The 144,179-nt window shown below is 31.1% G+C and overlaps 6 protein-coding genes across 7 annotated transcripts; 2 read left to right on the forward strand and 4 right to left on the reverse strand.

Annotated features, from left to right (window-relative positions):
- Positions 1 to 13,858: 13,858 nt before the first annotated feature.
- On the reverse strand, positions 13,859 to 20,209 carry LOC122503124 (proton channel OtopLc-like). Of its 2 annotated transcripts, none has more exons than XM_043613561.1 (3): positions 19,833 to 20,209; positions 14,569 to 14,813; positions 13,859 to 14,458 (listed from the first exon to the last, which is right to left on the reverse strand). In XM_043613561.1, the coding sequence occupies exons 1-3, from the start codon at positions 19,912 to 19,914 to the stop codon at positions 14,144 to 14,146; spliced, it is 642 nt and encodes a 213-aa protein (XP_043469496.1). In that variant the 5' UTR covers positions 19,915 to 20,209; the 3' UTR covers positions 13,859 to 14,143. The 2 variants fall into 2 exon arrangements, with proteins under 2 accessions (XP_043469496.1, XP_043469497.1); XM_043613562.1 differs by having other exon boundaries at positions 14,569 to 14,801; positions 19,833 to 20,200.
- Positions 20,210 to 23,958: 3,749 nt separating this feature from the next.
- LOC122503130 lies at positions 23,959 to 25,492 on the reverse strand. The gene is made up of 2 exons (XM_043613567.1): positions 24,098 to 25,492; positions 23,959 to 24,065 (listed from the first exon to the last, which is right to left on the reverse strand). The coding sequence occupies exons 1-2, from the start codon at positions 25,490 to 25,492 to the stop codon at positions 24,039 to 24,041; spliced, it is 1,422 nt and encodes a 473-aa protein (XP_043469502.1). The 3' UTR covers positions 23,959 to 24,038.
- Positions 25,493 to 25,717: 225 nt separating this feature from the next.
- LOC122503136 lies at positions 25,718 to 64,875 on the reverse strand. Its single transcript, XM_043613573.1, has 9 exons — positions 64,757 to 64,875; positions 27,967 to 28,025; positions 27,689 to 27,853; positions 27,389 to 27,602; positions 27,092 to 27,300; positions 26,830 to 27,011; positions 26,588 to 26,750; positions 26,146 to 26,285; positions 25,718 to 26,075 (listed from the first exon to the last, which is right to left on the reverse strand). The coding sequence occupies exons 1-9, from the start codon at positions 64,873 to 64,875 to the stop codon at positions 25,731 to 25,733; spliced, it is 1,596 nt and encodes a 531-aa protein (XP_043469508.1). The 3' UTR covers positions 25,718 to 25,730.
- A 744-nt stretch (positions 64,876 to 65,619) lies between these two features.
- LOC122503138 lies at positions 65,620 to 67,243 on the forward strand. Its single transcript, XM_043613574.1, has 3 exons — positions 65,620 to 65,868; positions 65,940 to 66,797; positions 66,911 to 67,243. The coding sequence occupies exons 1-3, from the start codon at positions 65,620 to 65,622 to the stop codon at positions 67,241 to 67,243; spliced, it is 1,440 nt and encodes a 479-aa protein (XP_043469509.1).
- An 852-nt stretch (positions 67,244 to 68,095) lies between these two features.
- Positions 68,096 to 92,532, reverse strand: LOC122503128. Its single transcript, XM_043613565.1, has 2 exons — positions 92,463 to 92,532; positions 68,096 to 68,942 (listed from the first exon to the last, which is right to left on the reverse strand). The coding sequence occupies exon 2, from the start codon at positions 68,787 to 68,789 to the stop codon at positions 68,109 to 68,111; it is 681 nt and encodes a 226-aa protein (XP_043469500.1). The 5' UTR covers positions 68,790 to 68,942; positions 92,463 to 92,532; the 3' UTR covers positions 68,096 to 68,108.
- LOC122503127 lies at positions 81,721 to 91,953 on the forward strand. The gene is made up of 2 exons (XM_043613564.1): positions 81,721 to 82,030; positions 89,688 to 91,953. The coding sequence occupies exon 2, from the start codon at positions 89,704 to 89,706 to the stop codon at positions 90,442 to 90,444; it is 741 nt and encodes a 246-aa protein (XP_043469499.1). The 5' UTR covers positions 81,721 to 82,030; positions 89,688 to 89,703; the 3' UTR covers positions 90,445 to 91,953.
- Positions 92,533 to 144,179: the final 51,647 nt, after the last annotated feature.

The raw sequence follows: 144,179 nt of genomic DNA on the forward strand, positions 1-144,179 counted from the left end.
TTATCTTTAATGAATACAAATGGAGGAAAAGTAAAAGCCATTGATATAGTTTCTGGATCTCCAAATGCTCAAGCAAAAAAAACAGCGTTGAAATCAGTCAAAGATTTACCCAGAATGCAAACATACGGCCTGCCAAAATCACTTTTAATTAAAATTGGAGCAAAATATATGATAACTGTAAATGTTGACACTTCAGATGGTATTGTCAACGGTACCACTGGTATTTTAAAAGCCATAGATTTTGGTACACATAAAATCACACAAGAAAAACGTCCATTAAGACTGTGGATGGATTTTAATAATGAAAGTATAGGAAAATCTAATAGAATTAAGTTCGCATCATCAAATAAATGTCATTCTGATTATATTAATAATCAATGGACACCAGTTGAATCAGTAACCTACACTATTAAAAAATGGAAATCATCTAATTTAATTATACAACGAACACAATTTCCTATGGTTGCTGCAGAAGGCATAACTATTCATAAAAGCCAAGGCGCGACCTTGGAAAAAGTAGTTGTGCATGTTAATCATAGCGTCCGTAGATCCATGTTATATGTTGCATGCTCAAGAGCAACAAAAGCATCGGGTTTATTTATTGTAACTCATAATGGTGAATTTAAAGCACCGTCTCCACCTAATAATGACAATCCTGTTATTATAGAAATGAGTAGACTTGAATCTTGTAGTCCTCTTATACCATGTTATAAATTTTTGCGAAATATTCCTAAGGGTATAATACAACTTATATTTCATAACGTACAATCTCTACCCAAACATATAGAAGATATCGATGCAGATCCAATTATAAAAGTTTCTCATTTGCTATTTTTTGTAGAAACTTGGAGCTGTAAATTTAGTAATTTTTATTTAAATGGTTTCTCAGAAATAGTTCGAATTGACGGTCCATCTGAAAAAACTGCAAATCCTGGTTGGGGATCGATTGTGTTTTGTAATGAAATTTTAAAAAACAAAATTAACGTTGAGGGTTTGCATCGATACTGCAAAGTTGAAAGTAATTTTGGACATTGTGAATGTACAGAAATACTATTAAGCGGAATCAGATTGCTCTCAATATATAAATCACCAAAGTGCTCCCTAAATACAGCAATTAAATGCATTGATACCGCAATTTTCAGAAATATTAAAAAAAATGATTCTCTACCTCCAACTGTGGTGATGGGTGATTTTAATGTAGATTTTGTTAAAAATTCTAAAAATACAATATTAAAATATTTTGCAAATAATGGCTTAAAAAGTAAACTTGGTGTTTCTCCAACGACAAAGGACTTTACTGCGATTGATAATGTATTTTCTAATATAGAATCAATCGATGTAGGGACAATAGATACATTTTTTAGTCACCATAAACAATTATACGTACGAATAATACTAAAAACATTAGATCAAAATTAAATTTATATATAACTTTCTTAATGTTAAATATTTATATTAATTAAACATCGGTAGAGCCGACGGTCGGTTCAACCTTGACTCTTAAGGTGCTCGCACACCTCTACTGCCTACCTGAGAAAAGAGAGAAAAAATATTTAATTTGAATTTACTAACTTATTTACTCTCATGTGTTACCATGATAACTATGCATGCATGCATAGCTGTGAGAGTGTCTTTACATTTAAGGATATTTTATAACAGATATTTATATAAAGAAATCCGCGGTAGAGCCGACGGTCGGTTCAACCATGGTATTTAGATTTTCAGAAATTTTTATTGTTATTTAAAAATTTTTGATCAACAAAATGGGTGTGGTTTTTAGTGAGTCGACATGAAATGTCATCCTCACATAACCAAGCAGTACGGGCTGCTTGGCATCTGATTGCAGATTTTCCACATCCAACGTTAAAAAAAAAAAAAAAAAAATATTTAAAAAAAAAATTTTTTTTTCAATTTTTTGTAATTAGACAGTGAAAATATACTAATAAACCAATTTTTAGTTAATTAGATCAAATAATTTGGAAAAAAATTTTTACAAAAAAATTTTTAAAAAAATTTTTTTTTTAAATTAAAAAAAAAAAAATTTAAAAAAAAAATTTTTTTTTTAAAATGTGAGTCGTAATGAAATGTCATCCTCACATAACCAAGCAGTACGGGCTGCTTGGTATCTGATTGCAGATTTTCCACATCCAACGTTAAAAAAAAAAAAAAAAAAAAATATTTAAAAAAAAATTTTTTTTTTTAATTTACAAAAAATTTAAAAAAAAAAATTTTTTTTTAAATTTTTTGTAATTAGACAGTGAAAATATACTAATAAACCAATTTTTAATTAATTAGATCAAATAATTTGGAAAAAAAATTTTACAAAAAAATTTTAAAAAAAAAATTTTTTTTTTAAAAATTTAAAAAAAAAAAAATTTTTTTTTAAAAAATTTAATAAAAAAAATTTTTTTTAAAAAAAATTTTTAAAAAAAAAATTTTTTTTAAATCTTTGTAAAGACTTTTTTAAAATTTTTTTTAAAAATTAAAAAAAAAATTTTTTTTTAAATCTTTGTGTAAAGACTTTTTTAAAAATTTTTTAAAAAATTAAAAAAAAAATTTTTTTAAAAAAATTTTTTTTTTTTAATTTTTTGTAATTAGACAGTGAAAATATAGTAATAAACCAATTTTTAGTTAATTAGATCAAATAATATGGAAATTAAAAGTTTTTCATAGAAATTATCTAATTATCTATCTAATTATCTAATTATCTAATGAAAAAAAGCGTTTTTCCTTGACAACGCTATGGCTATTATTACATAGAAAGTTCTCTATATTTTTCCTGTAATATTCGCGTTAAAATACACCAGTATGCCAAATTTCAGCCCTCCAGGTTGAATAGTTTCGAAGTTAAGGGGGGGGGAATGGTCACTTTTTATGCATTTTTGGACAAAAATCTTGTTATTTCCTTGACAACGCTATGCCCATCACGTCCAATCACATTCGCTATATTTTTCCTGTAATCTACGAGTGAAAATACATATCTGGACCAAATTTGAGCTCTTTAGGTCAAATAGTTTAGCCGCTAGGGGGGGGACACGATTTGTCTACGGACGCAAGAGTCTCACCAATAGGGTTCCGCCGTTACACTGTAGGTGTACGGAACCCTAAAAAATGACAAACCAGACAACAATACCGAAGAGAGTGCTGTTATTTGTAGTACTCGTCCTACTACAGGTTCAAAACGACAGTTTAATGGAAACGAAACTTCACATTCAAGACATTTAGATTTGGAAAAGTGCGAGGATCGAATAAATTCCAAAATGGTTCAATTGGAACACATAATGAGCTCAACCTTGTCAATGCATTCCAAAATGCAAGAGAGTATGCAATTATGGCTTGATCGGTGTAATCACGAAAATAAGGTAAAAAGACCCAAAATTGTTAACGAAACAATAATTCCAAAAAATTTTAAATTAATGACAGTCCAACCAAAAGAAACGAATTCCCTCATTTTTAATGAACAATCTGTTCAAAATCATAATCTGACATTTAATAATGCAAATATTTCAAATTCGGTAGCAAATCAAGTTAAAGAAGCAATTAAAATTGAACTGATCGGTAAAGAAATCGGAATTAAACATGATTATAAATTGAATTCTCAAATCAAATTTGAACATTTTTACGAGTTTTTAACATCCGAGTTACGTACAACAGATTTGCTTTATGTCACTGACACGACAGTTGCTCCTCCGGAAGGACTAAATGAGAAGATAAAATAAAAACATAAATTTATAGTTCGGAATATTCTCATAAATAGAATTTATAAAGCTTATCTCACGCGAGTTTTACATATTGAAAATCCAATTGAAATTGTTAACAAATTGCGAGAGTTCAAACGATGTGAAGGAAATTTAACGAGTGTTACTGTACGAAAGCAACTGTATTCAATTCAGTACGACGCGAAACGAGAATCGGCAGCTAAATTTTTAGACTGTTTTGAAGAAATTGTTTTAAATTATGAAAATATTCCCGGCTCAAATTTATTATCTGACGATGAGAAACGCGATGCTCTTTTTAATGACGTTTTAACTCAGTTACCCGAAATTCAATCGGTTGAATTTATGACTAAAAATCAAACAGGTAAGGGACTAACTTATGAAGCTCTGAAATTGTTCATCGTCACATGAAGAACGAATGTCCTTTAAAGGGTCAAGGATTGAGAAAATGCTACGAATGCCAACAATTCACGACCCACAAAGCATACGAATGTGAAAAACGACTGTCTAAGACCCGAGGCCGAGGCATGACAAGTAAGTATCAAAATATTTCAAACGAAAAGTCAAATTTCCCTTCCAAAAATAACTTAAAACGACAATTCAAACCAAACCGAAACAGAAAATATTTTAAATCGAATAACGACAAAAGTAAATATCCTTTCAAAAAGAACAACAATAATAAATATCAAAAACGATCTGACGATAGTAAAAATCATTTACAATTCAAACAGAGACAGTCACAAACAGGCACGAGTGAAAGACCAAAAATTAATTTCATAGAACTACAAAACTACAAGACAGGTAAGTCAAACAAAATTGTAAATTGTTTACCTCAAATTACCCCCATGTTAATGTCTGATACTGTTTCCACCTCAAATATAAAAACGATTTCGCCAGTTTACCTCTATAGTCTCTCCATATCGAACAACTTTAAAAATAAACATAACTATGTCTCTTTTATCGTAGATACAGGTGCGACAGAACATATTGCAAACTCAAAAAAATCGGACAAGTGCGAGTTTCACTCGCATTAAGGGCATCCGGGAAAAATCGAGCCCAAAAAGTGTTTTCCCGCGTGTCGTCTCACTCCTAAATAATTAGAGATATTTAGTTCGGATTTATCATGATAATTAGGGGAATTCATGATGATAAAGAATATTCTCGAATATTGCAAGTAATTTTTGAAATAAATATTGAAAAACGAAATTACAAAAGTTGGATTTTTGGCGAAAGTGAGAGACAATATGGCGGCGAGCACACAGACAAGTGGATCTATGTGTCAGTGGTCAAGGAGGTGGCGCCAATTCTCGGAAGTGGTCGCGACTTGAACTAAGGAAATGTATTAATCTCAAATTACTCCACTTTCAATCGTTAATAAAATAATTTCCTCGCAAAATTATTGCAAAAACGGAGAGGGCCGCTCCTCTCAGAGTCTTCCTCTATCACCCCTCCAAATATGAACCCGAAATATTTTATCCTCTCAAAATGAGACGTCTATACTGAACCGTGAAAAACCCCTTTTTTCCGTATATTTAAACAATTTTTTTCAATAATTATTTATCAAAATTTCTCTAAATTTCGAGAGGACCGCTGGTACTAGAGCATTTCTCTATATTTACCAAAAAATCCCGACTCAAAATATTCTTTTCTTTTTAAATGAGACGTCTATCACGAAACCAGTATTATTTCCCGGATGCCCTTAAGATCGAGGGTTCCGTACACCAAAATAAAACTCATTGTTTATAAAAAAATTATTTCAAAAATTCTTACAAAATTTGAAAAAAATAATTTAAAAAATAGTAATATATTTTTTTAAATTTCGAATAAATATTTTTATTATTTTATTTTATTAATAAATCTTTATATTTTTTCTTTTATAGTACTTATCTTCGCCAATCACATTCTCTTTATTTTTTCTATAATTTGCACTTGAAAAAGAATATACAAGCTGAATCTTAACTCACCAGGTTTAAATTTATAAAAGTTAAAGTAGGGACAGTGTAATATTTTCGAAAAATTCAAATTCTTGCCCTTCAATTTCGCAAATAACTCCACCAATCAGGTTCGCTATATTTTTCCTGTAATCTTTACTTAAAACTGAAGATCCATACCGAATTTCAGCTCAACAGGATAAGATTTGTAAAAGTTAAGGGGGGGACAGGGTCATTTTTAGCATTTTTTTCGAAAAAATTGAATTTCTTTCCTTCCTCGCTCGCAAATATGTCAGTCAATCGGGTTCGCTATATTTTTCCTGTAATCTTTACTTAAAACTGAAGATCCCTGTCGAATTTCAACTCACCAGATTGAGATTTGCAAAAGTTAAGGGGGGGGACAGGGTCATTTTTAGCATTTTTTTCGAAAAAATTGAATTTCTTTCCCTCCTAGTTCGCAAATATGTCCGTCAATAGGGTTCGCTATATTTTTCCTGTAATCTGCACTTAAAACTGAAGATCCCTGCCGAATTTCAACTCACCAGGTTGAGATTTGTAGAAGTTAGGGGGGGGGACAGCCCATTTTGCGTGGCTGGTACGGTCACACGAGTGATTTCATAAGGGTTCCGTCAGTACACCTATGGTGTACGGAACCCTAAAAACATTTTTAATCGATTAAATAAAGTTGAATTCAATGTTATTAAATGCGCAAATAAAGACAGTAAAGCCGATCTAATTGCCCAAAGTAAAGGAAACATTAATTTAATTTCAAACAACAACAAATCTTTTAGATTAACGAATGTACTTTATATTGATTTAGTTGCGGAAAATCTCCTTTCAATTCGACGACTGACCGAAGCGGGATATTCAGCTCATTTAGAAGACAAGTGTATTAATATCTTTAATTATGAATTAAGAAATCTACTTGCAACCGGTGTTTATGAGAAACCATATTGGTTTCTTGAATTTAAAATTGATAGAAAGAGTTTAAACGAAAATTTAGAAGTTTCCGAAGCAACCATTTTTGATACGACTGTAGTTCATGAAATATCCAAAGAAAATAACAAATTGATTGATAAAAACTTTCTTAAAAATAGCAATAGTACGATTAAGTCCATTAATACAACTGTAAATGATGTAAGTAATGAAAACGAATCACTTAATAAAAATTCTGTAAACGATCTTGACAGTATAAATAATAAAAATCCCGTAATAATAAATAACAAAGTAATTTCTGATTTTGACATGTCAATAATTAAACGAAAAATAACTAATATTGACGAAATTCCCGAATTAGATACTCTAGATGAATTTACTCCATTTAACGACAATAGCTATAACAAATTTGAAAGTAACAACAAAGCTATGATCTGGCACTTGCAAATGGAACATGCATCGGTTAGCTATTTAAAAAAATTACTAACCTTGTATAAAGATAATAAAGACCTCCAGTCTGTAGTTTTTGATGACAGTATTCTCGATTGCGAAATATGCGCACTTACGAAACTTAATAAATTACCCTTTCATAATCAAAGAAATCGAGCCATACGACCGTTACAAATTATTCATTCCGATGTAATGGGTAAAATCTCTCCACCCACTCATCCTCACGGTTATCAATATATTGTTGTTTTTATCGATGACTATTCACGACTGGCGTTAGCTTATTGTATTAAATCGAAAGACGAGACGGGTTTATGTTTAGAAAAATTTATTAAAAGTGCTCGAAATTTGCTTGGTTCTAACGAGAAAATTTGTTATTTGCGTTCAGATCAGGGAACTGAATTTATAAGAGGTTATACAAATGAAGTATTATTACGTGAAGGTATAGAACGACAGTGTGCAAATCCTAAAACTCCCCAACACAACGGAGTCTGTGAGCGTTTTAATCAAACGATTCAAAAGAAAATTCGTTCGATTATGTTTGATTCAATGATTCCACCAAACATGTGGGATTTAGCATTAGGAACGGCGGTTTATGTTTACAATAGAACTCCACATAAGTCGATTGATTTTGAAACTCCTCTGAGGAAATTCGCCCCTAATTTTCATTTTGACTTGAATCAAATAAAACGATTTGGTTGTTTGGCCTATTGGTCAATAACGAGAAAACCTGATTCCAAGTTTTCGGCAAGAGCAGTACGAGGTGTCATTGTAGGTTACACAACATCCGGTTATTTTTTTCTGAATCCCGAATCAGGAAAATTCTTTGAATCACGAAATGTTCGCTTTAACGAGAAACTTGTTTTCGGTGACAAATACAAAAAAGACTCAATACAGAATTGGCCTCTTTCAGAAACGACTTTGTCCTTAAACGACTGGTTCATTAAATTCGAAGACAATGACAAAGATGATGTCAAAAATCAAAATACGTTGTCAGAAACGGAGGGAGCTCAAGTTAAGAAACGAGGTAGACCACCAAAAAGACTATTAGAAACGGAGGGAGAGAATTCCAATGAAATTTCAGTAAAGGCTAAAAAGTGTAAACTTACTCATGAACCTTACGAGACGCGCAGTCGGAAAGTAGCTGATGTTAGTTTTGCCAAAATTTCTAAAATTACGAATGTTTCAAATAGTTACACGTTTCCGAATGTAGAAGACGAGTTCACAACAACAGAAAATAAAACAGACGATGAAATTCTATTTTGCTTTCATGCTGAAATCAATAACGATCCATTAAATTTCAAACAAGCTACAGAATCCAAAGATAAAGACGAGTGTTTAAAAGCGATTGATGATGAACTAGACTCATTAAATAAAAACAAAGTTTGGTCAATAATAGATCGACCAACAATTGGTAAAAATGGTAAAAAGCCTAACATTATCGATTCGAGATGGGTTTTTAAACGGAAATACGGGAGTCCAGATAAAATCAAGTTTAAAGCTAGATTAGTAATTCGAGGTTTTAAAGACACAAATTCTTATGATTTAAAAGAAACTTATGCGCCAGTTTCAACACTAGCCTTAGTACGAACAGTCCTCGCAATAATTAATAATTATGATTTGGAAGCGTGCGAATTAGATGTTAAATCTGCCTTCTTGAACGGTATTCTAGAAGACGAGATTTACATGGAAATCCCAAACAGTTTAAAAATTCCTTATCAATCACGACAGGTTAAAGTTTGTAAACTTCACAAAGCGATCTACGGTTTACGAGTTAGTCCGAAACAATGGAACAAAAAATTCTCTAAAGTTGATCACTCTTTAAGACTGACCAATGACGATTATGAACTTTACTCAAGAAAAATACATTGAGAAAATTTTAACGAAATTTGGGTTTGAGAATGAATTTCCGAAAAACACACTAATGATAACACGACAAGTAGCTAATTGTAAACGCAGGGAACGAGAACAAGACGACAGTTACGGAACCTGCGAAAAAGTTCTTGACATTCCATACAGAGAAATGATTGAGTCTTTTATATCTATCTGGAGCAACTCGACCTGATATAGCTTACGCGGTAAATGTCTTGAGTAGACATCAAATTAATCCGACAGAAAACGAGTGGAACATGGTCAAAAGAGTTTTTCAGTACTTAAATGCGACAAAAGATTTAGGACTTAAATTTATTGGTAGACGAAACGATTTATTAGCCTATTCAGACGCGAGTTTTGCTGATTGCAAATCCTCAATCTCGACGTGTGGTTTCCTAATACGACTGTTTGGTGACACGATTGCTTGGCGAGCAAATAAACAGACCTATGTTGCTCTTTCGACTTGTGAAGCCGAATATGTAGCTATGAGTCAAGCTTGTCAAGAATTCATCGCGATTAATAAATCACTTATGAGAATTTCCGATAAAAGTTTTCTCCCTGCGACTTTAAAATGCGAAAACAAAGCTGCGACGATTTGGGCTAAAACTAACGGTGGAAACAAGTTAAGACATATGACAGATGTTCATCAAGACAATGTAAAAGAATGTGTTAAATACGATCGTGTGATTATCGAATGGGTTTCGACTAAGAAACAATTAGCCGATATAATGACGAAACCTCTTAGCTTCAAAGTACATTCCCAATTACGAGACAAAATTCTTAACTACGACAGTTTCTGAATTAACGAATTGTTTTATCATGTGACAGTTTTTTAATTAATTTTTAATATTTTATGTCTGTTTACAATAATTTATGTTATTTTGGATTATAGGTGAAGGTGTTGACGACTAATTATGACTCCCCTTCTCCGACTGAAGGATGACTCGAATATCCTGCTGAATTAAAAGATGGTGCCATGCATCTATTCCGAAGAATGATCTCATTATAAAATTAAATAGTTATTTTATATTTTTGTACCGTTTGAATTAGTTTCTTATATACTTATATTTAGGTTCTTAGTTTTTAAGCATTTTTCTATACTGGGTAACAAAAAAATGATCATGTCGTGTTTATTTCAAAATTTTTGTGTTTATTGAAAGTTTGGGTGTCAATGAACAAGAAAATACAAAAAAAAATTTAATTTATTCAGACCCCTAAAAAGGGGGGATGAATTATTAAAAACAGTGTTTTTTGCATTTTTTGAAGTCCTGTAAAAAATAAATGGGAAGACATAAAAAGCTCTAATATGGCTTAAAAGAAAGCTCAAACCTTTATTTTTAAGAAGCAAAACTGAAAAGTAATGTAAAAAATGCAGGGGACCTGTATTTACCGAGTACCCCCTTAATGTATCATACATTCTGGTAAACATGACTGGGAATCTAAGCATATCAATTTTTCATAATCGGATTGGCTTCAAAATTGTTACTCAGGGGTTTTTGGGGTCGCTGATTACAAATCCGAAGTCAGACTTCAAAATTTCAAAATAGAGGCTTTAACATGGTGGATTCAACCAAGCCTCGAGCGAATCCGAACGATTTTTAACATTTTATCCGCTATGTTGAACCCGCCATTTTGAATTTTTGAAATCTGACTTCGGATTCGTAATCAGCGACCCCAAAAACCCCCGAGTAACAAATTTGAAGCCAATCCGATTATGAAAAATTGATATGCTTAGATTCCCAATCATTTTTACCAGAATGTATGATACATTAGGGGGGGTAGTCGGTAAATACAGGTTCCCTGCAATTTTTACATCACTTTTCAGTTTTGGTTCTTAAAGATAAAGGTTTGAGCTTTCTCTTAAGCCATATTAGAGCTTTTTATGTCTTCCCATTTTCTTTTTACAAGACTTCAAAAAATGCAAAAATCACTGTTTTTTAATAATTCATCCCCCTCTTTTTAGGGGGATAAATAAATTAAAAATTTTTTTTTGTATTTTCTTGTTCATTGACACCCAAACTTTCAATAAACACAACAATTTTGAAATAAACACGACATGATCATTTTTTTGTTACCCAGTGTTATGATACGACAAGTCAATCTCGGGAGGGAGTGTTGAATTTGTAATTTCGCGGTAAGTGCTTGATTGACTCTGGCGGTTACGAGTCTGTGTCACTTCCGTGTGCGTGCGCATTCCCTCACTCTCTTTGTTCGCGTCTCTTTGATCGTGAATTTTATCTATTAATATCGTCTGTAATAAACGACAGTATTTCTCATAAATAAAGTGTTTTACTTGATCACATCCAGTCCCAAATTAATCAAATGACAACAGAAAATTTTCAAATATTATTTGTCTCAACTCATTCAAATTGCATATACAAATAAACACTAAAAATAAATAAAATTTAGAGATATTTCTACACTGAGAAAACAATATATCTGAAACAAACATAATTATCTTAGCTTTACGTCAACCAAAAATTATTTTTGAATTGAACATAATAATTTTGATTCAATAAAAATATATTCTGAATATAATTACAAAAATAATTTTTTAAATAAAAATATATATCTACTTTTGTTTTACAAAAATAATAATAAAACAATAATATTAATAATAATAGATTCCTGTTTAAAATGAAGAAATTGTCAAAACTAAGGTTAATGGATTAAAAAAAGGACTGTACCAGCCACGTCAGTTCCATCCGAAAGATTGTTCTCCAGAAGTTTCTTGATGATTCGCAAGCACAGGAACAGATTGAGTAATATATCAATTACCCAATTAATGTGTTTGAATTCTTGGGTGCAGTGTTCTTTGACACCGAAAATAAATCTAATTTTAAGTAATTAAATCAAAATTGTTAAACGATAACAATTTTATATAAGAAGTTAAATAATATATATTGCGTTGATATTTGTTGTTTAGAGTTTAATTTACAGTAATATTTTTGTAAATTAAAAAAAATTTGAATTTATAAATTATATAAAATAAACGTTTTTAATAACCGACAAATTATTATCCAAATCTTACTTATTCTTTTACAGTTTTGGAAGAAGACGGCTATGGCGTTGATACGTAAATAGTTTTTCTTTTTATTAATTATTTACTTATTAAATTGACTCCGATTGATCGAAGAAATCATCAACATTATTAAATATCCATTTGTAAGATAATGAAAAGGCCTATTTTACGGTTTGTTTAGATGATATTTATTATTTTGAAATCCCAACTAGTTTCGAACCATATATGGTTCCTCATCAGGGGATGAATAATTTTCACAAATACATTATCCAAAATCAAGGCAAAGCACAAAAGATTTCAAAAAGGATTAAATTATAAAATGATCTAAAATAGAAAATTAAAAATTGTTTCAAATCTAATTGTAATGTGTAGGTATTTTAAGGTTATATTTTAATTTGTGAAAAAGAGAAAGTAAAAAAGTTTCTTACCCTTTAGAAAAAAATATAAGCATGCAACAAAAAATTTTTTGCTATTATTTTCCATATTGATTTTTTAAAAAATTAATTAATTTTAAAGATTTTGTAGAAGCACATTTTTTTATAGAAATGTGCCTCTATGATAGAGAGTTTTGGTTATGTAGTTGGGTCCAGGTATAACTGGTAACCCAACCTCTCTGTCAAAACTCTCTAATCATAGAGGCACATTTATATAAAAAAATGTGCTTCTACAACATCTTTAAAATTAATTAATTTTAAAAAAAATCAATATAGAAAATAATAGCAAAAAATTTTTTGAAAATTTTTTTGTTGCATGCTTATATTTTTTTCTGAAAGGTAAGAAACTTTTTCACTTTCTCTTTTTCACAAATTAAAATATAACATTAAAATACACATTACAATTAGATTTGAAACAATTTTTAGTTTTCTATTTCAGATCATTTTATAATTTAATCCTTTTTAAAATCTTTTGTGCTTTGTCTTGATTTTGGATAATGTATTTGTGAAAATTATTCATCCTCTAATGAGGAACCATATATGGTTCAAAACTAGTTGGGATTTCAAAATAATAAATATCATCTAAACAAACCGTAAAATAGGCCTTTTCATTATCTTACAAATGAATATTTAATACGGTCAAACAAACAAAAATCACTATTATTAAATATCGCCGAGTGATGAATTTAAATTAATATTATTACTAGAGATGTTGTAATATTATTTTTTGAAAAACCTTTCTTTTATTTTATTAAATTAATGAAAAATATTATGGTTTTTAACGGTTATTTGGATGAAAATTTTCATTGAAGTACATATTTTTAATACTATATTATTTTTAATTAATACAGAAATCCAAAAAAATTTTATAATAAAATCTTAATTTTTACATAAAAATAATAAAAAAAACTACCTAAAGAATATTACTAGTCCCAATTAATTAAAACCCTCTGTTACTGTTATTTGCTTAATATAATAAATTAAATATTCTTGGTATCGATCGCATAAAAGTGAATCTGTTAAAACGATACGAGATTTAACGATATTTTTTGACAATTGAACCATTTTGAATTTTGAAAAACTAAGGTGCAATACGTATTCAGTGACCGCAAAAATCCTCGAGTAACAAATTTCAAGTAAATATGACAAATTTTTAAAAAATTCGACAGCCATATTAGATACGCCAATTTGAAGAAACTTGACGTGGTGGCAAAAAACTGAGTTCGGATTCGAATTCAGCGACCCAAAAAATATAAAAAAACCATGGTCCGGTCAATACTTCCTTTAAAAAAATGTTGTGGTCATGTGTTATTTATACCACATGCTAGGATCCCATTTGTTACTTTCTTTTATATCTGCGTTCCTGTGCCCATGGGCATTAATAGGTTAAGCAACATCAAAATAAATAAAGGTGAAATAAATAATCCAGTAATATCAAAATTTCGAGTTGAAAATTTGCTGATTGTATTTTAGGAGATAATTGTTATTTTCGAATAGTGATCCAGATTTTCGAATTTCTTTTATTTTTAAAATCCAAACTACAAAGTAATGAACGCTAAATTATGCGTTTACGATAAGTTTGTTGTAAGTAAAATAACTAATAATCCTTTGTATAATTTTTAATTAATATGGGAACTAATGGAAGATTTGAACTTTAAACTAGTTTTTTTCTAAATATTGACAAAATGGTCCCTTTTCATGCGGATGTACAAATATAATAAAAAAATGTGGAGCTATTTAAAAATAATATCGTATTATTTGACTTATTATTAGTTTTACTTATTATTACTGATCAATACAATTTCGATGAGAAAAGCTTCTGCAATGATCACCAAGAGGTCGATATTTGTAGCAACTTTTCCAAACTTCAAAGAGACAAATAGCAGAATGAAATCGATAAAATATAGCTAGAGGCATTGAGACATGAATGATTATTGTCCAGGCCCAAACTCCAAAAAATCTTAAATGATCCGGTCGAACACCGGCTCTGGATTTTTCGAATGTGTTGACCGTCCACAGTGCCACGTTAACGACAATCAAGAACGTTATGAGCTCCTTACCGGGTTTCTCTTTTGTCATAGACCTTCGCCTCCAAGCGATCTGCAAGTTATGGATAAAGTGTGAGAATTCTTTTTCCTTTATCTATCAAATGATAAGAAGTTTTTTTAACAATTTTTTATCTATATCTTGACCCGTCAAGCAAGTTTTACCTTAATGAGTAAAGTTTGCATGGTACTTTGTAATAGAGCTAGAAAGTCCAAGCCTAGCAGAAGTCCCCAAATAGGTCCTCGTGTTAAGATCCCACCAACAGCACCAAAGAAGCTGTGAAGATATACTCCCGCTTGGGCTGCTGCTAATAAAGTAGCGTCGAGTCTCGGGGGCTTCGTGTTCTTGTGCTCGAGATTTTGTAACTTGAGCGCTGCGCCAATAGCAGCTAGAGCACCTGTTATATTAACTGGTTTATTATACATATTAGGTTTTTTTTATACATATTGTACTTTTTTTAAATTATTAAATTTATTATCCTTATAGAGAGTTAGGCTGTATATTTTTTTAATAGACTTTGCATAAATTAAATTTCTTACAATTAATTGGTATGGAGAATGAAAAGGAACTCATCTTAAATTTTTGTGATCAAACTTTATTAAAACTAACAAACTTTATTTTTATCCCACATGCACAAGAATGGCGCTTTGTGAAAGCAGACGACAGGGAGGAAAGTCATTCATTTCTTCGACCGTATGAAAACGGCCGCCATTTTCATACAAATCGAATAAGTGAATGACTTTTACTCCCTGTCGTCTGCTATCTGAAATCGCCATTTTTGTGCATTAGGAATAAAAAATATCGTAACGAACACGAGAATCAGCTAATTTCTTTACGGTGATTTTTGTAACACGAGTGGAGGTCTCGGGGCGCCCTCGACCCCCACTCGTGTCACAAAAATCACCGTAAAGAAATGGCTGCCTTTATCTTCTTGTTGCTTAATATACTATTAAATGTGTTTTGAATTGGCCTGTATATACGAAGCCACAAATTAGTTAACTACAGCTTCTCTGTAGTAAAGAAGAAGAAAAAGAATATACTATTAATTGAAGGAAGTGAATTTATCATTCGGTGATTAAATATTAAATTTGAAAGAAGTTAACAATTTCCCCGAATCAATCTACACAAATAAATTAAATATCTTAAATAAATCTCGATAAGCTCATGGGCTTCAATGTATCGACAGCACAGCTGCCCTAATACAGAAACCTGCTTAATTTGAAAAATATTTTCGAAATTAATTAATAATTTCAAAATTATCAAAGAACTTAGAAAAAACGGTAGCATGGTGGGATACGAGCCCACGACCTTTCTATTGACGGTAGACTGCTCTGACCACTGAGCTACATGCACCCCGAGACTCTCCGAGTTCCTTGAAATATACTATCCCTTCCTACATTATTTAATGATAACGTAGGAAGGTTCTTAAAGATGGTAAGCCTAATTTTACAATTCATAGGCAATTATAATTGAAGGAAGTGAATTTATCATTCGGTGATTAAATATTAAATTTGAAAGAAGTTAACAATTTTCCCGAATCAATCTACACAAATAAATTAAATATCTTAAATAAATCTCGATAAGCTCATGGGCTTCAATGTATCGACAGCACAGCTGCCCTAATACAGAAACCTGTTTAATTTGAAAAATATTTTCGAAATTAATTAATAATTTCAAAATTATCAAAGAACTCAGAAAAAAACGGTAGCATGGTGGGATACGAGCCCACGACATATACTATTAAATTAAGGAACGTGTTTATTCTAACCCATTAAATGCACCCTGGGTGTTTGACACTTATACTCTACTTAAGATAATTTTTCTGAACGATGATTTCAAATTCCAGCTTGCAGAACTCACTTACTCAGTTCGTGAATATCAGACACGCATGTGCGTGGTTTAAGGATGGTTTAAAGAGTGTGCACTTAAGGGTTAAATGTTTCTCAAAAAATTGATGTGGTTCAACACACTGACAAGTAAACCTACCCAAGTGCGACACGCCGATCTTAATGAAACCTGTCACTATTTCTAAAGCATAGAAAAACATAAGATTTGCAATTTGTTAAAGGTTCCCATAAAGGTTTTGAAGGTCAGAAACCACCCCTCGAATATAAAAATTCACCCTTTTTGAGATTTGTGTCAAAATGCAAAATTAAGTTGATTAAAATGTTCAAAAACCACTACTTGGGAGTTTTTGGAATAACTAATTACAAAAATGATGTCAGTTATTTAAAATCCAAGATGGCGGATAGAACAGTAGCGTAACTAGGGAGCTTTGGGCTCCGATGAAAAGTAGATTTTGGGGGCTCTTCGGCACCTAACACGACTTTTGTTACTGAAAAAGAAAAAAAAAGAATTCATCTGTCCCACTTTTGAGGTCCTTTAAACCCCTGGTGGTCCCAACGAATCATATCCAATATGGTGGATCAAAATTCGAAAATGTTTAGCTACATTCTCGAAAATAACTACTCGGGGGTTTTGAGGTCGTTGATTTCGAATTAGATGTTAATATTTTAAAATTAAAAATGGCGGACTGAATATGGTAGACGGATGTTCAGAAAGTTGAGCTGCAATCTAAAAAATTGCTACTCGGGTCATTTTGGGGCGCCGTTTACGAATCTATTGTGCTTTTTGAAAAATAAATAATGAATTAAAGCTGACTGTTGTATCATACAATTTTTTTTGTCAGTAATTAGCCTAAATATTTTTAGTTACCAGGATCAACCACGAGAAGGTTGCAGAACAATTTTGACCCCATTTTTTTAAAAATAGTTTTTAAAATTTTTTTTGTATTTTTATATTTTTTTTATTTTTAAATATATTTTTTGTAGCATTGAAAACGAACGAAGGTTATAAACCTGTTAAATCAAACGCTAAACCAATAAAGATAATAAAAAAAGATAATAAAGCAGGACCTTTAATTCTATTTCAAAAAGCAGGGAAGTTTGATTTATTATCAAAGCATGTAGATATTATATAACTCTTCAAGAATCATTACTGTAGTTGTAGCAAACGTTAGGTTTACTCTGAAATTCGATATAAAAAAAGTGATCCATACACATGGATGTTGTGCACTATGCAGATGCACATTTAATAATAGCAGCAACATTTCAAAACTGGCATAAAACTTTATGAATTTGAAAGCATTATGACACTGGCGTGTCGCAGCGTGGTGGTTTTTCTGATGTATAACCGATTTTATACCCTGCATATTTACATAGGTTTACAAACCTAGGTGAGGAAAATTGGTTATGAGTGAAAGATTGCAACTTTAAGATATTGTTTCTCAAATGTAAGTTAATCTTAAAATCATGAAGCATGAATATATCAAAGAATTGTTTCAGAAAGAATTGCCATTGTCTGAACGCGTAAACATCCAGAGGTTAAATCATTCCAGTGGTACCAGCAGGAATGTTCTTAACTGTAATAATCTTGCCATGCTGTTCAATTGAGTTAAAGTTATTTTCTGTTTGTCCTGTCCACGAATCAAGGCATAGGAGATAACGTTCGACAGGACATGTATTCGGTAGAAAAATGTCTTCAAACCATTGGGCTGCAAGGTTAGAACTTAATTTTCCGGACTGCGATGCAAATGTTACAATATTATCAGCTTTGTAAATGGCTTTTTCAACAATACGTCCAAAGCATCCGCCTTTTTCTTCCATTACAATAAGTAAAGGAGATGTTAATAGCCCACTTGCAGTTATAATCGGCTGTATAGTATAACTGTCGGTTAATGAATTAATACTTTGTGCTAGCGATTCAACTTTCAAAGTTCCTATAAATGCAAGTGTGCGTCCTGTATGCATTTCAAGATTAAATCCCGATTGATCAGTGTTAAAAACATTATCTGGTCCAATCTCTGAAATTGTTTTTTTACACTTTCTACGAATTCATCTGCTTGCTTTTTTAAAATATCTTTATTTTTAATTTGAGTTTGAGTAACAAACTTATTTATTTTCCTGGAAACAATGCCATGCTTTATTTTGAAGTTATGGATTCATTTGTCTGAAGCTGTAAATAAATTTTGAGACTTGCAGCCCAATGGTTTCAAGACATTTTTCTACCGAATACATGTCCTGGCGAACGTTATCTCCTATGCCTTGATTCGTGGACAGGACAAACAGAAAAAAACTTTAACTCTATTGGAAAGCATGGCAAGATTATTGCAGTTAAGACCATTCCTGCTGGTACCACTAAAATGATTCAACCTCTGGATGTTTACGCATTCAGACCATGGAAAAACTTTCTGAAACAATTCTCCAATATAGTCATGCTTCATGATTTTTAGATTAACTTACATTTGAGAAACAATATCTTAAAGTTGCAATCTTTGATTCATAACCAATTTTTCACACCTAGGTTTTTAAAACTATTTAAATATGGATGGTAAAAAAGCGGTTGCTGCTATTATTAAATGTGCATGGTGCATCGAATTTTGATCCACCATATTGAAGCCCAGTGGCGTAACAATAGGGGATGTGGCCGATATGATTCGTTGGGGCCACCGGGGGTTTAAGGGACCTCAAAAGTGAGACAAATGAATTCTTTTTTTTTTCTTTTTCAGTAACAAAAGTCGTGTTAGGTGCCGAAGGGCCTTTAAAATCTACTTTTCATCGGGGCCCCAAGCTCTTTAATTACGCTACTGTTTTATCCGCCATCTTGGATTTTGAATAACTGACATCATTTTTGTAATTAGTTATTCCAAAAACTCCCAAGTAGTGGTTTTTGAACAATTTAATCAACTTAATTTTGCATTTTGACAAAAATCTGAAAAAGGGTGAATTTTTATATTCGAAGGGTGGTTTCTGACCTTCAAAACCTTTATTGGAACCTTTAATAAATTGCAAATCTCATGTTTTTCTATGCTTTAAAAATAGTGACAGGTTTCATTAAGATCGGCGTGTGGCACTTGGGTAGGTTTACTTGTGAGAGGAGAGTTGTGTATCATACTCATTACAGAATTATAGATTAAAAATATAGTGAATTTTTCAACTAACAAAACACAAAAAGGTAAGATTTACTATCCGACCGTTTCCTATATAACAACACTACTGTAATGTTACATCTAGTGTTAGTAACATTATAATGTAACATTACAATGACATTACTACAATGTTAAACTACTACATACAATATTAAACTACATACTACAATATTACATGGTAATATTACAGTGATGTTGCTGTAGTATCAAAAAGATTTTTGAAAAATATTTTAGGAGGTAAAAGTTAATTTCGTTCGTTAATTAAATGATTTAATATTCATTTGCACATAAGTTTTTAGTCAAAAATTACTAATTATTGGTAATAAAAAACTACTAGTTGATTACTAATTAAATTAAATTACTAATTGCTACACTGCAATTTAACATTTATTATGGATCATTGATGTTCATTCTTCTGTAATTGATTTGTCAATATCTCACCTGAAATTTGAATTGCAATCTCTAAGGCAGTGACTTGCTGAATTGCAATTTTTGGTTGAGAATCTTTCAATACAAAGAACATTATCAGGCTTAGTACTGTTGCTGCTATTATTAAAATGCCTCCGAATAAACCTCTGCAACCGAAAAAAGTATTTTTTTAAATAACATCTTATTTAGTTATAAATAAAATTAAACACCCAAATAGCATAACATTTGAGCTCAATATTGTGTAAGTATTGCATGGAAATATTGCTAATATTGTTGGGCAATGTTAAGCCTTAGGATCGAAAAAATCAATTTTCACTTTTTCTTATAGAAGACTAGCTATCATACCCGTCTTCGACGGGTTTTAGTTTCTAATAATGCATTTAACAGTGTGTCAACCAACCTAGAAAACCGGGAAATAGCCGGGAATTTAATCTGACCGGAAAAAATAATAATTAGTTACCATTAACTATTTCATTAGGAAAATATTACTATTTGAATCAGTAGCCGACTTTTTATTATCAAATTATTTATTTTTAACTAATTCAAATGCAGAAAACAATATTTCTTAATTTGTATTACTTTAATTAATATAATGTCCAAAATTTCCAAAATTTCCTCCAGTTTTTTGAGTTATAGTAGAGTCTAATTTTAACTAATTGTATAGCGAGTAGATCCAGTTTTTCCCGGTTACATAAAATTCCCTGTTATTTTCCGTCTTTCCTGGTTGGTAGACACTTTGTTAAATGTATTAGTGAAAACAAAAACCCGTCGAATAAACCAGGAATAATTTCGAAAAAGCCGGAAATTGTTTTAAACCAAAATAGACACCGTGTTTAACTTTTGTATTCACAATGCTCAAAATACCTCTATAAAAGTTAAATCAGAGAGCCCACAAATACTACTGAATTAAGCTTCATAACAATTGGTATCAATTGTAATTTTTTCGATTTTTTGATATTCAAAACATTTTTATATTTACATCTTCGTTATAAGATAGCATTTTTGAAAAATTATGCTAAAATGTGACTAAATAACATGTAATATTCAACTATAGAAAGTTTAAAAACAATCCATAAAAAATGTAAAATATAGAAATTTTCAATTTTTTTAATTTTTCGAAAAAATGGAATATCTCCCGTTCTAATTAATATTTTTTAAATCTGTAAATTTATAAAAATTCCTTGGATGAATACTTTAGGTTCGGCAAAAACTTCATTCTCATCGGTCCAGGCAGTTTTGTGTGATTGGTGCACAAAGCTTTTGTGACATATACACGGAAAAAAAAAGTGTGCTAATATCACACAAGCATATGTCGTCCGAAAATTGCATCATGTGATACGTGCTTTTAAAGGACAAATTCATGCGCTTCTAGTATCACTTACTTTAATGTGAAAAAAGGTTAGAACATATACCACGATTTCCTTAAAACTATGCTATAAATGCTCCCCACCACTCAATATGAAATTTGCTCGAAATCCATGCGCTTTTCGGATGGACCTCTTGCAAATGAGATACTAATAAAGTGCGCATGCGCGAAAGTTGTACCCAGTTATACATATATATATATATAAATCATATTAAGAAACATAAAAATTATATTATTATTAGTATTATTTATTTCAAAATTATAAACCTCTAAGTGAATATCTATTTATTAATTTTCAAGTCATTAAATTTTTTTATTACCGTCATTGTATTAAATTTGATAAGATATTTTATATTTAAATAGTTTTAATTTGAACATTGCGTTTTTTAAAAATTTGTTATAATGTTTTCAATTATAATTATTAATTCATCACATATATTTTCTACATAAATAACAAAACCAATGATTTATTAAATTTAAATTAAGGAAACGTTATATATTTAATCAATTTTTTTATTTTTCAAATATAATTAAAAATATTTTTTCTTTTATAGATAGTTATTTTTTATTGATCTGTTGAATGTATAAATAATATTTGTTTTTTAGCCAGTTCAATGAAATTATAGGAAGAATTATAGGAATTAAAAGAAGGTTAACTTTATAAAAATTCAAAAACCACTTCCAAAAAGAGAGGACGAAACAATATTCATAAAAAAAGTAATAATAGTATTAAAAGAGGGTCTAAATTTAGACTTGTCAGGGTGGTCACAAGTTTCAGTTTATCAATTTCCCTAAACAAATTCTTTTTATAGGAAAAATATGAATGTTTACGGAAAATAAGTAAAATTCATAAAAATCACAATTATAGCCCTACTTACATTCAATTATTTTCTACAATTTTTAACTAAACTTTATCTTTATTTTAAATAATTTTCTTCATGTAAGTTTCTTTTAAAATTCAATTATTTAAGTACAAAAACTCAATATCTTTTAATAATTGTAAATGTCAATATTGTAAAATAATTTTTGAAAGATAATAACTTTTTAATTATATTACAATTGAAAAATTTCCAAACAATTGAAATTTGATTAATCTTTTAAAAATAATTGAATTTTTGAAAAATGTAAATAAAAATAATTTAATTTTTGAAGAATTTTAATTATCAATACGAACATGATTTCACCGAAATTATAATAAATCTAAAAAAGTAAATTTCCATAAATTTTTATTTACTTTGTTCAAAGATAATTGAATCTTAAAAAATTCTGATTAAAGATTAAACAATTCTAAAAATTTGGTTTTGAAAATATTTTAATGTAATTTTTCGAAAATAATTGAATTTCATAAAAAAAATTTGAATAATTTAAAATAACTAATTAATTTTTAATAAATTATAATTAAAAATTTTGAAAATAATTTTTTTCTTCAAAATGTTAAAAATAATTCTAAAATGTTATTCTTTTTGTATGTATTTGAATTTTTGAAAATAAGTAATTAAAAACACTGAAAATATTATATTTAAACAAATTTTTAAAAATTAAAAGCAAATTTTCGTTTTTAAATGTATACGTTTTTCATTAACTTTTTTGATAATTCAATTATTTGCAAAATTTTCAATGAAAATTCTTTAAAAGTTGATTCTCAAAAATTTTGACAAAATAGTTGAAAAAAATTTATTATTTTCAATTGAATTGTATAAAATTTCAATTATTTAAAAAGATTTTTATTATATATATTTTAAAAATTTAATTATCTTAAAAAATGATTCAAAAACAATTTTTGAAAGATTTGTTTATGGTAATTTTTCGCATTATAAAAGTTAAAATAAATTGCATTTTTTTACTAAAAATTATTGTATTTCGTTGCAATATTTGGAAGAAAAGTCGAAAAGTAGCAATTTTGGACATTTCCCTGACTTTACTGACATGTGGCTACCCTCGTTGTGCAATCTTTTTAATTTTGAGATTTTATATGTTGATAAAAAATAGAAAATTAGAGACGAAATTTATTTCACAGAAATATAAATTTATATTACAAAACTTACATTATGAATTTTTAAAGATACAAATAGATTAATAATACACTATAAAATGCAAAAATATGCAAACACTTTGTGTTTCGTATTTACAAATCAAATCTTGTTGCGATTAACTCATCGCTTTTTTTTTTAATATATAAACACGGCGGTAATTTAGGGAGCAGATTTATATTAACAATAGTATCACAATTACTCTGATTTGATTTTACTTGATAAGAATGGTAATAGTGATTGAAATAGAGGGTTTCAAATTCATTGATTTGAAAGTAAGTATTATTATTCCAAATAAAAATCTTCTTAATCACGCCAAACTTGGGGTTTTCCTCCGTGATTTTGGTTACTAGGAACGTCCCATCAGAAAAACTTTTTCCCAAAATATCTACAGATTTTAATGTTGTTACAATTGAGTTTTCTGGTATGTTTGTAATTAGATCTCTTGTTTCAAGCAATTCATTTCGATTTTTTATCGGTCCAAGCGAAAGGTCACTTTTAACATTTTGACAACACTCCAAGTTGTAACACTGTTGCAGTTGATGCCTAATGGCAATTGTTAGTGGCAGGTTTACATTGCTCGCGGTACTACGTGTCGCTTCTTTTAAAGATTTATTTTTCCTTTCGAATTTTAAGGTGGAATAATGGATCACTGGACCATTTAACAACATGACTGTTACATAGTGAATCAGAAAATGCATTTTTGGCTTCAGTGCTCCAAAAAGACTAATATAAAGTGCATTATGCTTTTGAATAATTTCCCTGACGTTTTCGATTTCACCCCTAGTCAGCCTTGGAGACGTTAGAACACTAACTAACTTTCTAAGTATGATATACAATTTCCAGTGTCTATTATTTGCTGAAATCAAATCCCCGATCATCAAACCTAAATACCTGACAAGACAGAGCATCTCTGAAGCTGATTGCTTAATTTTTAATTTAAATCGGCCGTTCTTGTCAGGAGAAAAAAACAACGGTCTAGGCTTATTCGGTTTTTCTGCATCTGAATAAGGAAACGTTTCGATTCGGTTGTTAATTTGATCAAGTGTTATTTCCTTATCCTTAATTAATTGTTCCAGAACTCCACTAAGAGAATAAACAGCGACCCCTTCCTCCAGATCATGAGCAAAATCAACAGATACATTTTCCGTGATGTTGAATTTGTTTACCATGTGAAAAACACACTCTTCAACGATACCAGTTGATTTTGAATCGTCTGTTGACAAATCTTTTTCGTATGATTCGATTGTTCTAATCAATTTTTTATTTTCGACAAGCATCTCTTGGCATTGCTTGGAAGAAGCTTTGCAAATTCTGCAATAATGTAATGCTATGAAACTTTTCTGGAAACCACATATATAATTTAATCCTAAATTATCTCCAAATATTTGGGCACATTCAAAATAAACTTGTAAATGCTTTCCATTTACATTGATTTTAATACCTTCATCAGATACTAGATTTAAATCTTGAATAATTCTTGAGAATATATTTTTATTTCCAAATTCTTGCAAATGCTTTGAGTAAAAAATGGTTAAAACAAAGATGTTTTCCAATTTCGCAATTAAATGAGGTGGTAAGCACAAGATTGATATGTAAACTCCTCCAAATTTTTGTTCAAGGGCGTGGCTCCCCAACACATTTCCAGTCTGAAATTCATCAAAGTAAAGTCCAATAGGGAATACAATTTTTTCTTCATTTTGCAAGCAATATTTTTTGCGCCAGAGATCTCCTTGCACAAAGTTAGATATAACATCCTTTTCTGCCATCAGTTTTTTATAATGTTCATTCGTTTCTTCAAACATTCCTGGTATTTTAAAAAAATTTTCCAACGTTTTCTTTAAGGGAACATGAGCTGCGTAGACTTTCTTCATTTTAACCTCAATGTTTTCTGGATCCTTAATGACATGAATAGCTTCTTCCCCAATTTCAATCTCTTCTGGTTCAATATAGAAACTCTGATCTTTATAAAGTTTGAATCTCCGGTGTTCAGTAGAAAATTCATTAAAAGTATGCTTATTGTTTTCCAAAATAAATTGTACTTGCTTGAAAGATTGTTCATGCTGTAAATGTGCTAAGTTGCTCTTTATTTCACTTTGAAGAAATGGAATAAATAGTTCTGATATGAAATCGTCAAATGTTTCAATTATCTCCCCGACTGCTTTTCTGGAAAGTAATGGATTATTGTACAATTTAAGCGTAAATTTTAACATTTCTCTGTCTAATATTTCTTTTTTTGAACCAATGTTTTCTCTCAATTGATTTTGAAAATCCATTTTGAATAAAAACACAATGTTTCAGTTAATCAATGGATATAATTATTACAGTTTTTGCACGCTTTTAATTGCAGTTGTTACTGCCACATAGAAACAATTTACTTCAAATTCACAGTTGTAACTCTAACAATTGCTGACAAATGTAATTTCTAAGAAACAAATTATTACAATCTTGGATATTTCCAATATCAATTGTAAGTACCGCACAACAGTCAAAACGTAATTGTTAACAAGCGAATTAATGAACTTTTCTCATATTTTCAATCACAGATGCTACTGCCGTATACAAATCTTTGACCTCAAACTTATATACTTCTCTTTCTATAAATTGCCACACGTGATTGCAAACTGACGAATATTTTTCTCCAAACACTTTCATACACTGAAAACAAATATCAACTGCTACGACAGGAGAAGATACTTGGTATTTATAATTATCAAGTACCACAAACGCTGATTTTACGTCATTCAGTGATGGACCATTGATAATTACATACGGTTGCAACTTTATTTTGTGATCGTTGTGCATTTCGAGCAGATTATTTTCCACAGCTTGTAGTTCATCTTTGAAATTTACGGTTTCCTGAAATTTAAGATTATTTATCAGAATTTTATTATTAAAATATATTGATATAAAGCAGTAAAGTACATACCTTAATGTGAACAATAAAAGATTTTAATATTTCTTCTTTGTGTGGGTTCCAGTGAGTTTTAGTTTTAGACTTTGTAGTCTGCTTAGCTATTCTTTTGAAGATTAATGGTAATAAAATCAACGCTAGAGTGTTTTTATGATCTGAAAAGTAGAAAATAGAAAATGTAAACTTAATTATTGAGAACTAAAGTCAGAAGAGAACATAAAAAAGTGATTAGAGAAGTCATAAAAGGACCAAAGACAGAAAGTGGATGAGTATAGTTAAGACAAAAAAAATCGGAGGAAAGAAGAGATCGTCAAGGAGGAGAGCACAAAGTAAATAAGAGTACCCAAAACAAAAGAGGTTAGAAAAAAGTGACATAAACGAAAGACAGAAGAAAACTTGTGAAAAAAGAGGACAGAACAGAAAGGTGCGATGCGGCTTTTATTTTTAAAACATTTACCATCATCTTTAATTAATGCATTTTCCCGAAATATTTGTTTGATCAGTTCGTCTGTAGATTTTTTCTTCTTTGCTATTTTAATAACTTTATCCCCAATTGAAGGCCAATTTTCTGCAAAAATGTTGCTCTGTATATTGAAGTTCTTTTCAAAATCGACCTGAACCTACAAGTTAATATGTGTGATATTAAGTAGTTCTCAATAACTATTAAAATTAAAAATCCATATAAATGCATATGCTTACCAGATAATATCCTACAGAATGTTTAAGATTACAAAATGTTTCGAAAATCGTTCGAACATCCGTCTTCTCGTAGAAAGATATTCTTTCTTTCAAAGCAGAATTGCACCATAATTGTTTGTAGTCTTCATCGATAATGTGAACTGGCTGTTTTAATTTTACGAAATCATCAGATTCTTGATTTTCTAAAATTAAAATTTTAAGCATATTTATAAATTAAACCATGATTTTATAAAAATTAAAAAAATTTTTTATAAATATTTACCTTGATAAGTTCTTTTTCTTCTCTCCAAAAAGTTTATTTTTAGTCTTCCTATAGCAATCTCCTTTTCCCGTTGCTTCGAATAATAGGTTTGGAAGGCACCTCCAGCAGCTTTTGTATTTGACGGTCTGGTATAAAAACTTTCCTTTAAAAAATCCGGAAATAATTCACATGTAGCTTCGGCTAGCGCTTCTAAACGATCACTTGATATACTGTAAACAAAAATAGAAAATTTATTTTATATTCATCGCATTAAAATATTTTTGTGCATATATATGTCCAATAAGAAAAAATAATTACTTATAAGAATTTGTTCGCCAAAACTCATTATTTATGATTAATTTTGCCACTTTATTCTTCGAAAAATATGTTGATTTTTTTGTTTCAAGTAATTTAGCTACCTTCTCCTCATCTTGTTCAAAATCATAAGCTGCAAGCAAAAAACTTCCTTCGTAGGTTGAGTTTAAAATCTGATAAATGTAGTTTTCCTTTCTTAAATTTTGATTAGCTGATTCTAAAAAAATTTAAAGCTGAATTTTTCTCAACCGTAAAATAATAATTATGTCTTTGAAACATTTTAATAAACAAAATTTAATTCACCTTCAGCATTATTGTCCTGTGGTGTACTTAGTGAATTTTCTTGGGAAAGTACAGATAGTGCACCATCAAATAAGATGCATCCACCAGAAACTTGTTCTTCCGAAATATTTAGATTGACAACTGACGAATTAGATTTATTTAAGCTAAAATCTGCTTGTTGAGGCTCTGCAATAATTTAAATAAGATATAGAATTAGCATTATTTTCTAATATTTTTACAACCATTATTTGATGACATGAAACTAATAATTAATGATATGAAGTAATGGTAATCTTGACCTTCAACTTGAAGTGAATTATTATGATTAGTGAAACTACTTTTCTCCATATTCATAAAGCTGTGAAGTTTGAAAACTAAATCTTTTGAATTGAAAAATAGACCCGCCACTAAAATCTCGCCATCTGCCTGTCACATACGTTAATAAACATAAATTAATAGATAAACATTCACAAATAGGTAGACATTTAACCAGAAACTTAATGAAAATGTGAATAAATTTTTACAATTTAACCAGAAACTTAATGAAAATGTGAATAAATTTTTACATTTTTACAAAAAAAACAGTCTCTTTGAATCAATGAAATGTTACTGAACATTTTATATTTGCAGTAAATTTAATAACTATACTTCAATCTGGTTTTCAAATAAAGAGTTTGTTAGTTGTTCCGAAAGAATTTTAACGTACCAAGAGAAAAGAATTAATTTTTTTCTATTTTTAAATTTCTTTACCACAGATTATATTTTAGAGAAAAAACTACATACAGAGGGTTAAAAGTTTTAATAACTTGTACTTTTAACTTAAATCATTCATTTATTAATAAAACAATAGTATTTCTATATTTCGTTATTATTTATACTTGAACATAGCTTATATATAAAGATTACATTAAAAACATGTGTTTGAAATTATTTTGTGAATTATTTATGCTACAGTCACAAGAGAACGTTATTTTACGATTAATGTTTTGAAAAGCAAGTTATTTTATAATATTTTAACAAACATTTCATGCAATTGATACAATCTTTCAGTTATTATTTAACAAAAGTCAAAAATATAGACATGAGTATATATAGACGAAAATAAAAAGCCCACAAATTAAATTTCACACATTCTTTCTTTTAATTTATAATTTTTAAAAACTTTCTACGTTTATTTAGCAATTTATCTTATCTCTAATCATTCAACATTACTGATAGTAAACTTTTATAGGTGTATTTGAAAGACATTGAATTATAGGTAAAAGAACATAAATATTGAAACATAACCTTAAACTTCAAACCATGCTTGTTTTTTGAGAAAGCAAAATAAGAGCACAGCTAAACACACAAAATAAAATATTTTACTTACAGAATTAGCAAAAGTAGAATATATTTCGCACACTGGAAAAAAATTCTAAAAGAAATTCTAATTCACTTTAGAACTGGAAATTATCACACGACACGAGCTGCGATTTATAGCGGTATATATATATATATATACACTATGGCGATAATATAGCTGCATCTAGATGCGCATGCGTCTCGGGTCCCAGTCCCATTTACAAGAAATCCATCCGAAAAGCGCATAGATTTCGAGCAAATTTTACATCTGAATGTAAGGAGCATTTCTTTCATGTCTTTTGAACGTTTTTGGTATAATGATCGAACAAAATTAGTATATATCTTTTTCTATTCTTGCAACAAGTAAATTCATGTAATGAATACATGTTTTCATGAAAGAATCTCTTGCTATAAGAACGATTTTTACATCAAATAGTGTTTAGCGAAAAGTACATCAACGCTTCATGTAAATTTAGCACACTTTTTTTTTCCGTGTACATGGGCATATTTCTAGAACTTTAAAACTTTTAGGTATTGGAAAACTTAATTTTTCTTTTTAAGGCACATTCTTGCAATTAATTTTATTGTTTTGTGCATTGATCAAATAGTAGAAAAAACCTTGCGATACTCATTTCTACATATTGTTAACCCCTGTGTATGAGTTTAACCCCAAGAAAATGTTTCTAAATGCATAGATTTTTCATAAAGTTGGATTTTCACATCAACCGGTATCTTGGGGTTTCTAGGGTAGCTGATTACGAATATGATGTTAATTTTTCAAAATTCAAAATGGCGGATCCAATATGGCGGACAAAATTTTTAAAAAATGAATGGATTTCCACAGCATTAAATATTTATAGGTTTTTGAGGTCGCTGATTATGATTCTGTAGTCGGATTTCGAAAACTCCAAATGGCGGATGAAAATTAAGAAAATAATTCAATTTACACAGAAGTGGGTATGATGGGGTTTTTGGGGTCACTAATTATTATGTATCTGAATTTAGTTTTTTAAAAATTTTAAAAGTGGTTTCAAAATGTCATAAAAATTATTGATATTTTAAATATTGTTGGGTCAGAATTTTTTAAACAGATCACCTAAAACTAAAAAATTTTCTTTTTGAACCAAAATAGTTTTTTTTTACTCTTAATACAGTTAAAAAGAATCCCTTAAAATATTAAGCCAAAAAAAAATGTTTGTAAAAGTTATTAACAATTAAATTTTTTAGTACTGCTAAATTAACAAATTTTTTTCTCGAGTTCTAGTTAACGGATTTTAAAATTAAAATATGGATTTTTTTCGTCTTGAATTTCACTATTTGAATATATTTTTTGTTTTAAAATTGTTTTATTTTTTATAATTTTTTATATATTTTGTTTATAAAATGTTAATAAACAAATATGTTCTTCACGTCCTAACAAAAAAATTAAAATTGTATTATATTCCTTATGTCTCCGAGTGTAAAACTGTTTCAAAAAAAAATTAGCCTCAATTAGAAAAAAATTTATTAATTAAAAACTCCATCCATGTAGGGCTTTATATGACGTTAAACTCGCCCCGCGCGCATTGGCATTTTTTTCAAAATTGTCTGTAACCTACAAATTTTGTCGGATTTTCATGGGCTTGGTCTTAAATTAAAGGGAATAAAATTTCTAAGAGATCCCACTAAACCAGTTTTTGAATTTTAAATTGTTTATATTTTTTTGTTACTCAAAGTTAACAATTTACAATATTTTTAGAAAAAATCAAGTTTACTTTTTTATTTTTTCATTGCAGATGATTGGAATCAGTTTTAATTAGTCCAGCATGACCACCAGAGAAATAATAATGTATAATACAATTTATTTAAATTGTTGCAAACAATGTTAATTAACAAATAGATAACTTTGGTTCTTTTTTATAAACAAAATTTTTTTTTAGATATATTTATATTTATTTAAGTAATCTATGTCGATTTTGATAAAAAATTATTTTAAATTTAATAATTACTATTGTTATTAACAATCATAAGGACAATAATCTAGTTATCAATAATCAAGTAGAGCTTTACATGATTTTAAACTCGTTAAAATATATTTTTTTCAGATATACTTATATTTATTTAAGTAATCTGTGTCGATTTTGGTAAAAATTTATTTTGAATTTAATTATTACTGTTGTTATTAACAATCATATGAACAATAATCTAGTTTCTTTGAAATTTGTAAACATTTAGGCATTTTTTAAACATAAAATGTCTATATAATATATATATATATATTCTTTCAAAAACTTTAAAAATTTCTTAGCATAAACAATTACATTTGCTGTAAACAAATTATTTACTTTTTAAACAAATAAATGTCTTTTTTTGCAAAAAGAAAAATTATTTTTCGTATTTTAACGAGTTTAAAATCATGTAAAGCTCTACTTGATTATTGATATCTAGATTATTGTCCTTATGATTGTTAATAACAATAGTAATTATTAAATTTAAAATAATTTTTTATCAAAATCGACATAGATTACTTAAATAAATATAAATATATCTAAAAAAAAATTTTGTTTATAAAAAAGAACCAAAGTTATCTATTTGTTAATTAACATTGTTTGCAACAATTTAAATAAATTGTATTATACATTATTATTTCTCTGGTGGTCATGCTGGACTAATTAAAACTGATTCCAATTATCTGCAATGAAAAAATAAAAAAGTAAACATGATTTTTTCTAAAAATATTGTAAATTGTTAACTTTGAGTAACAAAAAAAATATAAACAATTTAAAATTCAAAAATTGGTTTAGTGGGATCTCTTAGAAATTTTATCCCCTTTAATTTAAGACCAACCCTATGAAAATCCGACAAAATTTGTAGGTTACAGACAATTTTGAAAAAAATGCCAATGCGCGCGGGGCGAGTTTAACGTCATATAAAGCCCTACATAGCTGCAGTTTTTAATCAATAACTTTTTTTCTAATTGAGGCTCATTTTTTTCGAAACGGTTTTATACTCGGAGACATTTAAGGAATAGAATACAATTTTAATTTTTTTGTTAGGACGTGAAGAATATATTTCTTTATTAACATTTTATAAACAAATTAAATAAAAAATTATAAAAAATAAAAAAATTTAAAAACAAAAAATATATTTAAATAGTGCAATTTAAGACGAATAAAACCCATATTTGAATTTTAAAATCCGTTAACTACAACTCGAGAAAAAAATTTGTTAATTTAGCAGTACTAAAAAATTCAATTGTTAATAACTTTTACAAAATTTTTTTTTTGGCTTAATATTTTTAGGGATTTTTCTTAACCATATTAAGAGTCAAAAAAAACTATTTTGGTTTAAAAAGAAAATTTTTTAGTTTTAGGTGATCCGTTTGAGAAATTCTGACCCTGTTTCAAAAATATTTTGGGATTAATTATAATTAAAAAGCAGTAGAAGTAAATAAATAAATAATAACGAGATATAATTATTTTAATATTCTACAAATTTTCTAGTTTTATTTTATATTAAAAGTACAAAAAGTATGAAGAAAAAATGAACAACGTTTAATTGAAAGTTTTACTTCCCTTTCTTTATCCATAATTAATATTATTTAAATATAATACATAATATCTACATTCGGCAATCAAAACATTTTTACACATTAAAAATAATATTACCATGGAAACTTAGAAAAAAAGAAGTTTACAATTATAAAAACAGAATAAAATTTAAATAATAAATTAAATGAATAATTTAAAATTAAATTAAGCTTATGAAAATAAAATAAAATTTAAAATTGATTATTTCTTGTTATCTTTAAAATTCTTTAATGCTAATTCTTTAATTTCCAAAATTTTAAGTTCTATTATCTATAAAAGTCTAGTAAAATTTTTTTTAACAATTCTTGAATTACATTCAAATCGTTATATAACAACAAGAAGTTAAAAAAAATCATGCAAAAAAATTTGATTTTTCAGAAATGTATCCACCATATTAGATTTTCTATTTAAAATTTTTTAAAAATTATTTCAAATTCGTAATCAGAAAAACAGGAAACTCTTAAATGTCAAACGATATTAAAATCTGATAATTTTTCTAAAATTTCGTCCGCCATTTTGGATTCGCCATTTACAATTTTTTTTAACTACATAACTTCAGATTTGTAATCAGAGGACCCCAGAAACCTATTAATAATAAATTTTAGGCAAACTTGCGAGTTTAATGCTTTCTTTTTCCATGAAGCAAAGATTATGACAGTAGAAGCTCATATTCGTTCTTAGATAAATTCTTTTTAGGAATAGTGTACACGGAGAGAAAAAAAAGTAAACGGCTCTACTTGTCGGTAAAGCGGTTGCGTTAAATGCGAAACAGCCGTTCAACTTGAGGTTAAGCACGCTGCTTACTCTCGAGGTGAGAACGGTTCTCCTTTTTGGGGAAAGCGGGTACACTTTTTGGAAAGTAACCGGCTCTATTTGTGTGGAGAAGAGAACCGATACTCCTCAAAAAGTATAACCGTTCGACGTTTGGGGCGCTACTGCTGTGCTTTATAAAGGGAAAACAGCGCTCTTTTGCCAAATAAAACGGCTCTATTTTTTTTCTCTCCGTGTAGAGGTTAACGATTTTTCTGTATACTTTTATGACGTACGAGAAGAGATTACAATGAGTTAAAAGTGATTAGAAGTCAAATTCAACATGTGCCCTTCAAAAATGTTGGTTTTTATTATGAGTTTCGTTTTTAAATTTAACTTTTGAAGTCACTGCATTCTTAATGTATAAGTGGCACATATTCCTGTAAGGGTTCAAATTACTTCTTATTATGTAGACAATGTAACCCCGTTTTATAGTTACTTAAAAATCTTCGTTAAAAAAGTTATATCAAGTTAATTGCTAAATTGTCAAAATTTAAGAAAAGTTGTCTCGTAAGTTTGAAGGTACACCATTTTTATCTTACACGGAAAAAAAAATTTCGAAGATTATTCGGGAACTTCGTTCTTAACTCTTGGATACGGCGGGTAGTTCACAGAGAACTAAAGGTTGCCTCGTTTAAATATGTCATTTACTATTTCTCTACAAATTATAACTATTTCACCACTTCTCGGCAAACTGTTCTTGAAAAAGTCGGGAACTGTTCAAGAAAATCGAAAAGTTAGGCGAATGCAAGAAAAAATGGATTCTGCTTCCCCCCTCCCACTTCCCCTCCTTGACACGTCCGCACACACACACACACACATTTATCCTTGAAGTTCACATAACAATTTTTATTTTTTATTAAGTTTCTGAAATAGAAAAAACCATATGAGAGAAAAATCGACGGCGGCTGAAACAGAACTCGCGTACCCGAGGAATAGAAGTCCGGCGTCTTATCCACGTGAGCTAAACAGGAGCGTTAAATACCTCAGCATAAAATAAATATATATATTATAATTATTATATTATTATATTATTATTATTATATTATTATATTTATTATATTATAAATATATATATTATATATAAGGCACGCAAGTCTTACTGACGTTGAGACTGGTGCGCACAGTTTCTGCGCACCAAGATTCCTTGACGAGTTCCCGAAAATTTCAGAAACAGTTGCGGCCAGTGCCATGGACTTTACATGAGAAAGAAATGAAAAAAAGACTATTGGACTATTTACAGCGTTTTCTAATACAGTTCCCGAATTTCTTTCAAACATTCATTGATTACCATTGAATGTTCGACGCTAGTTCAGAGCTGTTACCACGTATCCAAGAGTTAGGAAATAATTCCTGAAATATCTGGGAACTTTTTTTTTCCGTGTAATTGAGGCACATCATTGTCTCAATGATTTTTTGGTTCCTTATACTCCCCACTACATCTACTATAAGTCACAAAATATATAATGACTCGTTAAAAAAGTTATACCATATAAACTGAAAAAAACAGTCAATGTCACACACGAGAAACTGGCGATTTCGTCACTTTTACTTACTTTTGTCGTTCCCTACCTAATTAAAATGATTAATATACACAAGGTATATTTAAAGAGCACAATAATTTATCAGATTATGGTACTTCAAAATTATTTTTATAATTTTTAAAATATAATAATAAACGGAAACATAAAGTTTAAAAGTTCTAGAAATATGCCCACGTATATATATACATACATACTTCTTTACATTTTTTGATGTTCAAAACATCTGTTTTTATTAAAATTTTCAAGTTTTAAGCAATGTACATGAAGAAGTGCAATTTTATTTATAAGGATTAGTTATTTATACCAAATACAAACTACTAAAGTCAAATAAATGAAATAATTCGATCTAATAAATATTGCTTTAAATTAATTATAAAAATTGCTTGATTCAATAATTTCCGTTCTATTAATTTAAATAAGCGAATTTATTTGCAACAATGAAATAATTTTTTTGAAATAACTACATGTATATTTGTATCAAATTTTCAATTATTCATTATAAATAATTATTTTAATTAATACTAATATCTCTTTGTTTGCAATAAATAATAAATTATTGGAATAATTCAGGTACTTCTGGATAGTTTATTACTATTGAGACATTTATTAATTTTTCACAACGTTTTAACACCAACGTTGGTATTTAAAATTATTTATTTCACTAATATAAATCTTTTTACTTTGGAGTAACTGGACTAATTATAGGGAAATTTAATAAAATAATTAATTATTTAGCCTAAATACTTAAGAACTCATATGTGACTGTCCACGCGAAAACACGGCTTAGCTCCCAAACGTGAATTTCACAGGGCGAGCGATTGAAGTACTACGATTGAAGTTAACTACGCTTGACATATCCATCTTTAAAACAATATATTGTCGAAAGTAATTGATATTTTTAACTTTTGACTTTTGCATTTGAAAAAGCAACATAAAACCTGTCGATTACCATAAAAAACTCAAATTGATTTTTTGGACCTAAGCCGTGTTTTGTCGTGGACAGTCACATATGCTTGGAAATATTAACGTTTAATTCTTACAATTGAATTAAAATTTGAAACCTACGGGGATCGGAACCCAGTCACACTTACCTACACCCAGAGGAAAATATTATTTAAACCAAATATATTTTATTTGAGTTAAATAAACTTATATTTGTCTCAGAACCAAGTAGACTTTTTATTTCTTTTAAATACAAATTTTATTCGACATAAATAAAACATATATTTGAGCCAAATAAAATTTTATTTAAACCAAATAAAATTTATTTGAAACAAATAAAAAGTCTAGTTGGTTCTGAGACAAATATGTATACCATTTCTCTGGGTGTAGCCTAAGACTTATAACCAAAGATCCATAACTCTGCCGTACTAAGGAAATAGGAAAAACAAACTACATCGTCAAATACAATACCAAATATTCAATTAATTGGTTGAAATAAGTAAATTCCTCTTTTTAAATAACTTATTTATTTGATTGAAATAATTTTTATTTATTGATTAATTATTTATTAATTCTGGCAAATAATTTTTATTTATGTCAAATATCCAATTAAATGAGGGAAATAAATAATTTGTTTTAAAATAACTGATTATTTGTGTTAAATAAATTCATTTATTACAAGTGATTATTTAATTAATCCAATTGAGATTTATTTGATTCAACTAATTAAAATTATTTAAAGGAAATAAATTCTTATTAGATCGAAATAGAAACTTTTTAAATAAGATATTATTTTTCAAATAATTATAATTACTTGAATCATATAACTTTTTTTCAGTGTAGCTATAGTAAAGTGAAAGTTATCAATGTGAACGAACATTATGCTATTTTTCAAAATTTTTAAAATTCAAAATTAATATTTTCAAATAATTATTGTCATCAATTTTACTAAAACTTGATACAGGGTTAATTTTAATGTTTTTTATTAGAATTTAGTCATCAGAATAAAATTTGAGTTTTTCATTTTTTGATCATTAATTAATATAATATAATAGCAATTTAAAATTCTGTGCAATATGCTGACAAAAGTCTCATATCCTTATTAATAAAATCATACTTTTCTGTACAATGCATAGATTTCAAAGTTCTATTATTTTCCTTCTTTTTACACTCTTAGAAATGCGAAAACACTATTAAGAAAATTATGTGTGTATGTGTGTATGTATATCCGCAAATTTTCGACCGCGCATCACGGAAAAACGGTTCGATCGTTTGAAGTAAAACTTGTCAGTCTTTTAGGCATTAGCCTAACTTAAAATCCTAGCGTTAGTAGATTAAAAAATATTAATATGGACGAAAGTTATGCCATTTTTTTAAAAATTTGAAACTTTTATTTTTTTTTATATACTTTAGTGAGTTGTACTCAAACTTGGTACAGGGTTAATTTTAGTGTTTCTTATTAAGATTTAGTGTTCAGAATAATAAAATTTTTAATAACAAATAAAAAACGTTAGATTTAAATATTAAAAGATTAAAAAATGAAAAGTATAAAAATTGAAATTTTTTTGTAATTAATTTTTATACGGTTGTATTTCTTAGGTCAACAATAAAAATTTGTTGTTAAAATCATAAGTTTACTTTTTTAAAAGAATTTTATTATGTCATAATATTAACAATATCCATATTAATAATGAGACTTTTGTCAGCATATTGCACAGAATTCAAAATTGCTATTATATTATATTAATTAATGATCAAAAATGAAAAACTCAAATTTCATTCTGATGACTAAATTTTAATAAAAAATTAAGCCTGTAACAAGTTTGAGTAAAATTGATGACAATAATTATTTCAAAACATTAATTTTGAATTTTTTAAATTTTGAAAATATAGCCTAATATTCGTTCACTTTAATAACTTTTACTTTACTATAGCTACACTGAAAAAAAGTTATATGATTCAAGTAATTATAATTATTTAAAAAATAATATCTTATTTAAAAAGTTTTTATTTCGATATAATAAAAATTTATTTCGTTTAAATAATTTTAATTACTTGAATTAAATAAATCTTAATTGGATTAATTAAATAATTACTTGACTCTAATAAATAAATTTTTTTAACACAAATAATGAGTTCCAAGTGAGAAATTTCTCACCGGTTCAATATCGGTCCAATATTGGGAGCCAAGAGACCGATCATCGGTCCAATAAAGGCTCCCAATATTGGACCAATATGGGCTGATGCTTGGGATGTAATGGGTTCGCCAAGCATCGGTTGTTAATATTGGTCCAATATTGGCCGAATATTGGCAACCAAGAGAAAAAATTTTTTTAAATAAATTTTTTTAATTAAATAATAATAATAAAAAATTAATGTTTATAATTTTTTTGTTTAATATATTTATTTGTTTAATTATTTATTTTTAATAATTCATGTAAATAATAAATAATTTATTATTTATAAATTATAATAATTTAAAAATGCAGCAGCTATTAGAAAATAGCATTCTGCAAAAAAATTCTATCATTAAAAAATCAATGATAGGCGAGAGAAATCTGCGTCTTTAAATAGATTCGCAGATGATAGACAAGAGATATCCGCGTCATTAAACGGATTCGCAGATATACTCTGGTCTCGCGACGAATTTCTCGATACTTATATACACTGGAGTCGCCGTGTCAGTTGCGAGAACGGTTACAGCGTCCCTCTTGCGGCAGAGATAAGAATTGTCACGTAAACTGCGGGTATAATAAGGCCGTCGGTAAAGCGATTTAGCAGTTTACGTGACAATTCTTATCTCTGCCGCAAGAGGGACGCTGTAACCGTTCTCGCAACTGACACGGCGACTCCAGTGTATATAAGTATCGAGAAATTCGTCGCGAGACCAGAGTATATCTGCGAATCCGTTTAATGACGCGGATATCTCTTGTCTATCATCTGCGAATCTCAAACCCAAGCAAAAATTGACAACTGGCGCAGTACTGCGCCAGTACTGCCCAGTACTGGCGGAGTACTGGCCGCCATGGTTGAACCAGTACTGACATTTGACCGAAATGATAACGCTTTTCAGTACTGGTTTGATGTTACTGGCGCAGTACTGGCAGCCAGTACTTGTTTAGTACTGGCGCAGTACTGGTTTAGTACCCGTGTAAAAAAATCTTCTGACGCTGGCCTGAATCAGACCAGACCGTCTATTTTCCAATCTAGTGGAAAATTTATTTAAATTCAATATTAATATAATAAAAAAAATTAATTTATAATTGCAAACATGTAATAATCCCCAACTTTTAACTTTTAATCAAATTAATGTTTACAACGCAGAATAAACGCAAACCTATAACAAAATAAAATTTGCCACTGTCGGGAGTCGAACCTACGACCTACGGACTTCTAGCCTAACACTCTAACCACTACCCTATCGAAGCTACAGGATAAGAAATTTTAATTTTTGACACCTTTTACACTTACAATTAATAAAGAGCGTTTAACTGCGTAATTAAGTTAAATTATTATTTAATTGAACTAAATTCAAAAACACCAAATAAGTAAATTACATAATAAATTTCCATAAATTACCTCTAAAATTTCCATAAATTACCATAAATTACCAACGTTAAATTTTTTAGTTAAAAATTTATCGTCAAAATTTTCATAAATTATCTCATAAATTTTCATAAATTACCGCGAAAATTTCCATAACTTACCGTAAAATTTCCATAAATGACTGAAATCCAAAATTTAAATAATAATATTTGCTTTACATATCTTTATGAATTATTGCGAAAATTTCTATAAATTACCGCAAAAATTTCCATAAATTGCTAAAATAAAAGTTTTTAATTGTATAACTTATGTGGAACATATCTTTACGAATTATTGCGAAAATTTCTATAAATTACCGCATAAATTTCCATTAATTTGTTCCTAACTGACTATTGTCAGTTTACCGTGTTAGCAATACTGGTACAGTACTGGCGTAGTACTGGTTTGCCAGTGTTGTTTTCGCAATACTGGCACAGTACTGGCATAGTACTGGCATACCAGTCTTAAAGGGCAGTACTGGCGTAGTACAGAAATTTTAATGAAGCCAGTACTGAACCAGTACTGGCAAGCCAACTGCTGGCATGCCAGTACTGGTGCAATACTGCGCCAGTTGTGAATACTGTCATTTGACAGAAATTTTTGCTTGGGAACTTGGTACAGGGTTAATTTTAGTGTTTCTTATTAAGATTTAGTCGTCAGAATAATAAAATTTTAAATAACAAATAAAAAAATGTTAGATTTAAATATTGAAAGATTAAAACATTAAAAGTTTAAAAATTGAAATTTTTTGTAATTAATTTTTATACGGTTGTATTTCTTAGGTCAACAATAAAAATTTGTTGTTAAAATCATAAGTTTACTTTTCTAAAAGAATTCTATTAGTTTAGAATATTAAGAATATCCATATTAATAATATGAGACCTTTGTCAGTAAATTGCACAGAATTCAAAATTGTTATTATATTATATTAATTAATGATCAAAAAATAAAAAACTTAAATTCTATTCTGATGACTAAATTCTAATAAAAAACACTTAAATTAACTCTGTTTTTTGAAAATATACCATAATGTTCGTTCACATTAATAACTTTTACTTTACTGTAGCTACACTGAAAAAAAGTTATATGATTCAAGTAATTATAATTATTTGAAAAATAATATCTTATTTAAAAAGCTTTTATTTCGATCTAATAAGAATTTATTTCCTTTAAATAATTTTAATTAGTTGAATCAAATAAATCTCAATTGGATTAATTAAATAATCACTTGTAATAAATGAATTTATTTAACACAAATAATGAGTTTTTTTTAAAACAAATTATTAATTTCACTCAGTTAATTGGAGGCTAGGTAAGTGTATCGTAACTAGATTTCGATCCCCGTAGGTTTTAAATTTTAATTTAATTGTAAGAATTTAATGTTAATATTTCCAAGCATATGATTCCTTCGAAGTATTTAGGCTAAATAATTAATTATTTTATTAAATTTGACTATAATTAGTCCAGTTACTCCAGAGTTAAAACATTTATATGATTGGAATTATTTCAAATACCAACGTTGGTGTTGAAACGTTGTGAAAATTAATAAATGTCTCAATAGTAATAAACTATCCAGAAGTACCTGAATTATTCCAATAATTAATTTTTATTGCACTTAAAGGGATATTAGTCTCAATTAAAATAATTATTTATATATATTTTTATTATAATATATATTTATTTATGATGCATAATTGAAAATTTGATACAAATATATATGTAGTTATTTCAATAAATAATTGATTTAAAGCAATATTTATTAGATCGAATTATTCCATTTATTTGACCTTAGTAGTTTGTATTTGGTGTAAATAACTATATAATTCTTATAAATAAAATTGCACTTCTGCATGTACATTGCTTAAAACATAAAAATTTTAATAAAAACAGTTGTTTTGAACATTAATAAATGTAAAGAAGTATGTATGAATATATGTCACAAAAGCTTTGTGCACCAATCACACAAAACTGCCTGGACCGATGAGAATGAAGTTTTTTCCGAACCTTAAGTATTCATCCAAGGAATTTTTATAAATTTACAGATTTAAAAAATATTAATTAGAACGGGAGATATTCCATTTTTTCGAAAAATTAAAAAAATTGAAAATTTCTATATTTTACAATTTTTATGGATTGCTTCTAAACTTTCTATAGTTGAGCATTACAGGTTATTTATTAACATTTTAGCATAATTTTGTAAAAATACTACTTTATAACTAAGATGTAAATATAAAAAGATTTTCAAAAAATCGAAAATTTCTAAGTTTCATAATTTTTTAATGGATAGCTTTTAAATTTCCTATAATAATTAAATATTACATGTTATTTAGTCACATTTTAGCATAGTTTTTCAAAAATACTTAATTAGTTATGAAGCTTATTTCAGTAGTATTTGTGGGCTCTCTGATTTAACTTTCATAGAGATATTTTGAGCAATGTAAAAACAAAAGTTAAACACAGTGTCTATTTTGGTTTAAAACAATTTCCGGCTTTGTCCAAATTGTTCCTGGTTTATTCGACGGGTTCTTATTTTCACTAATACATTTAACAGGGTGTCTACCAACTAGAAAAGACGGAAAATATCAGGGAATTTAATGTATTAACGGGGAGAAACTGGATCTACTTGCTATACAATTAGTTCCAATTAGACTCTACTATAACTAAAAAAACTGGAGGAAATTTTGGATTGCTTTAAAACATTATATTAATTGAAGTACTACAAATTGAGAAATATTGTTTTCTGCATTTGAGTTAGTTAAAAATAACAAATTTGATAATAAAAAGTCGATCAGTGATTCAAATAGTAATATTTTTCTGATGAAATAGTTTATGGTAACTAAATATTATTTTTCCGGTCAAATCAAATTCTCGGCTATTTCCCGGTTTTCAAGGTTGGTAGACACACTGTTAAATGAATTATTAGAAACTAAAACCCGTCAAAGACGGGTACGACAGCTAGTAATTAATAAACAAAAATTTAGAGGTGTGCAAAAAGCTCGAAACCCGAAGCTCGAGCGGGTATTTTCGAGCTTTTTATTTTTCGAGCCGAGCCGAGCCTATTCAGTTCGAGCTCGAGCCGAGCTCGGGCCGAGCCGAGCTTTATAAAAAGCTCGAATAATTTCGGGTACTCGAATTTTTCGGGTACCCGAAACTTTCGGGTACTCGAAATTTTCGAGTACTCGATTTGATTTGAGCCCTTGAGAAAATCCAAAATTTTCTACATTAATTTTTAATTAAATTTTTTTTTTCAAAAAAAAATTGTTTTAATTTAAAAGCTCGAATTAAATCGAGTACTCGAAAATTTCGGTTACCCGAATTCATTCGAGTACCCGAAATATTCGAGTACTCGAGTGAATTCGGGTACCCGAATGTTTCGGGTACTCGAAAATTTCGGGTACCCGATACATCGAGCCCGGCTCGGGCTCGGCTCGGCTCGACTCGAAAAAATTGCGGCCCGGCTCGGCTCGGCTTTTCGAGCTTTTTGCACACCTCTACAAAAATTATTTTAATCAAATAAATAACTTATATAAAAAGAGGAATTTATTTATTTCAACCAATTAATTAAATATTTGGTATAAATAAAAATTATTTTACACAATTCATTTTATGGCTTCAAGTATAATAATTTATTTAATGCAAATAAAGTAGTTAACAAAAACAAATAAAAAAACATTTAAATAAAATAAGTCAGTTCCGTTGATGATGTAGTCTGTTTTTCCTATTTCCTTAGTACGGCAGAGTTAGGGGCCTTTGGTTATAGGTCTTAGACTAGGTAAGTGTGACTGGGTTTCGATCCCCGTAGGTTTTAAATTTTAATTCAATTGTAAGAATTAAATGTTAATATTTCCAAGCATATGAGTTATTAAGTATTTAGGCTAAATAATTAATTTTTTTATTAAATTTCCCTATAATTAGTCCAGTTAATCCAGAGTAAAAACATTTATATTAGTGAAATAAATAATTTTAAATATCAACGTTGGTGTTAAAACTTTGTGAAAAATTAATAAATATCTCAATAGTAATAAACTATCCAGAAGTACCTGAATTATTCCAATAATTAATTATTTATTGCAAATAAAAAGATATTAGTATTAATTAAAATAATTATTTGTAATGAATAATTGAAAATTTGATACAAATATACATGTAGTTATTTCAAAAAAATTATTTCATTGTTGCAAATAAATTCGCTTATTTAAATTAATAGAACGGAAATTATTGAATCAAGCAATTTTTATAATTAATTTAAAGCAATATTTATTAGATCGAATTATTCCACTTATTTGATTTTAGTAGTTTGTATTTGGTATAAATAACACAGCCACACAAAAAAAATAAAGTGTTTTGATCTGGGGTAGAGACATATGTATTCCGATGTATTTCGATGCGCTGAAACCGAATCAGCCCTCAGAATTTGGCCAATAGGTCCTGGTTTCGCCCTAACCTCAAAAAAAACCCTAAAATCGTTAAAATGGTCACTTTTGATTTATCAAAATTGAATCTAACCGCATGTTGATAATTTTCTAAGATCCCTTAATTTAAATAAACTATTCTATAAGCTTTTCAATTGAAAATTCTTATAAAACATTAAATCTATCGAACCTAACCTCAAAAACACATCTAAGATTCCAAACAAACAAATTATACCATACACAGCGCAACAAAAAATAGGTAAGCTCATGAAAGTTACAACTTCAGGTGTTTTTATGATTGCTGATTACGAATCCGGTGTTAGTTTATCAAAATTTAAAATGGCGGATCCAATATGGCGAACAATATAATTAAAATTTGTTTTGATTGGCTTGAAAATCGTTACTCGGGGGTTTTCAGGGTCGCTGATGACGAATCCCACGTCGGTTTCTAAAAATTCAAAATGGCGGATCCAATATGGCGGTTTTTAATATTTTAACGATTATTTTAAATTTATTACTCGCGGTTTTTCGGGACCTTTGATAACGAATCCTATATCAATTTTTATAATCTTAACCACTTCACTGGCGGGGCGTTCCAAATGGCGTTCCACGCGCCGAGGCCCAGACTGTCAAAAACACCGAAATGGCGTTCCTAATAAAACATTATTTTTAAAGAGTGTACACTACTTTTAACTTATACAAAGCAATATTTCTATAGTTTAGACATCATGGAACAAGATTATCACAATAAAAATTTCAGTTTTTGGGATTTTCAATGTCTTTTCAAACAATGAAATAGTCAATTTTTACCACTTTTCACCAAATGGCGTTCCACTTTTTTTCAATTTTTACACAGTAAAACTCATATTTTTTATTTAAAAAATATATTTACATACAAAACATTATAATATAATAATGTAATAAGTAAAAAATAAATATAAATAATTAATAAATAAAATTTAATAATTATTAATAATAACAAAAGTGGAACGCTATTTGTTAAAAAGTGTTAAAAATCGACTATTTCAACGTTCAAAGAAACATTGAAAATCTCAAAAACTGAAATGTTCATTGTGATAATCTTGTTCCCTGATGTCTAAACTATAGAAATATTGCTTTGTAGTAGTAAAAAGTAGTGTACACTCTTTAAAAATAAAGTTTTATTAGGAACGCCATTTCGGTGTTTTTGCCAGTCTGGGCCTCGGCGCGTGGAACGCCATTTGGAACGCCCCGCCAGTGAAGTGGTTAAAGTCTTACGAATTGTTAGAAAACAATTCGTAAGACTTTAAGATTACACGGAAAAAAATTTTTACTGTGGGGAACAGCTAATTTCAAAAATAAATAACATAAAGAATCTATTCAACTAATTCAATGAATGATTTCCAATGCAGTAGTCAAACTGTTTCTCTGATATAGAGAAAATGAATTTCACTGGTCAGCCATATTGGAAATATTTGACAGTTTACCATTCTCATAGAAATTTCTCTAAAATCACAAATGTCAAATTTACATTTCTTACCTCTAAATACGTATTAATTTACTAATTTTACATTTTATTAGTTATAATATAAAAAATATAATTAATAGAATTTGAATAAACGCTTTGAACATTAATTTAAAAATGTTTTCATTCAAGTGTTATTTTAAGGTTACGTTGTTTTCAAAAGATAACGCAAGAAATATCATTTTCGCTAGATCAGCGAAAATGGATTATCGATGGAGCCAAATCAGTGAAACTTATAGCTATTATAGTGATTGTTATTAGAACTGTGCAAAATTCGAACCGAACCGAGTTTAGTTCGGTTTTGGGGCGCCGAAATGTACCGAACCAAAACCGAACAAAACTTGGTTCGGTTCGAATTTTGTAGTAACTCGAATGTCAAAAATTCGACATCCGAACTGGGCTAGTTCGAATGTCGAAAAACCGACATTCGAACTAAGCTAACTAGGCGAAAAAATTCAAACAGTTCGGTTCGAATTATTTTGCACAGCTCTAATTGTTATCTCTACTTTAGTAGAACTTTTTTTAGCGTGTATAAAAATTGATATAGGATTCGTTATCAAAGGTCCCGAAAAACCGCGAGTAATAAATTTAAAATAATCGTTAAAATATTAAAAAACCGCCATATTGGATCCGCCATTTTGAATTTTTATAAACCAACATGGGATTCGTCATCAGCGACCCCGAAAACCCCGAGTAACGATTTTCAAGCCAATCCAAACAAATTTTAATTATATTGTTCGCCATATTGGATCCACCATTTGGAATTTTGATAAACTAACACCGGATTCGTAATCAGCAATCATAAAAACACCTGAAGTTGTAACTTTCATGAGCTTACATAATTTTTATTGTGCTGTGTATGGTATAATTTGTTTGTTTATAATCATAGATGTGTTTTTGAGGTTAGGTTTGATAGATTTAATGTTTTATAGGAATTCTCAATTGAAAAGCTTATAGAATAGTTTATTTAAATTAAGGGATTTTAGAAAATTATCAACATGCAGTTAGATTCAATTTTGATAAATCAAAAGTGACCATTTTAACGATTTTAGGGTATTTTTTGAGGTTAGGGCGAAACCAGGACCCATTGGCCGAATTCTGAGGGCGGATTCGGATGCAGCGCATCGAAATACATCGGAATATATATGTCTCGACCCCAGATCAAGACACTTTATTTTTTTTGTGTGGCTGTGTAACTAATCCTTATAAATAAAATTGCACTTCTTCATGTACATTGCTTAAAACTTGAAAATTTTAATAAAAACAGATGTTTTGAACATCAAAAAATGTAAAGAAGTATGTATGTATACATATGTGGGCATATTTCTAGAACTTTTAAACTTTATGTTTCCGTTTATTATTATATTTTAAAAATTATAAAAATAATTTTGCAGTACCATAATCTGATAAATTATTGTGCTCTTTAAATGTACCTTCTGTATATTAATCATTTTAATTAGGTAGGGAACGACAAAAGTAAGTAAAAGTGACAAAATCGCCAGTTTCTCGTGTGTGACATTGACTGTTTTTTTTAGTTTATATGGTATAACTTTTTTAACAAGTCATTATTTATTTATTTATTTAAACAGTTCCTAGGGCTAATGAGCCCTCCAAGGAACAATACGTGAATACATTTTTGAGTGGAGAAACAATAAAGAAAAAAAAATCGGGCAAGTGCGAGTTGCACACGCATTAAGATCGAGGGTTCCGTACACCAAAATAAAACTCATTTTTTATAAAAAAAAATATATATAAGAAATATAATTGATTAATATTAACATATATAAACCTATTGAGCTGAAATTCGGTACACATATGTATTTTTATTACATATAGATTAAGATTCCTAAAAGTTCAAAAGGGGGAGAGAAAAGTGTCATTTTTTGCAATTTTTTCGTAAAAATTAAATTTCTTTCCCTCCTAGTTCGCAAATATGTCCGTCAATCGAGTTCGCTATATTTTTCCTGTAATCTGCATTTGAAACTGAAGATCTCTACCGAATTTCAGCTCACTAGGTTGAGATTTGTAAAAGTTTACCGCAGGAACAGGGTCATTTTTTGTAATTTTTTCAAAAAAATTGAATTTCTTTCCCTCCTAGTTCGCAAATATGTCCGTCAATCGAGTTCGCTATATTTTTCCTGTAATCTACACTTAAAACTGAAGATCCCTACCGAATTTCAACTCATAAGGTTAAGATTTGTAAAAGTTAAGGGGGGGGACAGGGTCATTTTTTGCAATTTTTTCAAAAAAATTCAATTTCATTCCCTTCTAGTTCCCAAATATCTCCACCAATCAGGTTCGCTATATTTTTCCTGTAATCTACACTTGAAACTTAATATTCCTACTGAATTTTAGCTCATAATGTTGAGATTTGTAGAAGTTAAGGGGGGGGGGGGGGGGACAGGGTCATTTTTTGCAATTTTTTTGAAAAAATTGAATTTCTTTCCCTCCTAGTTCCCAAATATCTCCACCAATCAGGTTCGCTATATTTTTCCTGTAATCTACACTTGAAACTTAATATCCCTACCGAATTTCAGCTCACTAGGTTGAGATTTGTAAAATTTAAGGGGGGGGACAGGGTCATTTTTTGCAATTTTTTCAAAAAAATTCAATTTCTTTCCCTTCTAGTTCCCAAATATCTCCACCAATCAGGTTCGCTATATTTTTCCTGTAATCTACACTTGAAACTTAATATTCCTACTGAATTTTAGCTCATAATGTTAAGATTTGTAAAAGTTAAGGGGGGGGACAGGGTCATTTTTTGCAATTTTTTCAAAAAAATTCAATTTCTTTCCCTTCTAGTTCCCAAATATCTCCACCAATCAGGTTGGCTATATTTTTCCTGTAATCTACACTTGAAACTTAATATCCCTACCGAATTTCAGCTCACTAGGTTGAGATTTGTAAAAGTTAAGGGGGGGGGACAGGGTTATTTTTTGCAATTTTTTCGAAAAAATTCAATTTCTTTCCCTTCTAGTTCCCAAATATCTCCACCAATCAGGTTCGCTATATTTTTCCTGTAATCTGCACTTAAAACTGATGATCCCTACCGAATTTTAGCTCATAAGGTTGAGATTTGTAAAAGTTAAGGGGGGGACAGGGTCATTTTTTGCAATTTTTTCAAAAAAATTCAATTTCTTTCCCTTCTAGTTCCCAAATATCTCCACCAATCAGGTTCGCTATATTTTTCCTGTAATCTACACTTAAAACTGAAGATCCCTACCGAATTTCAGCTCACTAGGTTGAGATTTGTAAAAGTTAAGGGGGGGGACAGGGTCATTTTTTGCAATTTTTTCAAAAAAATTCAATTTCTTTCCCTTCTAGTTCCCAAATATCTCCACCAATCAGGTTCGCTATATTTTTCCTGTAATCTGCACTTAAAACTGATGATCCCTACCGAATTTAAGCTCATCAAGTTAAGATTTGTAAAAGTTAAGGGGGGGGACAGGGTCATTTTTTGCAATTTTTTCAAAAAAATTCAATTTCTTTCCCTTTTAGTTCCCAAATATCTCCACCAATCAGGTTAGCTATATTTTTCCTGTAATCTACACTTGAAACTTAATATTCCTACTGAATTTTAGCTCATAATGTTAAGATTTGTAAAAGTTAAAGGGGTTGGACAGGGTAATTTTTTCAATTTTTTCGAAAAAATTGAATTTTTTTCCCTCCTAGTTCGCAAATATGTCCTTCAATTGGGTTCGCTATATTTTTCCTGTAATCTGCACTTAAAACTGAAAATCCTTACCGAATTTCAGATCACCAGGTTGAGATTTGTAAAAATTATGGAGGGGGGACAGGGTCATTTTTTGTAATTTTTTCTGAAAAATTCAATTTCTTTTCCTCCTAGTTCGCAAATATGTCCGCCAATTGGGTTCGCTATATTTTTCCTGTAATCTGCATTTAAAACTGAAGATCCCTACCGAATTTTAGCTCATAAGGTTGAGATTTGTAAAAGTTAAGGGGGGGACAGGGTCATTTTTTGCAATTTTTTTGAAAAAATTCAATTTCTTTCCCTTCTAGTTCCCAAATATCTCCACCAATCAGGTTCGCTATATTTTTCCTGTAATCTACACTTAAAACTGAAGATCCCTACCGAATTTCAACTCATAAGGTTAAGATTTGTAAAAGTTAAGGGGGGGGACAGGGTCATTTTTTGCAATTTTTTCAAAAAAATTCAATTTCTTTCCCTTCTAGTTCCCAAATATCTCCACCAATCAGGTTCGCTATATTTTTCCTGTAATCTACACTTGAAACTGAAGATCCCTACCGAATTTCAGCTCACTAGGTTGAGATTTGTAAAAGTTAAGGGGGGGGGACAGGGTCATTTTTTGCAATTTTTTCGAAAAAATTCAATTTCTTTCCCTTCTAGTTCCCAAATATCTCCACTAATCAGGTTCGCTATATTTTTCCTGTAATCTACACTTGAAACTTAATATCCCTACTGAATTTTAGCTCATAATGTTGAGATTTGTAGAAGTTAAGGGGGGGACAGGGTCATTTTTTGCAATTTTTTCAAAAAAATTCAATTTCTTTGCCTTCTAGTTCCCAAATATCTCCACCAATCAGGTTCGCTATATTTTTCCTGTTCTCTGCACTTAAAACTGATGATCCCTACCGAATTTTAGCTCATAAGGTTGAGATTTGTAAAAGTTAAGGGGGGGGACAGGGTCATTTTTTGCAATTTTTTCAAAAAAATTCAATTTCTTTCCCTTCTAGTTCCCAAATATCTCCACCAATCAGGTTCGCTATATTTTTCCTGTAATCTACACTTGAAACTTAATATCCCTACCGAATTTCAGCTCACTAGGTTGAGATTTGTAAAAGTTAAGGGGGGGGACAGGGTCATTTTTTGCAATTTTTTCGAAAAAATTCAATTTCTTTCCCTTCTAGTTCCCAAATATCTCCACTAATCAGGTTCGCTATATTTTTCCTGTAATCTACACTTGAAACTTAATATCCCTACTGAATTTTAGCTCATAATGTTGAGATTTGTAAAAGTTAAGGGGGGGACAGGGTCATTTTTTGCAATTTTTTCAAAAAAATTCAATTTCTTTCCCTTCTAGTTCCCGAATATCTCCACCAATCAGGTTCGCTATATTTTTCCTGTAATCTGCACTTAAAACTGATGATCCCTACCGAATTTAAGCTCATCAAGTTAAGATTTGTAAAAGTTAAAGGGGTTGGACAGGGTAATTTTTTCAATTTTTTTGAAAAAATTGAATTTCTTTCCCTCCTAGTTCGCAAATATGTCCTTCAATTGGGTTCGCTATATTTTTCCTGTAATCTGCACTTAAAACTGATGATCCCTACCGAATTTAAGCTCATCAAGTTAAGATTTGTAAAAATTAAGGAGGGGGGACAGGGTCATTTTTTGTAATTTTTTCTGAAAAATTCAATTTCTTTCCCTCCTAGTTCGCAAATATGTCCGCCAATTGGGTTCGCTATATTTTTCCTGTAATCTGCATTTAAAACTGAAGATCCCTACCGAATTTCAGCTCACTAGGTTGAGATTTGTAAAAGTTAAGGGGGGGGACAGCCCATTTTGCGTAGCTGGGACGGACACACGAGTGATTTCATAAGGGTTCCGTCAGTACACCTATGGTGTACGGAACCCTAAAAAATTACATAATACAGTAAAAAAATAATAGAAAAATTATAAATGTGGAGTCTAATATTCATGACATTAATAAAACAAAAAGAAAATAAAATATTAAAAAAATATAACAAATATGTTACCAGTAAGTTATATCAAAAATCTTATTATGTGTCTTAAACAAGAAATAAAAAAAAGTCTTCTAAAAGAAAATTGCTTCTGAGCATTTCTAATTTCTTTAGGCAATTTATTCCAAAGCCGAGCACCCCTGACGATAAAAGACTTTTGCATCTTGCAAGTTCTATGTGCAGGTATTTTCAAAACAGCTCGTCTTTCCCGAAGCCTATCTTTATTTGATTCATCAATATTTTTAAATTCGAAAAAATCATACAAGTATGATGGAATTCTACTATCGAACACTGAATACAACATATTACCCATGAAAAATTGCCTTCTTGATGCAACTGTCAACAACCCAGACTTAATCCTGTATTTCGTAATGTGTTCAAACTTAGGCAAATTAAAAATAAATCGAATACAAGCATTTAAGGATCTTTCCAACTTATCATTTAATTCATCCGTGACATCATCGTACACCGGACAGCAATAGTCAAAAATAGGGAGAATTAACGATTTTACCAATAATATACGTGTTGATGTAGGAAGGGATTCTTTGTTCTTATATAGTTGTTGCAGAACTATAAAAACTTTGCGAAAAATTTCAAAGACATTATTTTTCCAAGACAAGGTTCTGTCCAAAATAACCCCAAGATCTTTCACCGATTCCTTATATACTATAGGAAAACCATTCACTGTGAGTGGAGAAAGAGTAGCTATGGCAGGATTGCTGCTAGTTGCAAACACCATTGCCTGAGTTTTATCAAGATTAAGAGCAAGGCCATTATAATTTGACCAATCCACCACATAGTCAATATCATGCTGAACCCTTTTCATTAAATCAGATAGAGATGACAGTGGACCTGACAAATACAGTTTAAAATCATCAGCATATTTGTGGTATTTACAAAATTTAAGCCCTTCCCAAGATCCGACAAAAATAAGTTAAATAGAATTGAGGACAATGATGATCCCTGAGGAACCCCACACACCAGTCTACACCAATCCGAACAATCACCATTTTCGCCCATAACTCTCTGAAATCTATATTATATATTTTGTGACTTATAGTAGATGTAGTGGGGAGTATAAGGAACCAAAAAATCATTGAGACAATGATGTGCCTCAATTAAGATAAAAATGGTGTACCTTCCAACTTGAGAGACAACTTTTCTTAAATTTTGACAATTTAGCAATTAACTTGATATAACTTTCTTAACGAAGATTCTTCATGTACATTGCTTAAAACAGGTGTCTTATTTGTCTTTGTTAATTTTTAAGAATATATTAATTTTAACTAATCAATATGAAATCATTTTATTCAAGAATTTAATTTTATCTAATTTAGAATAAACAAATTACACAAAACACACGTTACTTTTGTTGTTTTAATTTATTGCCCGAACGCCAGAGATATTTTATGGAAAAATATTCAAACCGATTAATTAATTAAATTTACGCTAGCTCAATCTTTTCAAGGAGAGCGCGGAGTAAGAGAAATCACCAGTTAGTTTTAATTTTGTTTTGATAATCAAGAAAATCACAGGTCCATACGGGACCTGTTCAAAATGTACAGAAATGTTGTGAAACAAAGCAAAATAAAACACATCTTATTTCGATCAATAATTATCAGAAGACAACACATTCAATTATTACGAGACCGACCAGAAATACGCCGACGTCCCCTCATAGTTCCCCGGCTCATCTTTCAGGATTAGAGCACAATTACTATTTTTAAATAGAATTTACAGCAAAATGGTCTATCTTGACCTGTCACTTATTTCGACGCCAAAAGGAGAATGAATTAAAATGGCCGAAGCAGACGCGCATCACGGCTTCGTGGTGAGTCTCACGCGCACTCGTTACATGGATTTTCCGATGGTAATCGATGCACGACAGTCAGTAATTAGGTAATTTATCGACTGTCGAAAAGAGTTCATAAAGAGTTTGTTTAGTCTCCCCGAGGGGCACTGCTCGACGACGTATGGTCAGCAAGATGGCTGCGGCCAGTGTTTCGACAGCTGATGTCTCCGTCGATAAATATTCGTATTTCTGTCACTCAGTATGACCGGTATTTATTTCCAGTAATATATACAAGGAAGCACATTCCTTGTTGGACAAATACGAAGTAATATCTCGGCAGTGATCCCGAAGTTTGGAAATCAGGAACTCGCAGTGTGAATTTTTACATGAAATGATAAATTGAAGTATCAGTCTTCTTATGATTAATAACACAGTGCAACAGCATTTTTATTTCTGGGATCGCATAGGGTGATTTTTATAGGTTTTTTGATGCCGAACGCGAATCCGTAATCAGAATTGTTCCATCACCCTAGATTTTTGAGAAATTTGACCTTGAAAATTGAAAAAAGCCGTTTTTGAAGTACTTTTTGTTTTTTTATCAGGGTATACAAATTTTTCCTAGGGTTTTCATTATATGGATACGAAAGCCCATATCCTTCTTAACAATTTCCAATTTGGACCTTTTAAAAATATCTATTTTTCGATGAGTTATCTTTGTTTGAAGTTCGCGTCGCATCGTAAAATCAGCAAAAATGCCGTTTTTGAGGTATTATTTTGTTTTTTATCAGGGTACAAAAATTTTCCTTAGTGTTTCCATGATATGCATACGAAAGCTCATATCCTTCTTAACAATTTCCAATTTTGACATTTTAAAAATATCTATTTTTCGATGAGCTATCCTTGTTTGAAGTTCGCATCGTAACGTCAAATGGGATAACAGTGAGACAAATATTAACATAATATTAATATTATTAATATTAACCCATTAAATCTCAAGCAGAAACCAATGATTCATTAAAAAAACTATTACATTCTTAGGAAAATGAAAAATAAATTAACCATTGTTTTTTTGTTTATCATTTCAAATTCTTTAACAATAATTTAACAAAAACTAAAATAACTCATTGAAAAATAGATATTTTTAAAATGTTCAAATTCGAGATTGTTGAGGAGGATGTGATCTTTCGTACGCATATCATGAAAACCCTAGAAAAAATTTTTATACAAAACGAGTATGTAATCCACTGAGTAACCGCGGATTACATTCTCGTTTTGTATAAAATGTCGTGTGTACCTCGGACGCACGCATTTCTCGTCCTCGCTTGTTGCAAAACTTGCGCTTTGCGTCCTCGTTGCACAATGTACTATTGTATCCTGATAAAAACCAAAAAGTTCGTTGACTATTCTGTCAGATACAGAAAAAATACTGGATTCTGCATGCTTTTCGTAATTTTTTAATTTTTCGAAAACTAATTAACTTTTATTAGCGCTCTTGGTCTTGTTTTAATCTCTATTTAATGTAGAATCTAAATTATTAACTGGTATTGTAAAATAAATTTTTCCGAAAAAATTTGAAACCGTAACAGTAGGATTAAAAAAATTCAAAAAATTATCATGAATATTAAAGTGTCAAAAAGGTCAATGTAAAATATGTTGACCAACAGATTAGCTCGGTCGGATAAATGCCTGCCTTGCCGGACGCTTAGGACCAAGGGTACTTGGTTCGCGCCCATTAGCCTGGGATTTTTCCGGCACGTGAGATAATCTGAGCGGGAGGTTTGACGTCGAAGTATAATGATGTGCACCGTCGATTATCGTCCGGTACACACCATTAGAATTCGACTGTCGATAAACCGGTTGTACTCGGAGAGATTTTCTACAGTTTCTCTCTCCACCGGCGAGAAAACACATTAGACGGGTGGTCCAGGCAAATGCGAGTACTCCTAATTTCAAGCCGTTCTGTAGACGCAAAAATTTAGTATAAGTATAGTATGTAAGAAAATTCCACGGGGAAACTTTTAACGCCAGTATTAAGGCAAATTACGAGTGTATAAAATAAAATAAAAAAAATGTAAAATATGTTCATTTAATAGATATAATAAAATTCAAAAAAGCTTTTTAATTACTTAATTATTTAATTAAAAAAAATTTTTTTTTGAAAAAGTGTCAATCTGTTTTTCAAATTTTCTTTATCCGACTTTCAGTTTCAAATTTTTTTGGAAAAATTTATATCACAATACCATCAATTAATTTAGATTCTACATTGAATAGAGATTGAAACAAGACCAAGAACGCTAAAAAAGTTAATTAGTTTTCGAGAAATTAAAAAATTACGAAAAGCATGCAAAATCCAGTATTTTCTCTGTATCTGACAAAATAGTCAACGAAAATTCTTTGATCAGGTGTCAGTCTTTTCATAATTTTATTAGCTTTCAGAAAAAAAATACGATACATTTTTGTCATTCTTATTTTCTACGTTTTAAGCATTTTTCCACTCATGAAAAAAGGGGCGTCCTGATACTCACGGACGGTAGTGTATGTCACAAAAGCTTTGTGCACCAATCACAAAAAACGGCCTGGACCGATGAGAATGAAATTTTTGCCGAACCTTAAGTATTCATCTAAGGAAGGTTTATAAATTTACAGACCTAAAAAAGATTTATTAGAACGGGATGTTACGTATAAAATCGTAACCATTTTATTTTTTTTATTAATTAAAAGTGGGTTATATTATATAAAGTCAAGAAGATAATCTATAAATTTGTAATTAGAATTAAGAACACTAGATAATTTTAAGGTAAAAAAGTCGATTCACCAAAAAACACAACAAGTTGTTCTTTTTAAATTCTAATTAAATAACCATTTCTTTTTTTTAATTCATTTTTTTAACAATACACAATATTGTATTACTTGGTAGAATTATTGGGAAAGTATTGAACAACATTTATGTTTCAAAATTAATTCTAGTGATTTCAAAAGAGTCATTTATTTTAATAAAAGACTGTGGATGTATGTGTTCAATAATTGGTAAATATCATACACCAACATAAATCAAAGAAAAAAGAGAGCATTGAACTAATATCACGCCACCTCAAAAATTTGCAAGCTTGCAAAAAAGCTTGCCTGGCAACGATAAAGTTCAATGAGCTATGTGCAACAGCTCTCCCTACTATTGAAATTCTACATGATTTCAAGGTGTGATCATTAATTTGAATCGAAAAAATGATGAGTATTAATTAGCGCCTCCTGTAAGACGGTTGATTTAATTTTGATCGAGATTATAATGTACTCCGAAAGCGGAGTTATTCTTATTTAATTGAAGCATAAAGAGTGTTTAATTGTTTTCGAGTAATATCACATAAGTTTTACAAATTGGATAAACAAAACTGAAATATTAAACAGTGTTAAAAAATCAATTTCGAAATATTCATTAGAGCTTTGTGGTTTAGTTTGATGTGAATTAATACAAGTTTAAGTTCGGTGACCCCGAAATTTAAATTTTGGGATTAATGTAATTAAAATTAAAGGAAGGAACTACATTTTTGATCAAGGATTATCACATATTTCAAAAATAAAAGACTAAGGAATAAAAAAAAAGAAATAAATAGGAAGCGATATTCGGAAGTAAGGAGATTATAAATTTTTCTCACAGGTGTGGATCATTTGACACCTGATTCAGTGTTTTACTTGTGTTATCTAAAATATAGATAAATAAGACTTGGTGAGTCGAATTTTTATTATTTAATATATATATACACACACATAAATTAAAGGGAAAAAGAAGATTTGTCAGAAAAAGTATTAATTGAATATTATATATACAGTAATTGTTATTTCTATTTTTGAGATGTAAATGTTTTCTAAGGGACATAAATATTTTTACAGGGAAAATAATTGCATTATAAACTTAATTCAATATAAAAGGATTTAAAATAGAACTATTGTAATTCTGATAAATATTGTTGACTTTCGATAAAAATAATTAATTTTAAATAAAGCTGATATCATTATAATCGTATACTAAAAGTGTTATTTTTCTGAGTATAATTTTCCTTTTGTTACCTTTTCATTATAAATACCGTCTAATCGGGTCCGCTGAATAATAGTGGACTTAAGAAAAGAATCCACTAGCTTTATTTTAAATTAATGAATTATTTCATTACATTTTTACGAAGAGTGCATAAGTTATTCTTAGATATATTAGTTAAAATTCTGTCGCTGTTGAGTGAGTTAATGTAGATTTTAATATAGTATAATTAAAATTTGTTTTATTTATAAATTTGTTAATTAATTAATATTTATCAATTCATCCGTAACACGGGAGATATTCTATTTCTTTGGAAAATTTAAAAAATTTAAAATTTCTAAATTTTACCTTTTTCATGGATTGCTTCTAAACTTTCTATAGTTGAGTATTGCACGTTATTTATTAAAATTTTAGCATAATTTTGTAAAAAATACTACCTACTTTATAACTAAGATGTAAATATAGAAATATTTTCAAAAAATCGAAAATTTCTAAATTTCACATTTTTTAATGGACAGTTTTTAAACTTTCTATAATTGAATATTGCATGTTATTTAGTCACATTTTAGCATAGTTTTTCAAAAATACTTTCTTATCACAAAGATGCAAGTATGAAAATGTTCTGAATATCAAAAAATCGAAAAAACTATAATTGATACCAATTGTTATGAAGCTTAATTCAGTAGTATTTGTGGGCTCTCTGATTTAACTATTATAGAGATATTTTGAGCAATGTAAAGACAAAAGTTAATCACGGTGTCTATTTTGGGTTAAAACAATTTCCGGCTTTGTCCAAATTGTTCCTGGTTTATTCGACGGGTTTGTGTTTTCACTAATACATTTAACAAGGTGTCTACTAACCATGAAAGACGGAAAATAACAGGGAATTTAATGTAACCGGGAAAAACTGGATCTACTCGCTATACAATTAGTTCGAATTAGACTCTATTATAACTAAAAAAACTAGAGGAAATTTTGGAAATGCATTATTAGAAACTAAAACCCGTCGAAGACGGGTACGACAGCTAGTTTTATATAAGATCATTCTTTTTTGACGATAATTGAAATTTATCTGACATTTTAGATTATTTGTAATTTATATACTCATACAATTTGATTATTTATTTCATAATATCTTAGTGGAATTTTAAATATTAATTAATTTTTCTGTAAAATTTAAAGTAAAGATAAAAGTTCGTTACAGATTCATACACAGATCGGCGGTATTGCAACGGATTTTATCAGAAAATTTTCACGTTGTGATTTTGAATTTTGAACGTTTGTCTAATTTTACTAGTGTCTAATTATTGTGTTTGTATAAATTCAATAACAATCATGAGATCATCTAGTCTGATGACAATTGAAGAAGGGAAATGGAACGAGCTTTTATCGCCAATTAACAATCTGACTCTTTCTCATAGCAAACTTAGTACTGAAATTCATTCAACTACTCAGACCTTGGGATCACTCGACTCAAGGATATCTAATTACAAAAATAGGATTTCTCTCATTGGGAGTCGTCTTTTACACTTAGACAAACAATCCTGAGCCAAGAATTTGATCTTTCTCAAATTGTAGGATACTGATGAGGTAAACGTTGACCTGTTGAGGGTCATTCTAGGAATATTTTCAAAGGTTGACCTTCAGTCTAAATGAGTTAGAGTGATTTTAAGTAATAGGTCAAGGAAATCTCCAAAATTGGATTTGTTATTACAAACGACCGAAGTGAGGAGGAGAGAGACAAGCGAAGATCTCTACTAAACCAGACTCACAAACTAAAGATGCAAGGTCTTCATGCAGTGTCAAAAGGAGACATGATCCTGGTGAATGGATAATGACAAGATTGATGGACAAGATAAAATTAATTCTTTATTATCTAGTCATAACACGGATATTCCAGCTCATTCTAAAGACCAATTAAAAGAATCAACCCACGTGATGGATGTAAGTCATAGCTCTTCGGTTACCCCTCCTAGGAAAAAAAGACGAAAAACTAACCTTTATCGCTTAGGAGAGGAAGACTATTCGAATATCAGATCTCTGGATTATTTCCTTTCCCCTCAAACTCCTCAAACCAAGCAAAGAACTTCAGAGATAGGGAAAAGCCAAAGTGTACTACTAAATAATAGCAAACAACTACCCGAAATCTAACAAGAGAGGGGATCACAGCAGTGGCTTCTTTAAGTGAACCAGACGACAATCACACAAGACTGATCTATTAGAACGCTCATGGACTCGGAAATGTAGCGGAAATCAACAGTTTTCTCGATAAACGGGATATTGTATGTATCTCTGAAACATGGTCCATTAACCCAAACTTCAATATCTACACTCCATTTGGATTCAGTACTATCGTCTCTCCTGCCATCAGATCCAGCAACTTCAGCAGAGCAAAGGGCGGTCTCTTACTTATGTATAACAGCACTATACCCCACCTGATTCAGATTTTGTACAATTTATTAATAATTTCAATTTGACTCTATTCTCAATTGCTGAAAAATTTTCCTATTTGCCCTTAATATTACGGGGAGATTTTAATTGTAGAGTCAACAAATTCATCGGTTGAGGAGATTTAAGCGAGGAGAGGTCGGTTACTCAAGGCACTTGGGACCTTTTGTGCCAAATAAAATTTCCCTTTTGATTTAGAAGACAGTTGAAGGGCCGCACAGGACCTTCTGTGTCGACGGAATCTAAGGAAATTCTTGAACGAGCTTCTCTTTGCTTATACGGATTTTTCGCTGGGTTCGTAGTGGATGGCAAAGAATAGCAGACAACGAGCCTGTCATCGTCGACGCCGAGCACAAGCTGTGCATCGATCGACAGCGCAACGGGCCCGGACAAAGAATTGTCCAACAATACCTGTCAGCGAGGTTTCGACGCCCACATCGACTTCGAGCGAATTTTGGGAGTGCTCGTCGCACTCTTTTCCCTGTGACAGCTAGTCAAAATCGTATAACAATTTTAACTTTGGACATTCAACTCGCGGTAATCACTCCGTCTCCGATACCAGACGGGTCTAATGTCTCTGCTCGACGATCAATACGCGATCTCGTTTTGTATCGCGTTCATCCCGAGGTGCTCGCTAAAATTGCTTTCGTAGAGATTTTCCGCGTTTTGGTATTATAGGCCACTGAGTCAATTTCTAAGTCTGATTCGAGAATCAAGTGTTGTCCAAATTTGTTTTCTTATGTGGGGGCGTGAAACAGAAGAGATTTTTCTTTTTAAATTACCATTTTCGCAGTAATTATAGATTTTTCTATTAAGGGAAATACCGGGATAACACTGGTAATCAATCAAAGAACTTAATTCGAGTTCCTAAAAAATTATATTTTGATCCTGAAAAAGCTTCTGCTTTTTCTACGTCTATGGCTTGCAGAGGGGAGGTCTCAAATATAAATCAAGATGTAAATAAATTAAATAATATTCTTACGTCTTCAATTACCAATGTTGCGAAGGGACTAGGCATTATGAGATCACCGGCGGGTTCTGCGGCCCTCAGGGAGAGACCATGGGTAGATAATGAATGTAAAAAACAAAAAATAAAGGTTTTAGAAACGTTGCGTATAGCAAAAGACATGAATTTTTCTCCTGAATATGTACTCAATTAAATTTGTCTATTTTAATACCGTTTTTAGATGACCCATTTAAGACTGATGAAATTGTTAGGTGTCTTCAATGTTGTAAGGATGGAGGGGCACCTGGGACGGATGGAATAAGCTATGGATTTTATAAGAGTTTGCCACAAAATTGGATTTTATTTGTCGAACATTTTTTTAATAAAATTTTATCTTCAGAAATAATACCTAGTGAATGAGGAAAACTTTACACAACAATAATCTTTAAAAAGGGTTACCCTAATGATCCTGAAAATCACCAGCCGATCACCTTGGTTAATTGTTTACCAAAATAGTTCACGCACATTATTTCTAATCGTCTTGTGTCTTGGGCAACTGAGTTTAATTTGATACCTGAGTCTCAATATGGCTTCAGGAAGGGAAGAGATTGCATGGACACGATTGAGATACACTTAAATAATAAGGACTCGGTCGTTTATGCCACCTTTGTGGATTTTAAGGGTGCCTTTCCATCCGTTTCTCAAAAAATTTTATGGAGAAAGTTGCGCGATCTGGGAATGAGCTCAAAAATAATACATTTTTTTTATTTTTATTTTAAGGCTTTCGTTTGCATCAAGACAAATCAGGGTTATACTGAATATGTGAAGGTATTAGAGGGAGTCCTACAGAAAGAAGTTCTCAGTCAGCTTTTATTTTCGTTTTTTATTAGTGATTTTGAAGATTTCTTCATTGGTAAAAATCTTAAGGAATTTCTATTAACAGTAAACAGGAAATTATTGTTTTGAGATATGAGGACGATTACGTCATCCTCGCGGACTTTCCCATGGATCTGAATAGCAAACTTGAAGCACTTGAAGAATATTGCGACACAAATCAGTTAATAGTTAACACAAAAAAACAAACGTAGTAATTTTCACAAGATCGGGTAATTCATCCGCCAAAAAATTTAAATCCTTTAAATACCGTTCGGAGCGTATAAGGGTGGTAAATGAATATACTTATCTCGGAGTGTAGTATTGATAACGCAGCTCAACAAAAAAACGAAAAATTTTTGCGCCTGGGTTTATATAATGATTTTTCTATTTATTATTCACTAAAATAAAAGAAAAATATACATATTCTTATTAAAGTTTGCTTTTGTAGTAGTGTTACAAACTAGAAAATAAATTTTTGCAACACTAACCTGTAAAATTGAATTGAAAAACTGTGTGTAAAGTTCTACTTTTTATAGCGGTGTGTAAAGTTACAGTAATATTGACAATATTGCTGCAAGTTAAGTTGTTTTAGTGTTGCAAAAAGTTTTGTATGGCACTCGTGCGTATATCAGATTATTCTTGTGTGACTTGCAGCACTTGCCTTCGGCTCAAGCTGCAAACGTCACACTGGTATAATCAACGATTTTTCGCACTTGTATCATAAATAACTATTATTAAATCGAGCTTTTGAGATGGCCCTTTACTTTTTGATTTGGGGAGGCTCCAAGCTGCCAGACTTAAAACTCTGTTTATTTCTGCGGGATCGTTATCCTTCCTTTTAAAATTTTCGCTGCTTCGTGATATTTTTAAATAATTCTTTTTGACTTCTTTTATTTCAGGAGCTTAAAAAAAAGTAAATCAGAATTGACATATTAGATTATAAAATTTATTTTGCAATAATAACAAAAAATACATCAAATTTAACATGACTTCCAAAAGTTTTAGTGGAAGATCTTCATATTCATATATATATCTATATATTAGTATAAAAATTTATTATTAGAACGATACAGACTTACCAATAATCCTTAATCCTACCGACGGGGCCTTATTTCTATTAAGAAACAGGGATCCACGTCGGGCAAAACACAGTATAAAGATCGAAATTTAAGTCGCGCATGCGACCAATTTCTGTTGCGCGAATTTTGTGCGGCTGTCTATTATAGAGATGGTGTGGGCAATACCTATGCAACCGACCGTTTTTAATAACAAAATCAAACCGTACTCATGGGACTACTCGTTATGAAAATGGGGCGGGCAATATTCATGCATCCGGGCGTTTTAAACAACAGAATAAGACCGAAATTGTGTGGCCACTGATGTTTAGACGGCGCGGGCAATATCTAACCGGCTGGTTAGCCGGTTATTTTAATAACAAAATTTCAGAATCATTAACCTGTTAACGCCCAAATGACCAAAATTTTTACTGGGACTTCAATACACGATTTAAAGTATTTATAGCAGGGGCCGACACGGACACGAAAAAAACGAAAATTCGTGTCGTGCCCGTGCCTTGGCTCGACACAAAGTACGTTTGGTAATTCGTGCCGTGCCAAGGCACGACACAAATAAAATTTTTGAAATGTGTTGTGCCAAGGCACGTTTTAAAAGCACGCATGGAATATTGTGTAGAATCTCAAAAGCAATATTTAAGGCACGACATGATTTAATAAGTTTAATTCGTGTCGTGCCTTGGCACGGGCACGAATTACCAAGCAAACTTCGTGTCGTGCCTAGGCACGGCACGAATTACCAAGCGAACTTTGTGTCGTGCCTTGGCACGGCACGAATTACAAATCGTACTTCGTGTCGTGCCAAGGCACGCCACGGGCACGACACGAATTTTTCGTGAAAGTCCCTGATTTATAGACAATAAATTTCAGCAGCAATGAGATGTAGGGAGTTTTTGGGGTCGCTCTTTCAGATTCTGGGGTCAAAATAGCGATTCGATTAACATAAAATCCAATATGGCGGCCATTTTGAAAAAACAACTAAATGTCAATTAACCAAACAGTTTTTGTAGCGTATTGCTATTTACACGAATTTTTATTTTTACGAATCATTATTATTTTTAAACGATATATTTACGCATTGTCACTTTTGCTAAATATAATTTATAAAAATATTTATTTGTCCGAAATGACATTTTTAAGAATTGTCACTTACATCTATAAGCAGCAATTTATAAAATTATGAATTTGCATAATTGATAATTCGGATAAGAGTCTATTCGTGAAAATGTCAATTAATTCAGTCAAATCGCAATTCGCAACAGCAGCGATTCATAAACATCGCAATTCGTAAAAGTAATAATTATTTTAAGCATTTCCTCGAAAAAGCGGAAATTTGTGTCCATGCGTGACTATGATTAAGTAGGCTGTACCTTTTTTCTAATTATTATTAAAGTGAATTTTTTTAATTATGATGCATTAAGAAATATAATAAAATTTTCAATTTAGATTTTAACTTTATAGCACAATGTATCAAAGATATAACGATTTCTGTTTATTTCTTGACATAAATAAATATATATAGATATAGTAAAGTATTGCATTTGTAACCTTATATTATGGTTTCTTTCTGTTTCTAAATTTTTAAATTGTTGTTTTTAAATTTAATTTTAATATTTTACTTAAAAACTATATTTCTATTTAGATAATAAAACTGAATTGGGAATTAATGTCATAGAATTTTTAAAGATTGTAAAATTAATTATAAATTAATTATTTCTAAAGAAAAGTAACATTTAAAGTCATTTTATTTAATTTTTTTTTTAATTCTTTTGAATTAAAGGTACAAATGTATATCTTGAAGATTTATTTGAAAATAAATTTTATTAAACCTAGCATAGTTAAATCATTCAACGTTGAACTTTTCATAATTCGATACCTATTCGTCGTCTGCTAAACAGAAGCACGCCGCTAATATTCACATAAAGTGGAGTTTTCACTTCACCCATCACCCTAACTCAAAAATAGAGCGAATATTTAAATAATAAAGGAAATAATTAAATTGACGAGACTTCTTCGTCACAAAACTCCCTACTAAGACTTGAACTAATTTAACAATTTAGTTTTAGTCTTAAAAAAAGTGATAATTCAAATTTAATTAACATCTGTCATATTAAAATTGAAATTTGAAAAGAAGTTCTCTTTTCACAAACTCACTATTTGGCCGTCTTCTTACCAAATTGTAGTTTTCGCTCTTCCAAAAGTTGTTGAATAGCTAAGTTAATAGTTGCGATAGGTAATCCTTCCATAGAATTCGTTAACTCCTTGATCGCAGTCACTAAGTCCGTGTTCTTGTTCATATCTGGTTCTTCTATTTCTTAAGAAGGCTGTGGACCTGAATTTTGGATAACAACGATGGGAAGTTTGCGGCAACTTTCCTTACTCACATTAGAAATAGTCTTACTTATGTGAGATACAGTACTGTTTTCATCTTCTCCAAGTCGTAATGAAGACACTGATGTCTTATCGCTCGGTGCCGGTGATGGTGTCCTTGGTACTTACCACGCCCTTTCTTCAAAAGCGATACCAGAGACACTTACTCCAAGTTTAACCTCCTTTGTCCAAATAGCGGACAGCAACGGATTTCCTTCTCTATGATGTTGTTTTGGCTTATTTCCCATTATTTCTTCCTGATGATTTTGATTTCGGCTTAATAGATAGGGGAGAGTCTCCAGTTGTGAGACACCTCCAGTTGTGAGACAGTCAATTTTTTTTAACATGCAATATTAAAAAGCCGATTGATTTATACAAAAACATTTCTTTTTATATGAGCCAACTTTTGCATGTGCGCCGATGCCGATATATGAATTGTTTGTGTTAGATCCCAACTCTGTGTGTGAGGATCGACTAAAAAGCGATTTTTCCATAAATGCAAAGTACTTTTTTTCCAAGTTAATTAATTGGAAAAGGTAAATGTAAAGCATTTTCTTTTAGTGTTTTCCTTATATTTTGTGATGCAATATTGCATTATTTCAATCTACGGATAAAAAATTTTTTTTTTTCCTTTTTCAAATTCGCGCCAAGTTCTGGGTGTGAGACGCAGCATGTCACCAGTTGTGAGACGGTGGGGCCATCTATCTGGGATAGCCTATACTTTTTGTTATGAAGCATAAAACGCGCTCTGATCAGTTTAGTTCGTTACGTACATTTGACAGCACAAAAGTTTATCTTTAAAAACTGTTTTGTTAAACCAAAAACTCATAATTTTATTAAGTCGATTCCATTCTCTTTTGAGCAGAATACATTAATCCATTAATTCTGATTGTGAGTTGTGTTTATTGCCTTTGAATCGTCTACAAAACAACATATAACTTCACAGTCACACTATTTGAATGTTGTTTTGATCTTTTTTTTTAATTTTGGACATGTCAAGTGACGAAAAGTCTAGAGAATCAGAAAAAATAAATTTTAATGCTCTTGCTGATGCTGTTAAATTGTGTTTATTGGAAAATAAAAACATCCGATCAACTGCCCGTGAACATAACCTTGATAAAAGTACTTTGCAGCGCTACATTCATAAAGTAAAAGCTCATTTCGGGGATATTTCATTGGTTGAGAAGAATGAATATATGGAATTTATCCAATCTTGCAGCAGAAAAATTCCAACAAATATGGTATGTTTTTCTCTCTTTTACCGTACTTTTCTTCATAATGAGTGTTTCTTAATAACTTTTTTCTATGACAGGTTTTTTCTCTTGAACAAGAAAAACTTCTTGTAGGCTATATCCTAAAATGCGTTAATCATTACTATGGTCTGAGTATTAATGATTTGAAGGAATTGGCGTTCCAGTTTGCAAAAAAACTCGACCTTGATTATCCGCTAATTTGGAATAAATCGTCAGAAGCCGGAAAAAAGTGGTATTATCTTTTTATGAAACGTCATCCGGAACTAAAACTCAGAACACCCGAGCAAACATCTATTCACCGGGTCAAAGCCTTTTGCAAATCGAATGTAGAGGAATTCTTCGAAAATTTGGGCCGGTTGCTAGATAAATTTCACTTTGATAGTACGACTATTTACAACATGGACGAAAGCGGTTTTTCTAATGTTCCCACAAAAATCGGCAAAGTTATCGCCTTAAAAGGAATGAAACGGATTGGTAAAGTGGAGGCTGCCGAACGTGGTACGATGGTGACGATGGCCCTTACAGTCAGTGCCAATGGAAATTCTCTTCCACCGTTATTTTTATTTCCACGAAAGAAAATGCAAACGTACTTTTTGGATAATGTTTCGCCTGGGACTTCTGGATTTGCGAATGAATCTGGTTGGATGACCCAACCAGAGTTCATTCAGTACATTCGACATTTCATTAAATTTGTCAAGCCATCAGTGGATTCACCCGTGCTTTTGTTGATGGACAACCACTCGTCACATTTATCTGTGGACGCACTGGATATAGCGTCAAAAAATGGTGTTCACATTCTCTCATTTCCTCCACACTGTAGCCATAAGCTGCAGCCATTAGATGTGTCGGTTTTCGGACCCACCAAGACTTATTACAAGTCGCTATGTTCTACGTGGCAGAAAAACAATGCCAATAAGGTAAATTTAATTATTAAAGAAATATTCTTTTGTGTTTATTTTAATATTGGAATATCTTATTTTAATTTATTTGGTTTTGATTTTTGTTAATTTGTGATTTACGTTTTTAATAGGTTTTGGAAATACGACATATTGCTGGCATTGTGTGTCAAACATTGGATTTGGCATTGACGCCAAAAACAATCAAAGCGGGTTTCGCTAAAACGGGAATTGCTCCATTCAATCCCAATGTCTTCAGTGATGATGAATATATTGAAGCCGTTCAGCAAAATGCTGCTGCAGTTGCTACAGAGGCTAATCTCAACGAAAATGATCAGCTGCGTATTATTGTTGATCCTTTGAATATTGTTCCTGAAAATATGATTATACCTGAAGCAAGTGAACCATTAGCCAGGAACCAGGAACATCAAATACTATACATGACACTAGCTGTTCATCGGTTATAGATGAAATTGGACCATTGCAAGCCGCTGCTCCCAAAAAGCCGTCGAACCGTGGTCGAAAAGCGATGAAAAGCTGCGAGCTAACTTCATCTGAAAATATTGCTAATTTCAAAGAAAAAGCAGCGAATAAAATAGCAGCAACAACAAAAAAAGCAGAAAGGAAAGTAGAATTAGCAACGAAAAGAGCAGTAGCAGCAGCAAAAAAAGCAGAAAGGAAAGTAGAAGCAGCAACGAAAAGAGCAGCAGCAGCAGCAGAAAAAAAAGAAACAGCAGCAAAAAGAAAGAAGAAAGCAATACCACCAGTTAAGCGCCCCAAAACAAAAATTTCACCGCCATCAGATGATGATGATGATACCGATTTTTGCATACTTTGTTTAAATTTGTTACCAAAGAAATTGACTGCATTTAACTCTGTCAACTGCAACACATGTCATCGTCCTGTTCATTTAAAGTGTGCAAACATGCGCACAAGTTATTTCACTTGCGTACATTGCGATAGCGATTTGGATGAAATATAGACTGATAGTCATATTTTAATATATAAAAATTATTATTTAGTATATAATAATATATATTATTAATATATTTAATTATTTTTACTAAACATAAAGTTTTATGTCAAAGTTATTCAATTTTAGCAATTTTTAACGAGTGTCTCACAACTGGAGACTTTTTTTTTTTTTGACAAAAGCGATGTGCTCCGAAAATGTATCATAAAATTTTTTGAGTTCATCGAATCACTACAGTTTCTTTTAATAAAAGTTGCGTATTTTTGTTACCTTTCAAACGGTGTATTTTATTTACAATTTCGTTTACCCGTTTACAATTTATGGGTCAGAAACGAAACCCGTCTCACAACTGGAGACTCTCAATTAGGTCGATTATGTCCCTTCCTCCAGCAATTATAGCAAGTCCTAGGCGGTGGATCTAATGTAGGGTCTGTTGGAATCGACTCCATATCATTGAAGAATCTTTCCGTTGTTTTTCTCAGTATGGCTCTCCTTGTCAATATCCTGGAAGAAGTAGCATTATCCTTATCGTCAAGTCTGTTAGGTGGACCAGGAGGTGTAATTGATCGTGGTGTATCAATCTCATCCTCATCATTTGGTCTCACTACTTCTTCTCTTTTCAATATGGTCTTCCTATTTTCCACCTCTTCTACTTGTCTCTCCCTGAGCCTTTCGATAGATACAGATGTCTTTGGCTCCAGATTCTTCATAAATCGATCTAGTTCTTGTACGGCTAATCTACTTTCAAATTCTGCCCAGTCTTCATCGTGTCTGCGTTTAGAATTCTCGTCTATAGATAACACCCTTGGTAAATTAGATGGATTAATATCTTCTAGAGTTGCAATTTCCATTTGGGGATTTCCATGTCCTGATGGTTTAGGTTGACGTGGGATTGCTCCAAGTTGTCTGTTTCTCTCTGGTTCTACTATTGGAAAATCAAGCCATGAAGGTGGTGTCGATAAATCAGTCGGATATTGGAATTCTCTTTCCGGGTGATGATTGATTTTTGATCTGCCACGCGTTGTTCCTTTTCGTTGCATTTTCGAGTCAAAATTATAAGGAATTGGACGTCTGTTAAATCTTACACCTCTCCTTCCCTCGTCAATAAAATTCCTCCGATTATCCAGGATAGTATTCGTTTATAGAATTTTGTCTGAGTACTTTCTTTACCCTTGTCAATGGTCAGATGAAATCTACAAATAATAAAAGTAATTAGTAAATTCATACAAAATTTAGACAGGTAAGTATTTTTTAACTCGCAGATATGAATTTTAGGATTTCTACGACTATTATTGGTTTGTAATACAAAAACAGAAGGAGATAATTGTTCAATAATTTCAAATGGGCCTTCGAATTTAGAAGCCAGTTTGGTTGCAAATTTTTGTGTTCCACTTGATAATTTATGAGATTTTCTAAGCACTAAGTCACCGACTTTAAAATTACTTTCATGTCGATTTTTATTATAGTACTCAGTCTGTCTATTTTTCTCCTTGTCAATAAATTTTGTTACTTAGTCACGTAATGCGTCAAGTCTTTTAATCTTGTCAATCCATACTTCAGGTGAAATCCTTTGTACTTTGTCCCTATTCTCAACCTCTCGTCTTAAACTTTTTACTGGTCGAGGATGTCGACCAAAATTCAAAAATGCAGGAGAAGTTTTCGTAGCAGCTTGGGTTGCAGTGTTTACTGCATGTCGAAATTCGTGGACATGCAAATCCCAGTCATGATGATCATTTCCGATAAATGTCGATATCATTGTTTTCAAGGTCCGATTACTTCTTCCTACCGGATTAGCTTGAGGGTTGTAGGGTGGTGTAGTTATATGCTTCACCCCATATTCCTCAAATGTTTCTTTAAGAGTCTTGTTATCATATTCTTTCCCATTGTCAGTCAAGAGGAAGTCTGGTGTCTCCCATCTGAATAGGATCAATTCTTCGAAGGTCTTAGTCACAGATTTTCCGTCTGCAGATCTTAACGGTTTCAATTCGATCCATCTTGAAAACAGGTCTTGAAAAACAACAAAATATTTACATTTGCTTTTACTTGGTGGAAATTCCATCGTGTCAGCTGCAACTACTGCCCATGGTCTTTTAACTATTTTCTGTCCCATCATTCCTACAGGTCCGGCTTGAGACATTTTGTGTAATTGACGTTTTACACAATCAGTCACAAATTTGTGTACGTCATTCCAGATTCCTGGCCAATAGTATTCTCTCGCAACCCTGTCATAAGTCTTCTCCACTCCTAAGTGACCCATAGATGGAATAGAATGAGCATCGTCTAACACCCTTAGTCTATGTTCATCTGGCACAACCAGTTTCCATCCACCTTTATCACCAATAATAGGGAGGAGCAAAGGGTCACTACGATGACGGTATAAAAGGTCATTTTCAATTCTCCAACCAGAAAATCGGCTTGGAAATTTTCTGATCATTTCCCGTCGTCTGATGTACCACTGATTCTCGATAGTCTCGAAAGCATAAATCATTTCGTCATCTTCAGTCATTCTTGATAATGCATCTGAAACTTGGTTTAATGCACCCGTTCTGTGAATAATCTCAAAGTCCCAGTTCTGCATTTTCAAAGCCCATCTTGCGAGTCGTCCAGTTGGATCTTTTAAATTCTTTAACCACTTCAACGCTGAATGGTCAGTAATGTCCTTGAATTTATATCCTTCGATATAAGGTCTCCATCATCAAATTACTGAGTCAGAACGGCGCCAAGGGCATAACTACTTGCATCACACTGGATTGTGAAAGGCAAATTGAAGTCAGGGCGAGCGAGTACTGATGCTTCGTCAATTTCATTTTTAAAGTGTCGAAAGCTTCCTGTTGTTTATCTTCCCATTCCCATGGTCGTCCTTTATGCAGCATCTTAAAAAGTGTCAGTCTGATTTCACTGTCATTTTTGATGAATCTTGAATACCATCCAACCATTCCTAGAAATCTCCTTAGTTGTTTGACATTTGTAGGCGGTGGATAGCTTCGTACTGTTTCATACTTCTCTGGATCTAGTCGTAATCCTTCCTCGTCTAATAAATATCCCAGAATGCGGACTTATGAATATCCAAATTCACACTTGTCAGGATTTACTGCCAGATTTGCTTTCCTAAGTTCCTCTAAAACAAATTCTAACCTTTTTATATGTTCATCAAACTTGTCCGTCACGATGATGATATCGTCAAGATATCCGGACACATAAGGTTCAACTTCTGGTCCAAAAAGAGAGTCAATTAGTCTCTGAAATGTACTTGAAGCATTCACCAGTCCAAAAGGCATTCGGCAGTATTGCCAAAGTCCTGATCCGGGAATAGCAAAAGCTGTATACTTTTTGCTTTCTTGGGATAATAAAATTTGGTGATAGGCTAATGTCAAATCAATTTTTGAGATATATCTTGCTTTTCTCAATTTGTTCAAAATGGAGTCAATGGTCTGTAATAGGTACATGTCCTTTATTGTGACCTTATTCACGTCTCTGAAGTCCAAGCATTGTCGAAAGTCACCATTCCCTCTAGGCGTCAAAACTGGAGCTGTCCTCCAATTGCTGCATGATGGCTCGATTACTTTTTTCCTATACAGTTCTGCTGTATTTTTCTGTGACCAAGTAATCATTATTGACGACATACGTCTTTGTCTGCGTTGGACAGGGGTTTCATCAGTTACCCTGATGTGATGTTCAGTCAAGTTGGTCATTGGTAGTTCTTCTGATGGCGGTAGTACTAATCTTCTCACCAGGTCTTGAATAATATCCTTTTGTTGGTCCGTCAACGCAGAGATACCAGCACATTCAGCATAAATTTCTTCTTCACCTTCGATAACATCCTTGACACAGAATACATGCCAATCACCATCAAAATAATACTCTCCAGAGACCAGGTCCGAGTTGAACTTCCATATTCCAAGTTTTACAAAAGTCAATGTTCAGAATAATGTCTTGTGTAACTGAACTGAGAACTCTAACGTCAAACTGTTTTGAATGTCCGTCAACTGTTATATTCAGTTTTAACAACCCTGCTGTCTCTGTCTTACCACCAATCGCGCTCCTCATTGAGGTATTGCATGGCTGTAGTCGGTTCTTATATGGCTCTGCTACTCTGTCGCTGATCACAGATATCATCGCTCCAAGGTCAAATAAAATGAGTCTTTCTCATTCTTACTCTCTCCTTTATCCCATGTAAATAGTTTGAATGAGTTTTTCTCATTTAATTCTTCAGTCCCTATTCTATAGTCTTTTTAGATGAGTGGTGTTTCCCCACTCTTGTCGTCTACTACGTCGTCACCTATGTCCCAACTGCATGTTGCACCTTGATTAATAGGGAATGAATTTAAACCTTTATTTTGGTCTAATTTATCCCTATTTTTCCCAATTACTGTAAATTTTTCTTTCTCAAAAGAAACTGTAATTATTGGGTCTAAGAAGGGTTGGTGGGGTACAGGAAGTGACTTCGCCCCCATGGGCCGTTTCCCAAAGCGTTTCTCACATTAATACAATTTGGGCAAGTCAAGAAATTTACCCCAGGAGTTTTACAAACTAGACAAATTTCAGTTTGTTTTACTCTATTAGGGAAATGTGTCGCGATATGCCCTGGCTGTTGGCTAGGGTATCCCAAAAAAATGAAAAGTTTTTTTTTATTGGGTCTCATCCCCTAAAAATCTTTCAATTTGAGTAAAAATAAGAACAAAATATTTGTAAATAAAAAATTTTAGGGTCAAAATAAGTGAAACCGGCCACTTGAAAAATTTTTGTCCCCGAATTTAAAGTTATCTATGGTTTTTGATAGAAATATGAGTAAACTTTTACCCGCTAAAATATTTTTCAAAAATTTCATTTATTTTGAAAGTTATCAGGTGTTAAACTTTTAGGTTACTTTTTATTCTTTAAAATATTACTCCGAAACGAATGAAGATAATTTTAATTTTTTTTGGAAATTAAAGCTAAAAGTCTGCAGTTTAAAGTGCAACTGAAAAAATTGCTGTATAATAAAAATTTCTAATTGTTATTACCAATTATTTTAAACAATTGCGATTTAAAGTATGTTCTCAATGTCGGAAAAAAATCAAACTATACTCATGTGATGCGTAAAACTCTAACGAGTAAATTAAAAAAAAAAGTGAGTAACCTCTAAAATTACAGAAGTTATGCATATTTTTCTGACGACGCGCGGGAATTAACTGATTCGAAAACTCTCGAGCGCGCGGGAATACGCCCGCTCCCGCCGCACTGCTCACACTTGTGTTTTCAAACAATTTATGTTTACAGAGAAGGAGAAGTAATTAAAATATTATTTTCTTACTGAATAGTTTATTAATATTTTTACTTTTGGAGTAATTTTATACATAAAAACCATTTTGTATGTACTCATAAACTGCTTTGCAGTTTTTATGCTTTGATAAAAAACTTTTTTCGTGGGTCTGATATTCTTGAATCGTACAAAAATCGAAATCGATATTGTTTGTGTAGAATTTCATCAACAAATTTTTTAAATAATTGGATTTCTAAATAAAATAATTAAATCATTTGTCACTTCTCCAAAATTCAATTTTTATTAGTGTTTTAACTGAAATTTCTTCTATAAATCCGCTATTTTTAATAATTTATTATTTCTTAATAATAAATAATAATTAAATTTTTGCCTGGAATTGTAGGTATTAAAATTATTTTTTAATATAATTGAATTCTCTTAGAAAATTTTATTAAAATAGTAGATTTTGAAAATCATTGAATTGAGGAAAACTTCTGAAAATAACTTATATTCGGAGAAGAATTTTATTATTTATAAAGTTTATTGAAATGTTGACGATAATTAAAAAAAAATTTTATCATAATTGAATTTTTGCAATCATTTGTAAGTTCATCTATTTATGAAAATTGTAAACGCACTCTCTAAATCTGAATTAGTAGAAAGTTACTAATGAAATGGCGAAAAGTCGTGCACCAAATGATTTAGTAATATATTACTAACAAATAGTGAATTTTACTAATTGATTAGTAGAAATTTCAGTTAAAACACTAATAAAAATTGAATTTTGGAGAAGTGACAAATGATTCAATTATTTTATTTAGAAATCCAATTATTTAAAAAAATTTTTGATGAAATTCTACACAAACAATATCGATTTCGATTTTTGTACGATTCAAGAATATTAGACCCACGAAAAAAGTTTTTTATCAAAGCATAAAAACTGCAAAGCAGTTTATGAGTACATACAAAATGGTTTTTATGTATATAATTACTCCAAAAGTAAAAATATTAATAAACTATTCAGTAAGAAAATAATATTTTAATTACTTCTCCTTCTCTGTAAACATAAATTGTTTGAAAACACAAGTGTGAGCAGTGCGGCGGGAGCGGGCGTATTCCCGCGCGCTCGAGAGTTTGCGAATCAGTTAATTCCCGCGCGTCGTCAGAAAAATATGCATAACTTCTGTAATTTTAGAGGTTACTCACTTTTTTTTTTAATTTACTCGTTAGAGTTTTACGCATCACATGAGTATAGTTTGATTTTTTTCCGACATTGAGAACATACTTTAAATCGCAATTGTTTAAAATAATTGGTAATAACAATTAGAAATTTTTATTATACAGCAATTTTTTCAGATGCACTTTAAACTACAGACTTTTAGCTTTAATTTCCAAAAAAAATTGAAATTATCTTCATTCGTTTCGGAGTAATAATGAAAAGAATAAAAAGTAACCTAAAAGTTTAACACCTGATAACTTTCAAAATAAATAAAATTTTTGAAAAATATTTTAGCGGGTAAAAGTTTACTCATATATCTATCAAAAACCATAGATAACTTTAAATTCGGGGACAAAAATTTTTCAAGTGGCCGGTTTCACTTATTTTGACCCTTTAATATTAACCCGTGGTTCAGAGCCTTTGGACCATAAAAACGTTAAAAATTTAGTGTTTTTTCATTTTTAACATAAATATAAATGTCAAAATATAATGATTAGGGTGTCATTGTAAAGGCAATTAAATTACCTTTCGATCCATATGCCATAGTATAAGATTCAATGAAAATTAAGAGTGTTACAGATGATTAAAGATCAAATTTCATGAAAATTTTGATGATTTTTAGACACTTAAGTAACTAGTACTTTTTTCACATTAAACAGTAAAAAATATTTAGATTTTAATTTTTGTATTGAGAGTCTGTAACATTACAAAAATCCGTAATTTAATCGTCGATTAAATTCGTCTCAAAATCCGTTACCCGATTTTGAGACGAATTCGATCGACTTTTATGAAGTTCTCCGACATTTTGAAATTTGAAAAACTGACATTAGACTCTAAATCAGCTACTTCAGTATTTTTTTATTACTGATTTTTAGTAAGTTTAGTGGTTATATCTAAATTTATTGTTTCAATTTTTGCTCCAAATGTTAAAGGAATGATAAGAATGAAAAAAATAGTTTCGTTCACTAAACCTAGAATTGTCATTTTCAATCAAATCGAGGTCCACAAGCGCTAAAAAATTTTGCAATGTTAAAGACTCTCAATAAAGAAATTAAAACCTAAATATTTTTTACTGTTTAATGTAAAAAAAAGTACAAGTTACTTAAGTGTCTAAAAAATAAAAATCATCAAAATTTTCATGAAATTTAATCTTTAATCGACTGTAACACTTTTAATTTTCATTGAATCTTATACTATGACATATGGATCAAAAGGTAATGTAATTATCTTAACAATGACACCCTATTCATTATATTTTGACATTTATATTTATGTTAAAAATGAAAAAACACTACATTTTAAGCGTTTTTATGGTTCAAAGGCTCTGAACCACGGGTTAATATTAAAATTTTTTATTTCCAAATATTGTGTTCTTATTTTTACACAATTTGAAAGAATTTTAGGGGAGGAGACCCAATAAAAAAAACTTTTTATTTTTTTGGGACACCCTACTGTTGGCATACAAAACATATTTTTAAAGGACATTCAGACACCCTATGTCCCACTGATTGGCAGGAGAAGCATGCACAATAAAAAGGGGTTGATGCATTTGCATTATTTGCCGTACCAGTTTGGCCTGCAGCAGGATTAACAGGGTTGTTATGTTGCTGCTTCTTCTTCCATTTCCCTGTTATCATAGCAGCGTACAACATGGCTGGATTTGGAGTTGGTGTCACATTGGTGGTGGGGGTCGTCTGGTTGAGAGCGTCAACTTTTTCGTCAGTTTTCTCAACTTTCTTCTCCCCTTTTGTCTTCTTGTCCTTCTTCTTCTTTTCACCCTTCTTTTTACTCTTCTTCTCACCCTCACTTGTCTCGACAATTCCCTCGTCTTCTATGGCTGCTACTTTCTTTTCGTGTTTACTGGTCCCTTGTGTTTTATCGTCCTTCTTGGTACCATGGAATGCAGCGGCCGGAAAACGCATTTTGTCTTTCGATGGTGGGGGAACATATCTGTCGTCCGAGTCTTTAACTTTTTCAAATTGTCGTAGATTTTTTTCTAGTTTAGTCAGTGATTCTAAACTCGATGTGTCAACTTGTCTGCGGTAGGTGGGCGTAAGGCCTTTATAAGCAATTTTAACCTGTTGCTTGACTGATATTGGTCTCTTTAAATGTCCCATTATTTTTTTTTTTTTTTTTTGCTTAGGGACTTTTGGGAAATCTGCCTACAGATACCTTGGATTCCGCACTCCAAGGTTATGTGGGGTTGGTACAATGAAACAAAAGGAAATATTAAAAAAAAGATAAATACATAAATGTTATAATAAATTTAATAAACTGGCGACCTACTACCAGCCCGACCCACTAAAACCCGTAACCCTTCTTCTGGAGCCCTTTACCCTCCCTCGGAACTGTCGTAAGACTTTAGCCTTCGAGGGTGGCGCTCCAACTCTGTCGCTAATGCGACCTTCTCCCTTTCTCTGCGGTCCTCCTGCGTCCGTAGTTAAAAAAATGATTAAAACTATTACAAAGTCCAAGCGGAATTCACAGCACAAAAATAATTAAAAAAAAACAAATATTTTAAGAAGTGTAAAAAGTCAAAAGATAAAATTGTAAACGGATATAAAAAAGAAAAGAAAAAAAAAGTAAACACGTATATAATGTTGAAAAGATAAAACTGTTTAAAGACGAATAAAAAACACAAAACAAATTAAACAAAAAAATGTATAAGGACAAATAAATCACAAAATAAATTAATAAAAAACAAACAAACAAATTAAAAGCTGTTTAAATCACGCTTTTTGGCTCCTTTTAATACTTCTTATTTGCTTTTAGTTCTTGCGAGAGTCTTCTTCGCCTCCTCAAGGGCCGTCCTGAAGACTCCGCATCCTCCGCTGCCTGCAATATGGGTGGTTGACACCTTATTGCCAATCTTTTCCTTGCACAAAAAGCAACTTGAGTTGTTTTTACAGTTGGAGAACCTGTGACCGGCCTCACCGCACTTAAAGCACGCAGCCGATCTGTCCTCCTTCTGGCATTTGGCTCCAATATGGCCGTATCCCAGGCATCGATGACACCGGACGACCATTACTCTTCTTTTGATTGGGCAACACATAAAACCAATTTTTACGTGTCCCAATTTCTCCAGCCTGTTCGCCTCTTCCAGGTTAGTGACTACAACCGCGAGCTTCATCCCTCGGCGGTTGGGTCCTAAGACCGTCACTCTCCTGTTTACTGGCTTACCCATTGCTTCAGACAACACTTGTTGCACCTCAGCTTCTTGGGTAAGGCAATCCAAATCACGGATCTCGAGTGTAACTCTTCGATCCAATGACTGCACCTTACCCATGCTTCCAACCGCCTTGGTGACCTCAGCGGTGAAAGCGTCCTTATCGGAGTCTCCTCTGAACTTAATCAGAAGGTCCCCCTTGTTTGTAGCTTTTGCTGCTACTATTCTCGTATGGCTGTCCTCTGGGTTGACCTCTTTGCGAAGCTTACCCAGAACGTCAGCATACGTCAATCCTTTACCGACTCGGATTAGAACTGTGGATCTTTTTGACCCAATTCTTTCCAATTGAGGAATCTTTGGATCTGGTACTTCCGTTTCCATTGGAGGAGCTTCCTCCTTCTTCCTCTTATCGGTTTTGGTTCGAGTCTCTTCTGGACTGTCACCCTCTCTCTTCCGTTTCTGAGCATCTCTTAAGACGCTTTTGAGATTACGCCTATAGAAACGCTCTCTCTCTTTCTTACGGTCCTTGCGGTTGCATTCCGCACCGCTCAGAACGCATGCCAAATCGAAGTCCGACTCATCGGCCGCGGCATGCTTTGCCCTTGCCTCCTTTAGCAGGACGTCGATGACCTTGAGTCTATCCTTTACCGTCCTATTGACGGTCTTCTGAATGTCGCAAGATTTTATCATCTTTGCGACCTCCAACTCCATTTTTTCGAGACAAGTCGCCTCCTCCTTTCTGAGCCGCAAGCATATCTCGCGAGTCTCTTCTATCGCCTCGTCGTCTACTTCTGAGTGGATAGCGCTATGAACGGTTTTTCCGCTACTGCAGCTTGACACACTCAGAAGGCTCGACGTGCTTCCTTTCCTCGTTTTTTTATTTTCCACGATGTTCTGTGGATCTACCCTTTCCACGATCACTCGTGGCACTGCAAGAAATTGTGCGCCCCCACAATCCGCGCGCACTTGAGCATCGGTCCTGGGACCGATGGTGAGATTTCCCGTTTCCGGCCTGCTCACATGGGGTACCTTCTCAGAATTTTTTGAATTCATTTTTTCTTGCTGTTTGGTTGTCCTTTAGTTGAAAGCCCCGCCACCACGACAAGGTCTACCGAACATATCCATGATGTCAATCATGTCTGGCAGTGGATATGCATCCACTTCTCCCAGCACATCGAAGACATCCATGATGTTCAAATGTCCCATTATTTGTCTTAAACTTATCAAATACGAAGAAATCTTTTCTTCTTTTGGTTGTGTTCTAGCCCTAAGTTCGTCAATCACCTCGTCATCGTCGACTGTTGTTAAAAATTCGCGGCGAAAAGCTCTTGAACGTCTTTCATGTGTCGATTTCTCGTCTAATAGTCCTATAGCAACGACTTGCTTGACCTTTTAATATACTGGGAATTGAATGTACTAAGTCATCGTCGTCAATTATCATACAATTTTTGCAATCTTCTAGTCTGTCAAGGAAATCTTCAGGGTCCGCGTTGTCTTCTCCCGAAAATTTAACGTCCCATATATTTAAAGTCTTAATTGTTTTTGACCTACTAATTGCTATACTCTTGTCTGATTTTGACGATAATCCACTTGAAATATCCGAGTCAGAGTCACTTGATGAATCAGTAAATAATGTCCTTCGTATATTTTTCTCTTTGTATTTTTTATTAGTTTGTCGTTTGTACTTGTCCTTATTTTGAGAAATCTTTTTCTCCCTTGTCGAAAACTTATCTGATTTGTCTGAGTCATTTTCACTATCACTATCGTCATTTGATATCCCCCCCTTGGACAGAATTTTTTTATTTGTCTGTACTGGTTGGGGAATATTTCTGTCATATTTATTTTCTCTTGTCTTATCCTTATTTTGAATGGTTTGAGAAACATTTGCCTTGTCATTTTGTTCAAAAGTCTCATTTTGATAATGGTGTTGGTCTTTTTCTCTTTTTAAATGGGAATTCATGTCATTTAGTGGCCATTCAAAATTATTTTCTAATCCATTGTAGTCATTATTTTCATCGATAGGGAGGAAAGTATTAGTCATTTGTTTATTTAATTTAATAAACTGTCTAATTTCGGGACTAATACTGAGTCTTGAAACCGGTTGTTGTAAACTAATGACACTTGGTGCCATTGTAGCCGAAATAATTAGCTGAAGTGTAGTCATGACTGTTGTAGTATTGGGTAAAGGAAATGTATGGGAAGTCGTCGTCAAAATCGAGGTAGTAGGGATTCTAGCTGTTGTCATGACTGGTGTATGACTCATACTTGGAGGACTTTGTCTACTGTACAATAAACTATTCTCCCCTCTCCCTGCTAACATTTCCTGATTTTTGTCAATTTCACCCAAATTACCTAAGTTTCTAATTTTAGGGCTGTCAATTTCCTCACCACTATCACTTGTCACTCCTGCAATTTGGAATTAACATTGTTACTATTTGTCCTACTAGCATAGCAATAATAGATGTCCAGATATCTCTAATCTCGGGACTATCTAGAAGTATTGCCATTCTTTCTTTATAATCAATCATTTTCTCAATTGCGTGAGCCATTTCAATTGTCAAAAAAAAAATTTTAAATAAATTCTAATGTCAAAAAAATTTTATTACACTAGTCAGTATTAACTTAGGGTAATTTTAAATTTTCACGCTTTATTGAAAGTCAGATTAAATTAATTTCAATTTAATTTGAAAAAATTTTCAATTATTAAAAATAAAAATTAATTTTTAGGGCCTAACACACACTATATACGGTCTTGAAACTATTCAATAATTTATTTAATTAATTTTATTCTTTATAAAACTCAAAAAGAATAAAAATTTTGAAAATTTGTTAATTACTAACAAAAAGGGGACACGTCTTCCATATAATACGGCCCTGGTCCTTTTAAAATTTTCACTGTCTCGCGGCAGAAATTTTCATCTCCTTTCCCAAGTCAAAACTTCTCGTCAATTCCTGCATGAGTATTATTTTCGAGCCTACGTGACTAATTTTTGTCATGCGCAATAATTTCCCTAGTCGAAATTTTCCACTGACCGCCAATTTCTATGAACTAAAATAAATTTAATAAACGACGCGAAAAATTATCACTACGCGCATGCGCTATATATCACATGACTATTATAATTTTATTCAACACAAAGCACGTGTTGGCTAATTATTTAAATAATAATGGCAAAAATTATTTATCACTCGCGAAAAATCTAGAAAAATTCACTGAATCTAATAAAATTAAAATTACTGACATCGTCCAAGAGATACACGAAATATTCAACTAAAAAAAATGCCTAACATGAGGTTATGGCGTCTCTCGCCACGCCGTCAACAAAAATTCTCAAGTGTAAAAATGTTTTGTTTTACACAATTATCTCCTCCTCTCCCAAGTCAAATACAACAAAGAAAAAAAATTTACATGTAAATCTTCTCCTCTCTTAAGTCAAATATAGAAATACATATAAATTCTCCTTCTCTCCCAAGTCAAATAAAAAAAATACATGGCACAAAAATAATTTCAAGTCAAAAATCATAGAATAAATTCTAGTCGTGTCTCTAAAGTTTTCCAACATATGTGTCACACGTTGGGCGCCAATTTTATGACGTTTCTTTTAATAATAATTTAGAAAATATAAAAAATCCGAATAGGTTATTAATTCCCATGTTCGTCAAAAATCAAATTTAACACCAAAGTGACAAGTCAGACGCCAGTTAGTTTATTTATTACAAAAACTAACAAAAACAATAATTCAACAATTAACAAGATTGTTAAGAAAAGAAAATAATCAATACTACTTTACAAAATAAAATTATCTCAGAGGAAATTCCGTTGAAAAAAATTAATAAGGGAAAATTAACCTTTTAAAACACGACTTTTAATTTAAATATTTTACTTACTACTTGTTGTCACTATATTTCCTGAATCGTCTTATTATTCCTTGGATAGGATGAACCGCAATAAATAAGTTAGAAATATACAGTTTCGTCTTATTATTTATTTAATTAAACTTTTATCTCTTATAATCAAAATTCAACTCTCTTCACAAACCCATGTCTAAGTTCTTGATACAAAAATCAGACTATATCTCTTATCACATGTGTGTATTCGTCGTCTGCTAAACAGAAGCACGCCGCTAATATTCACATAAAGGGGAGTTTTCACTTCACCCAACACCCTAAGTCAAAAATAGCGCGAATATTTAAATAATAAAGGAAATAATTAAATTGACGAGACTACTTCGTTACAATGTTTATTTTTAATTTTTATATACTCATTTTTCGACAAATAAATTGTAACGATCATAATCATTCCTGTATTATCAATCGTTACAATCGCTCAGATTATCATTGTTAATTTGATATTAGTTAGTAAGAGCTTATTTGAATTCGCGCCCTAGCGCCAAATTTTGTCACCAGGCGCCGCACGCGCCGGAATTAGCAGACGACAAAAGCACATGTTGCTTTTGCCGGTTGAAGCACCTCAGATTGGTGTGAACCACGTTTTGATACATAGCCTCTGCGCTTATACAATTTGTAATTGAAAAATCAAAGTTTAATAAATAATGTAAGTGTGTTTCTAAATTGCGCTATTATTTGTTACTGTTTCCATTATCATCTACAAAACTCAGCGCAGATTGCAGTGCAGATCAAGAAGGAAATACAAGTAAGTTTGTTAAATCTCTCTACATACTTGGCTCGACAATGAAAAGGAGGAAGGAAATATTCTTGTAAGTGTATAGTTATTCGGCTGATTGATTGTGTCACCCCGTTTAAGTCCTACCCACGTCTTATTAATTTAACAATATTAAAATCTTAAATAGGCTGCCACATTTTTGGCGCCCAACGTGATTTTTTGTGTGTGAAAAACTTGCATTTAAAAAAAAATACCTGAAATTCTTTTCTCTTTGTGTGAGTCTTCATACGGAGTCTCCCTTGCGTCGCCGCAGTAGCGTCACGCCAGGGCTACTCTCTCTTGACACTCACACAACTATATGCCTTTACCGCGCCTGAACAGCAGTTCACTGCCATTTTCGAAAACAAAATAGTTCCTTTTTCGAATTATTCTCTCGCGCTAAAAGTCATATTAAATTATAACCAGCCGAATTTCCGTACCTTACTGCTATTTATTGCCAGTTATTTTGCTTTATAAAATTTTATTTATTACAATAAATACTATGAAATCAAGCATGCTCAATTTTCCCTGATCTCTCACTGCTTTCGCTTGCACCAATCTCGCACTGCACTACGAACAATACAAAATTATAAATTTTTTGCTTATAATCACACCAATCTCACTATACTTCGCTTTAAAAAAAAATAAAAATAATATCTGATAATTATTTAAATTGTTTTTGTAATTCGCTCAAAATAGAATAATTATTATTTAAATTATTTTTGTACTTCGCTTTGTAAAACTGATTACTGCTTTTACATTTCTGCCAAATTTTTTTTCTACGCTAATATAAATAATCGCATTTTATCATAAAATATCTTTGAATTGATTCTCGCCAATTTTCTCGACTATCATGCGTGACAAAAAATAATTAAATAAATTTTTGTCAATACGGTAGCTAAAATTGCTACAACAAAATACGGAATTGCGAGTCTCCAGCTTGATTAGCGCGACGAAAACACAGCTGTGTTTACTATCACAGCACAAATACCTTGCTTCTTTCAGGTCTTCGAAATTACAGAAATAATGAAATTTTAATTCTATTTCAATGACTTCTGTATAATCTTTCTATTAAAGAGAGAAACTATTTTGAGAAAGGGAAAAATCTAATCAATTTAAAAAAAAATAATTTTATTAATAAAACTTTGATTATCGAAATTAAAACGAAATGTAACTTTTATTTTCCTCTGAATTAATAAATAAAATTAATTAACAATTGAAGCAGGAGAATAAAAATTACCAATAATAAAATTGACAAAAAATTCTATTAATAATTAAATTAACAAAATAGAAATTATTAACAATTAAATTGGTAAAATAAAAATGTGTTAAAAAAAAATTTTGAATTGTTAAATCAAAATTTCTTCAATGATTAAATTGAGAAAAGAAATTCTTTTTTCTCACTAATAATTGGATAAATAAAAAAAAAATAATAAAAGAAAATAACTTAATTTGAATACAGTAATTCCCAAAATTCAAGCGTAATAAATTGCCTTGAATTTAAACAAACTACTGAATTTTTAAAAAATTTTTTTTCCAGCGCAATAATTCAATTGAATTAAATCGCCAACAAAATCTTTTTTTTTGATGTGTAAAACGACTTAATTACTTAATAGTAATCAATCAATAAATTCCAATTTTTTAATTATTGAATTTTTTCTTCCTTTCTCAGAATTAAATAAAGTTGATTTAGCCAATTAACTAAATTAACTTATAAACAAAATTTTTTTTTATTTAAAATTTTTTTTTATCTTTCTCTTTTTTAACTATGGGAAGAAGAAGCCCAAAATCAAACACACAAAAAATGCAAACTCGTTCTGACACGAATGCATTTAAAAGAAGTGACAAAATGACTCGCAGCCCCACACAATCCACAAAAAAAAATAACAACATTACCGAACACATCCCACAAGAAGAAATATGGAGCGCAACTAGAGAAAATTTAGAAACTATTTTTCCACAAAATCAAAGACCTCCTACACCAACAGAAAATTTTAGCCCAATTCACAGCGATATCGAGGAAAACGAAACCGCTCGCGCTAATATTCCAGGAGAAAATGAAAATTTGTTAGATAACACAACTGACATTTTCAAAGATACTAACACAAACGACCAATTACAGACTTCATTAGGAGCAATCTCGAAAACATTATTTTCTCGCCGTGGCCGTAAAACCAAACACCCGGTAGCTCCAATCACAACTTCACACTTAAAATCATTTTTTACACAGGTTGAATCTTTTGCTTACAACCAAGCAGAAGAGAACAAAAAATTTAAAGACGAAATGAAAAACATGTTACGGAACCATCTTGAAAATTCTAGCCAAGAAATACGCATAGCACACAAAGAAAACCACTTCGAAATAACCGCGCTTAGAAAAGAAACTTCTAATTCAATAGAAAAACTTCGCGCTGAAATGAAATCCCAAATTCAAGACCTTACGAATAAAATGTCTCAAATGCAAACGGGACATGCGCCATCCCCATGGCACGACTCTCCTTGGGCATATGATAATAGTGGTGAACATATTCCACATGCACAACAGACTAGTTTACCCCCCACTACAACAACCACAACGGTCACATTCACGGGTAACACTTCGACTGTAAGTCAAAGTACAACTGCAGTTGCACCACCAACATGCCCACCACTTTCTTATGCTACTCCTTCGCGACAACGCTCTTCTACAAACCGTACATTACATTTCTCCGAACAACCAAATTATTTGTTTCAAACACCCTTAAATTCAAACACAAATAATCATGATTTAATTGATATGCATTCGAACCCGGCTCTTAAAGCATCTATCGCGCAACGAACTCACGTTCCAAATTTGCATAAAATCATTAAATCGTGGGACCTCAAATTTCTCGGAAAACAAGATGCAAATGAATTTCTCGACGAATTTGAAAGAAAAATGACCGCTTCGGCAATCGATCCCAACGACGCGCTTCCGATTTTTTCCCAAACGCTCACAGATACCGCGCTTTCATGGTTCAACATGTTTCGCCATAAATGGACAACATGGACCGAATTTTCTAAATCATTCCGAAAAACATTTAGCGATGTAAACGACGATAACCAAATCCTCAATAAAATACATCGCGCGGTTCAATTAGAAAACGAAACAGGGATAGACTACGTCATAAAAATCGGCGCGCTCTACAACAAACTGAGAAATAAAATTCCAGAAAATATTCAGCTCGATAAAATTTATCTAAGCCTGCATTCGGAATTAATTTCTCTTTTCGATCGCGACAGCTTCAACTCTTATGAAGAACTTTTAGATAAGATACGCAAATACCAAGAAAAAATCGAATTTATGCAGCAATCAAATAAATTGCGCGAACAAGACGCGAAACGGTCTCGTAACCCGCGCAATAGAAACCAATTGAATGCAATCGATTCGCAGGTATCTCAATCCAAAACCCCTTCCGTCGAATCTACCGAAAATGATAAAAAAGCAGAAAATAAACAAAAACAAGCGAATAAAAGTAAACAAAAAGCGAGACCAGAGCCCGAACAAAACTTAAATAAAATAGACATCTATCAAAAACAGTTCGAGTCTCTTAAACAAAAATTAAATATAAGCGATGCAGAAAATTCCAAAGCGAATAAATCTAAGAGCGCTTTGATCAGTCCGAACAAACCTTCGTCTTCTCACAGATCGCGCAAACGTTCCACTTCTACTTCTTCTCACTCCTCAAGCTCTGCTTCGTCGCAGAAAGGGGGGGAAAAGCGTAGATCGTCTGCGCACAAGAAAAGCGAAAATCCTCGTGGCCAAAGCGGTCGTGGAAATGGCCAACGAGGCGGAAACAATCAAAATAATCGCGGACGCGGTTATAACAATGGTTGGAATGGCAGTGGCCGTGGTTACAATCAAAACCAAGGCTACTACCATAACTCCCCCCACTCTCCGCAGTACTACCAGCTAGATTGCCAGTGCAACGCGCAAAACGTAAGACCTCCTTGTCCCCCGCACGCGCCTCCACCGCAACCAACGCAGCCACCATGGCACGGTAATTACAACCGCGATTACTCACAAAACTACAGTCACAACGCGCAGGATAATCAATCAAAAAACGACAGAGATGCCAGGAGAGACTAGATCTCCCTGGCAAAACCCCATCTAAAAAAAACGAAAATCGACCGATAAACTACTTAAACGAAATTGATACTTCTTCAAATTCAGAAAGCATCCCTATCGCTAATGAATCAACGTACAATCCTTAAATAGCATCAACACTAAACAAAGCGCATGCAGGTAGGATTGATACTAGTGATTCTGAGAGCGATTATGATGATTGCTTATATTCTGAATCTGAGACTGAGTACTCTGAATCTGAGGAAGATTGCTCTCCCACAATAGGCGCGTGCATATCTTCACTCAGATCGTTGCCACTGATTAATCAGTCGAACAATTTATTTGTATTGACTGATAAAACTAAGCGCAGAGTACACAAAGGGCACGCATCGCCCTCACCGCCTCAGGAAAGATGTACAATTTCCACGGTAATCAAAATCGGTAACGAAAGAATAACAGCGCTTCTTGACACAGGTAGTGATCGAACTTTCATGTCAGGAGAACTTTTCGACAAACTCGAAAGTTTATCTAACGGCGATCCGATTAAGGATGCGATAACGCGCGCCGGCGTACAACTCGCGCAACGCGATCACGTAGCCGCACCTCGCCATTCCGTAAAATTCGATATCGAAATAGATAATTGCCACGGTGAAATATGGTTTGCCGTTCTCGACGGTCTAACTACACCAGTCATTTTAGGCATGGACTTTATAACTAGTTGGCAAGTTATTATTGACGCAAGCCAAGGTTATTGGTCCATAAAAGGGTCCTCGGTTCGTCACCCTTTAGGCTCCATTTCCAATGCGCGTAGCTTCCTAAATTCGGCTCAATTAATCGAATTATCTCCGGAACAAAGGAATAAATTAAATGCGTTTCTAGATGATAAATTATCGAAATTTACTTCTGGAACCGGTGTTACCAACCTCACGACACACGTGATAGAACTCACCGATCCCACGCCATTTAAATTAAAGCCTTATCGCCGCAGCTTAGAAGCGAACAAAATTATTAACGATCAAATTGACACTTACCTAGATAAAAAGTTTATAGTTAGAAGCAACGGACGCTTTGCAAGCCCAGTGGTGCTCACATACCGCAAAGACGGTAGGCCTAGAGTATGCATGGACTTTCGAATGTTGAACAAAAACACCAAGAAGTCCGCATACCCTTTGCCACGTATGGACACCATACTTGATGCGCTATCTGAGGCTAACATTATTAGCACTATCGATTTGACCGACGCGTTTCACCACATACCAATTGACCCGAAATCGCGCGAATTCACAGCCTTCGTTGTCCCCGGTCGTGGACAGTTCGAATGGGTCAGAATGCCCTTCGGACTAACAAATGCGCCGGCAACTTTTCAAGCTCTAACAGATAGACTAAAAGAAAAGTTCGTAGAACAAATTCGCGCTAAAAATCTGCCCGAACATTATTGCGAACAAGTTCACGCGTATCTCGACGATTGGATAATAATATCCAAAACTTTCGAAGAACATATTCTGCTTCTCGATGTAGTCCTTACCATTCTACAGGAAGCAGGATTGTCCATCAACCGCGATAAATCCTATTTCGCGAAATCGTCGGTAGAATATTTAGGTTTCATCCTCGACAAAGACGGTTTAAAACCAAACGCAAAACGCGTCGAACCAATTCTCGAACGAGCGACTCCTCGTAATCGAAAAGAATTACGCCGGTTCAACGGCTCAGTAAACTGGTACCATCGGCACCTGCGCAATATTGCAAAAGTGCAAGGACCGCTAAATAAATTGGCGAGTCCAAAGGTACCTTGGCACTGGACCGAAGAACACGAGGCCGCGTTCAACGAAGTTAAAGAATCCCTAAAAAGTGCTTTAACTTTAGTTGCGCCTAGGCCCGGTTTACCATTCTACTTGTATACCGATACAAGCGACACCGGTATCGGTGCTATCTTGACACAGCAAGATGGAGAAAAAGAATACTTAATCACATGCTTAAGCAGACCTTTAAGAGGTGCTGAATTAAATTACACCACCACTGAAAAGGAATGCTTGGCCGTGATTTTCGCTATTAAGAAGCTCCGCTGCTACCTCGAATGCGCTGAATTTACTGTGATCACAGATCATTCCAGTTTAATTTGGTTGCAAGGTCTCAAGGACCCAAAAGGCAGACTTGCGCGATGGGCTCTCGAGCTGTCCGCAAATAACGTCAAGATTGAGCACAGAAAAGGTACGACTAATGAAGCGCCGGATACACTCTCACGACTTTACGAAGACGATACTAACGATACGCACGTTACCGAACTAAATTCTGTTAAAAGTCAAAGTTGGTACGACCAGATGTTAGAAAAAGTTCGTAAAGATCCCTCGCGCTACGAAAGATACAAAGTTGATTCGAACAATCAACTATACTACTATAAACCAAATATGGTTAAAGAAACCATCGGCGATAATAACGCCTGGAAAAAGATCCTTAAAGAAAACGAAATTTTACCGATTATTACCGAGCATCATTGCACTACTCAATCCGCGCACCAAGGCATCAATAAAACTTATCTTTCGATAATTAACCATTTTTATTGGCCCGGTATGCGCGAAGACATCAAGCGTTACGTTAATGAATGCGAGACTTGCCTCAAGTGTAAACCAAAAAATACACCCCCACAAGGGTTAATCTATCCGCGCAAAATTACGGAACCTTGGGAAACAGTGTCACTCGATATAGTAGGTCCCCTACCTCGGTCGAAATCTGGTAAAAGCTACATATTAGTTTGCGAAGACACATACACTCGGTACATAGACTGCTTCGCGCTGTCCAAAGCAGACGGTCCCAAGATTGTAAAATGTTTAAACACTCTTGTTAACCGCTGGGGAGCGCCTAGAATCGTTATTACTGACAACGGTACAGAGTTTGTAAACCGCAACATTACATCGTTTTTACAAAAAATCGGTTCAGTACAACGTACAACACCCGTATATCACCCTCAGGCTAACCCTGTTGAGCGCGTGAATCGTAATTTAAAAACTATGCTAGCGAGCCTTCTCGGTGAAAACCAGCGCGAATGGGATACTCTACTCGAAGATATCCAGTTTGCATACAACACTACCGTTCACACTTCCCTTGGAGTCACACCAGCTTTCCTAAACTTTGCCCGTGAACCAAGACGAACAGGCGAACCACCGCGCGAGGTAAACACTGACACAAACACAGATGAGACGCTTAACACTTGGTTAGATCGCGTAAAACAAATAGATGCGCTTCGCGCAAAAGTTGAACAACTTATGACTAAGGCCAGTAAAAAGCAAGGCAAGATATATAATAAAAATCGGAAGAATAATATTGACTTTCAACCTGGAGATTTCGTATTCTATCCTAATAACGTCTTGTCTAACGCTGCACGTGGTTATAGTTCCAAACTAGCGCCTCGTTATAAAGGTCCAGCAAAAGTTCTAGAAAAATTGTCACCCATGATAGTTTCCATTGGCAATATGCATGGCAAAAAGTTAGGGAAATATCACATAAACGATTTAAAACCGGCAAGAAAAAACCTTAGATCGCGTACTATTTTGTAAACCTCCTTTTCAGATATCAATTCTACAATATGGAGTCTACAACCAGCGCGAAAGCACCAACAACCAACGATGTATCCGAGGTTATGGCTGTATACTTTGCTTCTCCGCCAGAGGGTCAGCAAATAGATGACGCCAAGTTAAAATTCGAGGAATCACCGACGGGTTTGGTCGCGCTTTCCAAGTCCGCTTTCAACAAAATTGTCGCCGAGCGCGATAACTTTTTGGCTCAACTAAAAAAGGCCGACAAAACAATCGCCAAACTGCGCAAAGAGGTCAACACCTCAGACCCTAGCATCAATGCGGATATTGCTGAACAAAACCGCGAAATCATTCGACTGAATCAAGAGCGTCGTAAAATGTCCGATCGTCTTACTGCAGCAGAGGCGGAATCTAAATCTTCAGCCGAACAAGAGGCCAAATTCAAGGCCGAAGCCCAATCCTACAGGAAGGATTACAACGAATTAATAGCAGATTATTATCATATCGAAGACCAGTATTACCGTCTGCACAATTTCTTCAAATCCAGCATTAAAGAGGTTTTCCGCGCCATGACCGAGCTGCGCGAACCTAGACTACGCCCGAAAGCTCCAGATGGATGCCTCAACTGTGGAGTCTCTGGCCACAGCTACCGCTCGTGCGCAAAGGAATATACGGGTCTCTTCTGCCAAATTTGTTCTCACCCAGACTTCTCGACAGACGACTGTCCATGGCCGCACTATTTAGAATTGCCTAAACAACTACCTGACCACAAGCGATGCAAGTGCTGCTGACGTCCGCGCAACATGCCGGACCCGAACTGCTACGACTGTCGCAAACGTATGATACAAGAAAACATCGCGCTGCGCAACCAACTTGCCATCGAATTGGAGATTAAACACTCACTTCCTCCGGCATTACCTAGGGAACCAAGCAAAAACGATGACAATCCCTCACCACAAGAAGAAGAAGGACTGACGCAGAATACTTGTGCTCAAGAAGCCCTGCTCCTCGGTGCCGAAGCGTTACAAAAATTGTCCCCACACGCTTCAGACGTCGCCAACGCTACCCTTTGGCAAAGCTTAGCTCAAGCCTATAGCCTCGTCGTTGATAAGGACGACACTCTTCAAGAAGAAGACGAAGAAGATGAGAAGAAGTGATCCTCTTTAGTGCGTGTCCATCCTCATAAACTATTTTTATTTTTGATTATTTTATGCCGTTGCATAAACCTTTATTATTTTATTACTTATTAAATTTAATATCTAAGTTACAAAAAAAAAAATTTCTTTCGTTTCTCAACGACTATTTCAATTATGATTTCAAGCGCCGTTGCGCATTAGAATTATATTCTATTTTCTTAAATTCTTTTTGTTAACTAAAATTCAAGGTATTATTACGCCAACAGTATTCAGCGAACAACATTACATTGTATCGCGCGGAAAAATTCCAAAGAATAATTTTAGGTAAACCTACCAAAGGAAGGTCAAAGTGCCTTTATAATTGTCTACCTCATCGCTAAGACTTATTGAAAATAAGTATACTCTAATAAACTAAGTGAATAATAAATTCAGTCTAAATTAATACTATCTAGTTAATCATACCAGCTATTATTTTACGATTGATTATTAGGATGAGCAGTGAGACATCAGTGATAAAATAATTCTAAATCCTTTTTACTTCTTTTCTATAGTTTATTTGAATTTTATAATGATATTATTATTAATAATTATTGATTACTTTCTTTTATGTTTCTTTTAACTTTAAACTTCTAAATTGTTTTTCTTACTAGCCAAGATTTCATAGAATGGAGAAATTTAGCAAACTAGACTAATTCAGAGCGCTAGTAACGATTTAGAAAGGGGGAATTGTAACGATCATAATCATTCCTGTATTATCAATCGTTACAATCGCTCAGATTATCATTGTTAATTTGATATTAGTTAGTAAGAGCTTATTTGAATTCGCGCCCTAGCGCCAAATTTTGTCACCAGGCGCCGCACGCGCCGGAATTAGCAGACGACAAAAGCACATGTTGCTTTTGCCGGTTGAAGCACCTCAGATTGGTGTGAACCACGTTTTGATACATAGCCTCTGCGCTTATACAATTTGTAATTGAAAAATCAAAGTTTAATAAATATTGTAAGTGTGTTTCTAAATTGCGCTATTATTTGTTACTGTTTCCATTATCATCTACAAAACTCAGCGCAGATTGCAGTGCAGATCAAGAAGGAAATACAAGTAAGTTTGTTAAATCTCTCTACATACTTGGCTCGACAATGAAAAGGAGGAAGGAAATATTCTTGTAAGTGTATAGTTATTCAGCTGATTGATTGTGTCACCCCGTTTAAGTCCTACCCACGTCTTATTAATTTAACAATATTAAAATCTTAAATAGGCTGCCACAAAATGTTTATTTATATTATATATATATGGTTTTTTGTTGTATTTTTAGACTGTCACAACAGAAATTTGTTTTGTTGATCTGAGTTAGTGAGGTTAAGAACATTTGTTTACGAAGTGCATACCTTATGCTGTTGAGGTGATTACTATTTAAAATATTTTAAATAAATCTTAAAAAGATTACAGGCTTATTTAAAACCGTTTGATTATTAATTAAAAAAGGAATTTAAAAGTTTCTCAATTAAGATCGATTTTGCCTGGTTTTGTATCTGTCACTTTAATGAATTTGTCAATAGTCTTAGACAAATGCGATGTCGACCCACTGTCGAGACACCAAACACTATTTTCGCTTACTTTTTCTAAACTATATTTTCAAAATTAAATAAATTAAAAAATATCACATAAAACTTACTTCTCTTTTATATTTTACATCATTTTTGGTATTTTCCTTCTCTTCAAAATCCATAATTTCTTCTTCAAACTTTGAAATAACTTCTTTTTCAGCATTCTTCGCATTTTTCCTTTTCTTCTTATTCTATTAGAAAGATAAAATATTTGTTTAGAAAATAATGCAATATTATAAATTCATAAAAGAAATTAAATTATTATTTAGGTACTACGATATACGAGATTGAATTTAGAAAAGAATATAATAACATTTGCTTATATTATACTGTATAATTAATACACCTTACTAATCAATTATTTAGAACTCTTAATTAATAGTTAATTCACATTTATTGAACATTAAACTCTTTTAATTTTTTTAAGGAGGAACCCGACAAAGAATCTGGCAAAAAGTTTATATATAACGTGCATGGAAATATTCTTTTTGTGGTAATATATGTAGTGTATACATATATATATATATATATTTTGAAACAGGTCATAATTAAATCGAGCTATTTTTAAAAAGATCTGTGAATAATTTTAAAAATTATATGTAATAATGTGGTGAAAATTTTGAAATTTTTTATGCTTATTTAATACATCGAAATACATCATTTTGCAAAATATCAAAAATTTCGGTGAATTTTTAATGTGTCTGGTTCCTCCTTAATATACAAAGTATTAGGTACTTAAATACTAAAAATAATTGTAGAATTTCGTCTATATATACTCTTTTAAACTAGGATTTCAAAGGACAATAATTTTTGAAGTTGTAAAAGTTCTTCTACACAAAAAATATATTTGAAATGGACTTGCCAAGCAACGTATTCTTGAAATATCGTATTCTTTTTCCTCCGCAGATGAACAGGAGGAGGCGCAAAACGTCCGCATTCTAAATCCTCACGAGTATCTAAATATTTGAAATAACAGTGTGAAAATTGAATATAATGTACATGGGTTCACAAAAAAATTTTCTTGCAAAATTTTGTGAAATGATTCCCAAAAAATTTTCTGATATACTCCTGAAAATTTTTGAGATTTTCTTATAAGTTATTCCACTAAATTCCCAAAGAATATTTTTACGTGAGGGTCGTTTTCAATATTACTTTCATTCAAAACAATTTATTTACCATTTTTAAAGTTAATGGACATATTTTAGAACTACATTTTAGGAAGTATATAAAACTACGTTATAAATTAAAAACATAATGTCCTAAAATGGATTATTTTAATATTTAAAATTAAGAAAAACAATTGAAGAAAAAAATTTCACATTCGCATGGATAGAAAAAGACTTATTATTTTTTAAAGATGATGTCGAAATAAAAAATTAAAAATCAATAACTTCTTTCTTAGATAAAACACATTTTAAATTTAATAAGGGATGATCCATGAATAACGTTGCACTTATTTATGCATAGTCCCTAATTAAAATTGTTTGAATACTCTCGATGCAGGTACATTACCCTCACAGCACCGAAATTTTTCTAAAAATTTATTAAATATTTAGGAAAGTTTCGGTGCTGTGGGGGTACTTTTAATAATTACACATTTGAAGAATATAAGAAATTTCTATCAATTTTTATATATAGCAAATTTTTTTCAAACTTTTAATATTAACAAAGAAAAACGCTTATGAAAAGTATTTTGAAATGTCTATTATTTGCTTGGAAGAAATACAAGAGAAATACATGTAGTGCTAATTTGCAATAATTACCTGAAATTTTTAAAACAAGAACACGTCGCTTTTCAATCATTTCTGCCCCATCACTATTTACGTTTTTAAGCTTCACTTTAAAATACTTTAATTTTAAACTTGATTGTTTTTTAGAATTCCAAACATCTTAATCAAACTTTTTAATACACTCAACAGGAACAATATTTTGGTCTTTTGTATTTTCTTCTTCAACACGTGCTAACATTTCTTGTTTCCAGTCCATTTTACTAAATATTCGTAAAACAATACGTAGAAAAAAGAACACTTAAAAACTGATTTTAACCACTGAAGACGTGTTGCCTTATGATGAATAGTATGACAGAATCTTTGGAAAAGGACAGTTTAAGTTGCCCGCTTAGTTTTCCCCTACCCAACATTTGTAACCAGCGGTGTCACAAAAATTCTAAGTACCTAGTGCATAAAAGTTTCATATTTTATTGTAGTTGAAAAAACAGTATATAATTTTTTCTTTAAATTTTACATAAAAAATCAACAACATGTATTGCAAAAATTTTTTTTAAATCAGTCGCTAAAGTAGAACATGTCTTATCCAAATAAAAACTTAAAATTAGTTTTTACTTTAAACATGATATTAATTTTAAAGAAATAAACAATTTATCAATTATTTTGGTAAAATGAATTTAGTTAAAATAATTAATTCTTCTTAGACATTTCAAATACCAAAATAATTATTTATTTTTTTCTTCAAAATTATTATATATTGCCATAAAAGAAATGCTTATGGATTTATTTTCACTAGTGAAGATAGTTATTTTCCAAGATATTATTTTATAAAATGTATTTTTCATTAATATTATATGGGTGATTCTTCTGAAAGTGACATTTTTGATGTTTTGATTAATTTTACAAAATCTACCTGATGATTACTGATATTTTTATACATTAAACATATCCTAAACAAATTTTTAATTTTAATTTCATCTCCAAAGCAATTTTTGCAATTTTTAGGCAATTTTTGCTAAAAACAAAAGCTATACGCGTAAAGCAATTGTTTCTTTTTAAAAAAAGCAATTTTTGACTCAAATAAAGGCAAAAATTCCTTTACTTAAGGCAAAAATTACTATTCTTTTAAGAAACAATTGCTTTACGTGTATTGCTTTTGTTCTTAAGCAAAAATAGTCTAAGTAAAAAACACATACTGCCTATTATTTTTTTCAGTGTACAAGTAAATTTAACGGTATATTTCAATGATAATATAAAATTATGGTGTGACATTTGTATATTTTACTAAAAAATATATTTTAATTGTGCCCTAATGTGAATAAATGTAAACAAAAATGTATTTTTCATCTCCGAAGCTTTTTTTTCTTTTCCTTGAAATGTGCGAGTTTTTTTGTTTTTAGTATTTACCTGCATTATTTTGAAAAAATTTAAGAATAAATTCAAAAAATATACTTAAAAGTTGATATTTTCTTTTTCGAAGAAATTTTCAAAAGTAGGTTGAAAAAAAACTTTCAATATCGACACCACAAAAATAAACAGAATTGCACACAACTCGGGACATTTATTTAGGGTGATAACACCCTTCTCTAATTAAAATTACAATGCTCTAACTATTTTCGTTTGAAAGATAATGAATTTTAACGGTTTTGGAAGTTTAACTTTTCGCCCCAGTCTCCCCTATGTATATACATTTTTCAGGAACTATACACTTCTGGAGGCTCATATTTTCTGAGGGCTTTTGTTACTTCAGTTCGTGTGAACCTTCCGAAAAGATATTTTGCCTGAAAGTAACATTGGAATGAAAGAGATCCTAGTTTTGGAACTTGGCGAGGTTTAAATAAATCGGAACAGATATTAAATACAAAAACACAAAGCTATTTATTATGAAGAAATACAAACAGAAACTATAATCTTTTACTTGGTTTTAGCGTGAGCATCGTATCATTACTAACTACATGTGCGATCTTTTCTCTTGAATTTTGTTATCGCGCCTTTATACAGGTTTGTCTCCTTTTCGTTTTGGGGACTACTTTTAACTACACATGCGTATATATTATCAAATTCTAACATCCTCCCCCTTTTTTGTTTAGAGGACACTCAATATTCAAATTTACAAATTACAAATATATTTAGTTCAACTTTACAAATTTACATATTAAATTAAATTAAACCTTTTCATTCACACTCATTCCAATACTTTCTCTCTTTTTTTTAAATACAATTGTTCTAAAATCGAAATTTTAAAATTCACTCCACACAATTATAATTTATTTACACTTTTTTTTTTTTAATAACCCATTCGTTCTGGTTTTCTACTCACTCTCCCACTTCTAGTCGTAGTGACTTTAACTTTATTTTCCGAATTGGAATTGTCAAAAATTGATTTTATAACATCATATGATTCATCTCTTTCAATTTCGTCTTTCGCACTGTTATCGTCGTTTATTGAATTGTTGTCCTGATGGATCTCAAGGGGGTAAAGTCTCTGAATTGGCCTTTTAATTATTCCATTTTTCGTTTTCAAAATACAGACTCTTATTTCATCATCGCGTCCCCTAATCACCTCCATTACTCGCGCGAGAGGCCAATCAATCCTTTTATGAATATCGTCTCCCACCAAAACAACGTCATTTACCTGAATTTTTCTCGTTTCTTTTTTACCCTTCTTTAAAAGAAGTTGTCCTAAATATTCTGATCGAAAACGTGATCTCAAATCGGTTAAAATCTTTTGTCGATATTTTAGTTTCTTTCCTAATTTTTCTGTGTCAATCATATCCAGATCGGGGGTACCGACTTCACGTATTTCTTGTAAGAACAAAGAGGAACTTAAAGGTTTCAAATCATCTGGATTTTCAGTTGCGTATGTTAAGGGTCTTGAATTAATTATCGCCTCTGCGTCACATAGTGATGTGACCAGTTCCTCCTGTGAGAGTACTGCCTTGCCGAGGACTTTTCTCAATATTACTTTCAAAACGCCTATTTGTCTCTCCCACCATCCTCCCCACCATGGGCCGAAGGGGGATTGAAATACCACTTTATTCGTAACGTTTCTGTATTTTTCACGATTTTCACCCAATCCAAACCATTTAACGCGTTCGCTGTCCCCACAAAGTTAGTTCCGTTGTCACTATATATATATTCCGGTCTCCCACGTCTAGCGATAAACCGACGAAGACACAAAATAAACCCCTCTACTGAAAGCGATGAGGCAAGTTCAAGATGTACCGCTCTATATACTGCGCAAGTAAAGATGCAAATCCATCTCTTCCCTCCCCCTTTTATGTAGACCGGTCCGGCAAAATCTACCCCGGTTGCTTCAAAAATTGCAGCATCCCGAACACGATTTAATGAGAGTGGAGGAGAGTCGCACTCTAATCTCTTTACTTTTTGTTTTTGACAAACAACGCATTTTGTTATAATAGATTTGGTAATCTGACGTAAGGACATAATCCAAAATTTATCTCGCAAATTACTGATGACGATTGGACCTCCCGAATGCCCACATGTCTCGTGTGTTTTTTTTACTAGTAAATTTACTATGTCATGTTTATCAAGTAAAATGGGATTCAGAAACATCGAATCGTCATCTCGATTTAAAATTTTTGTTTTTACGACATACAGTCCATCTTCATTTTTCCACGTCTTGAAGGACGATAATTTATCCTTACCTGAATTTTCGAACATGACAGACTGCAATTTTCGTAATAAACTAATTTCAGCATCTTTTATTTCGTCATACGATAAACTCAAATTTTTACGCTCTTCTTCCGATAAATAATTGATATTATTTTCGCTATTTGGATTATTTCCCTGCGTCATATTTCTTTTTTGAATAATTAATTTTCTATTCGATAAAAATCGACGAGTCCAAGCTATGAAACGCAAAAGTTTTGTATATGACGAAAAAATTGAACTAGCTTTAAATTCTGGGATTTCTCGATTGATCATTGAAACAACGGTTTTCTTTGCTTCTCTTTTTACCTCTTTCTCGTCAACGCTTTCTACTGCTGAAGGCCAGTCAGTTTCTACCTTTTTTAGCCAATCCGGGCCTAACCACCATTTGGAATGAACGAGTTGAGACGGACTACACCCCCGTGATGGAAGGTCAGGGGGGTTAAACTCGCCTGGTATAAATCTCCAATCAATTATATCTGATAACGTTTTTATCTCGCGAACTCTATTAAACACAAAAGTTCCCCAATTTCCATTTTCTCGTTTTAACCACGACAAAACTGTTGTAGAATCAGACCAATAAAAAACTTTGTCAATCTCACGTGTAAATGATTCTACAACCGATTTTGTAAGTCTTGCAGTGATAGAAGCGGCCATCAGTTCTAACCGAGGAATTGTCGTTTGTTTCGGTGCGATTCTAGATCTTGCGCTTATTAATTGTACGTCAATGGAATTTTCCGTTTCAACTCTTGCGAAAACTACTGAGGCATAGGCTGTTCCGCTCGCGTCACCGAAAGCATGAATTGTTAGCTTACCTTTTGGTATTTTACGTGACATTTCAATTTCTTTTAACAAATGTAATTCTTTAATCTAGTCTAAAAATTCATGCTTACGTTCACCCTCAATACTTTTATCCCAGTCAATTTTTTCCGCCCACAACTGAGTCAATAAAATTTTTGGTTGCAATGTTACAGGGCAAGTAAAACCGACTGGGTCATAAATTTATGTGCCACGGATAATATAGTTCTTTTTGTTACTATCTGTGGTATTTGTATAATAATTGCTTTCGGGTTGATACTAATTGAATCTTTTTGTTTATTCCACGACACGCCTAAAACCAGAGTTGATTCATTTTTTAATGAATCTCCAGAATGTTCCCATAATCTCAAATCGAGACCACCCTTTTGCATAACAGACGTAGCGTCACCGATAAATTTGTTTAGTTCATTGGAGGAATCCACACTCGTGACACAATTGTCTACATAAAAGGAATGACTTAATTTTCGGACAGAATTTTCTGACCACAACGATCCATCATTCTGTTGCGCTTCGACTAAAGCTGCATCCAGAAGTGATTCAATTGTTGCTGCCAGCAAAAAAGGACTGCAAGACAGGCCGAATACGACTCGACAATGTCTGTAAACAATCATTTCTCCGTTATTATCCCATAAAAAACGTAAAAAATCTCTATCCTTCTTGTCAATTGCAATTTGTAAAAATGCACCTTTTATGTCTGATATCACTCCAATCTCTCTCTCACGAAATCTATTCAAAATATCGGGTACGAGCTCTATCATATTCGGTCCTACTTCTAAACATTGGTTCAAAGAAGGATTTCCTTTCTTAAAACAAGACGCGTCAAACACAGGTCTGATTACAGTTGTACTATTTAATTTTATAACCGGGCGATGAGGTAAATAGTGACATTCATTTGTCAACTCTTCTTTTGGTACGACCTCTATTATACCTTCTTTTAACCACGATTCAAAAACTTTTCCGTATTCTACAAAAAAAATCATCCTTTTTTACTTTTTCAACCGTCACTTTTAATCTACTTTTCGCGAGTTCTAAATTATCAGGCAATGCTATATGATCATTTTTCCAAGGTAATCGTACTTCATATCTATTATCTGTATTAAAAGTTGTTGTTTTTCTTATAAAGTCCTTGACGTTTTCTTGGTGTTTTGACTTATCTATTTTTTCTATAGGATCTTTTATACCTATTATGTCTAACTGCCATAAATCTGTAAGATCGACGTCTCGCGCATACATGGAGGTGAACATGGCTACGGGATTTGATTTTTCATTTCGTTCCCCTGGAATTTTACCCATGATTGTCCAACCAAGCAAAGTTTCGAAAGCTATTAACCCGTTATTCAAATCATATTTTTTTCCAGTTAATAATTTTCCCGCCACATCAGCCCCTATTAAAACGTCAATCGTGCTTTGATCTGCACCAATGTCACTAAGAATGATATCGCGAATTTTCAACTCCTTTAACCAAGTCTCTTTTTTCACACAAGGTACTGTGTCACAAATTGTATCCTGACTTACATACTGAGAAATTACACGCATAAGATCCATCAAGACTTTTCATACGAGCTAAAAATAAATCATGTTTTTTAATTTTCGATTTAACTCCGCCAAAAAGTGAATGCGTTATTTCTACATCTCCATTACAATCATATCCTAATTCTTTTGCAACTTCTGCGCGTATATAAGATCTTTGAGATGCAGAATCAATTATTACTCTAACAACCTTTTCCTTTGTATCTGAATACATTGTGACACGAAGAGTCTGCATACAAACTTCAGGAGTTTGGCAAAATGTCGCTAAATTATTCTCAAAATCTTTATTTTTATCATTTTTCTTTAATTCAATATCATTCTTATTAGATACTCCCGGACATAGAATCAAAACATGACGCTTTCCACACCACAAACACTTGACTCGACTTCTACAATATTTTGCCAAATGACCACGCTTCAGACAAGTGAAACACACATTCGCATCTTTCACACACACTCTTCTATCAGACAGACTCAACTTACGCGCTTGCTCACAGTCAGAACTATCATGATTACTTTTACAGAATATACATTCTATCTGTCTCTCTTTATTTACAGTGAGAAGCGCGCTAGCGCTAGGTACATTTGTTATCTCTGTCTTACCTTTTACCTTCTTTGACTTCTCTGTTTCCCCCGAAAATCCAAATCCCTGTAGAGCCATGTCGATTCTCTCTTGGTTCTCAACCTCTGCTCGAAGAAACTCTAACAGCCTGGCAAGTCGATCCTTATTTTCCTGTTGAGCACCCACGTCGACAGTTTCTCGTTGACCACTTCGCTGCCAAGCCCGAAGAACCTCCTCCGGTAGCGAGGATTCCACCAGTGGATATAACATCAAAGCACATTTGGCGGTGGTAACTCCGAGTGATTCCAAGGCTCGAATATAGGATTCGAGTTTATCATGAATTTTCGTCAGCGTCAATTTCTGATTTCCCTTCATAGCGTTTTGTAATACGAGTCCCAGCAGCTCCCTCACGTAAAATTCGACAACCATGTCGTCTCGTCCAAAACGATTTTTGAGGCTGGTAATCGCATTGTCATAATTGTCTGCTGTTGGCGGGAAACTTATCACAAGGTCTTGAGCTCTCGAATCTGGTGCAGTGGCTTGTACCAGATATTGGAACTTGTCTTCTTTTCTTATTGTCTGGTCTTCATGGATTTTTTTAAACACGCTCCAAAACGATAACCAATCTTTAATATTTCCATTGAATTTTGGTAGTTCAATGGGAGGAAGTTTTAGCGTCTTCCTCATAGTTGAAACGTGTTGATCCATTATACTTGATGCTCGGTCTGTGTGTATTTCTCCTACTCCTTCAACTGATAACTTTGCTTTTAAATATGTCGTTCGATATTCATCGTCCGACTCCATTTCTTTTTCTATCTGTTCCTCTGTGGCGTCTGATGCAAATAATAATTTAAGGTAATCAGCGTGAACTTCATTTAACTCCGTCATTCTTGATTCTAATAATTGGAAGGCAACTATTTTCTCATCTCCGGAACCCGATTTCACTTTCGTATCAAAAGCATTGTATGCTCTGGTAAACGCGGTTCGCAAAGATTTTCTTTGCCTTTTGACGGCGTCCATATTGTCACTGAACTTTTCACAAACACTTAAATTTATCACCACTTAAACACTTAATCCTCCAAGTCCTGTCACGGTCGCCAATAATTTTGGAACTTGGCGAGGTTTAAATAAATCGGAACAGATATTAAATACAAAAACACAAAGCTATTTATTATGAAGAAATACAAACAGAAACTATAATCTTTTACTTGGTTTTAGCGCGAGCATCGTATCATTACTAACTACATGTGCGATCTTTTCTCTTGAATTTTGTTATCGCGCCTTTATACAGGTTTGTCTCCTTTTCGTTTTGGGGACTACTTTTAACTACACATGCGTATATATTATCAAATTCTAACACCTAGAACTAAGTATTATATTCCATTTTCATACTGTTTTCCGAAGTAAAACTATATTTTACAGTATATTTTAATGAAAATGTGCTAACTTTATATTGTAAATAAATTTTACAAAATGAGCGATTCAGAATCATGCAGTGAAAACGAAATAGAAAAAGTGAAAAGTGATGTTACTATCAAAAGAAAATATAAATTGTATTTAAAAAATGACAGCCCAACGTGCACATTGCCTACACACATAATCCGTTCTCGTTTGATGGCCCTACAAAACTATGTAAGTAATTCCTAATACATTATTTTATAAATATTAAGAATTTTTGAAACCGGACTTTTTTTCTTAAAAAAGATATCTAAATAAAACTTTAAGTTTAAAAAGAAATTATGAACAATTGAATATTCTCAGGTTTGCATGGAGAGATATCTTGAGAAATTATTCTCCATTTATTTAAAACAGAAAATAGTCAAATAGATTAAAAATTGTAGTCTGTAGACATTTTTAAGAAGTAAATTGTAAAAAAATTCCACTGTGATACATGCAAGTGATTTTTTAAAATGTTTTAAAACTCATTTAACACATCAGGCTTATTTCGGAACTTTTTGGAAAATCTTCTCAACATTATAACGTGTAAATAAATTTAACAAAAATATAAAAAATCTGTCCCAAAGTTAAAAAAAATTAATTTGTTTATAAAAACAAAAAATTTTTTAATAATAAATTTAAAAAAATCTTTTGTACATTTCTTAAAAGTAGGGATCGTCACGGAATCAAAACAAAATTAAAAAATACTTTTGTTTTGATTCGGATATGGATATCAGAATCAAAATAAGTCTCTATTCAGTTTTGATTCAGATAACCGAATCAAAAATAAATGTTGTTTATGTTCTGATTCCAGTATCAAAATCAAAATTCTTTTTGGTTTTAATTTTGATAAAATACTACTGCGCTTGTATAAGTCTCATTGGACCTTAATTTTTTGCAAATATATCAGAAGATAATATCGTTTTTACATACCAAATCTGAAGTAGAATTCGAATCAACTTCTGTTTCTATAAGAAAACCGAATTGCAGTATTACAGTATCAGAATCAAAATAGGAAGTAAATTTTGTTTCGTTACAATATCAGAATCAAGATAGAAAGTAAATTTTGTTTCGTTACAGTATCAGAATCAAAATAGGAAGTAAATTTTGTTTCGTTACAGTATCAGAATCAAAATAGGAAGTAAATTTCGTTTCGTTACAGTATCAGAATCAAAACAGGAAGTAAATTTTGTTTCGTTACCGAATCAAAATCAAAATACATTAATAATTTCGTTTTGTTTTGAAATATCGTAATGAAATCAAAATTTGATTTCCGTGCTTAAAAGGTCCCTGCTTAAAAGTCAAAAGAAAAATAAAACTTTCATTCTTTGACAACTTTTTCCTAAATTCGGTTCTTTCTTAAATTGTTATTTACGAATACAAAGTTAATTTCTCTAGGAAATCATTTTTTCTAAGCTTACAAAATTCCAAAATGTAACAAACAGATTATTAAACTTGGGCTATATATGCTTCCTACAAAATATTAGTAGAGCTATTAGTAAAATGTCACAAGCGAAAAGAAAAAAATCTAACAGTAAGCTAACATATTTCTTTCTTTTCGCACTTCAATTAATTGAAAAAAACTGTTTCAGAACACAACTGAAGAAGACAATATTAGCTCTGTGAATAAGGACTCCCAGAAAATTAGGAAGATAAAGTATAAGGTAATATATTAAAAAGCTAGAAAACATAAAGTGTTGTCTTAACACCAAATTTGATGTTAAACAACATGCAACACTTTTTCACTAGTGCTGTTATTTTTACACTACAGTCGGTGTCAGTTTATATTAATAACTACCCCAATACTAGTGTTAAAACAACACCACTTTCAAATAACACGCAACATATTTAACGCCTACTTTTTTCTGTGTATAAAGGATATTGGTCCTCAAATGTTGTATTACATAGATCTATTTAATTGTTAATTTCTTTGAAGAAGGCGAAAAAAGATTAAAATGTTTAATAAATCCATTGAAAGGGATTAATAGACGAACCATAAATTTTCTTGAAATTGTCAACTTTTTTAACATACAATTACACGTAATCTTGCGGCAAAATTGTTTGAAAACTTTGATACATTACTGCTATTTAAATGCAAGCTTGTCGCAAGATTACGTGTCATCTAATGAGGTGTATAACGTTATGTACTGTTGGCAAAATAATTTTTGTATTATTTAATTGGGCTAAAATATTTTGTTGCCTTAAATAAACAAATAATGATATAACAAAAACATTTTATTATTATTTTCTCACTGTAATTGCATAAATAACGAATTTTTTGAAAGTGAAAGAAATATTTATTTTGTCGATTATTTTACACAATGTTTCTTATATTTTTAATAGGATATTGAGAGGCATGATGACAACTCTGTGGCCAAGAAAGTAAAGCTTTCTGATTGGAATGAACAAGTGAGTTTATAAAAATTATACATGAAATATTATATTAATAAAAAATAATTGATTTACCTATATTAAATTTTTATAATGCTCAATAATTTAATTTTAAACCAACGACTTAGAAATACTTTCTTATTTTTGAAGTTTCCTCACATCTGGTCTTCCTTAGAATGATCGTCTAGCAATAGTAAGGGCTTTACTTTTCAAGAGGGTTTATTTTATGACATTTGTGGTTCCTTTTTTATAGAGTTGGTGAAAGTGGATTTATTAAAATTTTTTTCTCGTTTAGACGTTAAAGTAAATTTAACAATTCAATTAAAATAGTTGTGAATTTTAATTGTTTTATTTAATTATTAAATTTTAAACATTAATTATATTATTATAAATTCAAATATTTTTCTCTTTGTTGTAAAGATTTACTTTTCTATAAATAATATCTAAAAAGTTTAGTCACATGAAAAAATCTCTTTTCATTTATGAATATCACAATCAGTTGTGAAATTAAAAATTAATTTCTAACATGATCTTGAATATCTGAATGTTGTTTAAAAAATGAATTTTAAGCTTATCGAAAACTTGCTAAAACTTTACGTCCTATCTGGATAAATAATCTTACGAAATTAATTGTTTATTTCATATTCTTGCAACAAACTTTAATTATTTTTACATTCTCATAATTTATTTATAGGTTAATTATGATGCTGGTAATGGTATTTTGAATACAATACTATCAGCAGGAACTAGTTTTAAACAAAATTATGATGCTGATGGGAAAGAAGAATCAACAGTTATGCATCTACAATCACAAGATGACAACAAAAATGAAAGAATACAGGAGGAAACAATTAAGAAATCGAGTGATGAACTCTTTGAGACTTGTGATAGCAGTGACAACGATGAAGATGTTGAAGAAGATTATGATTTAATAAAAGAAAGGGAATTACATTTTGATCAGGGCAGTGAAGCAGAAGGATGCAGTTCTGACGAGGATGAAGATAATGACGATATTGAAGATAAATTACTTGATTATGAGAAATTGAAACAACCTCTTTATGAGGGGAGCAATGTAACACTGGCTGAAGCGATAATTATTATAGAAACTCTATCTGCTAAAAATGGAGAAAGTAATATTGGTGTGCAAAATTTACTAGATGTACTACATTTACTTATTGGTCCAAATTCTTTACCTAGTACAGTTTACAAATTAAAAAGAGTCTTCTCTTCAGTTCTTAATATAATTTCATACTATACTTTGTGTCCCAATTGCAAAGATGTAGTGAAATTGCAAAAGGGTTCCTTGTACGTAGGCAGTGCTATTTGTAATAAGTGCAATCATTCTTGGAAAAGAAACATTAACGACGGTTATTTTTTTGCTATGTTTGACTTGTAAGAACAATTTAAAAGATTTTTGGAAACTCCGGAAATAAACAAAGCAATAAATAAAAATGAGGCATATAGGATCACAAACAGGGATAGCATTGAAGATATTTACGACAGTGATTTGTACAAAAATTCAACAGTTCTTAAATCAGTTTCTAATTTCAGTTTCAATTTTTTGTCTTTAAACGAATTACCTCCTTTATTAAGAAGTAGAAAATTATTGTTGGCAGGTTTGTGGTTCGGACCAAAACAACTATTAACTCATATGCTTTTCAAACCATTTAGAGAGAATCTTAATGTTTAATTAAATAAAGGAGTAACATGGACTAATTTTGAAAGAAAAACAATAAATAGTAAAATAGTTCCTCTTTGCTGTTGTGCAGATACTTTAGCAAGAGCTAAATTAATGAATAATGTCCAGTTTAATGGAGAGAATGGTTGCCCTTATTGCTATAACCCTGGAAGATATGTGAAGTTAACGGCAAAAGATGAAAAAAGAAGATGAAAAAAGAGGTACTTGGAAATATCCGTGCTTGAATAATGAAACTAATGAAGATTATATAGCAAATGGCTTATATAAAGAAAGAAACGAAGAAGATGTCAGAAATGAAATGAAGGAAGGATTTAAACTAAAAAACTCTACTGAAAATAAAGGAAAAAAGAAGAAAAATGCCTTTAAAGGATTTAAAGGCCCGAGTCCAATGTATCCCGTTCAGCAATTTAATGTTTTGTGGGGATTTCCACCAGATTGAATGCATTGTGTTCTTCTAGGAGTTGTCTATTTGATGATTAATTTATGGCTTGTTAATTACGGAAAAGACTATTACATTGGCTATCCAAACGCCTTAAATAAATTGAATAAAATGCTGAAAGAAATTAAACCACCTCAACAAATTCATCGATTAACAAGACCAATAACTGATAGAAAGAAATGGAAGGCAACGGAATTTAAATCGTTTTTGCTGTACTACGGAATTCCTTGTTTGCAAGCAATACTTAAAGAGAAATATTTAAAACATTTTTCTCTTTTAGTGGAAGCTATAGGATTATTGTTAAAATGTGGTATAACGCAAAATGATTTAGAAAGAAGTGAAAAATTATTAAATAAATTTGTGCGACAATTCGAAAAATTATACGGACCTGAGAGAATGACCTACAATGTCCACCTGCTTTTGCATTTACCAAAAGCAGTAAAAATGTGTGGACCAATATTGTGTTTCTCAACCTTTGGATATGAATCTCATTTACGTGTACTTAAAAACAGTGTACACTCTGCAAAGGGCGTGTGTATTCAAATTGCAGAAAGTATTGCAAAACATGATAAACCTTATTTGTCTCAAACAATAAAAATGTCTGATTCTGCAAAACGGGTATTGCTAAAAATATCTACTCGAAATTTGTTTTCTGCTGGAAAAGAAACATGCAATGGAGCAATCTTATTAGGACGGGGTAACAAATTTACTTCTCAAATGATTTCCCAAAATATACGAAGAGCATTAACAGCTATAGGTTTCGAAGATGAACAAGAAATTTATAGTTACAAAAATGTCGTCTGTAATGGAATTAAGCATTCAACATCTACATACTGTTCAAATTTCAAAAGAAATAATAGTATTGTTCGAATATCACATAACAATGAATTTTCCAGGATTTTAAATATTTTAGAAATAAATAACAAATGTTTTCTTATCCTTGAAATTTTAGAAACAGAAAACGTTAAACATGGCAGTAATATTATTTCTCACATAAAGAAAGTAGCGAATATAGAAAAAAAGTGTACAGTAATTATTGTAGAACCACTCGACATATTAGGGGCTTGTGTTTTCATTAAAATAAATAAAGTACTATCTTTTATTTGTACAATGCCTAACTCCACAGAAATGCAATGAGTAGTTAATTGTTATATGAGTTGATTTTATTATTTTAAAGGAACATATTTCATAAAAACAGAAGTCTTCTAAAGAGCTCAGTAAAACATTGTTAAAGTATGTTTGTAAATAGTAACTAACTATAATAATCTTCGTATTTCATTCTTTCATTCTGTCTGTCCACGCACTTTGAAGTTAGTTTTCGTGTATGCTTTAGTCTTTTTTTCGTTAAAAAATATTGTCTGACAGATCGAAAAAATGCAGGTTTTTTCATGATTTATAATAAAACAATATTTGAAATTAGAAAATATAAAAAAATTATGATTAACAAATAAATTCTGTTTATTATATCCTTTTTTCTATAACAAGTTTTGTTTGACTGATCTAAATTATGCAACTTTTTCGCTTTTTTATTTATAAAAAATATGAGAAAATTGTTAAAAAATTATAATTAAGAAATAGGAAATATACCCATTTTATGCATAATTTATGTTTCTCAATAACACTAATATTGTTCAAAAACTCTTTCTTTTCCTTCGGAAAAAAATTACATATATTCTATTCTATTTGTCAATTACAAATTTTAATTGAAATTAAAATGGAAAGTTTTTAAATTTTTAGAAAATAAAGAAAAAAATTTTACTCAAACAAATGTTCTGTTACATTCATTTACAAATTTCTTTAGTTGTAAAATTATTCGAAGACATCAATAACTTTTTTGTCAAATAAATATTTAAACAACATTATTTTTCCATAAGAATTAAGAATTCTATGAAATATGTAATAAAGATAATGAAACATGTTGAATTTCAAAATAAACACCATAAAAATCATTAAAAACAAATCATAGTTGACTACTTTCACAGATGAGACAATTTATTTGGACATTTTTTCAGATTTTATAACCGTATAAAAAATTTAAAAAATAATAAATACTACATTTTTACTATATCAGCACTTTTTAAAATTTTGTTTTTCAGAATTTAGAGTTACATTAAAAAAATATTATAGCTAATTAATAATATAATACTAATAAAAGTAATTTATTAATTCAAAAAAATTAACATATCATTAATAATATTAATTTATTTATAGTATTTAATTTATTTTTATTTAAAACTAATAAATAATACTATAGATAGTATAATTAATTACTTATTTATTAATAATACTAATATTTAAAAAATAAGTTTTGAGAGTAGATTGTTTAGTTACTAAAATTACCATCTTCAATCTTAACAATTTAAAAAATCCATGAGTGATTTTCGACAGATTTAAACAATCCCTTATTTTACAAAATTTACATTTTTGAAATATTTATTGAATGTCTTACATTCTCAGATATAAATTCGTTATTTATAAAACTTTCATTAATCGAAATAATAATTTAAAAAAAAAATTAAATAAAATGGAAAAAAGCAATTTTTTCAAAATATTTATTATTTTCTCCAATTCCTAATGCAGATGACAGCAAAATAATTTCTATAAGGTTTCCATTGTAACTGCCTTAAATTTGCTACTGCTGCAAACTTTCTAGAATTTATCGTGTGTTATCTGAGAGTGAACTATTTTCTCAAAAGTACCACTTTTGCACCAATAAAATTTTGCTTTTATTTATAAAAAAATAATTGTAAATAAACGGAATAAATGTCGTTCGCGAACGCAAAGTATGAGTTCGAAAAGGACAGAGATATGTTTGTGTCCTTTTCTATCTCATGCATCTTGTTCGCGAACGACCTTCGCGAACCAATTGTGCGTTGGACTTTAGTAAAATTACAGAAATCTGCTGAATTTGATTACCGACTGAAATAAGAAAGCTAAAGTTAGTTCGAAAAACAAGAGCGGGGTCGCTGTTGTTCATCAATTTAAATTATAACAGTCGGTAACAAAAAAAATTAAAAATTTATTTTTAATGTTTAATGAATTCTAATTTGGTTTTCGAGTTCAAAAAATTTGAATTTATACATATACATGGAAACGGTAATATTCCGAATTAAACATGAATGAAAATTACGTATGTAATAATAATATAATAATAATAAAAATAATAATAATAATGATAATAATAATAAATATTATTATATGATTATAATATAATTGCAGCTATTGCAGAAATAGGAATAACATTTAGTCGCAATTTTGTCAATAAATTGGTTGTAATTTTAAGTTCCGTAAAAATAACGAAAAAATTTATTTATTGTAAAGAACCGAGATTTTTAGTTATTAATATTTTTTTTAATTTAAAAACATTTTGAACTGCAAAAAATTCAAAACATTAAACATTTATTAATATTTTTAAATTCCAATTTTCTTTTATAATTTTCTATAACAATAAAATGACTATGTTTAGAGAGCAAAGGAGGTGTGGCTTGGAATATTTGTATTTCTTTAGTGCAGTAATAAAATTTTTCAAGTCTATAGTATGAAACACAAATTGTTAGAGTCTCCAGAAAGCATCAGAAGTGTCTTAAAATGTTGTCAGGAATAATTAACAGAATCACAAATCAACACAGTCATGAGAAATCACCAGAATCTCTGATGATTTGTCGTGATTTGTCATTATTTTTTTAGTAGGGTTGAAAAACTTTTTCTGTGGCGGAGAAATTTTCACTCGCGCACAACACAAAGTTTTCACCCGTTATCGCTGATGTTTGGTTATTCGTGTTTTTCTTCGTACAATCGCGGGCGTTATGTCCAATTTCGTGGCATTTATGACACCGATATTTAAAAACATTTCCATCCCGAGATTCACTTTTAGTTGGCTTAGTCTTATTCGAATTCCAACGCCCCTTCGCGACCATTGCGTTTTGTACACTACCTCGTGCGTCACTTTTTCGAGCGTCACTCTCTTCAATTATTTTTACTCGAAGCACTTCAGGAGTTGGTAACGTATCACGCGATACAATAGCGCACCGAAAGTTTTCAAAATCACGTGGAAGACTATACGATAAAAGTATCGCCAAAAGATCTGGATTGAATTCAACTTACATTTCACTCAACTTATCCATGGCTTCAAAAAATTTTCGAACGTGTTCGCGCACATCATCGTTATCTTGCATTCTTTGCAAAATGAGTTGCTTTAACAACGTGGCTTTCTGAGCAGGACCTCGTGATTGATAAATTCCTTCCAATCTTTCCCACACTTCACTCGAAGTTATGCAACTTTGGATTTGCTTTAACTCTGTCGGACTTATTGCCAGAATTATATCCGACTTCGCCTTGCTGTCACCGGTTACCCATGCATTTACAGCAGCGATCGACGCCGCGTTTCCAGCAATTACTTCCGGTTTAACAGTCGTTCCATTTACATAGTTCCATGCATCGTTTTTTATAAGCAATGTCTCCATCTGCATCTTCCATGTATCGAAGTTGTCCTTGTTCAAAGTTTCTATTCTCACTGAATTCGACATGTTTGTTTCTGACGGCAAACCTTCGACACACTTCTAACCTAAAAACTTTCCGTTCACGCAACGCAATCACTTTCAATCGTTCTTGTTACGGCCTGGGCCCATAACCTGTTGAGCAGGACGTAGGGAAACACAATAACGACACAGCAATTTATTAACAAAAGAAAAGAGCAGATATATTAAATGAATGAGTATATGTAAATATAAAAGAACAAAAGAGCACGAGGCAACGTCGGTAGCGTCAGTACGCGACTTGTGAAACATTCAACGTAATTAACATTGAGCACTAGGTGGCTCCACTGAAAATAAAATAACCGCGAATCGTTTAAATGCACTTTGTATTATTATTTCACTAACAATTCTGACATTTTAGCAATATCAGAAATACTATACACAATAACATATCCTTTAACACATTAATTTTTCTATTGTAGACGCAGTCTTAAAATACAAAGTAAAAACACATTTAATATACTTTTATTTATAATAAAGATAAACAATTACTTATCGAAAATAAAGTATAAGAATCTAAAAGAAAACAAACAGTATCTTTCTATCTTGGCCAATCAAGTGTTTCACGTCATTTCACGCGTGCGTAATAGCAATGTACATTTTTTGAGTTTGCGAGTTCTATCGATTGTTCGATTTTTATTGCTTTATCTTTTTTTAGAAAGGAAAAATTAAAATTTACACCAACATTCTAAAAGTTTGCAAATTCGATTCAAAATGTATACTCGGGGGTTTTCAGGGTCGCTGATGACGAATCCGTTGTCAGTTTTTAAAAATTAAAAATGGCGGATCCAATATGGCATATCGTAGAGATCCACTTTATCCGTGAACTTATTGGAAAGGTTAATTGCGTTAAGAAATTTCAATGGAATTTCAATTTTTGCTCTCTCTTTATATCTGTTCGATAAACCGGCATTTGTAAATTTTTTATTACTTTTATTATAAAAACAACACGAGATGCCAATGCAATTTTTCCCATTTTTTACTTTTAATATAGTATTCTCTCCACAATACAATTATTAATTTAACAATTAACCTTCTGATGTTTTTGCGATCGTTAACATACGCATACACTTATATCTAGTTGCTTCGTTCTTTAAATGTTTTCCATATTTCCATATGAAATTCCATTGAAATTTCCTAACGCATTTCACCTTTCCAATAAGTTCATGGGATAAATGGATCATTACGATATGCCATATTGGATCTAACATTTTGAATTTTGAAAAACTGACATTGGATTCGTTATCAGCGACCCCAAAAACCCTCAAGTGACAAGTTTCAAGCAAATCGAAATTTAAAAAAAAAATGTCTGCCATATTGGATTTGCCAATTTAAATTTTTAAAATTGACATCGGATTCGTCATCAGCGACCCCGAAACCCCCCGAGTGATAATTTTCAAGCGAATCCAAATTAAAAAAAAAATGTCTGCCATATTGGATCCGCCATTTTGAATTTTGAAAAACTAACCGACAGATTAGCTCAGTCGGATAGATGCCTCGCTTGGCGGTTGTTTAAGGACCAAGGGTAAGTACTCTTGGTTCGTGTCCATTTGGCTTGGTATTTTTCCGGCACGTGAGACAATCTGTGCGAGTACTCCTAATTTTCAAGTCGTTCTGTAGGCGCAAAATTTAGTATTAAGTAATAAGAATGTTTGTGAGAAAATTTCTACGGTTGTAAAAACACTTGTGTAGCCAAGATTGTAGTCTTAAGACGAGTGTATAAACAAATAAATAATTTTGAAAAACTGACATCGGAATCGTCATCAGCGTCACCGAAAACCCCCGAGTGACAAGTTTCAATCGAATTCAAATTTTTTTTAAATGTCCGCCATATTGGATCCGCTATTTTGGATTTTTAAAAACTGACATCGAATTCGTCATCAGCGACCCCGAAAATCCCCGAGTGACAAGTTTCAAGCGAATCCAAATTTTTTTTAAAAATATGTCCGACATATTGGATCCGCCATTTTTAATTTTAAAAGCTGACATCGAATTCGTCATCAGCGACCCCGAAAACCCCCGAGTATACATTTTGAATCGAATTTGCAAACTTTTTGAATGTTGGTGTAAATTTTGTTTTTTTATGCATTTACTTTTTCAAAATTTTGATTCCGTTGTCTTGAAATCAGAATTTCTCTATTTTATATTATGAAAGTACAACTATTTTGCCCACCAATAGCATACTTATTAAAGGTTTAAAAAAATTCTTTAGATCTGAAAAAAAATATTTAAAAAAAATGTACTTATTTTTTTGGGTTTTTTTTCAAAATAGCCGCCATATTGAATTTTGTGTTGATCGAATAGCTATTTTGACCCCAGAATCTGAAAGAGCGACCCCCAAAACCCTCTACATCTCATTGCTGCTAAAATTTATTGTCTGTAAATACTTCAAATCGTGTTCTGAAGTCCAAGTAAAAATTTTGGTCATTTAGGCGTTAATGGGTTAATCAGCCGAAATTTTACTAAAATCAGACCGCACTGGACTCCACCGGCTCAGAGAATTTTAGAAGTCTGCCCTAAAATATAACATTCGGGTTCCGGATCGCGGACGGGCTAAATCACGATCTTCTCACAATCAACAGATCTGCCAGGCCGAAGCCAGGATAGGTGTTGATCGCTTGAAGATGAAAATCGTACTGCAATAATTGAAATTTCGCGACAAGCCTCTGACCCTTGCCTTCTTTGTCAAGGTGGGAAAAAGAAAAATTTAGGACACCTTATTTTAAAATAACTAAGAAATAAATAATAATTATATTATTTTAATTAATAAAATTATTATTCGTCTTAGTTATGCTGGTAAATGTAATTTATTTTGTTGTAATTATATTAGTCCTACACGATATAAGTTACTAGTATAAGTGTTTTGCATGCATAATTATACATATACACATATACATGTAATTTACTGTTCTCCGGCATTTTGTTGTTAACCAAAGTTACAACAAAATGTTTATCTATTGTCGAATTAATATTACATTAATTTGGAATTGTGCATAAATTAAAATAAAATATGTATGCATCATAAAGCGTTAAGTCAGCTGACACACTGCATATGAATTAGTTATACTATTTCAGTCCTTAAGCTTGTAGGCCCAAAGGGAAAAAGGGAGGGTTTCGATAGGAAAGATAAGGCAACGAGAAGAGGCATGTATAGCTAGCTTGTATACGTGACCGTAACATAAGAAATCTATGGCTGTGTTAGTTCTCGTAGCCAACGGAGTCAGTGGATGCCATACATTTAATTATTTTTCAAATGGAATTATATTTCTCTTTTTAAATTATAAAATATGTAAACTATCTAAATTTGAAAACAGAAATAGAGCATTCTTATTGTTTATAAATTTGTGAATAATCCTTAATAGAAAAACAGCTAATTTTTCTTGCTGGGTTTAGATGGTGACGGTCGTGATTGGTGTTGAAAATTGCATAGTGACCGTCGCGATTGGTTGAAAATTTCATAGTGACGGTCGCGTTTGGTTGAAATTTTATGATGACGGTCGCGATTGGTTGAAATGCCATGACAAGTTGCGCGCGCAACTGTTTTTACGTATAGTTTAGATGGTGACGGTCGCGATTGGTTGAAATGACATGACAAGTTGCTCGCGCAAGTGTCTTAACGTATATTTCATGATAACGGTAGTAATTGGTAGAGATGCCATGACAAGTTGCGCGCCCAACGTGGAACATCGTCAATTTGATTTTTCACAATTCACACAGCGCGTGGACATTCGTCTCGGATTCTCTCTTGAGTGAATTGTGTGAATGAAGGAATTAAATCAAAAAGTAAATAAAAGATAAGTTTGTATTGTTTATTATATAACATATGTATATATTTCAATACATGCATACTACGTATATTTTTTATGGTTGGTCAAATTGTTAAATTTCCGAGAAATAATTTTTGAAAATATAATTTTTTCAAAGTATACATCTGTTTAATTACTTATATAACTTGAAAATATTTCAATTTACAACAATTTTATAATTTTTATTAAAAAATAGATTGATAACAATTTTTTATAAACAAAAAATAATTGTATTCTTACTGTATATACATACAGACATAGATTATATACTTGAGTTTTACTAATTATTAAAATTTGTTTTAGGTATCCCAGTGGATGTTATTGGTTTTTGAAAATTTGTTATTGGAAATTGTTTGTTGTAATTGTTTTTTACCTATTTGGAAGTTGACTTTTGGATTGTTAAGTTATTGTTGAATTACTAGATTTAATTACTGGATAAATATTGTAATTCATTAGTTACGATTTTGTTGAAATTTGTATTTGTTCTTTTGAATATGGTGTCAAGTAATTGTTAACTTTTTATTTGATAATGAAAAAGAACTGAAAATTTTTATATTTGAATGGTTTATTGAATTGGATTAAATTGGATTGGCTCTTAAAGGTTTTCATTAGATTGGATTATTGAATTGGATTGTTGGATAAATATTGAGATTGCGATTAATTGTAAAAAATATGTAAAGAACAATAATTTTTTGTGTTGAAAATAACATTGAAGTTTCTGAAGATAAAATTTGTAAATTAATTGTTAATTTTTGTGTTGATAATTGCATTAAGTTTTTGAATTTGATAGTTGTATTGTGTTGTTTAATTGGTTTATTGAATTGGATTAAATTAAATTGTCGAATAAATATTGTAATTAGATTGGATTATAGGATTGGTTTATTGAATTGGATTGTTGGATAAATATTGAGATTGCGATTAATTGTAAAACGAATGTAAGAAAATATATCTTTTTGTGTTGAAAATACTATTAAAGTTTCTAAAGACAACATTTGTAAATTAATTGTTAATTTTTGTGTTGATAACTTCATTAAATTCTTAAATTTGAAAAATTGTACTGGGTTGTTTAATTGGTGTATTTGATTTAAATTGGATTGATACATGTGATAAATTATAAGCACCATAAGGAAATATGTTTTCTCATGTTAAAAGAAAGATTAAAGTTTCTAAAGATGAAATGTTGGATGACTAGAAAAATTATATAGTTTAATTTGTGAAATAATACATCACTTATAGTGTAGCAAATCACCTTTAAAATAAGCCTAAAATCATTAAAAAGCGTTCATTATTTTAGAAATTATTCAAATTTTTGTAAAACATTGAAAATGAAGATTTTTAAAAAATATCTAAATAAAATATGACTTCCAAAAGAGCTTGATCGTTTCAAAATTTTATTATCTTTCAAAAAATAAAAAGAAAAAAATTTTAGTTTCCATATATTTTATGTTTTAAAATGTTTTCAATCACCTGAAAATGGGTAATCTTTCAATTTTGACCGGTAGTGTACCTCGAATATTACTGACAAGATTTATTTTGTGATATCATTTTGTAAAAATACTATAAATAGTACTATAAATAGATTATATCATTATCTATTTTTCACGTCTATTGTGATTTAATAAAGTATTTTATTTATAAAATGTTGAATATTTAATTTTTGAATTATTGTAGTACATCTATTGAATAAGAAATTAGTTTGTATTTCATGTTTTTATTTTTGATAACAATTTACAAAAGTTTGTTTTATGAAGTTGCTGTAATTTTTATAAACAATTACATTATTTAGGACAATTAGATTGAGCAATTTAGTTTCTATTAAATTTATTATTATAAATTGATGATAAAATAATATTTTTTATACTTAATAAAAAAAATTTTATTATGTTGAATTATATGATAATATATGGTTAAGTGAGTAGCATCGAATCAAGAGATAATTAGAAAAAATAAACATTTTAGTATAATTTATGCAATATAATAGGTAAGTATGTCAATAAAATTTCCACTGTATAAAGCATGTCATATGTTTTGATTATTGTCGAGTTTTTATATTGATGAAGCTGAAACTAGCACCCACTTATTTTAGAAATTAAATTTTAAAGTTAATTATTTTTTTGTTTAAAAACAATATCAATTTTTGCAAAATAAAGTGCGTTCATAACTAAGTACAAATTACAGTTTCCTAAGAAATATTTAATGTTAAAATCTAATTTCTAAAACAAGTGGGTGCCAATTTCAGCTTTATTTTATATTGTATTGATAATTGAGATTAGAAGTTTTTTTATATTTACATTTAAATTAGAAATATATTACTTTCGAAAGTTTTATTAATTGTCAATTTTTATTTTAAAAAAAATGAGTATCATTTTAAGTTCTTATTTCTTATTGTCATTGTTGTACTTTTCAAAAAACTTTTATTTTAAAAACATTTTTGTTTAAAAAATAGAAAATTTAGGTATAGAATTAAACTCTGAAAGTTAATGAACAGGTGCAATAATAATTGGATTACATTTTCAGCATCTGTAACTTTTATAATTAAATTTTAATGGTAAATATTTTTTTTAAAAACAAAAACATTAATTTTTTTTAAATAAACTGGTTACTTATTTTAGCTTTATCCAAAGAATATTAAAACACGTAAAGTATTTACGAAATTATATTAATTTTACTAATAAATATAATAGTAATAAATAATATATCCCAGAATAATTTAATTCAAAGAAAAACATCTTTGATGTTATAATATAAGTAAAAAAAACCGCTGCTAAGTTGTACATTTTTATAATTTTAATGTTCATTTCATGAACACTTTGCTTCCACATAGAAATAATAATAATTGAAATATAAGAATTAATTTTTATAAAAAAGTTAAAAATCATTAAATCTTGGTCCAAAAAATATGTTTTTATATAGGTATTCTATAAGATGGTTATAATAGTTTAATAATTACACAAAAGTTAATAAACAAGAATGTTGACAAAATTATATTTTCCACAATTTTTGATTTTTCAAATACCAATAATTTGATAATTTTTGACCAAATCAGGTCCAAAAATAGGTTAATCGAAGCCTTTTTTAATGCTCTACAAGTTGGTTTTTTTACAAAATGAAAAATGCAAAAAAATATAGTTAAACTTTATGAATCGGGCTGAAAATACTCTTATTTTATGTCCCCCGGGGAGACTTACAATTTAAAAGAAAATTGAGGCCTTTAGCTCTTTCTCGTTCTGAAATATTGAGGTAAATGTAATGTTAGTACACACACACACACATACATCGGGACAAATTTTATTAAATCCGTTTTTTGGACTTCGGAGGTCAAAATACGTCAAAATTTTTTTTATTTATTTAGAACATTTAAACGGACAGTGCCCATTCGTACATAAAGTACTAAAAGATTAGGTATAATGAAAAAAAATTTATAATATGTCAAAAAATCACAATCGAAAATTTTGCTAATACAATCCTTGTTAACAAATTAATGGAAAATATCTGTACCATTTTTACTTTGTAATTTACATATTATGAACATAATTAGTTTTGTAATATATATTGGTCAGACCAGTTCAACTGTGTTAAAAAAATTTCATTGATTTTCTAAAATGTTAAAACTTTTATGAAAATCGGTGGTTCACAACAAAACAAAAAACACTTTTAACCGTTTTTTGAAATTTTAAATTTTTGTTATTGTTTTTGCATTAACAAAATAATACAACATTTAAAAAAAATTAATAACTTAAAAGCTGTTTACAATAAATTAATGAAACTTACACTGATTGCACAAAATTGTTCACTCTTTTAAATGAAAATATTTGCAAGATTGTAAATTTAAAAATTCCATACTTTTAATAACAATTTTATAAACAATTTGAATTATTTATGTGTTCTACCCCTCCAATTGCAATGAAACTCATAGGAAGTGTACTCAGTAGTCTCTTTTAGAAGCCCAAAAAAAAAAAATTTTGGTATTTTTAATTTGGAATGTACATAAAGAATTTTTTATTAAAAACGCGCGCCAACTTCACAGTGGGAAAAAGTTGATTGTCATTGACAATTCAGTCTAGAGGATACAAATATTATTTGTTTTTAATAATTTTTTTTAAATGAAAGTCTTCAAACTTTAATTAAAAAATTAAAAAACTTTTAAACAATCTTATTAACAGAAAAAATAATTTTTAAAATATAAGCATGTGTTTTAATTAATTAAGTTTATATAAAGGTTTTATTTTGTAGCAAATGACTAGAAGTGGGCGCGCAACGCGCGCCCTTTTGGTTCTAGTTTATATACAATATAATGTAATATAAAAAGAATACACATTCGACAAATTTCTGCCTAGAATTTTGTAGCAATAATAAGACAGTAATAAAAGAAATAACTATTATGTATCTATTTTTAGGAATTTTTTTCGGCTTAATGAAATGGTCAATTAAAAATCTGTAAAGTACGTTTTATTCCATGAGTATTGATATGCAAAATATATATTTTTTTAAAAATTTAATTACAAAATGGCTGCTGTGCAGCATTTTATTGGAAGGCGTCTGTTTTTTTAGGGTTCAATGGCCGGACAACTAAGGTCCTCAATTTTTTATTTGGAAAAAACCAAAATGTTGTCATTTTCTATACATCAACAGCTATCAACACATTTATAATTTTTTCGATATTTTGATTTTTTGCAAAATGATGCGTGATTGAAAAAAAATTCACAAAATTGTTGATAAAAATAAAAGTACGTAATATAAAACAAATCCTACGTGTGTCAATAGCTGTTGATGTATAGAAAATGACAACATTTTTGTTTTTTTAAATCAAAAATTAAGGACGTTAGTTGTCTGGTCATGGAATCCTGAAACGAGACAGTTTCGAATAAAATGCCGCACAGCTACCATTTTTTAATAAAATTTAAAAAATATATGAGGCATTCTCTAACATAAAAGCCACCCTAAAAAAATTTCTTTTTGGAAATGAAGTATGTTAAAGTATACATAAAAACAAGTATATAAGTAGATTTTTAGGTCTGTGTAATGCGTGGTTGCCATGTTATCAGGGGCTCAACTTTTTTTCAGTATAATTTTCAAATGGCAATATCTTTTACCCATATCAATGGATTTTAAAGTTATATAAGTGTTTTTAGTAGAGAATTTTCCAAACTTTTGAATAAAATTACTAATTATTTAAAAAAAACTTTTTTTTTCCAAACTTTTGAATAAAATTACTAATTATTTAAAAAAATGTAATTTCATAAAAAAAATAAAAAATTTTTTTTTTCAATTTCCCCCCACTTTCCCCCTTCAAATTTTTTCAAAAATACCCAAAAATGTTCCTTATTTAATAAGCTTTCTACCCCTCAAATGCCATTTTGGGACATTGAAATGCGTACAAGCTACAGGTGATTTTGTAACCCGGTGCAACTCATCAATTTTGCCTGTAATGTTCTCTTATTGTGTTTTTGTTTGTTTTTTATCTGCATTTGGCGTAACCCAGGATCAACGACGTGGACGTAGCAGATATTTGATACCTTTATTTTTTTTAGTTTTTTTTTTAGTTTTTATAATTTTTTTTATTTTTTAAAAATTTTATAGTTTTTTTGTATTTTTAAAAAATTTTATAGTTTTTTTGTATTTTTTAAAAATTTTATAGTTTTTTTTGTATTTTTTAAAAATTTTATAGTTTTTTGTGGATAAGAAAATTGTTTTTAAGCTTATATCAAGCTGTGGGATTTTAAAACTGATTTATATGCTCTTAAATTGTTTCTACGATGTGCTCTTACGTTTACGTCCACGGTTTGATGGGAAAACTGTATTTGATTCTGAAGAACTAAATGTCTTTAAAGAAATTTGATTATTACCCAAAGGTATGAATGCGTGATACTTTTGAGTACCAGGAATCGTTTTAGCTACAGAGAATCTTTCTTTTAAAGAAGCCTCAAGAATATTGTGTTCTTCTTGCGAAGAAAAGTACACAGATGTATTTAACAGATTTTCTTTCGACCAATTAAAAAGTGCCTCAGCTGTTAAAATTTGTTCAGAGGAAGAAAGTTGCAAGCTCGCTCGTGCTGCTAATCTTTTGAGATTTCCACCTATGCCGTCACAGGGCCCTTTTCCATGCGCTGTGGCGTGAAAATGCCATTCAGCGTCAACGTCAAAATCTTCCTTATGTTTCATTAGGTTAGAGAAATTAAACCTATTTTTATAATGCTGAGCTGCACCGTCAGTAAAATATATTATTTTTGTTAATGGTATGTTTCTCTCACGCAAATGATTCATAAGGATTGTTTGAAAAGCATGCACAGTTGTCGTATTGTGCTTTAGATCATCGGAAAGGATTGCCATACTTTGGTGTTTTAATTCATGATTTTCTACATAATAATATACAACGGTATGGATCGATACTTGGTTATTGTTCCAATGGAACGTTTGTGCAGCATTCTGGGCAACAAATGCATAGTTTTCTGCAAAATCACAGAAAACTAGCACTTCTCCTTCTTGAAGACTTTGCTTTCTGAATGATAAATAGCTTGCTTGTTGTCGGGCTATAAAGTCATGTTGTCGTAACGAAATCAATTTATCGCATAAATCTTCTATAAATTCATTAGTTTCTTGAAGTCGAGTTATTAATGTTGATCGATCTGTACTTTCCCATATTTGATACTCGACTTTGTCAATACCTTCCCCTTCAAAAAGCTCTACCAAGTGATTTTTAATAGTATCAACATTGTCTTGACAATGTTGACACTCTCCAAAGTGACAACTTGATGTAGGGGTATCACAGACCAACATTTTTAAGAAATCTTTGTACGAGGTGAGCTTTAAATCTGCAGATTTTGTCAAAGAAGGTATGGAAGACCCATCAATCATTAAATGTACATTTTCATGATACGTACATACGCAGACTGAATGGGTTCCACTTGAACCCGCTAGGACGCAATGTTTAGGACGCAATCGAGCAAAAGTAGAGAATCCTATTTTGTAATTAGGATATTCTGTTTTAAAAAGGTTAAAAAGTTCTAAAAGATTGCATAAAACTAAACGCTTTTGTGTGTGTATACGAGTTCCATCCGCTTGTTTGACCGATATAAAATCTTTTTTCCCCGGTAAAAGACGACTATTTACGTCATTTTCATAGAAGTTTATGACTGCATTTTTTACTTCTTCAGATAAAGTATGTCCCGAATTTCTATTTTCTATCCCTTGTCTTGCTTTCTTTACAAGTGAGCGGGAACAACCAAATATTTTTGCAACCTTTCTTTCGCTCCATGAATCAGGCATAAGAATCAAAATTTCCTTTCTTTTCAAATTGTTTGTTAGTGGATTGTGAAATAAATTTTTCAATTTCTCAACTAGTTTTTTAAAATGAAAAGCATTTCCGTCGTCGTCTATATCTATATCTTCCTCATCAGGAGACCAATCGCTTTCCAATTCGTTCTCTGATTCAGATTGCGTATTCACTTCTGGAATTAAAACATTCGGAATTTCAGTGACAAAATCATCAGGCCAACCTTCATTGGAAACTTTTTTGCGACATTTATCGCACAAAAATTTTTTTTCTGGTACGTTTTTACCATTAATTGTTGAACTATTAATTTTACGAACATTTCCCTTTTTATGGACTGCGAATTTGAAAGGATTTAAACATTTATCGACTGGCATTATTTTTTACAAATAAATCAAAAAATGAATATGTAATATTAATTCTCTGACACCTCAAAAAGCGGTGTTGTAAAAACCAAACCAAAATATAGATGCAGCGTAATAGGATGGAAGTGTAGGAAATGAGCTTAATCAAGCAGAAAAGGGAAAGCAAGAGTGACTTTTTTTATGATATTCCGAGTAATTAGTATTTATTACAACTAATAGTAAAGTAAATATATTTATTTACTGTGTAAAAATCAACTGATATTAACAAAATTCTATAAAAGCAGTGATATTTAAATCACATGAATTGTTATGAATAAGTAAAATACTTATGGTGATTCAGTATTTTTTACAATAATTAAACACATATTTGAAGTCTAGAATTTTTTTTAAATAATGAATTTTTAATAGTGCAAGGTGAAACATTTACTTCCCATGTTCCAAACAATATATTTTACTAAAAATTCCTAATTGACAGTCACTGCGCAACACTATGGTGCAACTCATCAATTTTTGATGAGTTGCACCGGGTTACAAAATCACCTGTAGCTTGTACGCATTTCAATGTCCCAAAATGGCATTTGAGGGGTAGAAAGCTTATTAAATAAGGAACATTTTTGGGTATTTTTGAAAAAATTTGAAGGGGGGAAAGTGGGGGGAAATTGAAAAAAAAAATTTTTTTTAATTTTTTTTTATGAAATTACATTTTTTTAAATAATTAGTAATTTTATTCAAAAGTTTGGAAAATTCTTTACTAAAAACACTTATATAACTTTAAAATCCATTGATATGGGTAAAAGATATTGCCATTTGAAAATTATACTGAAAAAAAATTGAGCCCCTGATAACATGGCAACCACGCATTACACAGACCTAAAAATTTACTTTACATACTTGTTTTTATGTATACTTTAACATACTTCATTTCCAAAAAGAAATTTTTTTAGGGTAGCTTTTATGTTAGAGAATGCCTCATATATTTATTTTGCAGATCAATACTCATGCAATACTCATGAAATGGTCAATCAAAAATCTATAAATCAAAAATCTTTTATTACGTACATTACAGATTTTTAATTGACAACTTCATTCAGAAAATCATAAATTTTCAAAATATGGTAAAAACGTTCTCCTATCAACAAAAACAAACTGTTTGATCAAATATAATTTATTTCCTCATATCTGTCGATAAATCTATCATAAAAAATATCTTAAATGTCAGGCGCAAATTTCATGTTGACTTGTGTAATTTATGTAACTTTTCCCCGGCCGTTTCTAGGGTTATAAGCGCGGCAAACTCTGAAGTTGGTGGTATTCTAAAGACTGTTAACTCTCTTGGGATCTTTGACAGTCTCGCGTTAAGTGTTCTGCAATACAGTGTCCAGACATGAGGTTTAAATTATTTGGACTCTCTGGAGGGAGTTCAGCTCTCTTTCTACAAAAAAACTTCTATTATTACCTACAAATACTTCAAATTATGCGGTGAGACTAGAAACCGGATCTATTTATCTTGCCTATAAAATTATGTATCTCACACTGAACTGGATTTGTAAGATTTCATCAATGGATAATTCTAGGTATCCCAGACAGTGCTTTGAGAGATTTGGTGAACTGACAATGAGGGAGCATAATTTGAAGAAAAATTGATTTTCGCGATTGGGGGTATTTTTCGATGAAAATAAGCGATCGGACTTTTGGAAAACCCTATCTCTGGATTCCGTATCTGCAAATAAAGATAAAATCCTAAAGGACTATAAACAATTCCTACGGTCGCGGGACGAGGAAAGATATCTCTTATCTAAAAGTCTTGTAATATACCCAAGTTTGGAGATTCAAGGTGAAACAAAATATTATCTTTTGTCGAAGTTACCTTTGTTTCATAAAAGAATAATTGCTCAAATTAGATTACTAAATATATATATATATTAAGTTTGGGTCGCTCATGGTATAAGTTTCGGTCGGGAAGACTATATGTCCCTCACGTCAATATGGCGGACAATTTTTTAAAAAGTGATTAAATTTGCTTGAAAATGTTTACTCGGAAGTTCTTGGGGTCGCTGATTACGAATCTGATGTTACTTTTTTGAAATTCAAAATGGCGGATCCAATATGACGGACATATTTTTTAAAAAGTAATTGTATTTGCTTGAAAATGGTCATTCCGGGGTTTTTGAGGATGCTGATTACGAATCTAACATCAGAACAATATTATGTTTATTGTCGCTCTTACCACAAGGAGGTCGTCGTGCAAAAAAGCCACTTTTTTAATTTATTTAAAATTTTTTTTTGGATTTTGCTTCGAAAAATATAGCCACTATCATGCAAAGTGCAACAAAAGGACACAAAAATTGTGTATTCAATGTTAGTCTCTATTTTATCATTGTTTAAAAAATGTCATAATTATATAAGTGTCATAATTATCGTTGATTCAGATTTAGAAAGCAGAATTAAAATTTTATATTATTTATTTAAAAAAATATTAAAATATAAAAAAAAATTTTTAATAAAAAAAAACAAAAAAAATTTTTAAAATAAAATTTAAAAAAGTAGCTTTTTTGCACATCGACCTCCTTGTGGTAAGATCTGGGCAACGTCATTAAAATTTTGTTGACGGCTAACGGACGTGGAGGATAAACATAATATTGTTCTGATGTCAGATTCGTAATTAACATCCTTAAAAACCCCCGAGTAACTATTTTCAAGCGAATCTAATCACTTTTCAAAAAATTGTCCGCCATATTGGATCCGCTATTTTGAATTTGAAAGAAGTGACAACAGATTCGTAACCAGCATCCCCAAAAACCCCCGAATGGTCAATTTAAAGCCAATCCAATCAGTTTTTAAAAAAATTACCGGCATATTGGATCCGCCATTTTGAATTTTGAAAAAGTAACATCAGATTCGTAATCAGCGACCCTAAAAACCCCCGAGTAACTATTTTCAAGCAAGTCCAATCACTTTTTAACCCTTTGAGGACCAGTGTTGCTTTCAGGCAACATGAACATTTTTTTATTAACTCGGGCATAAATTTCTTAATTTTCAAAACTGAATATTGAAACAATAATTTTCACATAGTCTGGAAAATTTCGTATCACAAACACTGGTCTTTAAGTAAAAAACTTAAATAACTTTCCCTGAAAAGTTTGCTTAAAAATGAAAAATCGCGATTTTTTAAGAAAAAATGTAGTCCTCAAAGGGTTAAAAAATATGTCCGCCATATTGGATCCACCATTTTGAATTTTGAAAAAGTGATATTAGATTCGTAATTAGCAACCCCAAAAACCCCCGAGTAACTATTTTCAAGCAAATCCAATCACTTTTTAAAAAATATGTCCGCCATATTGGATCCGCCATTTTGAATTTTAAAAAAGTAACATCAGATTCGTAATCAGCGACCACAAGAACTTCCGAGTAACCATTTTTAAGCAAATTTAATCACTTTTTAAAAAATTGTCCGCCATATTGGATCCGCCATTTTGAATTTTGAAAAATTGATATCAGATTCGTAATGAGCGACCCCAAAAACCGCCGAGTAACTATTTTCAAGCAAATCCAATCACTTTTTAAAAAATATGTCCGCCATATTGGATTCGACATTTTGAATTTTTAAAAAACCCCCGAGTAACTATTTTCAATCAAATCTAATACCTTTTGAAAAACATTACCTGAAAATTTTTTTCGGCCTTTTGCATTTTGGTAAAATGGCCATTTTCATATCCGCCATCTTGAATTTAATAAAAAGCAATTATGGATTTTTATATCTGAGATTTCGAGGACGCGATATTTTGTGCTTTAGAGACCATATTCTTTAGTTTTTCATGTCAAAAATAATAATTGAAAAATTTTTTTCTCATAAAAAAGTGTGTTTTTTTGCAATAAAATTGTTATAAATTTTTTTGAGATAATTATAAACAAATTTTAGCTTCCTATTCAGAAAGAGTGATAAATTTTACGTCGGAAATGGTATTTCCTAAAATTTTTAACTAATTATTTCATACAAAATAAGAGTCGTGAAATCATGGTACATTTTGCGTCCTGGTGGGCGTTAATGGGTTAAAAAGGGGGGTTGAATTATCAAAAACAGTGTTTTTTGCACTTTTTGAAGTTCTGTAAAAAGAAAATGTGAAGAAATAAAAAGCTCTAATATGGCTTAAAAGGAAGCTTAAACCTTTATCTTTAAGAACTAAAACTGAAAAGTAATGTAAAAATTGCAAAGAACCTGTATTTACCGAGTACCCCCTAATGTATCTTTGACATCCTGGTCAAAATGACTAGGAATGTAAGTATTCATGCAAATCAATTGTTTATAATCGGATTGGCTTGAAATTTGTTACTCGGGGGCAAGAAGACTAGTGGGGGTAAGACAAAAATAGGAAGGTTATGAAAGTGTGGTTAAATTGCGCCAAATATCGTGTTTTGATTCTGCACTTCCACGCACACACGCGTGTCACGTATTTGTGAGATGTGCAGAATCACAAAAGTATATTTGGCGTAATCGAGTTCCGCCTTCACAACCACACTAATACTGACTAACTGTAGTGCGTGAGAAAACAGCCGAGTTGGCCCTCCTGTCTCTAGTCTTCTTGCTCGACTTGATACTTAGGAGTTTTTGGGGTCACTTATTACGAACCTGAAGTCAGTTTTCCAGAATTGAAAAATAGCGGATTCAATATGGCGAACATATAAATTAAAAATTATTAAAATTATTAAAAATTAATTAAAAATTATTAAAAACTAAAAATTGATTGATTTCGTTTAAAATTTATTACTAGGGGGTTTTTGTGGTCGCTGAATATGAATCCATAGTACAAATTAAAACTTGTATTGCTTATTCAGAACTTTTTTCAAATACGCTGTTTCCCGCACACTCTATATGGATTTCTAATTTTATTCTTTGAAATTAGTTTGTTACATTTAATAATAGACATACTTTTTTGCACATAAATTACCTAAATTACGAAAAATTAATTTTAGGAAGAAAGACGATCAATTCGCCATCTTGAATTCTTGAAAATGGATTACAGATTCGTAATCAGCGACCCTAAAAACCCCTAAGTACCAAGTCTTGAGCAAATTCAAACGATTTTTAAAAATTTGTCTGGAAAACTGACATTAGATTCGTAATCAGCGACCTCAAAAACCCCCGTGTAACAAATTTCAAGCCAATACAATTATGAAAAATTGATTTGCATAAATGCTTAGATTCCCAGTCATATTGACCAGGATGTAAAAGATACATTAGGAGCACTGAGAGACCTTTGGGACTGTAGCGGAACAACATATGTGACAGCAGCTCCACTATGGTTATGGTGCGCTGCGGTAAAATCTTGGGCGCGTGACAGTCCCAAATGTTGGTAATCAGCTCACCGAAGTAGTGGGAATGCCGCCTTTGGTTTGCAGCTGAACAACTTTGGGACTGTCACGCGCCCAAGATTTTACCGCAGCAACCCAAAAGTATAGTCCTGTACCGTACCACCAAAATGGTCAGTAGCAGCCTATCGAAAGTCTGCTGCTGACCCAAAGGTCTCTCAGTGAGGTTCTCGGTAAATACAGGTTCTCTGCAATTTTTACATTACTTTTCAGTTTTGGTTCTTAAAGATAAAGGTTTGAGCTTCCTTTTAAGACATATTAGAGCTTTTTATGTCTTCACATTTTCTTTTTACAGAACTTCAAAAAGTGCAAAAAACACTGTTTTTGATAATTCAACCCCCCTTTTTAGGGGTCTGAATAAATAAAAAAAATTTTTTTTGTATTTTCTTGTTCATTGACACCCAAACTGTCAATAAACAGAAAAATTTTGAAATAAGCACGACATGACTATTTTTTGTTACCTAGTGTTATGTCTTCCAGAGATATACCAACTATAAGAAAATTCGTTAGACTTTTATTGTTTATTTTATCTGAGCGACTTAGAATGGATAATGCATGTGACTAAATTGACTTTCTTTTATCTTGTACTTCTGTAAATATGTTCGATTTTGGTTATGGCGTTTGATTGCAAATCTCCGTTTATTGAACTTTAAATAGTTATAGAACAAACGTAATTGTTTATTACTACGGCAAGTTATACTTTATAGATAAATATCATTTATTGATTGTTGTATTTTGAAATTAATAATAAACAATAATTTAATTTAATTATATAGGACTTATAAAACAGAAATTCAGAAAATTATTAATGAAAACTTGGAATATTGTTAAGAAGATGTAATTAATTAAAAAAGGGAAATCATTAATAAATTTTTTATTTTTGTAATTTAAAAAAATTATTAGTTTTACAAATCGAAATTATGCAGCTTGCTTTTTATACGGTCGAACAAATGAATGACTTTACTCCTGTCTTCAGCTATCAGAAAGCGCCATTTTTGTGCATGTGGGATAAGAATAAGTATATTTCGTAACAAGGTGCAAAAAAGTGCCCTTTTTTGCACCGCGTTATGAAAATATTTTAACTGAGGAGACAGAAACTGTTTATCACGAAATAGAACAAAAATGTTTGAAATATTGATAATAATTCAGAAAATTCTTCTTACAAATACATAAAAAAGATGAATGGATTGCAATTGTGCAAGCAAAAAGTGGTACGCGGGAGTTAAATGCGCTGACAATTTTTTAAATAATCCATTGTATGTCTCGGATAGGCAAGAATTTTAATAGCCCTATGATAAAAACTTGCAAACAATTGATTTTTTGTAAAATTTTATGTAATACAGTCGGGCCGCAGACAGTCGAGAAAAATGAAAACTCTATACGCGCGTTGCCGATTCCGCGACAGTCAAGGAAAATGAAAACTCTATGTGCGCGTTGCCGATTTCGGGACAGTCGAGGAAAATTGCGAACCTGAATTTACTCTACAATGTTCTAAGGTTTCATCGACAGTCGCGGAAAATGAAAAATCCGGCCGACCAATGAAAAATAAAAAAATTCTCAATTTCTCCTTCTTCCTACATGTACACACAGAAAAAACATAAACTCTACATGCCAAATGCCAAAAATAAAAAATCATCTGATTTGTCTGACACTTGTTACTTAAGGGTTTTCAGGGTCGCTGATTACGCATCTGATGTCGATTTTTCAAAATTCAAAATAGCGGATCAATTTGTTACGTCCGAAGATATAACATAGTTTAAAAATAGTTAATAATAAATTATTAACTAGATATTTGAACCTAGACTAAAAAGTCCAATAGTTCGGGAAATTATTAGTAGAAACTTTGATCAATTAAATTGTCTTTAATTATGTAAAAAAAGAAGTTTTTAAGAAGAAAGAAAAGAAGTTGACAAAAGAGAATTGAAATATATAATCTACGCGCTTAAAAAAATAAGGTTAGCAATTTTATATTCTCAAAATCGCGCTTTTCCCTAAAAAAATTGTAATAATGTAATTATTAAACTCGATTTTACAAGTCTCTATTTCTGACGAAAAAATAAAGAGTAGAGAAATGAAAAAAAATGTATGTAAATAAATTGAATGCAAAACAATTAGAAAAATGTAGGTACAAGTTTTTATTTATTGAACTTACTTTTTAGCAGAAATTTAAGTAAATCAACGAAATAAGGCAGGCAGCAAAGTAACTCGTCGTCATATCCTTGGTAATTTCTCCTCAAGATTAATATAGTTGTAGAACTTGTTTAAAACTTTAAAGCTTGTTAAAAACATGTTGAAAGCTTTTTAATTTTGAAAACTTGTTAAAAACTAGTTTAAAACTTGTTCAAAACTTTTTAACTTTCAAAACTTGTTTAAACTTTAAATTTTGTTAAAAATTTGTTAAAAACTTGTAGAACTTTGAAAATGAAATTTGTAGTAAATGAAATTTGAAAGTGTTGCGAGTAAGTAAAAATTGTTATGATTCTTTGTTTAGTAATTGAAGAAAAAGAAGTAGAAATAAATTGAAGAAGAAAATAGAAGTAAATAGTTGAAAAGTTAGAAAGACTGAGTTTAGATAGATAGTAAAGAAGTAAGGAAGAAGTTAGTGGCCGTGTACAAATTACGTAAGGACAATTTTGAACATTTTCACCCCCCCCCCATGTAAGGTTAAATAAGATTTTTTTTAATGTAGGAAATTATTTGCTGATTAAGAATTTTAATTAAGGAAGATTTCGACTATATCAGCAATTAGTGACATCTAATAGACTCCGATTAAACTCTTTTGTTTAGAGTCAGGTGTTATTCTTAAGATAATTATTCCGATATGGTTGTCGGTAAATAATTATATTTTTTGAATTTAATTTTTGATCTGAAAAAAATAAGCTGCGTGAACGACTGCACTGTGTATCTGTGAGGACTCGAACCCCAGTTAATAGCTGCCTTTCGCGGGACTAACGCCTACCAATGCACCATGCCAACACAGCCTGGACGTTCACGTTTCTTATATTCTCAGATCAAGCCCATACACTAGTCGAAGAGCTGTATAGTTAATACAGGAAATTATTTGCTGATTAAGAATTTTAATTAAGGAATGCACAGTGCAGTCGTTCACGCAGCTTATTTTTTTCAGATCAAAAATTAAATTCAAAAAATATAATTATTTACCGACAACCATATCGGAATAATTATCTTAAGAATAACACCTGACTCTAAACAAAAGAGTTTAATCGGAGTCTATTAGATTTCACTAATTGCTGATATAGTCGAAATCTTCCTTAATTAAGATTTTTTAGCCCCCCCTCTTCTTACATAAGGTTTGAAATAAATTTAAGTAAAAACTTGGAGTTTCTCATTCACTTTATTCTTTATAAATTACTTAAATCATTACATTTAAAACAAAGTTAACGTTTTTTAAAAAAATGACTTTAGATAACCGAAATAGAAATATATTTTTATGATATTATTTTAAAATTAATTGTCTTCCGTAGTGAAAGGATTAGTGACTCACTCCTTTAAGGAACGTATAATAGGTGTAAAAAATTCCTCGGGATTAACAGTCTCATCCATTTTGCTGGCATCTTTTATAATTAAATCGTCTGATTCCACCCATTCTGAATCATGTGCTTTAACTTTGGAATTGAAAAGAACGCACATTATCTCATTCTTTCTCTTTTTCAAAATTGCTTTCGAAATAATTTCTCTTTTCTTTCTCGGTTTTTTGGTATCCTGATGTCCTAGCAACTTCATGTGATTTTCTGTTCCTGCCTTTGTTACAAAGTATAAGCCACAAGTAACACAAACTCTGTCATTTAATTGACCAATAATTGACGGGCAATAATAATCGTACGGTATTTGTTTGAATGGTTCATGAAAAATCGACATATTTATAGCCAATATTTGAAAAATGGGAAGAAACTTAACATTCTCAATCTCTTCATTTAATCTTTGAGATTCTAGACGACCATTGTTGTAGGTTACTGGGCAAGGTGGAGGAAAAAATGCATCAGGAAGTATTTCCCTTATATTACTTCTTAATGGACCGCAACAATTAATATCAATTATCAATGCACTTGACAATCTATAAAGTTTAATAAAATTGTAAGAATCATTTTAATTTAACTAACAAAATAAAATCAATTTTACAATTTAGAGCTCATTATTTACTTGCAAAAAGTACTAAGATTCCCGATCATACCATTCAGCTGTGGAATCAAAGACGGGTATTTTCAGCTCTTCATCAGGATTGATATATTCCGCAAAAACAGGATAATTATCGATTATCAAATCATTCCAGACATTGACCAGCATTCTCAAAGTTTTTTATTTCTAAATCTTTATCAACTGTTTTTCCCTTTGAATCTAACTGATTTCCATAAGCGTCATATTTTAGTATGAGTCCTGGTAATAGACTACTTAAAGGTGCCATTTTACGCTCTACTCTATTATAGCAACTGCGACCAGGGGCATTTGTAACGAGGAATATGGCATTTAAATTATGTTCTTTAAAATGTTCAATGGCAAAGGCAATATTTTTAGGAAACCTAAAATTTTTCATTTATAAAAAGTTACTAATGAAAATTTCTAATAATTTCACAGTAAAAAGAAAATCTTATATTAAGTGTTAAATTAAAGCATTTTTTAAAATTGCACGTGACATTAAGAGTTTTACAACTTAAAATAAAACTGCTTTCCTTAATTAAAATAAGATTTTCTTTTTATTGCTTTGCAAGTACTCTAAAATAAATCGGGTAATTTAATTCTGTATTCGAGATGTATTAAGAGAGGAGACTGTTTATTTGCGGCTGTCTTTCCAATAGGAACACGTGCTTTATCGTCCTGAGAGATAAAACATACTTGAGTAGGTCCTAAGATGGAAGCTTATGATTTGAGATAACGAATTAAAACAGTAGCGAATGGGCCATCTTCATGATTTTGATGACTATCCAATTGGGCTTTACATAATTTAATTGGACCAGTATTCACGTGCCTTTTTCCTGATCCTGTTAGGAAGTTTCTCGGTAAAAATCTAAAATAAACAGCACTTTTGGATAAATTAAATCCTAGTTCTGTAAGTTGCTTGTGTAATTCATCAAGTGTCTTACAACTTCTAATTTCTCCTGTCCTTCATCGATCATAAACTGCACTACCAAACATGGCTAATGAGAATATGAGACAAGTCACACCCAGAAAGTCGTCCCTGGACAAGTCTCCACAGAGACATAACTCCCCATGGGACAAGTCTTCCCAACGACAGCTCCTCCTAGAGGACAAGTCTTCCCAGGGACATCTCTCCCCAAATGTAAATACTCATAGTAAATAATGCCATAGCTGGACAAGTCTACCCTGGACATCTCTCCCCAGTGAAAAATTATTCATTAAAACAGTTGCAAATTCAGGACAAGTCTCCCCGGGACATCCCTTCCCCGTGAAAAATTATTCATTAAAACAGTGGCCACCTCAGGACAAGTCTGCCCGGGACATATCTCCCCAGTAAAAGATATTTATTAAAATTGTGGTAAATTCAGGACAAGTCTCCCCGACACATCTCTCCCCAGTAAAAAATTATTTATTAAAACAGTGCCAAATTCAGGACAAATCTCTTCGGGATATCTTTGCTTTTTGTGGATAAATTTTCTTATTTACTTTTTGCTGATTTTTTCTAAATTTTTGCAGATGCAGCAACTAATATGTAAAAATGCATCACTCGGATTAATTACTAATTTATAAAAAAATATTGTTCTTTAATTTTCTATGAAACTGAAATTACAAACGTTGATTCTACGAAAAAATTAAAAATCCTTTTGAATTAAAAATACGTACACGGAATTGTCGATACAGCTGCACGCGCAGGGCTCTAAAACATACCAATCTTTAAATCACGATTTCTTTGTAAATACAAATGTCAGAAAATTAGTAAATATACCAATTGAAAGGTTATTGAATTCTACGATTAATTATACATAACTAAAAATTTTTATAATTTATACAAAGATTGTAGCAATCGACAAAGTTGACAAAAAAATTTTTTAAGTAAATTTTTTTTTGATTATTCAAGTCTCATCTTTAATTTAAGACCAAAAGAGTTAAAAAATCTTATTTGGTTCGTAAGATATTATTATAATCGGCCGAGCATTTCCAGCCAAAAACCGTTAAAAATCGACTAATCCAATGCATTTGTCAAAAAACATGCTCGGACGTTTAGAAAGATATCTCACGAACCACATAAGATTTTTTAACTCTTTTGGTCTTAAATTTAAGATGAGGCTTAATTGATCATACCTATATAAGTTTCAAATTTTGCATACAATTTTTAAAGAATATGCAAGGGTTGAAATAATTTTTAAAAAATTTTTATTTTTTTGGCAATTTTGTCGATTGCTGCAATCTTTGTATGAATTATAAAAATTTTCAGTTATGTATCATTAATCGTTGAATTTAATAATCTTTCGAATGGTATATTAATTAATTTTCTGACATTTTTATTTTAAAAAAAATCGTGATTCAAAGATTGGTATGTTTTCGGGCCCTACGCGTGCAGCCGTACCGATAATTCCCGACGGTAGTGTAATTTTAAATAATTTATTGTTTCCTTGCTTTTGAAGCAATTTTTTGTTATAATAACTATTTATTTTAACCAGATAAAAAGTGCACACTGAAGCGCGCATGTTGTTTCTCGTTCTTGGGTAAATAGATAATTAACATTAATTGCTATCAATAATAAATATTGGTGCACATGTGTATTCACAAAAAGTATTTTAAATGTTTAAAAATACAAAAAACTTTACAAAAAATCGAAGAAAATAAAGAATTTTTATTTGACCAAAATTTTTGCCGGAATTACTAAAAATTAATTTATGATCATTTTAAATCGATAAATGACCAATAATTAAATAAGGACTGAAAGTTAATAATTGAAAAATATTTGAATTGTTTGAAAATAACAGAAAATTAAAGGTGTGCAAACAGCTCAAATCTTGAAGCTCGACCGAGTATTTTCAAGCTTTTCGGTTTTTGAGTCGACCCGAGCATAATCAGTTAGAGCCCGAGTTGAGCTCGAGTCACATAACATGCTCAAATAATTTCGAATACTCGAATATTTACGAGCTTTTGATTAAATCCTAAATTTTCTATATTTAATTTTTAATTAAATTTTTTTGCATAAAAAAATACTTTTTAATTTAAAAGCTCGATTCCATTTAAGTATTCGCAAATTTTGAGTGCTCAAAAGTTTAGAGTACCTGAAATAATTCGAGTACTCTATACATAGAGGTCGTATCGAGCTCGACTCAAAAAAGTTTCAAATCGGCTATTCCAGCTTTTTGCACACCTCTACTGAAAATATTGTTTGAAAATTAGTTATAAAATGAAAATCAAATAGTATTTTGATAAATATCACAATTAACAAATAGAAATTTTGTAAATTTTGGTTTTTTTGTGACGGATTTTTAAGTAAATTGTTAATTCCTTGCTTGGAAGCAAAATTTTTTTTCTAATTAATTACTTTTATCTCAGATATATTAAATATTTTAAAAAATTGCGAGAAGTTCTATGATCTTTAAAAAATCTCAAAATTTCAATTAAAAAACTAATATCACTGCTTTTCCCGATTAGGATCCTTTCGAAATTTTTTTAATTAAAGGTTTAAGAAATATTTTAATAAATATTTTTTGTTGGGAGAGATGTCCCAGGGGGACTTGTCCTGAATTTTTCACTGTATTAATAAATATTTTTCACTCGGAAGAGATTTCCCAAGGAGACTTGTCCTAAATTTGCCACAATTTTAAAAAATATTTTTTACTAAGAAGAGATGTCCCGGGGGACTTGTCCTGAGTTGGCCTCTGTTTTAATGAATAATTTTTCACTGGGGAAAGATGTCCCGGGGAGACTTGTCCTGAATTTGCCACAATTTCAATAAATATTTTCCACTTGGGAGAGATATCCCGGGGAGACTTGTCTTGAGTTGGCCACTGTTTTAATAAATATTTTTCACTGGGGAGAGAGGTCCCGGAGAGACTTGTTCTGAGTTGGCCACTGTTTAAATAAATATTCTTTACTGGGGAGACTTGTCCAGCTATGGCATTATTTACTATTAGTATTTACATTTGGGGAGAGATGTCCCTGGGAAGACTTGTCCTCTGGGAGGAGCTGTCCATGGGAAGACTTGTCCAGGAAAGACTTTCTGGTGTAACTTGTCCCAACCCTGCTAAGGAAACAATTGTGTCTAATAATTCTGGGTGCTTTGCTTTTATAATATCCAACTTTGTCTTCTTAATAATTGTGTCACTATTATTAGTCATTAAACCTGAGTCTCTAGCTAATGTTTCGCTGCTCAACTTACTTTCGAGAGCTTGAATTATTTTTAATTGATTGTCTTGTGCAGGAGTATTATATTTTCTTTTTAAAATATTTTCGGATTCTAAAGTAGCTGAAATACTAGCTTCAGGTTTATTGACAGTACTCCAAGTGCCAGTCAATTGTTGATCGAAGAATTGATTTAATTCGTTAACATCGGTACTAGTCGCAGTACTGTTAACCGTTTTTGGTCGCACCTATTTAATATAAAAAATTGTAATTCAAATTATAAAAATCAGATAATTATATTATTTATTATTATTACTTATTATCATAACCTCAAATTTTAGAACAATTTATTTTATGGAATATTTATAAATAATGTGCAACTTGTTTGTGACTATTCACTGAAATATATAAATAACAAAATATATGCTATTAGTAAGTTAAAGTTAGAAGAAATTATACTTACATTGCTTTTTGAAAATAAATGTATCAAAGTTGCTTTTTTTTCAGACAATTTGGTTTCACATTTTTTAATTTCATCTTCAATAAACTTTTTAAATCCTTTTGCATCTTAATATATTTTTTATAATTTAAACTTCAAATCGCACCTCACCTCACAGAGAGAATCCCTTTTATATACTATGAAAGAAGACTTCAAAATATTGTCAAAGCTTTTACTGTTCAAATGTGTACAGTGCACAACAACAGACATACACTGCCAGAGTAATAATTGTCAGCTGTTGTCCAGCTGTTGTTGCCATCTAGTAACAATATTAACTCGATCCGTCACACATAGAGGTCAGTGCTATGGTAACCATTTTACCGACAGAATTGACCGCAAATTTCAAACATTTTATATATGTGACGCTCCACGAGAAAAGGGACCTTATGACAAGAGTAAATAAGGTCCCTTTTCTCGTGGAGCGTCACATATATCCTTACGTGAGAAAATCTTAGCCCCTACCCTCCCCCACGTAAGAATCCGTAAGGTTTTTATACTCCCCTACCCCCTGTGGACCTTACGTAATTTGTACACTGTCCCTTATTGTAGTTGTAATTGTACTAATTTTTGCTAAAGTTCTAATTTTTTTACTTTTATTCCCTCTAAAAATTTTAAAGTTATAGGGTTAAATTTTTCTGGTAGAGGAGTATGGGTTGGCAAATTTTCAGTTTCGTCGAATCGTAGAAAAAGAATGCGAAAAAACTCATTAGCGAGGGCCTTACGATTGGGACCCTTCGTTACGTCCCTCCGAAAGTTGCCAAAAAATGCGTAGGCGTTTTGAATTTGAAAATTTTTAGAGTGGGATTATGGTTTCAAGTTTTTCAAATAGATGGAGAAACTTATCTTTTCGTAAAATTTTAAATTTCAAAAATTCAACCATTTGATAAATTACCAAAGATTTTTACATTAAATTGGATAAAAAACATTTTTAACAAACAATTCGAAATTAATTAACTTAATTTACTTACGAATAAAACTATTAATTTGGTTGTGTCTTAAACTATTTGACTCTAAATTTATTGAACTTTAAAATGATCCTAGTTTGATAGCTCTAACATCTATTTTTACAGAAATATTTGAATTTGAAGTGAAGCGAGTATTTAAAAGTAATCAGTACAAACGTACTGAAACTTTTTGACCCCAGTGTATTGTAGTACCAAGATTTTTTGACATATCTTCATGTTATTTGACCACAGGAGTTAAAAAATAACATTTTAAAAAAATTTTATTCCGTATGTGTGTGTAAACATCACATTTTCATAATTATCTCGAAATCATAAAGAGCTTTTGGGTTGAATTTTTTTCAAATTGTAGATCGCACCTGCGGACATGAAATGAGAGTACTTTGTGATACACAGGTCTCCTCAGAGGTGGGCAGGTTATTCTAAAATGTAACGCTACAAACTTGGTGGGGAGTTGTTCTAAATGACTTCCAGATTCCAAATTTTCAAACCCATAAATCGTACCTGATCCTCTTTTCGAATCATCTCTTATACAGATAGTCGGAAACTTAAAAATGTATTATCTTAATGTTACGGCCGAACTCCGTAACTTTTTATATTGTTAATACCTTTTTCAATTATATTTAAACTAAAATTACATGCAACAATTACACGCAACATGAGATTTTGTTAAACATCAAAAAACATTTACACAAAAAGCAACCATTTGTAATTTCACAAAAGGGACATTCTTCTTTTTGAATATCTTAATCCAAAATATTTTAATCGGATAAAGATCTAATTCTATGTAAATAATAGATTTAATGGAATTTAACATTCCTTTAAGTTTCACAATTTTTAAAGTAAAAAACTTAAGAATATAATGCAATACTTCTTAATAAATTCCTTTCTTTCACAAACAGCTTATTAACTCTTTTGAGAAATGGTTCGAAATTATCAATGGCAAGCTAATAGCTCAATATAAGGAGTGGTGCATCCAAGTCACCGAACTCAGATCACGCCACTGCCTAAATCTGCAAGGTTGCAGAAATTGGCTTAGCAACAGCCACGTTAATTATGAATTCTCCCACTAAATCGTCTTTCAATAAAATTGATTAATTGATTGACACAGGGAAATCTGAGCAGTTTAAGCCAGGCCGTTGTAGCCGGCAGTTAGCCCGGGCAGTTTAGGCCCGCAGTTTTAGTCCAGGTCGTAGTTACCTGTAGTTGTAGCCGGCAGTTTAAGCCAGGCCGTTGTAGCCGGCAGTTAGCCCGGGCAGTTTAGGCCCGCAGTTTTAGTCCAGGTCGTAGTTACCTGTAGTTGTAGCCGGCAGTTTTGGCCAGGCAATTCTAAGTCCGGCAATTAGCCGTGTTGATCGTGAAGCACGGTGAGCTTGGATGAAATTCAACCCAAAAGTCATGACCCTTTCTGGTTTATTTTTGATATCATTTAAGTGATGTCTAATAATCATTTTAAGATAAAAATTAAAATAATCGTTGGAGGGAAACTCAAATTATATTGATTTTTTAATTTTTTTTCTAGGTTATTGTACATATTTTCTGAAGGATAATGTTTTAAACAATATTTATTGCTTCAAAAGATATCTTTTAACATTAAAAAACATTCTATTTAGTAAAAACAATATTTTAATATTTATAAAGCTAAAAAATTGTCGAATAAGTCGAAAAAGTGTGAATTTTTTCGTTTTTCTGAAAATTACTCTTTTATAAGTCATTAAACACTACTATTATGCAAATGTAAATTAAAGTACATAAAATTTCCTGGAAAACTAAACAAGAAAAACTATTCTATCTATTGTCGTTACAGAAATATGATGATTTAAAGTTCGTTTTTAATGAAAAAGTAATTGAAATTTGTCATTAAGTCCAGTTTCTTTGGTGAAATCTTTTTTTCTGGACCTTACTTGAAAACCATATAATAATAATTATGTTTAAAAAAGTTTAATTTTAAACAATTTTAAATAAATAAACTTTTTATTCAACTAACAGAAATCATGTTCATTTATTTTAGAAAATTCAACGAAATTCCATTAACGATTTTTAATTTAATAGTATATATATTTAATATATTTAATAGTATATTTATTTAATAGTAGTGTTTAATGACTTATAAAAGAGTAATTTTCAGAAAAACGAAAAAATTCACACTTTTTCGACTTTTTCGACAATTTTTTAGCTTTATAAATATTAAAATATTGTTTTTACTAAATAGAATGTTTTTTAATGTTAAAAGATATCTTTTGAAGCAATAAATATTGTTTAAAACATTATCCTTCAGAAAATATGTACAATAACCTAGAAAAAAAATTAAAAAATCAATATAATTTGAGTTTCCCTCCAACGATTATTTTAATTTTTATCTTAAAATGATTATTAGACATCACTTAAATAATATCAAAAATAAACCAGAAAGGGTCATGACTTTTGGGTTGAATTTCATCCAAGCTCACCGTGGAAGATCAGTATTAAAGTTGGAATCCCTGAGCAAGGGATTTTCTCAGAAAGTTATAAGGGTTTGATAAAAAGTTTATTCAGTAAAGTGAATTATAATTGAGAATAATATAAAATAATTTAAAAAAGTAAAGAAAGTAAAGAAAGGTTAAATTTAAAAGTTATATTGAATATAAATAATTAATAAAAGTGAAAAGCAAAAAAATAATTAAAGAATTTAAAAATAATATTGAAAATAAAGTGAATAAAGAATAAATATAAAGAATTCATGAAAGTGATATAAAAAAGTAAAAGAATTGAAAGAGAATATTGAAAAAGTCTAGTATCAGCAAGAATAAAATAAAAAGTAATTTTATTTAAAGAATATCAATTTAAATACATTTTTAAAGACAGCCTTTATTTACGGGGTTCAGTCTTAATTTTGTGCAATAAAAGGAATATTAAAGTTCAAGACGAAATATCAATCTAGTGAACCTAGATTGGGTATTTCTTTAGTTTTCCGTAAAAACAACTTAAAATTTACGAAGTTAGAACGTGTCATTGGATTACTACTTCAAGGAGATTGAATTACTGAGTAGTGAGTATAAAAGTCTTACACCACAAAACACACACTACAATTTCATTCACACGTATACAAAGTACTCTCTTTTGCACACATAAAAATTAGATTATTTGTATTAGGGACTTTTGGGCAAAATATACAATTAATTGTTTTCATCTTAATATTGCATTTTAATTTAAACATCCTAATAATTTTCCTATCTTCTCATTTTACTCAAGAGTAGGGTTCTCAACCTCTTAGTTGAATCAATAACTAAGTAGAGAGGGAATTCACTACCTTTACAATTTCTTTTGTCCGAAGGACACGTAAGTTAAAGTTTTAAAAATTAATCTTTAAAATTAAATTTCTAAATCCTACTTCAACACTTAATGTGGGAGCTTTGATTCAGAAGACTGCTGATTTTTCGTTATTAAAAATTTTTTAGACCAAGATTTTATAGATAATTATGTTTATGATTTTGAGAAAAGTGGGGATAGGGGAGAGTGGGGCAAGACGGGGTACTTAAGGTTTAAAGCGCAAAAAAACGAAAATTATCAAATACATATTATATTATTTTATTTAATAACTATCTTTAGGAATCAGTCTTTAGTAATAAAGGAGCACAAAGGCCATCTGTTTCTTAAAAAATCATAAAATTAATAATATGGAAAAAATTGCAAATCTCCCCATTTTGACCCACCAGCGTGGTACTAAAAAAGCAACCTATTTCTGTCGACAAATTTTACAAGTAAAGGTTGCATCTTCGTCATCGACATTAGCACAACTGCACAAAGCCCATTGACCGCAGACAGAACAAGCAGTCCAGCCTTCATTTGAGTCTAAATAATAACCATTACAATTTATAGAGACAAGGTCTATTTTCCACTTTACCTAATTATTGATAATTTAAAAATAATTATTGAATTTAATTATTGATAAAATAATTAAATTATTGATAACTAATTATTGATTTAACCTGACAAGCTTTTTTTTCTTTTTGGTCACTCTTATTGTATTCAGTCTTGATTTAAGTAGTTTTCTTAACTTCCCTTATTTCTCTTTTCTTTTGCTTCATTTGTGTACCCCGTCTTGCCCCACTCTTCCCTACCCTATCTTGCCTGCACCTACGAAATTGAATAAAATGATTAATTACTACAATTTACGATTCAACAAAAAAAAACATATGCTTCCCTTCTTCTGTAACCCTTGCCAGTTATAAAAACTTTTATATAGTTCATTCACCGTTATTATTAAATAATAATTACCTCCTAAAAAAGTGAAAAAATCACAAGAAAATCGTCGAAAACAGTTTTTTTTAGTAAAACAGGTAAAAGATTTGTTCTTATGGCCTTTAGGTTTTGTAAACAAGAAACTATCATCTCGGTGTAGTATTATGTAAAATATAATCACGATTGGTTAATTCGTTTGTTAAATAGGACTGGTACCCCGTCTTCCCCCACTCTCCTCTATAAGTCCCAAAAATCACTTTTTAGTTTTTGTAAATACAACTGTTTTAAAAAATAATTGGATTGGTTTAAACTTTGTTACTTAGGGGTTTTGGGGTCGCTGATTGCGAATATGATGTCAAAATAAAAAAATCTGTGGACAAATTCCTAATCAGCGACCCCGAAATCCCACGAGTAACGAGTTTCAGGCAAATTGAATCGATTTTTAAAAGTCGATCGCCATATTGGATCCAACATTTTGAGTTTTAAAAATCTGACGTCATATTCGTAATCAGCGATCCCGAAAACCCCCGAGTAACAAATTCTTAGCGATTCCAATCATTTTTTAAAATAGTTGTATTTAGGTCAATTGGAATGCAGGACAACTGTTGAAAAATCAGTTTTGACAGTTAATTTAGTTTGTTGTTGGCTATATCCCTATATTTTCGTAAAGTAGAGAGTTCAAGCTTTAATTTAACTCATATGACAAGTCTCTAGCACGTCGGATTTACCTAATAGAAATTTTCAAAAACTACTAAGAAATGATTTTTGGGTATTTTACCCCCAATTTTCTCAAAATCCTGCCGTGATAGAAGGTTTTTGTTAAATGTTAATTCGGATTTAGCGCACAAAAAGCTTCGGTAAATGACTTCTCGATCTCAGACAACGGAAATTTTTATTTTTTTGCAGGCTTCTGAAATTATATATATATATATATATATATATTCATATATGTAGCACTTTAACATGTAACAGACTTGTCCAAATTCAAAAAATCAAAAAGTTTCTTGAAGAAGAGACAATTCGGAACCATAATTATTATCTATAAAAACTTTGTCTAAAAAATTTTTAGTAACGAAAAATCAGCAGTCTTCTGAATCAAAGCTTCCACATTAAGATAATAAATTTTTCAAGTTTCTGACTATCTGTATAAGAGATAATTCGAAAAGGGGATCAGGTACGATTTATCAGTTTGAAAATTTGGAATCTGGAAGTCATTTAGAACAACTCCCCACCAAGTTTGTAGCGTTACATTTTAGAATAACCTGCTTACCTCTGAGGAGACCTGTGGATAGATTAATAAAGTTTAACTAAATTTGTTTTTGATGTTTAATTTTGCAAAAAAACGTTTTTTGCCCATAACTTTAAAAAAATATTAGGACACCTATAAATGTTTTCCTTTAATTTTGTAGATATTTTTTAGACGCATCTTTTAAACCCTAATTGAAAATTTTTCGTCCATATTAACCGGAGATGTTAAACTTTTAAAAATCTTAAATTTTGGAAAATAAGACTTTTTTGAAAATTTTGTTGAAAAATCTAGAAGTACACTACCGTCCACGAGTATCAGGACGATTACACACGACTCTATGAAAAAACATGACATCAATTTTTCAATCATATCTTGTAAATAAAAGGTGATACAAAAAAAACTTAAATACGGTTAGAAAGCTGATTAAATTTTGCGTAAAATAAGCCGTCTTTGAAGTTATTTTGTTAACTATTTTTTGAGTTGTAGAGTGAGAAAGAAATAAAAAAATAATCAAATTTTTTCATTTTTATCTCTTGACTTCAACTTTTTAAAAAATCTAGAAAAATGTAGATAAAATTTTTCTAAAAACACAGAAATCTTTGTTAGAATTTCAGATTTAAAATAAGTCTTTGAAAATTAATAAAGGTTATTCCGTCTTTGATATATCATTAAAAATGTGAAGCCGTGTTTCGACGATTGGTGCATTGGATTTAACTGTGACGATTCGTTGTAGCTTCGCGCGGCTGTGAATGGGAGAGAAAACAGGAACGGATTTATGCTGGGGAATAATAAATAATGATGTTTCATGAGCAATATAAAGAAACTCGAAAGTTCATCGTTCCCCCGCATGAATTCGACCCTGCTATCTCTCTCATTCGCTGCCGAGCGAAGTCAGAATCGAGTCGTGGCAGTTGAATTTCAATGCACCAATCGGTCG

The sequence above is a fragment of the Leptopilina heterotoma genome, unplaced genomic scaffold, assembly GCF_015476425.1.
Source record: "Leptopilina heterotoma isolate Lh14 unplaced genomic scaffold, ASM1547642v1 Lhet_245, whole genome shotgun sequence".
NCBI lineage: Eukaryota > Metazoa > Arthropoda > Insecta > Hymenoptera > Figitidae > Leptopilina > Leptopilina heterotoma.

What these genes read in the sequence shown, in the direction of transcription:
- LOC122503130 (XM_043613567.1), bottom strand. Translation starts at nt 25,492, where the DNA reads ATGGATTTTCAAAATCAATTGAGAGAAAACATTGGTTCAAAAAAAGAA. An exon ending in TTGTCAGGTATTTAGGTTTG is followed by an intron (nt 24,066 to 24,097) that starts ATGATCGGGGAT and finishes AGCAAATAATAG; the next exon opens with ACACTGGAAATTGTATATCA.
- LOC122503127 (XM_043613564.1), top strand. Translation starts at nt 89,704, where the DNA reads ATGGAGTCTACAACCAGCGCGAAAGCACCAACAACCAACGATGTATCC.
- LOC122503128 (XM_043613565.1), bottom strand. Translation starts at nt 68,789, where the DNA reads ATGCAACGAAAAGGAACAACGCGTGGCAGATCAAAAATCAATCATCAC.
- LOC122503136 (XM_043613573.1), bottom strand. Translation starts at nt 64,875, where the DNA reads ATGGGAAATAAGCCAAAACAACATCATAGAGAAGGAAATCCGTTGCTG. An exon ending in TGGCGAACAAATTCTTATAA is followed by an intron (nt 27,301 to 27,388) that starts GTAATTATTTTT and finishes TTTTGTTTACAG; the next exon opens with TATATCAAGTGATCGTTTAG. An exon ending in ATTCTGTAGGATATTATCTG is followed by an intron (nt 26,751 to 26,829) that starts GTAAGCATATGC and finishes ATTAACTTGTAG; the next exon opens with GTTCAGGTCGATTTTGAAAA.
- LOC122503138 (XM_043613574.1), top strand. Translation starts at nt 65,620, where the DNA reads ATGTCAAGTGACGAAAAGTCTAGAGAATCAGAAAAAATAAATTTTAAT. An exon ending in GAAAAATTCCAACAAATATG is followed by an intron (nt 65,869 to 65,939) that starts GTATGTTTTTCT and finishes TTTCTATGACAG; the next exon opens with GTTTTTTCTCTTGAACAAGA. An exon ending in AGAAAAACAATGCCAATAAG is followed by an intron (nt 66,798 to 66,910) that starts GTAAATTTAATT and finishes CGTTTTTAATAG; the next exon opens with GTTTTGGAAATACGACATAT.
- LOC122503124 (XM_043613561.1), bottom strand. Translation starts at nt 19,914, where the DNA reads ATGTTCTTTGTATTGAAAGATTCTCAACCAAAAATTGCAATTCAGCAA. An exon ending in GATTGCAATTCAAATTTCAG is followed by an intron (nt 14,814 to 19,832) that starts GTGAGATATTGA and finishes ATAATAAACCAG; the next exon opens with TTAATATAACAGGTGCTCTA. An exon ending in TGCAAACTTTACTCATTAAG is followed by an intron (nt 14,459 to 14,568) that starts GTAAAACTTGCT and finishes CATAACTTGCAG; the next exon opens with ATCGCTTGGAGGCGAAGGTC.